This window comes from Acipenser ruthenus, chromosome 34, assembly GCF_902713425.1.
Source record: "Acipenser ruthenus chromosome 34, fAciRut3.2 maternal haplotype, whole genome shotgun sequence".
In the NCBI taxonomy this organism is placed as follows: Eukaryota; Metazoa; Chordata; class Actinopteri; order Acipenseriformes; family Acipenseridae; genus Acipenser; species Acipenser ruthenus.
Genome location: NC_081222.1, coordinates 11,150,182 through 11,294,360, shown reverse-complemented (window position 1 = coordinate 11,294,360; position 144,179 = coordinate 11,150,182). Strand labels below are relative to the sequence as shown.

The window sequence follows — 144,179 nt, the reverse complement described above, 5'->3', positions numbered from 1 at the left end:
AGACGTGTTAGCCATCCAGTGAATTCACAAAAACAAAAAGACAATTACTGACAATGACAAAACAAACAAAACACTCACAAACTCTTTTCAGTTTTTAAAGGGGTTTCTCCCGGTCCTTTCAAAAAAATTAAAATTATGCAATATTAAAATATATTTATTTTTTACAATTGAAATAAAGCATAATATAATGTAGCCTCTCTAGGCCAGTTTTCTTGAATTTTGTTTATATAGCACATTCTACCACAAAAGCTATCAAAGTGCCATTATTATCACTTAGAAAAATAACACTAAAATGACACAGTGTGTCTGGTACCAAAAAATGCTTTTTTTTTTTTTATTCTACAGAGAAGCTGATGGTCAAAAAAGTCCAAGACTTAAAACAAACAAAAAACATTTAACAAAGGCATACTAAGTCCTAGTAATACCTCTGTACAAGCATGTGCACAAGATACTGCAGATATAGAGCATCTGTATCTGACTTCAAATACCTGTCCAGGAAAATCTTTTGCTGATATATTTGCAAGGCGAGACCATTGTTGTGGTGTCTCCTTGTGGTTAGCAGCCATATTATGCAATAATACGTGTCAATGAGTAGTAACAAATATTATGCAGGAAATTACACAGGCGTGTAATTGCGTAATTCCCTGGGGTGTATTGAGAGGGCAGAAAATGGAAGGTAAGTAGTCGGGGCCTGTGCTGTGGGGGGATCAGTAATAGATTGGGTCAGGGTGCTTTAGGCAAGCGAAACCACTGCAAGGGTTTAATACATATTAATGCATGAAGCCCCCCAGTTATAAATAGGCTAAATTACCAGCTAGCTTCCAGTACTAGCCTGGAGACATCATTTTATTACCATTACTGTTTGTCACAGTTTTTTTTACTTTCATTATCCACAAGTGCACTGATGCATTCAATGTAGTCTTAGCATGGAGTCGTCTAACGTGGCAAATCAATATGCGCTCTCAAATGATCGTGCTCATAGATCTATTCATATAGTCAGCAGTTGTGTTCTGGGTAAGTTTGTTATAAAAACATCTGTAGCTCCAGCCTGTTTCGTTCCTCCACCATTATAAAGCCATTATGAAAATAGTATAAAGGCGTATGGGAGTTGCAACCAAAAAACAAACACCCAAACCAGTAAACATACAAAATCAGTATATGCAATGTACATGCAGCTTGCACATCAGAACAGCAATGCTTTGTCTTTACGATGAATATCTATCTAAAGATCAAGATATTTAGTGAACGAGAGGTTTGAATGGGCAGTAGAAAAATAGGCAACCTTGGGATACAGCTACACTTGTGAAATGGCTTTCTAATTAAAAACTTTATTTGAAGAGAAGATGATTATCTGTTCAGTCGTATCAAGATAATTAGTACCAAGCGGTCTAACAGGAGTAAAATGGGCAACAAATGTCCCACAAGCCATCACCACAACCAGTCCAGGTTTTAAATCCATGGTAGGTCATGTTTTGCGCATATCGTCATTGTAAATTCTTTACTTGCATGGGGAAGGGAGGGATAGTTATAGGGTGTAAAGTGTAACCTACACAGTAAAAGTGGTAGTTTTACTGTAGTCTTAATGGAAGTGAGGGGGGAGAAATTGGAAACCCCAGTCAGTTATGCATTCATCTGTACTGGTACTTGTTGAGTAGTGTACTGTATATCTAAGATGCAGAAAATAACTGATAAAACCACACTGTAGAATGTTTTGGCTTTCTGTCTTCCTCTGATAACCAGACAGATAAAGATCAAAGCTAATAGCAGTTGTTTTTTGAAGCCTATGTTGTTGAAAAGATGAGGCGTGATTGATGCGTGCACACACACACACTGGTAACTGAAAATGTAGGTCCTGTGAAAACTCTTGAAAGTAAAGAGTTTTGAAATGGTACAGGGAAAGCTTTGGGGTACAAGTTGAGGATTTCTTGTTAGTCAAACCATTTGAACACCACTTTAAGCAATAATGCAAATTATACTGGTTCGCTGTAACCCCTCCCTACCTATTATTTTCACCCATATCCAAATTCTTTTCAAACTTTTATTACACTCAAAGAAATAACCTGCAAAGACAGTTTCTCCCAGTATAGTTTTCAATAAATAAACCCAAAACAGAAAACAATATCCTCAAATCAGCAAACTATTTTACTTTGCCGAGTAGAAAAAAATAGGAAAACCTACCTACGAACCCAGCTTTAGAAAAGTGAGTCAGGTTACATCAAATCAACAGTTTTTTTTAAGGGCGTTTTTATCACTAAGTAAAAGCATATTAAGTTGGGCTGCTACTGCAAATATATCCCAAATTCCATATATCTGGAAAACTGCTCATTACATTTTGATGAATCTTTGTTACATTATTTAGCATACGTTATGGGGTGTCATATTGTGGGGATGTATCTGGCTGTATATCACACATTTTTTCATGTATCAGTCATTTTAATATAATTGACCATGATACTAACACCTCCTTTGCTTACCAAACAACATCTAGGACTTAAACCCCACTTGCCCAATTTTCATGAAACTATATATTCACATTTCTTATTATGTACTGTTCTGTACATTAGGGCTGTACATAGAGTATTCGGATCAAGCTCTCCACAGGTGAGGGTCATTGGTGTTGATTGGGCTAATTTACCAATCCAGGTGAAACAAACAAGTGAACAAACAGCTGCTTAGGTTTGTGTGGATCGCTGTTCTCCACAGTCTAAGAAAAGCAGCAAGCATCACAAACCCAAGCAGCTGTTTCTTCACGTGTTTCACTTAGAATGGTAAATTAGCCCGATCGACACCAGTGACCCTCACCTCCTTGTCAAGACCTGATTTATGTGGAGAGCTAATTCTGAATAATCGAGTAATCGGCTCATGCAGCACCACTGTACGTATTGTTGCTGAATGTAATGTTTATCATATGGACAGCTCTAATTTTGAATGTACGTGGTGGGGGATGTTACTGACATGCTTTTTAAAGCTGTACACAGATGGGCTGTCCTGAATCCAAGTGTTCTGTGTGCTCTTGTCTTGCAGAGGAAGTCCTTGCGAGACCAGTGGTTGATGGAGGGATCCGCAGCTCCATTGGACTCTTCCGTCCCCAAGTCTCCTCTGTGGGGCTCCCAGGCACAGCAACTTGAGGAGCGGATCAACAAGTAAGCACAGCCCCTTCCCATGAACAGCTTCTATTATCAGAGACCCGCATAAGTCCAATTCATTTCATTATAGTACTGTTCAAATGTGTAGCTTATTCCTGGATTTTACACTGGACCATCTCACAAAACGTACACCAGCTATCTGTAGTGATATCATTACACAAATGCATTTCTATGTGTGATAAGCATATGGTCTTGGATGCAGGATTATTTTTGAAAGCAGTTGATGTGAAAGATCGCAAATCTATTAGAAACCCACCTACAAGGCTTCAATAGGGTCTTTAATCAATTCCACTAACACAACTTACCAGGCTGCTGTAAATGAATGCACGTGTGTAAACAGCTTGGCCCCCATGCCTTGAGTTTGCACTCATCTTCCACCACAGGGGGGCCTATACTCAGAAACAAACACACGGGCTTATATAGGAAACCAAAGAGTTAACTGTATCGACCAGTGCACCTGTTAGCGCGATTCTACCGTGATGTCAGAGTTGCACATACTCTTTTTATTTATATATACAGTGGTTTGCAGAAGTATTCACCCCCTACCAGTAATGTCACATTTTGTTAAATTACAAATAATTTATGCACAGTTTTTCAAACAAACTTTTTTTATTCAAAGCTGTAGTGGTTAAACTGAATACTGTTATATGAGGAGGAGGTTAAATGTCAGCAAATCTTGCAAAGAAAATGTATTCATCCCCTTAAGTCAGTACTTGGTAGAAGCACCTTTTGCAGCAATTACTGCTTCGAGTCTTTTTGGATAGGTCTCTACTAACTCTGTACAGTAGGATGTTGACATTTTTGCCCGTTCTTCACGAAAAATTGCTCCAGTTCTGATAAGTTTTTTGGGGATCGTCTATGGACTGCAAGTCTCGCCATAAATTTGATTGGATTCAAGTCAGGACTTTGACTGGGCCACTCAAGAACATTAATTCTCTTCTTGTTTGACCACTCCAGTGTGGCTTTGGCTTTGTGCTTCGGGTCCTGCTGAAATGTGAATTTCCTCCCCAGTTTTAGAGACTCAAACAGGTTTTCCTCAAGGATTCACCTGTACTTTGCACCATCCATTCTCCCCTCTATCCTGTCAAGCTTCCCAGTCCCTGCTGAAAAGAAGCATCCCCATAACATGATGCTGCCACCACCTTGCTTGACAGTTGGGATGGTGTTGACTGGGTGATGTGCAGTGTTAGGCTTGCGCCAGACATAATGCTTGTAATTTAGATTGAAAAGCTCAATTTTTGTCTCGTCTGACCACAAAACCTTTTTCTACATGTCTGCAGTATCATCTACATGCTTTTTTGCAAACCCAATATGTGCTTTAAGATGAGGCTTTTTGAGTAATGGCTTCTTTCTTGCCACCCGTCCATACAGGCCAACTTTGTGTAGGGACAGGCTTATTGTTGGTGTGTGAACACTGACTCCCATCTCAGACACAGAACTTTGCAGATCTCTCAAGGTCATTGTTGGCTTAAGAGTGACATCCTGAACCAGTTTCCTGCTTGCCCGGCTGCTCAGTGTGGGAGGGTGACCTGATCTGGGTAGTGTCTGGATGGTATGATGCATCTTCCACTTCTTAATGATGGATTTCACTGTGCTGAGAGGGATAATCAGCGCCTTTGAAATGTTCTTGTACCCTTCTCCTGCTCTATGCCTCTCTACCACTTTATCCCAGACTTGTTTCGAAAGCTCCTTGGTCTTCATGGTTGCTTTGTTGGTTACTATGTGAGTTGTAGCTTGAAATTCTGTAAATACCTGAGGGAAATTATCTACAAGTTAAACCACTTTGAGTACACACAGGCTGAAACCATTTCACTAATTTTGTGACCTTTCAAACAAATCATTTGCACCTGAGCTGATTTAGGGCTGCAGTAGCAAAGGGGTTGAATACTTATGCAACTGAGATTAATCTGTTTTTTCTCTGTAAATCTTATTTATTTATATTCTATATGCATTTATTTAACTTTATCAAAGTGGAGTAGTTTGTACAAAATGTAAAAACTTTGCAGGGGGGTGAATACTTCTGCAAACCAATATATATATATATATATATATAAATAATATATTATATGCTAAGAGCACACTCTTAAGAACATAAGAAAATTTACAAACGAGAGGAGGCCATTCGGCCCGTCTGCTTGTTTGGTCGTTAGTAGCTTGCTTATTGATCACAGAATCTCATCAAGCAGCTTCTTGAAGGATCCCAGGGTGTCAGCTTCAACAACATTACTGGGGAGTTGGTTCCAGACCCTCACAATTCTCTGTGCAAAAAAGTGCCTCCTATTTTCTGTTCTGAATGCTCCTCGATCTAATCTCCACTTGTGACCCCTGGTCCTTGTTTCTTTTTTCAGTTCGAAAAAGCCCCTTGGCTTGACATTGTCAATAACTTTTAGAATTTTGAATGTTTGAATCAGATAGCCGCGTAGTCTTATTTTGTTCAAGACTGCATAGATTCAATTCTTTTAGCCTGTCTGCATATGACATGCCTTTTAAACCTGGGATAATTCTGGTCGCTCTTCTTTGCACTGAACACAGTATTCTAGTGCTAATGCGTTGTAAAGTTTTAACATTACTTCTCTTGATTTAAATTCGACACTTTTCACTATATATCCGAGCATCTTGTTGGCCTTTTTTTATAGCATCCCCACATTGTCTAGATGACGACATTTCTGAGTCAACATAAACTCCTAGGTCTTTTTCATAGATTCCTTCTTCAATATCATTATCTCCCATATGGTATTTATAATGCACATTTTTATTGCCTGCATGCAGTACTTTAAACTTTTCTCTATTAAATGTAATTTGCCATGTGTCTGCCCAGTTCTGAATGCTGTCTAGATCATTTTGGATGACCTTTACTGCTGCATCAGTGTTTGCCACTCCTCCTATTTTTGTGTCGTCTGCAAATTTAACAAGTTTGCTTACTATACCAGAATCTAAATCATGTAGATTAGGAATAGCAGAGGACCAAATACTGATCCCTGTGGTACTCCACTGGTTTCCTCGCTCCATTTTGAGGTTTGTCCTCTAATCAGTACTTTCTGTTTTCTACATGTTAACCACTCCCTAATTGCAAATATATTAAATGATTACTTTTCACAAGTTTTTCCACCTGTTCCAATCCAGTTTTAAATAACTTTAGCATAACAGGCAGCTCTTAAAATAAACACATCCCCTGGGCCAGATGAGATCCTCCCAATAGTTTTTCCCTGTCCCTGCCTACCTGAACCCAGCTATTTAGACCCTCTTCTATCTCCCTGGTGGCTTTCTGTCTGTTAGGGGTGCAGACTTCCAGGAATTGTGGGTGTGCCAGCTCCTCAAGCTCCTGTTGCTCTCTCATTTCGTGCAGCTCCATTTCTAGCATACTTACTAGTTTAAGCAAGCCCTGGAACATGCAGCACTTTACACACACTTGGTTTAGCTCTGCTGGTTATTTATTTATTTTTTTTGTTTAATTTAGTTTGGTTTCTGCAGCTGTCAACCTGCTTTCAAACTGCTTCTAACTGCTGTGCCTTTTTCAACGATGTCCTTCTCACACTATGTCGCTCCCACAGTCGCTGTAAGAACTGCCTGACTTTTGTTTGTATTCTGTTGTGCTGTAGCTCCGACTTTGTCTCAGAACGGCGCCAAATGTGAATCAGCTGCTCTAAGTTCAGCTTGTTATCAGAAAAAAAAAAAACACTCAGCGGAGTTTTTTAAGGAGGACAGAGATGTTTTAAACTCCTGTAAGTGGTTTTGTTCATGCACTGAGCGTGCTATATGTCCAGACAACTTTTTAATAATCAAGAAAATCACACAGACTCATTTAATTTGAAGTTTTAACGAATCAGAGAAGTAGTAGTGCTCTTTCGGTTTATTAAGTACTTTAAAAATTGGATTGATTGGTTGCGCAGACCACCGTAAATCCCAGATCCAGTGCCTTTACAGGTTTAACAGCATTAGTACTTCAATACAGTAGTACAAATATGGTTATTATATGCATAGCCTTCAGGCTGTAAATGCAAAAAGCTAGAGTTACCCACAGCTACATACTAAAACATTAAATATACCACTCTCTTAAGACTAAAACATAATTTCTATACCTTCTAGCAATGCATCCAATATAAACAAGATATAAATTCAAATATACGCTTACCTTCCAGTATATGGAAGTGTAGTGTTGGGTATATTGAAAAATAAGAACTGTCTTCAAAAGGCAGAAATTTGAATACAACCAAACAGCAATCCGTTTTTCAGAGACCCTCAGAGCATGGACCACGTCCGCTTGCAAGATCAAGTTCAATGGTATCGAATGGGGTCTTGCTCTGGGCTTATATAGGATTTTCCCTCCATTGAATACATCAGGAGTCCCAATTAAATCTGATCATCAATCTGCCTTGACAGTTCTTATCTTTGAGTTAATGATATATTCTAGAAGGCTCCAGTCAACTATTTTTAAAACTAATTGAAGTTATATAAAAACATTCAATATTAATTGGATATAACTCCAAAATATTGGAACATGATCTCATGGGTCTCATTTTCAACCCCTCCTTTCTCTAAAAAGTCAAGTGAACTAAAGTTCACAGGATTCTTTCTACAATACAAGTTTATATGTAAAAGAGATGCTGTTTTATATATTACATCAACTTTTTGTGTGATTATATTAACCTGGGTCTACAATATATTCCCTCTGAGCAGCATATTATATTACCTTTTCAGTATGTTGTCAATGGGCCAGTTTAACTTCATATACAAATGTGTTAACAGGATATTTAATAGGAGTTGGGGGGGGGTTGCCATGTGCTTTTGTCATGAAGTCATTTAAGCTTTCAATGGAAGGTCCAGTTATTTTCATCTAAATTCAGGCTACTGTTAACATATTAGAATGCGCTATTCATATAGTGACTGAACTCAGAGTCTGACCTCTTTCTTTGTTCACACAAAATCCAGTTGACTTACTTGCCAAGGCTAGTGTTTTAATTAATATGAAAGTCATTTTTTGGCTCACAAACATCATCCCAATTAAAGTTGCTACCTTTCTGATAAGAACTAATACTGTAGATTTTTCTGATTTAAATGAAATGCTCGCTTCGGCTACCATGTTTTCATTAATTTCTATAATATAATGAAGAGAATGGCCATTACTCCATATACCCCCTTATTCTGGTACCAAAAGGTATTTCATTCGTTAATATTAAGGAGATTGCTCATTATAGAAAGGACCTCGGCTTTTAAATCGCTGACCACCAAAAAATTCCTGCTTCATTGGCCAAAACCAATTAGTCATCTCCAACACTGCTTTCACTTCAGGCAGGTAAGGACGAGGTCACAAATGTACTTGTTTTCCTTCAGTTGGTTCACTGTGTATTTGAAGTTACAGTTTATACTATTTTATCTTCCTACAACAGTTCCTCCTGTTTTTTATTGCAGTAAAACCTTTATATAAACTAAACATTTATATTATTTAGTTTAATTGACATTGTAATGTCTAAAAGACTTATTGTTTCGTTGAAGTCAGAAACGGAACTCATTTTTAAATTCATTAAATTAAATGAAATGCTCTCTCCTGCTTTTACAGTCTATTTGTATTACAATAGAGCCTTAAACAAGCAAAAACACTCGTCACTGTAGTTTTAAATATTATGTTTCTTATTAGATCAAAATACTTAAAACATTATTTCTCTTCAGAGAGTTTTGTCACTATTAGATCAGAATACTCTTTTTTTTATATTTAAAACCTCTATGCTTGGTAACAACACAATCAAATATAATCAAATAGGTATTTTTAGTTTCAAATATCATTCTGTCTAAAAAGGGTTACTTTTTTGTTTTTGTTAATTTGCAATACCTAGCCTCTGCGTTTTAGTTCTTTAAAAATTATGGCTCAATTTTCAAGCTAATTAAATGAGGTGCTTGCTTCTGCTAAGGTTACAGGCTTCTGCACAAACATCTCTTAAATAAGGGAGAGCCTAGCTCATTTCAAAGGTGTTTTTTGGTCAAGCCAGTGCACTCTCTTTACACAGATTTACACAGACTCTAAATACTTATATAATACACAATCCTACAATATTCCCTTAAACCAATACAAAGTATATTTAACATCATCTCAGCTGTGTCTTAAAGTTGTTTACAACATTGTAAATGTCAAGCAGAACAACTCTTCTGTTATAATACACTTTTAATATGTTCGTTCAGCAGTTCAACTTTAAATGATTTTATAACATGTATTTCAGATACTTCAGTAAAGCAATCTATTTTATAAATTGTCATTTTATTTTACTCCATTGATATACAGAGAAGGCAAGAGGTTCATTTTTAATTAGGCACCTACTTGGCAGCAAATGCAACCTTGAATATTAAAACTTAGGACTGCTCATAAATTTACTTAATGTTATTATGTTAGGTTTCTTATTTATTTAAATACTTTTGTTTTTTCTTACTATAATCAAACCTAGTTTGATTGTTTCTGGGATATTAACTGTTCCATAGAGTTTGTCATTCTGCTTTCGCTGGATCAGAATGTTTTAAGGCTCTGAGTCTAATTAAATAAATAATATGCTTTTGTCTGAGAAGGTCAGCCTGACCTTTTGATACCAGGAGCCAGGGTTTCCCCAGGGTTCTAGATTTTTGTAGTCACTAGTGACTAATCCTTTCTAAAAACATATTCAGTAGTCACTACTGGCACACAGCTCAAGTCTTAAAGGGTGTTAAGAATCCTGTTTTTATTTTATACCTTAAATCACTGTATTGACCAAAACAATTATTTAATTTAAACCATTTTAATAATGCTCTACAGTTTAAATAAATTGGTAATGTACAGCTGTAAAGTTTTAGAACATTAAAATTCAAGAACCAGATTTATTTCCCCTGAAAAGCTACATACAGACACAGAATGCATTATGAATTATTTATACCATGTATGTCTTTTTACAATAATAATAAAAAAAAAAAACAGTTTTAGAATATTATATACAACCCATGGAAACAGAGTTTTCCAATAAGGCTGAAACTTTGCTGATTGTTTTCTTTTTTGTTATCTGACACGTGTGAGCTTAGTTTGTTCTTTTTTGTCTGGTGTTCCGAATCCAAGTCTTCATCTTCTACAACTTGTTGTTCTGTTTGTTCTGTTTCACTCTTGCTGAAAAAACGAGTGGATTTTCTTCTGCGACATTTTACAGTATTGGCTAACAGTTTTGTTTTTTTAATTCGCGCGCACAAGTTTACCGCAATCATGTATTTATATTGATGATAAAGTTATAGAAAAGAAGGCAAAGTTCACTATCCACGGATCTCTACAGCTGGCCTCAATACGAAAACATATTACTGGTATTTTTTACTGATGACTAAAACGTACAGTACTGATGCTAATTAAAAAAGAATAATAAAACGCTTACCTAGTATCGGTGTCATAGATGTCCCTGCTTGTTACCACACAAATCACTGATAATGGCAGGGAAATTGGAGAGAGCTTCAGTCGCAAGACATTTCTGGCGTTTTTAATCTTTGATGGCATTTCGCCTTGATCGCCATTTGCTAGTAATGTACTAGTATTGAGCAAACAATCCACATTTTTTCACTGGAGTGAAAGCTAAAACTACTCTCACACCAGATTTAACGGCTTGTCAAACTAGACCGCATGACAATACTTTGGTTTCGATTGGCCATACATTCTGTATTTTGAAATGTAGTACTTAAGTTACAATAAACTGTAATCGGGTCATTGAAAAGAATAAAATATCGACTTGCAGGCATGAACGCACACAGGAAATAAAATGTCTTTTTTTTGTAATTCAGATAGACTGCAGTAACCGCCCAACTGTTTATATTACATTTAAACAACAGGGCTTATTTAAAATGTACATATTTAATATGTAAATTAGCCGTGTGTGCGCTGAACGTCAGTTTGGTGTTAGCGGTTAAACGTTGTTTACATGACAAAAGTTTGCAATAGATTGGCAAGTGGTACTAAATAAAATGCGTTGTCTGCTATTTCAGAATTTTTCTCGAGTACCCCAGTTTGAAAACTGCTAGAAGAAACCACATTACCAACAGATACAGTTTAATAGTAGTAGTATTTAAATGCCGTTGTCCTCACTGGTAAATTCTTCCAGCTTCCCCTTTTATTTTGACAATTTCCATATAAAAAATGACATTTTTCATTCTTAGCCACCAAGTAAATATTTTGGACAGTTTTCAAAACAATTGTTGCTTTATTTTTACACGTTGGTGTTGTTGATAATATGATAAACGAGTATATCTGCTTCAGGTTAAACGATGGCCCGTGTTACACAGAACACTACAAATAAAATGTCAAATATACACTACGTATTTTGTTGGTTTTGTGGATTTGCTATGTTTTTAACTTATTTTAATACTGCACATAATGATATGGTTTCGAAAATGCTACTTCCCAAAACCATGCTGCACGTGAACTGTATTACATAATAATTTCGTTTATTCCGATTCCAGTGGTGTTTTCTCAGATATATTGTAGGCATATATACAGTGCCGTATAAAACCACATACACTGTATATATATATATATATATATATATATATATATATATATATATATATATATATATATATATATATATATAATTTTATCATGCTCGTTATAGGCCTACTGGCGAAATGGTCAAGAGTCAGTTGGTGCTTAACACATACGGAATAATTTTGGCCCTGAATTTTAGCGTTTTTGGTCATAGAAAAGACACATTTCACATATTTTATAACGTTACCATAGGCTGTTTTTTTTTTCTTAGTTAATGATGCGTTTTCGTTTCACAAATCTTCTGCACACAGTATTTTTAAGCACAACTATAATAACCTATATTTCAACAGTCACTGCCGAAGCGGATTACTTATTCTTCCAGAAGTAATGGTCGGGTGTAACAGGGATACAAGGTTAAATTTGCGCAACATGAAACTGAGGCGCTGATTGGCTGACTGCGTTTACGTCGCCTACCACGGGATGAGAACGTTGCAGAGTCAATGAATCGATGAGGCCGAGGCGGATCTGATCAGCTGCAGTGACGCTATGGTTTAGCGATCCCTTCTTTTGAAGAAAGAGACGTTGTGTGTGACTTTAACAAAAGGGATTTTTTAATAGTACAAACAGAAACGATCGTCACTAGTGACGATTCCACATTTTCAAAAAACATTCGCAAATTACGAGAGTGACGAGCGACAGCGAAACCCCTGCCAGGAGCTCTCTTTTTCAGACCTTATATACATAGACTTATTCAAAAGGATGACAAATAAAGGATCCTACAACATTACTATTAGCAATGTAATTCATTCTATAGCATCCAATCCATATCTAATAAGTCAGCTTGTTCACAGCAAGATTCGAATTCTCCTCCTGGCTCAGCTCGAAGTGGTTCTGTGAACACCACAGCAGGCCTGTGCATCCAGCGTTTTACATCACAGATGTGGGCAACCAGGGCCTTTACTTGATACCTGCAAAAACTTGAATCTTGTTAGCTGGGCTCCCATCTCTACATTCTCATTCCCATCATCAGTGGGCAAACACATTTTAACTGAATCTGGGTCCATCAAAGAACCGCACACCCTTGCAACTGAGGCCTTCCATGCAAAAGGATCTAATGACTTATAGCACAAAAGGGACGTGCCAGAACCATCTGTAAAACAAAAATATATCAGTAACTTCTGAAAAGAAGAAACTGTTGAAGCTTATTTGTGTCTGATCTTTGTAAACATATTTAAACCCCTCTGCTCACAGGCTTCAGACAGAACAGAGTCGTCTGGCAGAAGAGGAATCCCACATTGGCAAACAGGAAGGTGCTGAAACACTGAACCATGCTGGGAAAGACGCAGAGAAGATCCAGGTATGACATGTTGGATTGGTTTGGTTTGCCAGTTTTGATAGAAATCCTTGAATAACTTTCCATATATGTTGTGTAAGTGTAAATGCTTGCCATCCTTAAACACTCAAATCATCTACTCTCCAAAGGCTTAGCATTATCATTTTATAAAAACGGGTGAGCAATTTTTTCAATAGGCTCATCCAGTTGATATTACGGGAAACATGTGCTCATTAACACCAGCGACAGAGCACGCCCCCAGCGTGAGCTGTCAAACTGAAAGGAATTCCACAACAAGCAACACAGAACCTTAGAACTCTGGCAGGGAAAAAATACTGCATGGGGTAGTGTCACAAAGATGGCTCGGGTGGTGTGTGTGGGTGACATCAGACCAGGGAAATGAAACAATAACACAGGTAGTACGGGGCAACACGGCACAACGACAAGGGCACATTGGACAAAGCAAAATAAACACAAACAATAATAATCTTTCTACAAAACGAGTACTTTTTGGATCTCTCACTGCTAGCATTCGCTCTCAACTCCTCTAAACTCTCTCCTCCTCAATGAGCAGGAGTGGGTCTTTTATATTCTGTACCTTATTAACAGCCACAATCCCACAAGCTTTATCGGGATGGGAATTTAACCCCATACACGTCAACTACATATTACAAGACCGGCTTTTCGTCAGTCTCAACTAATAAATAATGTCAGACGGCTTTCGTCTGTCCGCATACAAATACAATATAATATAATAATAATACAAATGAAAACAGTCATACATAAAATAAATATACACAAGGAGTGGGCACCCCATCACAGGTAGTAATAAGTTCTCTGTATAATACATACTGACACCTGATTCTCATTCAAGTTAACTACTGTAGCTGGTATAATGTCCTCATAGTGTTTGTGATTCAGTTGGCTACTGTTAAACTGTGAAGTCATTCATGGTACTGTTCTAGAATACAGGTCTACATGGAAGGGTTTTACAATTCAAGATGACTTCCCCCATCAAGTTCTCATTCTCCTGTCATGGGATTTCTATGCTGTTCTCTCAGTTATTGAACAAATCAGAATAGCCATTCTCCCTCCAATTTTATATTTCATAAATAATAATACATTAATGGTGTTGTCTAACAAAACAAAGTAAAACATATGGTTTGAGAATATTATAAAAAGTGTAATGTGCAGACATGTGGTTTGTGATGCTTCTAAAAGTTGACCTTTTACCTTGACCTTGTTGTTGTTCTCTTGTATTGGACTCCATGGCGTTTTATTACAGTTCATAATCAATTATTTCCTTGGGGTGAAAAAAACATGTTATGGCTCTGTGGTGGCCTCTTGTGTTCAACAGAGGAAGTACAAGCCAAGCCATTCCCAATGCATGTTCTGTATTTCCAGGACTTTCCAGTATTTTAAGGGAATTTTCCAAATACTTGGCCTCAATTTTGAATTCTAAAGGGATTTTCCTTCAGCTGTCAAGATTGGCTTCCTACAATATAAAAATATGCAGCTCCAGCATTAACCATTGTGTGAGGAAGGAACTTTTTTTTTTCTCCTTTTTTAGCATTGCTTTACAGAAAGTGTCACACTTTTTTAACACAAGTAAGAATTTTTACAGTAAAATCTTTCTGGACTATGTATTAAACTGTCAGCCAGAAAACAGAAAAGGTAGTGGTATATGTGTTGTATGTGATCTTTGTTACTGTACAGTGAATGTAAATGTTTGAAAAATATATAAATTCCTGCAAAAGGACAATTACAAAGAGCTCCCTTTCCAATCTGAATTGCACATAACCATATTAGTGAAATCTCAAGCAAGCACTGTATATATTTCCTTTATCACTGTCTATTTTCAATTTTGTATTAAATAATAGACATTGTGTTATCAATTGTATTGTGTGATCTGTAATTCAAGTAACCTCTTTTTTTATATACAGCTTGTCCTCTTAGACGCAAATGAAGGTAAGCATCTACTGTTTCACTGTCAGGTATGGGGGGGGGGCATTTTCACTGTCTCTTTACGTGTTCTTATGGGCTGTCTTTATTATTACAGAAGCTCAGAAGCACAGTAACGAGAAAAAAGAAAATGGTGCTAAAACTGGACACAGCACCACAGCAAGTGTGTTGATCAATGTCTTTCCTGTTTGAATATAAAGTGTTCTGTTTACATTTATACTTTTAGGATAATTAGTGTTTTTTAAACCACCACCTCCCCCTTTCATTTCCACAATTCAGGTGTCTGGTTTTTGGATTCAGTTACCAACAAATTGGTCTATAAAAAAAAAAAAGAAGTTTTACAATTGAACCATTTTGACATTTTACACAAGAACATGCAATGTGCTTTTAAAACCCCCCTGAGTCTGTAGAGAGGGTGCATTCAGTACTGGATCCCTCCTGTTTAAAATGCCTCCCCTGAGTCTGTAGAGAGAGTACATTCAGAACTGGATCCCTCCTGTTTAAAATGCCTCCCCTGAGTCTGTAGAGAGTGTGCATTCAGTACTGGATCCCTCCTGTTTAAAATGCCTCCCCTGAGTCTGTAGAGAGGGTGCATTCAGTACTGGATCCCTCCTGTTTAAAATGCCTCCCCTGAGTCTGTAGAGAGAGTGCATTCAGTACTGGATCCCTCCTGTTTAAAATGCCTCCCCTGAGTCTGTAGAGAGGGTGCATTCAGTACTGGATCCCTCCTGTTTAAAATGCCTCCCCCGAGTCTGTAGAGAGAGTGCATTCAGTACTGGATCGCTCCTGTTTAAAATGCCTCCCCTGGGAGGTGCCTGATAGCAGTCTGATTTATGTTACAGGCAGGCCCTACAGGAGAACCCTGTGGATGTTTTTTAGTTTCTACAATCTCCCTCATTCCTTCCCCAGCATAATTCACAAGCCAGAGGGCTCACACATGTCATACAATTGCTTGGCAGCTTCCCTCTAGCTTAATCATGCAAGATTCAAAACTGCTGTATTCAGGATTGTTGATAAACGGTCAGAGCAACTACTGTGCAGGGACCAAAAGGCTCCAGATCAGGAATCTGACTTTAATATTAATGATCTGAAAAAGCAGGTTATACCACTCCTGTGGTAATTTTGACATGCACTGCAAGTACTTTGTACTGCTAAGCACACTGCGATCGTTTAAAAAAAAAAAAAAAAAAAGACATTTACAAAACATTGATATTCCCTAAATACCTAGTATTTTAAGATGGAACTAAACTTTGATGTACATTTTGGCTAAGATGAGGATGTTTTAATTTCAGGAAGGAATTTAGAAAAAAAATGTTTATAAAATGCACCTCTACATCCAGCTGACCTATCAGAAGGGGATGCTTTGTAAAAAGTAACAGATTACCAGGCAGTACCTTCATAGCTACAGTATTCTTACTGGTATCTTATTTATAGAAAGTAAACCTTTGTGGCATAAACAAGATATAAGATATGTCATGAAAACCCATGCCATGCGGCATTAATGTCACTGCTGCTGACACGTCCGCCCATGACACAAATACTACGTCATGGTTTTTCATGACATATCCTCTGTATAGCTAAGGCCCAATGGGGGCCTGTTTTGCACTGTAGAATTGTAGCTACATTTGCAGCAGGTATTGAGTGTTTTAATGTCTCTTTCCTCCCTTTCTCTGTAATTGAGAATTTACAGCATCGCAGATCACTGCTCCTGTACTCGCTGCACCCCCCAAACCAGCTGTGAGGTTACGAAGAGCGCCCCCTACTGATGAGGCAGCCATGGCGATCGGAGAGGGGGACAGGACAGGTAGGAGGATTCTCTTGATGCAGCTCAGTACCACGATTTGAAGCACAGTCCAGGAGGGGACGGATCAGTAAGATCCTCTAGACATGCTGTTATTAGTGCACTTATTTTCAGAGCTCTCATTTACCACGGTGATGAAACTTGCTCTAAAGCGGGATACACCATCAGCACTGCATCAGAGTAACATCTAAACCTAGCAAGGGCACTCTGTACTAGAGGTAGCGCCGAGTAGTATACTAATCTAGTGGAATAGAAAAGTGCAGCTGTAATCAGTTAACATATAAAGAACATTTACAACATCATTAGATTTCACATCCCCATCGGAACGTAGTAGCAGCAGCTACACTTGTGTAGAACTCGCACTCGGAATGTCCGTGACAAGGCATTCTAAATATTTAAATATAACAGGTTCTACATGAACAGATCAAGTGTGACCAGGTTTTTGTCTTTTTTATTTAGATTTAATGACAATATGTTTAAGTGTTCAGTGACTACCTCTAATCAAGTTGAGAGTGGACTCTCTTACACTCTTTGTATGACAGACTGACTTCGCTCACAGGCATGACAAAGCAAAGAGTGTGTGAGAAATACACTCTCGACTTGATTGGAGACAACCACCGGCAACACTTATAAACATGCAGTGAATGGTTCACAAATAGAGCGCCAGACATTATCAGACACATGATTTATGACTTATTGTTAGTGTCCACTAGTCAAGCTATTTAAATATTTTTTACCTCAACTATTCAGCTCAGATTAGTAGTCGTTCTACCCCTGCTGTGTACAAACTTTTATTAACTTGACAGTCTTTCCCATTGCATTATTCCAGCCATGTTCGCTATGCAGATCAGCGTGGAGAAAAACTTGAAGACTGGAGACGCCACTGTTCTGTCCACAGTCCTTCAGGATGTCCATGAGTTTGAGGCCAAAGGACATAAAGTATTTGACGATGGCACCAAGAGCATCTTCGCTGTGGGAGCTGGCGCTGAGAAAGAGCTTGGCCCGGAGGAGGTGGACAGACTCCTAAACCAGACAGCATGGAAGAAGTCTGAACACGAAGGAGAGCCTCCACATAACGACACAAAAGACCTGAACATGGCGAGCCACAATGGTGGCAAGGAAATAACAATGAACCACAATCTGGAAGAAAACTCTGAGCTGGCTTCTGAAAAAGGGGTGAACGAGGAAGGCAAAGTAGATCTAGAGGCAGGAGCGGAGGACGCCCATGCCGTCATCCTTAACCACAATCCTCCAGAATCGCTTCAAGAAGACCAACCCAAGACCAATGGTTTGGTCAACGGTTTTGAAAAGCTGGGAGATGAAATAGTGAAACATGAAGAAAAAGAAGAAGAAGAAGAAGAACCAGTGATCTGGGAAAATGGACAGACCCAGAAATCAGAAGGAGACATAGAAGAAACCAAAGCCTCTAAACCTGCGGATCTAGACAGCCTGATGGAAAACCCGGTCAGCCTCACCTTCCTCGGGTTTTCCGATGCAAAGTCTGAGGAGGAATCGAAGGAGGTTATAGGAGAAGTGATGCGTGCGGAACGTGTCATTATCACAGAGGAAGGAGAGGAAATACCCATAGAGACTAAAGAAGAACCGACTGAACCTCCAGAGCCCTCTGGTGCAGATCTAGACGTGGAAAAAACCGCTGAAACAATCCCAAATCTCTGTCTTCGGGAACAGGCCATTGAGACAGAGGTTGCGCCGAACACTGTCAGCCTAATAGGAGTCCTTGATGAACCTGCAGCAGAAGATTCCAAAGAAGTTTATAAAGAAGTGGATCTTGCAGACATCACCTTCGAGCCAGCTACGGATCTCCTGACTCCAGAAACGGAATCTTCTTTAATCCCGACTGCGCAGGAACAGGCAGCGGAAACCCCAGAGAAACCCGAAATTCAGCCCTTGCTGAAAGAAGCAGCAGCAGGGTCCAAGACCCCTCCCAAGCCTTCTGAACAGGAGCCCTTGCTGGCTCCGACAGTCCAGCCTCCTCCCGTGGCAGCAGCCAGAAGAGAGCCCCCGTCTTCAGCCATCAAGGGTGCCGAGTCTGCCCCTACCCCCAGCAGGGACATGGAGAGCAGAGCAGAAGCACTCGAGCCCTCCCGGCCCAAACAGCAAGCCTGCCAGTGCTGCTCCCTCATGTGACTGCCCCCCATCCCAACACCCTTATCCAGGGCTTGAAACTCACACCAGCCCACTTTCAAAACTCAATTAAGCACATTATTTAAATGAGTTTGATAGCTGCATCAACAGCTCCTATTAAGTAAGTATTAAATCAAACTGGTTGCGAGTGTCATGCCCTGGGTAGCTCAGCATCTTTACAACCACCTCACCAGGAAAAGCACCCAGGTGGGGTTAGGATTCTACTTGTTGAGTAGGATCATTAGGCTCATTTCACAAAGCTGCCATTTCCAGACAGTAACCTGATTCGAAATATGCTGAGATTTGACTTGTTTTAATCTTTTTTTAATGTTCCTTTGACAGTCATTGTATTTTTCCACGTCCGATACAAAAGCTGTCTGTTAGGAGAGGGCTGTGTTGAGGAAACTGATCATTACTTCAAAGTATTTAAGAATATTTTGGTTAGCTCTGAATTACATATTTGAAGTACAGCACAATCAAATGTGTGTTAAAGACCCATATGGAAGGTCTGTAGGAATTAATCTAATGAATCCCTGTTCATCCCCTACACTGTGTAAAGTACTGATAGTGTATATATAAATCCCATGTTAAATCTAGATATCTATCTTTAAAGTTTGATTGTAATACATGTGGGGCATTTTAACACACATTCTCCCTTGTATTATTTACTGTTGAGAGTTAAGTCCTGATCACATCTGGCTTTTAATTCAGATTTGTTATAGTGAGGGTAGTAGGAATATATGCATTAAAAAACTTGTTCAATGTCCTCTCCTTTATATTGAATCAGACCTTGAGTTTCAATTTTTATATTTGCCTTTTAAGTGTTATCTTCTCCTGCAATCTTGTCTTGTGTATTATTATTATTATTTTATTTTTTCTGGCCAAAAACGAGCTGAAACCATTTTTCAGAGACGTCCAATCAAAAAAACAAATTTATAATCTGGTCACCAGTGAATATCTTCCCTGTGTTGGTTTGCAGATGAATTTTGAGAAACCTAAGTAAATACTTTATTTCTTGTTTTTAGAAATGCTAAAATAAACTTAATAAATTCAACGACAAACGTTCCGACTAGAAAGTTTTTCTCAATGAATGACTTCTGGTCGAAAGCTTTGTCACTGAATGAATTCAGTTTCTTGTATTTCTAAATGTAGCTCTATGCAGTGTTGAATGGGGAGAAACTATTGCAATCTTTGCTTCCTTGGGTGGTCTGTTTTCTCATTGTATTTCTTTAAATAAACTTTTTTGGATATCTGTATGTCGGGGTTCTGTACCAACAGACAGCAAGAGTTTGTCAATACATTTGATCAGCAAAAAGTAATTGGATTTTATGCATACAATTAAAAAAAAAAAAAAAGTGAATATGCTAGAAAATGTACAGTTCTGAGAAGCCTACATTAAATTCACTTTTACAAAAATGCAACTTGGAAATAAAAAGGTTTTAGCAAATATGATTTTTGTTTTTTAAACATTTTGATTTATATGTTCATTTAAGGAAGCAAAAATGCAAAAAAAAAACAAAAACAGTTGCATGACATACTATACATAACAAGCACATTTTTTGTTTGAGTTTAAATGTGTATGTATTTGAATGTGTGTAAAATGAACTGGGAAGGATGGGGTTGGGGGTGTAACCTTGTATAGAATGTAGTAGCAATTTTCAGAACACAACTGTATGCAAATGAAAAAAATACTTTGATTTTTATTATTAAAGTTGGAGATGTTAATTATTAATACATCAGTGTACAGTATTTTCTTTGTTCTAATTCAGACCTTTGTTGGCAACAATTTGTATTTAACTGTCCTCTCGTTCCCTAAGCAAGTATCAGCCTGGGCCTCACTTAGAGGGGCGACCCAGTCTAGTATTTGGGGCCAGTGTTTGGAAAAAGAAAGTGTTTTTGTACACCAATAATTTCACATAATTGTGTTGCCCTTTTAAAGGTTTAACATCTATTTAAAACTTCAACGGTACAATAATTAAGAAAGCAGTAAAACTGGCTGCTGAGTCTATTAACACTTAAAACATTTTCATTCATGAAATTCACAAAACTTGATATGAAATCCTCTAGGACAAACCTATCATCTTAAATGAGAATACACTCGCAGCATTTAGCTATATACTATGTATGTGTGTGTGTGTAGAGAGAGAGAGAGAGAGAGAAACAAAGCCTTATGGCTGAAAGTTATTTTTCACCCTACACACACACCAGAGTCAGACAGAATTTTTGCAGTTTATAGCACTTTTTATTATTTACACAAACGAAAACAAAATATTAAAATCAAACCTAACTCCACTTTGGATTACTAACTGAACTTTCCCCGTCCCTCACTACAGCTGGACGCTAAGCCGTTTGCTAGCAAAACAAAACAAACCCTTTCACACACAATCACAGTACCTTCCTGCTTTAATCGGTCTCTTCAGAAGCTGGCTTGTCGTCTGTCTGTCTGTCAGCCAGTCTGTCTGTGGCTGCTACTCCATCAGCCCTGACTGCAGGGCTCCTCATGCTCTTGTGCAGGGCTTAAATGGCCACAGGTGCTTTCCATTTCCTCTGCAGTCCTGTGGCTTTCTGGGAATTGTAGTCCTGTAACCTCTCTCGGACTACAGTTTTTCTCCTTCAGCACCTACTCTGCCACTATATATATATATATATATATATATATAGTTGCAGACAAATATTGGCACACTACACTTAATATAAGATCATTCAAAAAAACATGTTAAATACAGGCATTTAGTGAACATTAGCCTCTAAACTGCTGGTAGTATAAACAAAACAAAACAAAACAAAAAAAGCACAAGTCATTTCAAGCATTTGTTCATGGTAATAGTATTGGTACCTTTACATTCAAAATCTGTAAAATTTAATAGACCTCATTTTGAAATATGGTCATTGATTGAAAACAATTACACAGTAACTGAGCTGCATTGTAAAGTCAATTGCCAGAAGAAAGTTTTGGAAACACAGCAGATGATGGTAGAACCATCTGTCCATGCTGAAAGATGGGCCCAGATTTCAGCAACAAGATGAAACGTGCTGGTTAAGAATTATCAAAAACATCTGAACACCGTAATAAAAGCAGAAAACACAAAAATAATTCAGCAGGGGTGCCAGTACTTCTGTCATGAACAAATACTTTAAACGAAATAAGTTAGTTTTTTGATAGATTATTTGTTAAACTATCAAAAACTGTTTTGCATTTTGTTTATTAAAAAGTGGTGAGGGGATGGAATGGGTTACCTAGTCATGTTGCTGAAGGAGACTCTTCTTCACACAGAGGGTGGTGAGGGGATGGAATGGGTTACCTAGTCATGTTGCTGAAGGAGACTCTTCTTCACACAGAGGGTGGTGAGGGGATGGAATGGGTTACCTAGTCATGTTGCTGAAGGAGTCTCTTCTTCACAGAGAGAGTGGGGAGGGGATGGGATGGGTTACCTAGTCATGTTGTTGATGCTGAATCACTTGGAGCCTTTAAGACCCGACTTGACAGAGTTTACAATGGGTAGTTTTCAGTTCGATGCTGTGAAAGACATTCAGAGAAATAATGAAATTTCATAGTAAAATAGTATTTCTATAGATAGATCAGAATACACAATTATAGTAATGTGCAATTGCTAGAGCCATTACTTTCATTTGGTGAAATCATTTTTAAACTCAGGAATTCATGACCTCTGTATTTGTTATCCAATGCTGCCACCCTGTGGCGATGATGCAGAACTGCAGAGTCAAGGTAAAACCAAAACAAATGTTTTTGTTGAGTGCTTACTCTATGATATGATTTTGGTATTTGTTTAGTCGCTGCATGTAATGTTAACTTTGCTCGCAATGTGCTGCTGTCTCCTGTATCTCTATTTGCTGCTTCTTGCTGTACCCATGGCTTGTTTTGTACCTTTTCTGTTGTATTTCGGGGTGGGGTGTTACATGACCCATCGGAACTAAACAAATGGTACATGGTCTTCAAAAACCAAGCCTTTCCAAAGAAGTGAGATGGTGCAGTGGGATAATTCTCTAGCATTCTGTGCTGTTCTCCTTGGAAGACTGGGTTCAAATCTAGCTGTTTTATTTTGAAAGAATTGGATCATTTCCTTTATAGAACTACAACTTTATTAGTACAGTGTTTATAAGCTGCAGTGTTTTAATGTAGAATTTTGCGTGGTTTATACATTACATAAATTGTAACAGATTGGGTAATTTCATGCTTTGTCATTACAATTAATTTGATTGTTTTCAGGGTTCCTTAACAAGATCATGTGACACTCCCAGTTTCAAGACAGTCATGCCTTGGAGTTTGGCTCTGCTTTTTCCCTGCAAACCAAGATTCTGAATGGATTTGGTTCTGGAAGAGGTCTTGGATATTGATGGGAGATTGCCTGGTGGAAAAGGGAAGCGTGAGTGAACTGGGGGTTTCATTTATGAACTTGAATTATTATTAGTTTATTTAGCAGACGCCTTTATCCAAGGCGACTTACAGAAACTAGGGTGTGTGAACTATGCATCAGCTGCAGAGTCACTTACAACTACATCTACTGATCTACAGGCATTAATGCTTCAAGAATATGCAGAACTTGATACAGATATGAAGGAAACACCTGTGTTTGTGGAATTTAAGTGTGAAATCGCTCAGTTTGGAAAAGGTTCTCATTTCATTGACTTGTCTGATATATTTGAACAAATTGTTGCATTAGAAACAAATGAACAAACGAATCGTAGTAAGCCGGTGGAGATGATAAATGCTTCAATTAGTGAATTGAAAGTGTTTAAATCCCAATTGAAAGAATGGGGGGGGGGGGGGGGACTAATGCACAAGGATTTTTGGAGTTGGAAAGAGAAATTGCAAAATGTTTTCTATAGTATGAAAGTAAATGGGATGGAAAGTTTATAAGGATTAAACAGTTAAGTGAAGCAAGGTGCTAATCAAGGGGTAGAGCAGGGTGTGAATGGGTTCATTTTAAAGATATGCTTTTCGAAGCTTTTTAGTCTGTGAATTACAAAGAGGAATTGTCAGATAGATTGAGAGACCGTGTTCAACAGACACGTGAAAGTTTTAGAGACTTTGCCTATCAAGTGCAAGAGTTATGTCTTAAAGTTGATCTTAAAATATCAGAGAAAGAGATTGTTTCTTGTATTTTGAAAAGTGCTTCACAGTTATGTTATAAAGTGTAACACTATTGATTTGGAGAGGCTGGGGGATTGGTCAGCGCAGGCTGGCTGTACACAGAGACTCGCGTTGAGGGAGAAGTCTAGTGAACATTCAGATTTTCAAGGTTTGCATACAAAAAAAGAAATGTACAAAATGCTTAAAATATCGCCTTCCAGGGAAATGTGCTGCTGTTATGAAGTTAACAAGCTCCCACAGAATGAGGTAACTGATCATTATCTGAGTTCTGTTTATAACTAGGTGCCAAATTTGTGTCCAATGATAAATGTTTAAGCTAGATGTGTGTAACTTTATAAATGGAAATCTTACTAACATAGCCATTGGTATTGTGTGCACTCATTTGCAGACAGCACATTAGTTTCCCCACAAGACAAGTGGGAAGAGAAACACAGGCACCAATAAGGTATCACACTCATGTAAAGTTCTTTATGCTGAAGCAGAGGCATTTTAATCAATGTTTACAAACGACATCGGAGCCAACTCAGTACTGAAAGCAAGAGAAAAGAGGCAGATCTTAACCAGGCAGCAGTGGCAGCGTTCACTAGAGTTGCATAGTGAAAGAGCAGCGTGGCTGAACGGGCAGAGTCCGAGCGTCTAGTTACTACGCAGTCCCTCGTAGATCAAGATTTTTTGTGAAAAGCGATCAGTTCAGTGGAGGTGGCTGCTGGTGATGGGAAGCACGTGGACAGCAGCCACAACTGACAGCTCTGTTTTTCAGCTTCAAACAGCACGGGAAGCCATGATTAAGTCGATACATCACAGGATCTATGCAAGCATTCAGGATAGAAAGGAAATTCACTAATTCATTGCAGCTATTGGTTACTTGTGTAAGAATACACACGTTTTTGCAAGTTCTAAACATCTGATAAATGCTAGAAGTCAGTGTATTCATCACCTGTGCAGGGAACCAGCAGATTAGATAAACAGCAATCACAGATGATATGAGTTTCATTGTTTTCTCTTTGTTCCCTGGTGCTCGCTTTCTCTTATAGAACTGCTGTAGAGTTTTACATATCTGGATATAAGACACAACAATGATAATCAGAGGAACAAGTACATTAAATAAAATAAAAACTAAACTGGAGAAGATAAATAAAGATAAGCCGGACTCTAAGTTATACAACATACCACAGTAATAGTCTTTTCCTCTGTGCGTTTTGTACTGGACATTTGATAAGACAGCGAGAGGTGTGACTGATGCTATGATCCAGAGAAACACAGAGAAGATACATGCATTCTTTACCGTGCAAAGATGGCAAAACCTAATTGGAAACACAATTGCAAAAAAGCGTTCTAAACTTATTGCACAAATAAATGTTGTGTTTGCTGTGGTTCCAAGCACCATGCTGAATAATGTAATCTGACACATCAGCTTGCCCATGGTCCAGCTGTAGTTCAAATTCAAATACACCGCGTATGGTACAAAAGAAAATAAGGTTATCATGTCTGCTAGGACTAAATTGATTATCACAACACCAGAAGATTTCCAGGATGTTATGTTTTTCAGAAAAACGGTTACTTCAAAGATATTGGCTAGCAGGCCAAAACAGCAAAGGATGAAGTAAATTATGGGCATAGCTTGTGGAAATAAATAGAAGAGCAAGGGGCAGTCTTTTTCAGTAGTGGTTGGCAGCTGCACAATGTTCTCCACTGTGCAGTTTTCACTTGCATTGTTCACTCCGACCGATCTGCTGAGCAGCTGCATTCTACTGCCAGAGGAAATCTTCAGTGTAAAGAAATGACTGAAATAAAAAAAATGAAACGTGCTTTAAAGAAAATCACTTGTTAGTGTCATTTAAAAAAAAAAAAAAAAAAATTCTGAAATGCGACCCAACTCTATGCATCTCTCTCTCTGTTTTCTCTCACAAGCACACACACTGTTCAGTTACAGTATTAAGAGATAGTTGTTTGTAATTTAAGTCAGTCTGTAGATATGTTTTAAAGTGTATTGGTAGAAAATATTTTTTACTCCAAACACCCATAAAAATTAATTCTAGTGCTTCTCTACAAAGAAGGCAGCTGTGATAAAGGAATAGCTCTGTGATATGCTTGACCTGTCTTTAAAAAAACATGAGCTTAATCGGAGAGTCGAGACGTCATTTTACTTTCATAGAGCTGTAAGTCAGGCTGTACTGGGATGCAGCTGGATTGCATGAGCTAAAGAGTCTGAAGTCCTTTGCTCAATAGACTACAAGGAGGCAGAGTCTGAGCTGTAGCTGTGGCCAAACATTTGACATCACCTAGAACTTTAGGATTGATGCAATTTAATAATAATAATAATAATAATAATAATAATAATAATAATAATAATAATATGAACATGTTTTAGATCTTTTATTTAACATCGTGTAATCAAATAAACTACCAAATAATATCGCAAAAAGTCTACCGGAAGCCGTAACAGTAGTCCAGTATTTCATGTTAGATTTTAGACAAAGAGAAGGAGATGTGATCCCTTTTATTGGACTAACTAAACAATAATTAAATCCCAAGCTTTCAAAACCTCAAAGGTCTCTTCAGGTGAAAGTAGGAAAGAGAGATTGAAGTTTTTTCAAGCTTGTGATTTGATTATTGTTCAGTTAGTCCAATAAAAGGGATCGCATCTCCTTCTCTTTGTTCATGTCTGGACTGATACAGCTCCCATTTCATCTATCAACGACTATGTTAGATTTTGAAATGTCATTTATTTCATTTGACTTTATTAAGCAAAATTAGTCAATTCTATAGAGGGATGCATGTCCATAGCTGTGGGTGGCCATAACCACTGTCCCTTGCCTCACATTAGCACTAAATACACAAGGACCAGAAACACAATTAGAAAAACACATGGAATGGAATGCCTACCTGTTAAGGGTTCCTGTTTGCTTGTTACATTTAGGTATAAGCTGGTTAGAAGCTGAAATCGGTTAATCCACAGCCCTCTTCTGATCTGTACAGGATCCGAGAGTAAAGCAGGGCTTCTCAAACTTTGATAGCAGGTCTCCCTTGGGTGTAAAACAAATGTGATAATTAAAAGATGCTGCACAAGAAACACACTGACCATTATAGAAGTGTCCCATAGAAAAAGCCTAGCAAAGTGTAATAAAGCACAGTGAAAGCATAGGTAAGCACTGTAAAGAATAGCAAGACATGGTAAGGCATATTAATAAACATGGCAATCCAGGGTACGCTATAGTAAAAGCATGATAAAACTGCAAAAATACTGTAATAAACTCTTATAAGGAGTTCCAGCCTCGCTCGCTACAAACCTGTAAGGTTATCTCCGCACCAGCCTGCAACACGATCCGAGTTCAAAGTAACTGGGGTCTTGTTCTGAACATCTGTCGCTGTTTTGAGTTGCAGAAACCGATACTGACCAAAAAACAGGCTGAAAGCAAACGGGTCGATTTTTCTTTCTTTCTTTTTTTTTTTTTTTTTTTTTAATTCTCTGCCCTGCTTGTCTTGAGAGAAATGGCACAGACTGCAGTCTTCTGCAATACAGCCCCCATTGGAAGGCAGTGCTCGACAAGAGGCAGACTTGCATATTGCCTATAATTTATAGGTACAACTAAAGGGTATGGTTTGCAGCTTGCCCTCTGCAGCCATCTCTCTTGGGTTCTTGTTAAGCATTTGCCCTTTCCATCACTTGTGTAATTGGGCAATTATAGCTGCATTTTCCAGTCTTGTTTGTTCAGAAAGGTCACTAAAAAGGACCAAAAGGCTAAGAGCAGTCATCGTTCAAGCATGAACTAATACCTTATAATTAGAAAAAATTATATCTCTATATACCTAATTAACAGTGTTTTTTTAAGAAACTTTTTTTTCTTTTCTGATAAGTTAAAGGATGAACAAAAAAAAAAGTTCAGCGATATAATTGAATGTTTTGAGTGATGACATTCGGCTCTGTGGATAAAATCATTCTTGACCGTGGGCCTTATCTTCAATCATATCCGTTATACTGTACTGTATTGCACTACACTCTGAAAACGTGCAGAAACGTTTGCTCTGATCAACATTTGGGCCGACGGTTCAATCCAGAGAAGCTTGGATGGGAGCGTCTGTAACGAGCTGCTTCCAGGGCATTGATACGCGCATTGTGTACTTGCGCCTGTCACCCAGGTCAACCCTGCTTTATGAAAGGCAGTGTGAAATCACGTACCCGACCCGCATGAGACTGGGTCCTGACCTGGGCAGGTTCTGACCCGGGTAGAGGGTGCCAGTGTGAAAATTTTTTATGAAAAAAAAATTGTCTGCAACTTTTTCACTAAAGTAAAATCAGGCTTGTGTGTTTTTGGAATGCCCCTTTTTGATATATTTGCTACTGCTTAATCTAAGTTAAATAATAAAATATTTTGGTGGAACTTGAACTTGTTCACGGCTCTACTGCAACGTTAACCTAACTTTTAATTCTAAAACCCAACATTATTAATTTGTATTGAATGGTCTGATATTCTCTCTTTTTATCTTTTAATAATGATCTTATACTCTCTCTTCAGATATTTCATATATATATATATATATATATATATATATATATATATATATATATATAATTTTTGTATTACCTGCCTGTAATGTTTTTTCTTGCTGTTAGCCACGGTGCAGACCTTGGGTCAAACCAATATGTTTGTGTAGGGAGAGTGTATTATGATTGTTTATAAATGTGGTCCATCCTCTGAACACCTTTCCATTTTTATATTTTATTTTAAACCTTTTTAAAAGACAAACCGATGCCAAACACAATAAGGTATAACACATACATAACAAACAAACAAACAAAAAAAGGTGGAGCGGTAAAATATACAGTTAACACAGCCACTCCTAATCGGCCATTTATCATGGACAGCCCTTGCCAGACCCTGCTTGGTATATGACACCACAGCCATGATAGGGTTAGGGTTAGGGTGAAGGTTCTGTACTTTAGGATTAGTGTTACGGTTTAGGATATATATATATATATATATATATATATATATATATATATATATATATATATATATATATATATATATATATATACAGACGTCCTCAAATTTGTTGGTACCCTTACAGCTCATTGAAATAATGCTTCATTCCTCCTGAAAAGTGATGAAATTAAAAGCTATTTTATCATGTATACTTGCATGCCTTTGGTATGTCATAGAATAAAGCAAAGAAGCTGTGAAAAGAGATGAATTATTGCTTATTCTACAAAGATATTCTAAAATGGCCTGGACACATTTGTTGGTACCCCTTAGAAAAGATAATAAATAATTGGATTATAGTGATATTTCAAACTAATTAGTTTCTTTAATTAGTATCACACATGTCTCCAATCTTGTAATCAGTCATTCAGCCTATTTAAATGGAGAAAAGTAGTCACTGTGCTGTTTGGTATCATTGTGTGCACCACACTGAACATGGACCAGAGAAAGCAAAGGAGAGAGTTGTCTGAGGAGATCAGAAAGAAAATAATAGACAAGCATTGTAAAGGTGAAGGCTACAAGACCATCTCAAAGCAGCTTGATGTTCCAGTGACAACAGTTGCAAATATTATTAAGAAGTTTAAGGTCCATGGAACTGTAGCCAACCTCCCTGGGCGCGGCCGCAAGAGGAAAATCGACCCCAGATTGAACAGAAGGATAGTGCGAATGGTAGAAAAAGAACCAAGGATAACTGCCAAAGAGATACAAGCTGAACTCCAAGGTGAAGGTACGTCAGTTTCTGATCGCACCATCCGTCGCTTTTTGAGCGAAAGTGGGCTCCATGGAAGAAGACCCAGGAGGACTCCACTTTTGAAAGAAAAACATAAAAAAGCCAGACTGGAATTTGCTAAAATGCATATTGACAAGCCACAATCCTTCTGAGAGAATGTCCTTTGGACAGATGAGTCAAAACTGGAGCTTTTTGGCAAGTCACATCAGCTCTATGTTCACAGACGAAAAAATGAATCTTTCAAAGAAAAGAACACCATACCTACAGTGAGACATGGAGGAGGCTCGGTTATGTTTTGGGGGTGCTTTGCTGCGCCTGGCACAGGGTGCCTTGAATCTGTGCAGGGCACAATGAAATCTCAAGACTATCAAGGCATTCTGGAGCGAAACGTACTGCCCAGTGTCAGAAAGCTCTGTCTCAGTCGCAGGTCATGGGTCCTCCAACAGGATAATGACCCAAAACACACAGCTAAAAGCACCCAAGAATGGATAAGAACAAAACATTGGACTATTCTGAAGTGGCTTTCTGTGAGTCCTGATCTGAATCCTATCGAACATCTATGGAAAGAGCTGAAACTTGCATTCTGGAGAACGCACCCATCAAACCTGAGACAGCTGGAGCAGTTTGCTCAGGAAGAGTGGGCCAAACTACCTGTTAACAGGTGCAGAAGTCTCATTGAGAGCTACAGAAAACGTTTGATTGCAGTGATTGCCTCTAAAGGTTGTGCAACAAAATATTAGGTTAGCGGTCCCATCATTTTTGTCCATGCCATTTTCATTTGTTTTCTTATTTACAATATTATGTTGAATAAAAAATCAAAAGCAAAGTCTGATTTCTATTAAATATGGAATAAACAATGGTGGATGCCAATTACTTTTGTCAGTTTCAAGTTATTTCAGAGAAAATTGTGCATTCTTCGTTTTTTGTGGAGGGGTACCAACAAATTTGAGCACGTCTGTATATATATATATATATATATATATACTGTTGAACCATTTTATCTAAGCTAAATACCACAAAGTTTTTTTTTGTAATACATGATAAGAAAAAAACACAAGAGTATTTACCAGCAACATAATGACAAATAATGCGGGTGACCGCATGGAATCTGCAGTCCAGCTGTGTGTCCTGACTGCTTTACTTCAGTGAAGCTGGTGTTTTTCTGGAGATTTAATTGCTATTCGCATCTACTTTAAAAGTCAATTAACATCTCCATGGACCAATTACCAGGAATGAAGATCCAGTAAACAGCAATTACGGTGCATTAGAATAAGCTAAAGCTTTTCTAAAAGTTTACATTATTGTAATAATTGGGAGAAGCACTGGGAGGAAGTTCTTACCTTTTTACATTGTATTTGCTAAGCTCAAGTGGAGTCGTGTGTGCAATTATTAGTGAAGCTCTTAAGAACTGCACAGGCTGCATGCATGGTAGCAGAAACCTCTAGCATTAAATCAAATGACATTTATACAGTGCCTTTCATACAAAAGTATCTCAAAGCACTGTACAATACAAAGCAAAGAAAATCTCATTAAAATACATTGAATAAGGATCCCAAGGCGTGTCGCAAACACAACAGCCAACAATTAGACCATGAAAACAACAATTCAAGAGAGGTTTTAATTGTAAAAAAAAAAAAAAAAAAAAAGGTGGTATCAATAGAGTTTCAAACAAATTTAATAAAAGGACAAGAAGATAAAAATACATTTTTAATATTTTCTTATGATAAATCGTCAGGGTACCACATAACCCTGTACCGGTTTATTCGCTATGAAATTATCTTGCTTTAATAAATTAAGCAAAGCAGTGGTTCAGGCAGGAAACTCACTTTAACCTCACATAAACATCAATCATATTTTAGGTGCTTTCAACACCAGATCAAATGGTCAATCGAATAGCCAGGTTTCCAGCTAGACAGAGAAGATCAAGATTGGTATGGGTTATAAGTTCGCTGAGAAGCAGAGATTTGTTAGTCAGAGAGTGACAATTGAAGGAGGAGATTTTCAAGTCTGTAGCAGACAGCGTAGGGGAGGGGTATGTGGAGCAGGTACTTACCAGTGTTCATCCTGGAAGTGGAGAACGAATGAGCCCGCTGTGTCCAGGGGATCCAGAGTGGGAATGAGACCTCTGGTAGCCATTTGGGAGAGATTAGGAAAAGGTTCAAACTCCTCCTGTCCGCACTCGGACTGCCACAGCTCAGACTGCCCTGAGTCGATGAAATAATCATATAAATATTAATATAATGCTGATATAGAAAATCTTTTCATGTATAAAATGATATGATTATTTCCACAACCCGGTCATGTAAGCTATTTTTTTAAAATCCCACTGACATGTTTATATTCCAGGGTGGGCTCAACGCAGTCCGGTCTTCGGGGTTTTGCTAAATGACACCAGGCTATGTGGTAAAATAAATTTGTGTCTGTATAATCTAAAATTCACTCATACACTTCTTATAATATTTAAAGTGTGCTTATTTATTTTTTAATGTTTATCAGGCTTATATTCGAATATTTGGCCCAGAACTATATATATATTAAAATGTGTATATATATACAGACATGCTCAAATTTGTTGGGACCCTTACAGCTCATTGAAATAATGCTTCATTCCTCCTGAAAAGTGGTGAAATTAAAAGCTATTTTATCATGTATACTTGCATGCCTTTGGTATGTCATAGAATAAAGCAAAGAAGCTGTGAAAAGAGATTAATTATTGCTTATTCTACAAAGATATTCTAAAATGGCCTGGACACATTTGTTGGTACCCCTTAGAAAAGATAATAAATAATTGGATTATAGTGATAGTTCAAACTAATTAGTTTCTTTAGTATCACACATGTCTCCAATCTTGTAATCAGTCATTCAGCCTATTTAAATGGAGAAAAGTAGTCACTGTGCTGTTTGGTATCATTGTGTGCACCACACTGAACATGGACCAGAGAGAGCAAAGCAGAGAGTTGTCTGAGGAGATCAGAAGGAAAATCGACCCCAGATTGAACAGAAGGATAGTGCAAATGGTAGAAAAAGAACCAAGGATAACTGCCAAAGAGATACAAGCTGAACGTCAGTTTCTGATCGCACCATCCGTCGCTTTTTGAGCGAAAGTGGGCTCCATGGAAGAAGACCCAGGAGGACTCAATTTTTGAAAGAAAAACATAAAAAAGCCAGACTGGAATTTGCTAAAATGCATATTGACAAGCCACAATCCTTCTGGGAGAATGTCCTTTGGACAGATGAGTCAAAACTGGAGCTTTTTGGCAAGTCACATCAGCTCTATGTTCACAGACGAAAAAATGAATCTTTCAAAGAAAAGAACACCATACCTACAGTGAAACATGGAGGATGCTCGGTTATGTTTTGGGGCTGCTTTGCTGCGCCTGGCACAGGGTGCCTTGAATCTGTGCAGGGCACAATGAAATCTCAAGACTATCAAGGCATTCTGGAGCGAAACGTACTGCCCATTGTAGGAAAGCTCTGTCTCAGTCGCAGGTCATGGGTCCTCCAACAGGATAATGACCCAAAACACACAGCTAAAAGCACCCAAGAATGGATAAGAACAAAACATTGGACTATTCTGAAGTGGCCTTATATGAGTCCTGATCTGAATCCTATAGAACATCTATGGAAAGAGCTGAAACTTGCAGTCTGGAGAAGGCACCCATCAAACCTGAGACAGCTGGAGCAGTTTGCTCAGGAAGAGTGGGCCAGAATACCTGTTAACAGGTGCAGAAGTCTCATTGATAGCTACAGAAAACGTTTGATTGCAGTGATTGCCTCGAAAGGTTGTGCAACAAAATATTAGGTTAGCGGTCCCATCTTTTTTGTCCATGCCATTTTCATTTGTTTTATTATTTACAATATTATGTTGAATAAAAAATCAAAAGCAAAGTCTGATTTCTATTAAATATGGAATAAACAATGGTGGATGCCAATTACTTTTGTCAGTTTCAAGTTATTTCAGCTAAAATTGTGCATTCTTCGTTTTTTGTGGAGGGGTACCAACAAATTTGAGCATGTCTGTATATATATATAATTTAAAGTGTTCTTATTTATTGTAATGTTTATCAAGCTTTTATCCTTATCTTCAGTGTTCATCATTACATATCAAAGACATTGGGATAAGATTCTGACGCACAGCTCTCCCCGCACTACAAGCTCTTCCATTATCAACATAAAGATCTTCCCGAGCATCTTCAGGCTCATCATAAAGATCTTCCACATCATCATCTTCAAGCTCCTCATGAAGATCTTCCACATCATCTTCAGGCTCATCATAAAGATCTTCCCCATCATCTTCAGGCTCATCATAAAGATCTTCCACATCATCTTCAGGCTCATCATAAAGATCTTCCCCATCATCTTCAGGCTCATCATAAAGATCTTCCACGTCATCTTCAGGCTCATCATAAAGATCTTCCACATCATCATCTTCAAGCTCCTCATAAAGATCTTCCCCATCATCTTCAGGCTCATCATAAATATCTTCCATATCATCATCTTCAGGCTCATCATAAAGATCTTCCACGTCATCTTCAGGCTCATCATAAAGATCTTCCACATCATCATCTTCAAGCTCCTCATAAAGATCTTCCCCATCATCTTCAGGCTCATCATAAAGATCTTCCACGTCATCTTCAGGCTCATCATAAAGATCTTCCACGTCATCTTCAGGCTCATCATAAAGATCTTCCACATCATCATCTTCAAGCTCCTCATAAAGATCTTCCCCATCATCTTCAGGCTCATCATAAAGATCTTCCACGTCATCTTCAGGCTCATCATAAAGATCTTCCACATCATCATCTTCAAGCTCCTCATAAAGATCTTCCCCATCATCTTCAAGCTCATCATAAAGATCTTCCCCATCATCTTCAGGCTCATCATAAAGATCTTCCCCATCATCTTCAGGCTCATCATAAAGATCTTCCACAACATCTTCAGCCTCATCATAAAGATCTTCTACATCATCATCTTCAGGTTCATCATAAAGATCTTACACATCATCTTCAGGCTCATCATAAAGATCTTCCCCATCATCTTCAGGCTCATCATAAAGATCTTCCACATCATCTTCATGCTCATCTGTCACATCTTCACACAGCAGTGCTTTGGCTCTCACTGCAATACTGTGATGTTTAAGCCTTTGTACTTTGTTCTCATTTTGTTTCCTGAACCCCGGATGTGGATTAAATGTTTACGCTCACTCCTCACCTGATTGGTCAGTGTTGTGACGTGATTCTACCCATCCCATTTTGGGAAAGGTTCGGAAAAAAATAAATCAGGGGCAGCTCAGATTGGTAGCCAGTGCGGGTTGGCTAAATTCACATGGAAACCCAGTATCGGGGCGGCAGGGTGTGGCAGGACAAAGGGACACAGCGGCATGCAACTGGAAGCACAACCTACTGCTCCCTCCTCTCTCCCAAACCCAACTCTCCTGCTGCTCCCTCCTCTCTCCCGAACCTAACTTTCCTGCTGCTCCCTCCTCTCTCCCAAACCCAACTCTCCTGCTGCTCCCTCCTCTCTCTCGAACCCAACTCTCCAGCTGCTCCCTCCTCTCTCCCGAACCTAACTTTCCTGCTGCTCCCTCCTCTCTCTCGAACCCAACTCTCCTGCTGCTCCCTCCTCTCTCGAACCCAACTCTCCTGCTGCTCCCTCCTCTCTCCTGCTGCTCCCTCCTCTCTCCCGAACCCAACTCTCCTGCTGCTCCCTCCTCTCCCGAACCCAACTCTCCTGCTGCTCCCTCCTCTCCCGAACCCAACTCTCCTGCTGCTCCCTCCTCTCTCCCGAACCCAACTCTCCTGCTGCACCCTCCTCTCTCCCGAACCCAACTCTCCTGCTGCACCCTCCTCTCTTGAACCCAACTCTCCTGCTGTTCCCTCCTCTCCTGAACCCAACTCTCCTGCTGCTCCCTCCTCTCTCCCGAACCCAACTCTCCTGCTGCTCCCTCCTCTCTCCTGAACCCAACTCTCCTGCTGCACCCTCCTCTCTCTTGAACCCAACTCTCCTGCTACTCCCTCCTCTCTCCTGAACCCAACTCTCCTGCTACTCCATCCTCTCTCCCGAACCCAACTCTCCTGCTGCCCCCTCGTCTCTCCCAAACCCAACTCTCCTGCTACTCCATCCTCTCTCCCGAACCCAACTCTCCTGCTGCCCCCTCGTCTCTCCCAAACCCAACTCTCCTGCTGCTCCCTCCTCTCTCCCGAACCCAACTCTCCTGCTGCCCCTTCCTCTCTCCCGAACCCAACTCTCCTGCTGCCCCCTCCTCTCCCGAACCCAACTCTCCTGCTGCTCCCTCCTCTCTCCTGATGTTCCCTCCTCTTTCCTGGGCTGAGTGGTACATGGAAACGAGGTATTACTAGCAAGGGGTGTGTGTGTCAAATGAATTGTGAGCATGTTTATTGGAAGGACCAAGAGGATACCACAGCTGTAATGGAGAAGAGTTATTTAAGAATGCATTTCACCACAGGTTAGGTATAAAAGGCTTGTTTAGAGCAATTTTGTCATCACTGTGTTGTCTCTGAAAAAAGGTAATCATGCACATCAAGTGCCTTTTTCATACTGCATGCTGTTTTTGATGTTTTATATTAAACAAATCACTCTGGGTAAATCCACAAAAAATACACCAGTGAGCCACTTAATGTCCAATGAAAAAACTAATTAAATAAACTAAAAACAACCCCAATGAGATGAAACATCTCCCGACAATGTTTCCCTCCCTAACCCAGGGAAGAGTACAAAGCTCACAGTCATTTTATTAAACTGCGAAACTGACACTGTTTATTTCAAAAAGCAAACCAGAGAAATGAAGAACTATTAACTAGGGAGAAAGCAGCGAACAATGCAAGTTAAAACATGATTTAAGACAGTAAGAGTTATTGTGACCATTTTTAGCCGATAACGGTGGGTAATTGACTTGCTCATCCTCCCCATTCTCTTTGTGTCGGGGGTAGTTGGTGGTTGTGATTTTCAGCAGGTGTTAGAGCCGCTTGCTGTTGCTGTTGCTGTGCCCGTCACCTTGCTTCTCGACTTCTTTTTTTCTGGGTCCTCTTTTACCTTGGAGACAAACAGTATTGAAAGAAAACGCATTTAGTTGTGAAAAGCGGCTGTTTGTTTTAGGATTGTTTTAGGATTCGCAGTGCAGGTTGAACAGGCTTCGCTGTCCTAATATTTCAATTCTTACCTGTTTAATTATCCCATTCATGTGGGTTACCCACCCTCTTACACCTCCTATCCCAATAAGCTGCCCTTTCCAACGTAACAAAGGTGTAAAATCACAGTGGGATAAGTGCATACCTGAATGGTTGATAACCATGTAGTGTTGTTAGACAGGTAACTGTTTAACACAATGTTTGTAGCTTCGATGTAGTCTCCTGGTTGGATTGGTATGCAGGTTTTATCTTTCCAGAGGGTAAGTTTGATTTGGGCTGTCGAATCTCTGATCGTGATGTTTTTTATAGGCACTTTGTTTCCTTTCTCAGTTACCCGTTCCACTTTTCCTACCTTGCAATGCAAGAGAATTTGTTTTGCATTTTTCAAATTCTTCTATTGGGGCAGTTGCTTGTTATCAGTAAAGTTATAACCCCTTAGATGTGTACTTAAATTATATAATTATTATGAACAAATCTTTAGAACAAATACCATTATAATTTGTAGGGCTGTATTTCTTTCAAGATAAAAAAAATTAAATAAAAAGTCTGGCTGTGCGAGATGCTGGTGCTCGCTGGGGTTCAAAAGGAGGCGTCGCATTAGCTCTGGCGAGAAGCTGGTGCTCGCTGGGGTTCAAAAGGAGGCGCCGCATTGGCTCTGGCGAGAAGCCGGTGCTCGCTGGGGTTCAAAAGGAGGCGCTGCATTGGCTCTGGCGAGAAGCCGGTGCTCGCTGGGGTTCAAAAGGAGGCGCCGCATTGGCTCTGGCGAGAAGCTGGTGCTTGCTGGGGCTCAAAAGGAGGCGCCGCATTGGCTCTAGCGAGAAGCCAGTGCTCGCTGGGGTTCAAAAGGAGGCGCCGCATTGGCTCTGGCGTCTCCGGGTTAGGGAGGGTGGAGTCCGGCTGACACTGTTTCTCCTTATCGCTCTTCAGCGACCCCTACAGGCCAGGCGCAGAGCGAGATTGGGGGCGGAGATTTGCTGGGCTGGTCTCTTGTCCTCCAGGGACCGGTACCCTGCTTACATTCACTCTCAAGTTCCTTGGTGTGAAAAGGAAAGCGGCTAAGAACCGCGAGATTCGGAGGACTCTCGTGGATTCCTGCGGGTCCTCTGAGCCGTGTGGGGAATAGCCACAGTGAAGAGAAAAATAATTGGGTATTTCAAATTGAGGAGAAAACGGGGTAAAACAATTGCCGATTCTAAATTAAAATAAATAATTAAAAAAAAGAGTTATTTCATGGCATTTTATGGTCCATAAACAGGTATTTTAAGATATTTCACAATTAAACATTCATTAAGCAGTCAGAATTGATCATTTTCTGTAGATATTAGACTGTACAACACATTTTCCAGAGTTATTGAAATGCTTACCTGAACACACATCATGCTAAATTGTAGAAGACATTATATTTTCACCATCAGTGAACAAAATAAAAACATAAATGTAAAAATAACGAGACACGTGAAACGTCCCCTTGTACTGGACAGAGCGATGTTGAGCAGAAATTTTTCAGATAGGGCAGCAGTGTGGAGTAGTGGTTAGGGCTCTGGACTCTTGACTGGAGGGTCGTGGGTTCAATCCCAGGTGGGGGACACTGCTGCTGTACCCTTGAGCAAGGTACTTTACCTAGATTGCTCCAGTAAAAACCCAACTGTATAAATGGGTAATTGTATATAAAATAATGTGATATCTTGTAACAATTGTAAGTCGCCCTGGATAAGGGCGTCTGCTAAGAAATAAATAATAATAATAATAATAATAATATTACTCGCAGAGAGTCCAAATTACAACATGCTGACACTAGACTTATTTAAAATCTTGAATTTACAGGAAAAATCCCTGCAGTTTTCTTTGTTCCGGGTCTCTTTTGAAGCCCAGATTTTTTTCAGGCAACAACCGGTCCGAGAGAAGAAATCTGGTAATCATGGATCAAACTGTGACGTGCAAAACCTGTTGATCATGCATGGAAATGCAGTCGGGGGCACCTCGAGTCTCTGGAAGCTGTCTTTACACATGAATGTGTAACACACTTTTTTACACAGCGCTTGAAGAAATTTGAGCCTTAATCATTTGCAATCACGCATTGATTGCGTGATCTACTGTGTTGATAATTAGAAAATACCCAAAGATGATCTAGAAACATTTCCTATTTGTGGGCATATTAGAATTAAAATGTTTTCTTACGCTTGTTATTTTGCCTTCTATGGTTATGGGTTTCTTGGCTCTCCTGGTGTTTGCTTTAATTAGTGGAACTGGCTGCATCCTTTCCAGTACTTCGCTGCTGACATCAAAACTTGCTGTTGTTGAAAACTGTAGAAAATGCAATGAAGTGTTTTATGCTGGCATTTTATAGAAAGTTTCTACTCCCACTTTTAAGAATGGAGACAGGTGCACATATTGTGCAGGCGCTGTGCTGTGGCTCACACCTTACCTTTGTTCTTTTGGTGAGGACCAGTGTGGTTATTTGATGTTTAGTGTCTTTAGCAATGATGTAGCCTCTGAGAAGTATACATTTTTCTTCCTCGAGTTCCTTTATTTTGGCCATATCATCAAGTCTTCCTTGGATTATATCAGTTGGATCAGCAAATGTTATAACCACAACCTGTTTAGTTTCATTTTTCTGCAAATGAAAAAGAAAGAGTTGAGATTTGTTCTTTTGTAGTCATGTACACAGAGGCGCGATATAACAGCTGGTAGAATTAAGACAAATACAAAGGAGGTGTTTCTTAGTGGTGAAACTTAAGTAGGAAATATTTTCTGGTCCAATTAAGTTTTTCTCCCCAATTAAGAAGGTCCAATTACTTTCCCTTGCTGCAGCAACTCCCCATCACAGCTCAGGAGCGCGTTAGGTTATTTCATAACCATGGTTCCCTGAAATAGAAATGTTAACCATTACCTAATGGGTTTGTTCCTTACGAACCCGAATTACTGAACTTGGTATGTCAAAGTCACTCTGTAGAGCCCCCTCTGCCTGGTTACCATTTGTATTTTAGGGAACCAGGGTTATGAAATAACCTAACATTCCCTTTCAATTGGGAAAGGTTAAACGTTACCTAATAGACCCCATCAGACAGCCCCAGCTGCGTTCAGGGGCCAAAATCAAGGCTGCAGGCTTGCAGGGTCCTGATGCTGCAGGAACCCCTGCGCCTGGATGAGCAGATTGCGATGGGCAGGCAGCTGCCACGGTTCGCTATCCCGTAAAAGGACCAGGTCTGAGAAGCATGGTCTCTTGGGCAAGTTGGGAGCCACCAGGAGCCAGCAGGAGCAGACGAGCGCCCTCCTGTCTGACCTTCGTGTCTGACCTTCGCCAGCATCGTTGGCAGGAGTGTCAAGGGTGGGAAAGCATACAGGATGGACAGTGAGTCGATTCTTGAGTCCACCTCTGCCTGTCCGAACACGCCCCATTATCTGAGTGATAATTTACCCGACCGCCAAACACAAGCACATATGGGCCAGCATACCTTTCCATATATAGATCAAATTATATCTTAATTTCACAAAGACTGATTTCCAAATGCAAGGTGGATTGGTCAGGAAATTTCACTAAATTAAATGTGATTCAACAAAACTACACATACTGTATATTCATATATAGACAATTATCAGCTGCTGCAGCCTGATCCATTACTAATCTCTCATGTCTCTTATACATACCGTTAAAATGAAATAAATGAAAAGATCAGTTAATTTGCAGTTTGTATTTTTTACATACTAAATCACTTTTCTTTTCTACTTGATAATAAAACCACCTAAAGTTTATTAGTTCGATCAGTAGTTCATTTTGTTAAGTAGCCCAATGCACAGAAGTTCATAGATACAAGAAGGACTCTTAAATACTAATAAATGAAACAGAATATTGCATTTTCACTTTACATGTTAATCAGACTGAATGAAACAGTTTAATGTTTAACTGTTTTCCTTCAGTGTAGTCAGTGCATTTTACTTTTCCTAGTCCAACCTTTATGTTTTAATAAACCTTGGATTTACAAGCCTGACTGATCAACTCTGCACATCAGTGTTTTTCATTTAAACAAAAATGTATACACAACAGGCTTACTTAGGGTGATTTAAAATATATAGTTGTATTTAGGCATGGGGATGAATAATCACTTCACGTGCATTTAAAGTATGTAATAGTATGCGAGCACGGGGTTGCACAAATTAGTTTACGTCCTGGGATTCAAGTGAATAATTAATTAGTAATTGAATCCCAGCACAACAGTATATATAGATGCACGTTTGACTCACTCGGGGTTGTGTGTTCGGTGAGTGGAGAACGGGAGAGAGAAGGAGAGTAAAATAAAGTGAAAGAATAATTAATAACAATTGCTATTTGTTTGTTTAAGTGTTAGTCTGTTTTGTTTATCTGTTTATTTTGGCCTCAAGTGCAGTGTGCTGTTTTTTTTTTAATTTAAAACCTGCCAGTACTGTCTGTGTGTGTTTCTTTCTGGCCTGACATCACCCCTACAGCCAGCCTGTTCAGGCTCATAGAGAGAGGTGTCATGTTTTAGAGGCGCTTCCTTTGTAACAGCCTTTTAATAATTAACAAAAAACAAAAGTAGCTAACTCGCTCGCGCTCACACAAACGTCAGTTTTTGTTTTTTTTTCAGTCAGTAGCTTTTCCTCATTTCCTAGTCTTAATCTCATATGTACTTTATAGTACAAAATCCGCCTTCGTGGTGAATTCGGTTTAGTGAACAGCAGCTATTATTACTAAGCTGGGTTGGTACACTTTTTTGGCTGACATCTCAAGGAAACGACAAGATTTCCGAAAAGACTTTGTTCAAAAATAGTAAATGACTATAAAAAAGTATTTTGTTGTGTGTTTTGAATATAAAATATACTGGATAATTAAACACCACACGATTCAAAAATCATATTGTTAAAGTGTACTACAGCCCATTCCAACAATTTTTACCACCTAAATCAAAACGATGACTTATTAATTTATAGTATGCATGCAGGGAGGTTCGCGGTATCTTTACCATACTTTACTTTTCCTCTCCTGATCTACAACGTTCTCGCGCCTTCCGCTTCTCAAACCGTTATTTATTTACAGTCACTGTATTTCAAATGAAAGGAAAGTCGGGCTCTTCTATTGGCTGGCTGATTACAGGGGCGTGGCCAAGGCAGGTCAGCCAGAGCCCAGGAGAGTTCACAGACACAGAAGTCTTATATGAGTTGCGTAACTGTAGAGGGGAAAAAAAAAGAAAGGTTGAATGCTTGTCCCGGATTCATTCCTTCAAATTTCCACTCCCACCGCCGCGTCGTTCCGACCCATTCCCACCACAGCAGAATATATCTATCTATATTTAAAAAATAAATTAATTAACATTTAAGCTAACATTTTAACTGATGTCCGGACCTCGGTGACCTCATAGCTAGCTACGGCCATGGTACCAGAATTTGAACTCAACTCAGCTCTGACACAATGTTACAAGATTCATTTACAATGTAACCTTCCAAACTTTGTTAAAGCCAGAAAGACCCTACAGAAAAATGTACATCGCTTAACATAGCTACGCATATTTGAACCCTGACATGTTTGGTGTCTGTACAGTAGCAAATGCACTTATTGTAACTATATTTACAATTTTGTATTGTGATATTTAACAACACGTACAATGGTGCTAGGAAAATAAATAAACAACAATTTTATTTGGAATACAACATTACATTATTTTATTAAAGTAGGCTGCTTCTAAGGAGACTTATCTATGTCTGCAGTCTAGAAAGATAAGACGCTTAACTTTTTTTTCTGTTTTGTTTTTGAAATACTCTAATTTAGGGTTGACCCGCATTTGCTGTTTAAACAGCCTGTATGCGCTTTTCTTGTATCAAAAACTCGCCTGTTATATCAATCTCGGCAGCAATTTGCACAATTGCCTTGCTCCGTACATTTCTATCATGGTAGGTTTTGATTTTCGTATTATATAGGCACAGGTAATTCTCATAGAGGTCAATTCGCTTTTCAATACGCTCCCATTGCCAAGTCATTTTCACAGTCTGTACGAACAAGGATTTAAAAAAAAAAAAAATGCCAAAAGTAGCTGTTTTGTCTGCATGTGCAGCTACTGTTTGATTCTAAATGTTGGAGGAAGTCTGTAGTGAAGACTCTCACAGGGCTATTGCATTATCATACACCCAATGTGTTTACATTACTTTCTCGCAAAAAATGTATTACAGTAAGTACAGTACAGTAAGGAATATTTTATAGCCTTATGTTTATTTTATTTGAACACCTTTATATAGGCTAATGGTTAATCTATTTCTACAAAATCTGCCAGTCAAATCAAGGCTGAAGGTACTTCTGTGTAAGATCGGGGATATTATTATTGTGTTGATGTTGTTTTAACTTCAACTCAAAACCTTCAGCTTTATCACGTAACAAAACCAGATTCTTCCTATTGGCCAGTTCCTGGCAATCTGTCACCAGGATTAGAGGGCAGCTCTATTTGATGAGAGGGCAGCTCTATTTGATTAGAGGGCAGCTCTCTTTGATGCGTGGGCAGCTCTCTTTGATGAGAGGGCAGCTCTCTTTGTTGAGAGGGCAGCTCTCTTTGATTAGAGGGTAGCTCTCTTTGATTAGAGGGTAGCTCTCTTTGATGAGCGGGCAGCTCTCTTTGATTAGAGGGTAGCTCTCTTTGATGAGAGGGTAGCTCTATTTGATTAGAGGGCAGCTCTCTTTGATGAGAGGGCAGCTCTATTTGATGAGAGGGCAGCTCTCTTTGATTAGAGGGTAGCTCTCTTTGATGAGAGGGCAGCTCTCTTTGATTAGAGGGTAGCTCTCTTTGATGAGAGGGTAGCTCTCTTTGATGAGAGGGTAGCTCTATTTGATTAGAGGGCAGCTCTCTTTGATGAGAGGGCAGCTCTATTTGATTAGAGGGCAGCTCTATTTGATTAGAGGGCAGCTCTCTTTGATGAGAGGGTAGCACTCTTTGATGAGAGGGCAACTCTATTTGATTAGAGGGCAGCTCTCTTTGATGCACGGGCAGCTCTCTTTGATGAGAGGGCAACTCTATTTGATGAGAGGGCAGCTCTATTTGATTAGAGGGCAGCTCTATTTGATTAGAGGGCAGCTCTCTTTGATGAGAGGGTAGCACTCTTTGATGAGAGGGCAACTCTATTTGATGAGAGGGCAACTCTGATGAGAGGGCAGCTCTCATTGATTAGAGGGCAGCTCTCTTTGATTAGAGAGTAGCTCTATTTGATGAGAGGGCAGCTCTATTTGATTAGAGGGTAGCTCTCATTGATGAGAGGGCAGCTCTCTTTGATGAGAGGGCAACTCTGATGAGAGGGCAGCTCTCTTTGATTAGAGGGCAGCTCTCTTTGATTAGAGGGTAGCTCTCTTTGATGAGAGGGTAGCTCTATTTGATTAGAGAGTAGCTCTATTTGATGAGAGGGCAGCTCTCTTTGATTAGAGGGCAGCTCTCTTTGATGAGAGGGCAGCTCTCTTTGATGAGAGGGCAGCTCTCTTTGATTAGAGGGTAGCTCTCTTTGATTAGAGGGCAGCTCTCTTTGATTAGAGGGTAGCTCTCTTTGATGAGAGGGCAGCTCTCTTTGATGAGAGGGTAGCTCTCTTTGATGAGAGGGCAGCTCTCTTTTATGAGGGCAGCTCTATTTGATTAGCGGGCAGCTCTATTTGATTAGAGGGCAGCTCTCTTTGATTAGAGGGCAGCTCTCTTTGATGAGAGGGTAGCACTCTTTGATGAGAGGGCAACTCTATTTGATGAGAGGGCAACTCTGATGAGAGGGCAGCTCTCTTTGATTAGAGAGTAGCTCTATTTGATGAGAGGGCAGCTCTATTTGATTAGAGGGTAGCTCTCATTGATGAGAGGGCAGCTCTCTTTGATGAGAGGGCAACTCTGATGAGAGGGCAGCTCTCTTTGATTAGAGGGCAGCTCTCTTTGATTAGAGGGTAGCTCTCTTTGATGAGAGGGTAGCTCTATTTGATTAGAGAGTAGCTCTATTTGATGAGAGGGCAGCTCTCTTTGATGAGAGGGCAGCTCTCTTTGATGAGAGGGCAGCTCTATTTGATTAGAGGGTAGCTCTATTTGATGAGAGGGCAGCTCTCTTTGATGAGAGGGTAGCTCTCTTTGATGAGAGGGCAGCTCTCTTTGATGAGAGGGTAGCTCTCTTTGATGAGAGGGCAGCTCTCTTTTATGAGGGCAGCTCTATTTGATTAGCGGGCAGCTCTATTTGATTAGAGGGCAGCTCTCTTTGATTAGAGAGTAGCTCTATTTGATGAGAGGGCAGCTCTATTTGATTAGAGGGTAGCTCTCATTGATGAGAGGGCAGCTCTATGTGATTAGAGGGCAGCTCTCTTTGATTATAGGGCAGCTCTCTTTGATGAGAGGGCAGCTCTCTTTGATGAGAGGGCAGCTCTATTTGATTAGTGGGCAGCTCTATTTGATTAGAGGGCAGCTCTCTTTGATGAGAGGGTAGCACTCTTTGATGAGAGGGCAACTCTATTTGATGAGAGGGCAACTCTGATGAGAGGGCAGCTCTCTTTGATTAGAGAGTAGCTCTATTTGATGAGAGGGCAGCTCTATTTGATTAGAGGGTAGCTCTCATTGATGAGAGGGCAGCTCTATTTGATTAGAGGGCAGCTCTCTTTGATGAGAGGGTAGCACTCTTTGATGAGAGGGCAACTCTATTTGATGAGAGGGCAACTCTGATGAGATGGTAGCTCTCTTTGATTAGAGGGCAGCTCTCTTTGATTAGAGGGTAGCTCTCTTTGATGAGAGGGTAGCTCTATTTGATTAGAGAGTAGCTCTATTTGATGAGAGGGCAGCTCTCTTTGATTAGAGGGTAGCTCTCTTTGATGAGAGGGTAGCTCTATTTGATGAGAGGGTAGCTCTCTTTGATGAGAGGGCAGCTCTCTTTGATTAGAGGGTAGCTCTATTTGATGAGAGGGTAGCTCTCTTTGATGAGAGGGCAGCTCTCTTTGATTAGAGGGCAGCTCTCTTTGATTAGAGGGCAGCTCTCTTTGATGAGAGGGCAGCTCTATTTGTAGACAACTTCTTGCTTGTCGTCGGCAGCTGACGATTTTTCACCATACACTGAGCGATTTTGTCGGTGCTATAAATTGCCGGCGACAAAATCATCCAGTGTATGATGGGCTTAACACGTCATGGCCGTACAGGACCTTAAATATCTGCCATTTCAAATTGGTATTTTTATGAAATAAGAAAATGAAAAGCCGTTCATTGTATGTCTTATTTTATGGCAGGGCCTTAATGATGTTCAGTATTAACTCAATACATTTGTTGCAAAAAAAAATTCTACACCTTTCGTTTTGCTTTTGCAAAATCCTTGTTTTCCTCACGGAAATGGGAACAGTAAATAGGACGGGGACTGAACTGCGCTCGGTAATCATGCTTTGGGTACGGTAAACGCTTCGGGAATGAGGCCCTAGGTGTCTGGGGCTCTGTGTGTCTGCGGTCATCCTTGCTGTCTCTCTGACACACTCCAGTCCCCTCCCCTTCCCTGCCTGGGGCGTGCACCATGAGAATGGGTCCCCTGGGCTCCTGGACACAGGTAAAGGGTTCCTAATTCCTGACTCTTATATTCCAGAATTTTTTTTAAACAAGCAAGTATTTTAGGGTCATTTTGCTGCAGTGTAATAGATTACCACGAATAAGCATGTCTGCATCCCTTTCCCATTCTGTGCGTTCCAGGAACACAAGACAAAATATTTTTCCATCCAAAGGTCTAGGACGCAAAAATTTGCATTAACGCGACCTCTGTATCTGGCAACTTTTCAAGTTATTGCAAAGGGACAAAGTTTCAGAATGTGGTGACATTGTCTTCAGAATGTTTCGTTTGACTAGTTACTTGTTACCTGATTTGTGAAGGTGATTGGTGGCTCTATTTTCATAACCTTTAGTTCTATTGGTATTCGGGATGGTCCAGCAGGTTCTTCAAGAAGCTCCTTCAAAGTCATCTGGAATATTATGTACAGTCCCATAGTTAGCATTTATAGCACTTTTTTATTTTTTTAAATGCATCACTTTCAAAAAGAGATAGTTACGAAGCATGTCATTATTGTATTGCCCCCTTTCACCACCCCACTCCGACCCCTTGCCTTCTTTAACCCATTAAGTGCCTTTGTCTTTTTGAGGATAAGCTACTTTGTAATTATGGGTGTGTATTTTTAACTGGAATCTACCGGTTATTTAAATTTTCTGTTTCACTATATTATCATACCTTACTCTAATTTTGTTAATTCAAGTCTAAATGTAACTGTTGCCTCAATATAAAATAAGAGACTGAAGTCTAAAAATGATCAATTTGTTGGTGTTTTCCTACCCACAGTGATGATCATTTAAATCGAGGGAAGTAATGTTAACACTATACAATGCATTAGTAAGACCTCAACTAGAATAATACTGTGTTCAGTTTTGGTCGCCCCGTTACAAAGGGGACATCGCTGCTCTAGAAAGAGTGCAAAGAAGAGCGACCAGAATTATTCCTGGTCTGAAAAGCATGTCATACGAAAACAGGCTAAAGGAACTAAATCTGTTTGGTCTTGAACAAAGGAGACTACGCAGGGATCTGATTCAGGTATTCACAATTTTAAAAGGTGTAGACAATGCTGACCTTTTTTGACCTGAAAAATGAAACAAGAACCAGGGGTCACAAATAGAAATTAGGTACAGGGCTATTTAAAACAGAAAATAGAGAATTGTGGGAGTCTGGAACCAACTACCTGGTAACGCTGTTGAAGCTGACACCCTTATGTTCTTATAAAGCTCAATTTTCTATGTGTTGCGCTTCTTAACCAGAAATTTCACTGGTCTGATTATGGGAGCACGTCTAACTGAGCATGATTGTCCTCAAAATAGGATGCTGGAAATATCTGTTGTCACTTTACACTTCTAAAAGATTCAAAACTTTTAGAATCGTAGCATTTTGCTGAGTAGGATGATTGTGTTCTGAAAAAAATACCTTGGTATAACTGAAAAAAGACAGACACCTTCAAATGCATGCAAAATATTATGCATATAATAATAATAATAATAATAATAATAATAATAATAATAATAATAATAATAATAATAATAATAATAATAATAATGCCATTTAGCAGACACTTATCCAAATCAACTTACAGCGACTAGGGGGTGAGCTATGCATCAACAACTGCTGCTGCAGAGTCACTTACAATAGGACCTCAGTTTTACATCTGATCTGAAATGCCCAACACCCAGTCGTTCTGAATGTATTTATCTGGCACAGTTATTTGAACACAGATTAAGCACAGCAACTGAAACACTGCCATGCCTTTATGATGAAAACGGTTACAAAAAGACTGTCCTTTAGGAAGAATATTTCTGGTATTTCAGCATGCTTCCCTAAGAAGATACTTTACCTTACGAGAGGCTGGAGGTGGCGCTGTGGATACATTGAATGAAAATAAAGCAACAAAGGTTAAAAATGCAAACCTCCTACTGCGATTTAATATAAATTCATGCAAAATAATAATAATAATAATAATAATAATAATAATAATAATAATAATAATAGAAATTGGGAACGTTAAAAAAAATTAACTATTTATATCCACCTCAGTTTTTTTTTTCACTGCTGTGGTATTTCAGTTGATGAAAGGCTGTTATGAAAGAGATTTATGAATTTTTTTTTTTTTTTTGTACTCTATATGTGCATATAGGGCAACCAGACCCAGTTTTCAGCCTTCATATTTTGTCCCGGTCGTAAACAGTAAAATTGTTAAATCCTCCAGTTTTTCTATTGCATTCACATTTATTTTTTTAAAGTACTAAACTATAGCAGGGTGCTCAGCAAGTTAACAGTAACGTAGCCCTTGTGAGGGAGTTGTTAACCCCTACCCTCACTAAAACCATGAAAGCTAACATTGCCGTTTCATCACAGTCTACAGGGCACTGCACTGTTTGAAAAGGACCGGATGGGGTTAAAAGGATTAAACGGGACACTACTGTTTAACTGCTCGGACTTGTGTTATTTAATTGCACATTAAACTGTATGCAATGTACTGTAACCAGAAGTATTTAAAACTGCGTACTTACAGGTAGGAGGGGGAGTAGGAGTTCTTGTTGGGAGATCTGTGAAGAAAAAGGAGTTGGAGTAATCTTGATAAGCACAGTAAAATGCTAAGACTGCACGCTATTATTGGAAGAGTATCGCAGGAGGGGTTAAAATACAAACTCACTTAGATGTTCTTAGAGGGAGGGGCTGGAAATAGATAGCCAGCTACAAATAAGCACAGCCAGGATGCAGGGGTTTATTTTACGTTTTGATGTTTGGCAAGGCTAGAGGCATGGGCAGCAGTGTGGAGTAGTGGTCAGGGATCTGGACTCTTGACCGGAGGGTCGTGGGTTCAATCCCAGGTAGAGGACACTGCTGCTGTACCCTTGAGCAAGGTACTTTACCTAGATTGCTCCAGTAAAAACCCAACTGTATAAATAGGTAATTGTATGTAAAAATAATGTGATATCTTGTAATAATTGTAAGTCACCCTGGATAAGGGTGTCTGCTAAGAAATAAATAATAATAATATACTTAACACTGATAAAGTGACATTTTGAAAATCTAACACAAAATACTGTACTACTGTTATTAATGTTATTAATGGGTAATTGTATGTAAAAATAATGTGTAAAAAATAATGTAATTGCATGTAAAAATAATGTGATATCTTGTAATAATTGTAAGTCACCCTGGATAAGGGTGTCTGCTAAGAAATAAATAATAATCAAGTTTTTCCAGGACAGCCCTGAAATGCTCCATTTCGACCTGGGGGAGGGGGAGGGGGAGGGCGGTTTTTAAAAAAAATCAAAATGCTGAATTTCAGAATTTTTAGTTTGAAAGGAAATGGTGTTGGAGCTGCACCCCCCCAAGAGGACTAATAAACTACCAATAGTGTTTAGTTTAGAAATACTGAACTAAATTTGAGCTCACCCACATTATAAAATGACTTGATTGTGTCTGTCAGAAATATGCAAATCAAATGCATTTACATGTTCCCAAGAGTTTTGTAGTCTCTCTCTCTCTCTCTCTCTCTCTCTCTCTCTCTCTCTCTCTCTCTCTCTCTCTCTCTCTCTCTCTCAAAATTCTTGTTTCCAAATAATGTAGTTTTTGGCTGCCTTATACTACTACTACTATTAATAATAATAATAATAATAATAATAATAATAATAATCTTACCTGCACTAGTCTTTCCTTGCAACTCTTCGGCCAGGTCGACCTCATTAATGGCATTTAAAATGGATATTGTGACCTCAGCGGGGTGCGTTTTGGTGAAGGTACTGATTAACAAACCAGCTACTTCAACGATTCCTGCTTTCTTAAGCTTCCGGCTGGGGATTTTGCGCCCCTGGATCGTTGTTTCGCCCAGCTCGTCCTTGAACCTTTTCAGCCCATCTTCGTCTAGGGCGTCTAAGGTGTCTATTATGTGGTCCTTCACAGTCTTCTCCATCCCGATTTCAGACGGGTCTTACTGTGCAAAGAGCGGGGCAGAACGCAGAGAAAGAGAGAGACAAAGAGAGAACGCACAACATGGGGAGATGGAGAGGGAGAAGGGGAGGGTTAAAATTAGGGGGGAGGGAGTGAGAGGTAAGGGGGAGATGGAGTGGTAAGGGGGAGAGGGAGAGGGAGTGGTAAGGGGGCAGAGGGAGGTGGAGAGGGGGAAGGAGGTAGGGTGAGAAAGGGTGGAGAGATGGAGAAGAGAACTTTTCAAATTTGTTTATAGACACCTCATTTTCAAAGGGGTTCTGTAAAGACATGGCAGCAAAACATAAGATTATAAAAATCAACGGCAAAAAGAGACTAATCATTCAAACTGGACAAAACTAGTTAAAACAATCAGTAAAAACATTAAGTACAAAATAAGAGTATAAAAAAAAATCAAATTCCCATGATCTTGGTCATAGTCAGTATTTACAGGATTTGCAATCTTGGTCAGATTAAAAATAGTTTTTATGTTTCAAGGCAATGAATTCCAGGGATGAGATGCCTGATATACAAAGGCACGCTGGCCTCTATCATCAAAGTGTCGGTATTAAGAATTTTTTTAGAAATGTTTTCCGAAAATTTAGGCTTCACATTTTTTCTTAAATGGGGAGTGATTCATCAAAGTTTTATTTTGAAAAACCAGACCGTCCGGGCAGTCTTGGTCCGGTTTTCACCAAGGCTTTCACTCACATCCTACTGCACCAGCAGCATGCTAAACCAAGGCTTTCACTCACATCCTACTGCACCAGCAGCATGATGAACCAAGGCTTTCACTCACATCCTACTGCACCAGCAGCATGCTGAACCAAGGCTTTCACTCACATCCTACTGCACCAGCAGCATGATGAACCAAGGCTTTCACTCACATCCTACTGCACCAGCAGCATGCTGAACCAAGGCTTTCACTCACATCCTACTGCACCAGCAGCATGCTGAACCAAGGCTTTCACTCACATCCTACTGCACCAGCAGCATGCTGAACCAAGGCTTTCACTCACACCCTACTGCACCAGCAGCATGCTGAACCAAGGCTTTCACTCACATCCTACTGCACCAGCAGCATGCTGAACCAAGGCTTTCACTCACATCCTACTGCACCAGCAGCATGCTGAACCAAGGCTTTCACTCACATCCTACTGCACCAGCAGCATGCTGAACCAAGGCTTTCACTCACATCCTACTGCACCAGCAGCATGCTGAACCAAGGCTTTCACTCACATCCTACTGCACCAGCAGCATGCTGAACCAAGGCTTTCACTCACATCCTACTGCACCAGCAGCATGCTGAACCAAGGCTTTCACTCACATCCTACTGCACCAGCAGCATGCTGAACCAAGGCTTTCACTCACATCCTACTGCACCAGCAGCATGCTGAACCAAGGCTTTCACTCACATCCTACTGCACCAGCAGCATGCTGAACCAAGGCTTTCACTCACATCCTACTGCACCAGCAGCATGCTGAACCAAGGCTTTCACTCACATCCTAGTGCACCAGCGGCATGCTGAACCAAGGCTTTCACTCACATCCTACTGCACCAGCAGCATGCTGAACCAAGGCTTTCACTCACATCCTACTGCACCAGCAGCATGCTGAACCAAGGCTTTCACTCACATCCTACTGCACCAGCAGCATGCTGAACCAAGGCTTTCACTCACACCCTACTGCACCAGCAGCATGCTGAACCAAGGCTTTCACTCACATCCTACTGCACCAGCAGCATGATGAACCAAGGCTTTCACTCACATCCTACTGCACCAGCAGCATGCTGAACCAAGGCTTTCACTCACATCCTACTGCACCAGCAGCATGCTGAACCAAGGCTTTCACTCACATCCTACTGCACCAGCAGCATGCTGAACCAAGGCTTTCACTCACATCCTAGTTGCTTGCTTGCTTTTTCATGAAAAGGGCAGCCTACATGCAATGTCATATTTTAAAGACAGTGCTTATTTTCTTTAGCTATCAGGCTACCATTTTTATTTTTGTTAGCTTTTTTTGTACACATGAGAGATATGGTTGCCCCTGTTTATCATACCTGGAATATGTAGAGGTTTTGGTATTGCTGGATGCTGAAAGTGGGACAGCTGAACAGGACCGACTCAAGCAATTTTGGGGCCCCCTGTAAAAAAAAGAGGGGAGGGGGGCATATATTTTATTACCAGAAAAAAAAGCTGTTTGTCTATAGGTATGTGCCAGCGTAGTGGTTCCTGAGAGAAGGGGTGCATTTTCTTTAAAAGGGGTAGTGGGTCACCATAGAAAACTTCAAACACCAGGTTTTCAATATCTAGAACTATACATACATATAAAAGCCATGTTGCCCAGTTTATCATAAGGAAACAGATTATGTTCTATCTGTGTATAGCCTCACATGCACCACTGTAGTGAGTATGTTGTTATGTACATAACATTTTTGATAATTGTCTGTTAGTCAAGTTATTATTTAGAATAGAAATCAAGAATCAAATGCTAAAACTGCTCTATACCACTGTGTACATTACTGCAAACTCAATCTGTTGGTGAAATGATTTTCAGAATATGTAAGGAAGCAGTAATGTTTATATCTTTAAGAAGCATTGGATTTCCAATTTCCAATGCTGGATGTTAACCCTTTGTTTTCTAGGAGGACACATACTAGGAAACTGCTTTCAAAAGATGAAATAGATCAAATGTCTTTGTTTGATGCAAAATACTTGCAGTCATGCAGTCTATAAAATAAGCCAGTTCATTAGACAAACTCAGGAGGCAGGGAAAAAATAAAAATACTGTATCTCTGTTAATGCTAGTGCCACGTTTTGTATCTACACACACACACACACATAAAAAAAAAAACATTCACTGTATCTGTGATGTTGGTAGCTGGAACTAATAAATGATAAACATTGTTAAGCTTTGAAACATGACTGGTCTTAACCTTATTGTGTAACAATGTAATTGCATGTTTACCTTAAATGTTTAATACCTTACAATTGGCCACTCTGGTGGCACACTCTAAAATGGGATTAAATACAGGGGTTCTGGACTAAATTCTTAAATTGACTTCAATACCAACAGTACACCATACAGGGTGTAGTGTGGGACTGGGATTGCCCTGCAAATAGCAGCGGTAAAGGAGCGGTCACAGCCCGAGTATGGGTGCTCAGCTCTTAGGACTATACTCTGAGGTTGCACTGAGCAGCCTGCTAGTAATCAAGCATCCTGGAGGATCTTCTGCAAACAGAGTCCTGAGACATACAGTACATCACATGTTTTATGTTTTAAGAAGCCATTCATAAAACAGATCAATATTGTCATGCAGGGTTTGCAGAATTAGCCATAAAGGCTGATAAGGCAGCAATAATTCAGGCATTCACAAAGCAGGCTATTGATAGGGAAGTGCAGGGAATGAAAGAAAATGCAAAGAAGGGCAAAGTAGATCTGAAAGGTTTGATTGCATGTTTTGACAGTTTGAACAGAGGAAACGGTTGGAGCAGATTATGACCTGAAACCGATGTATTACCTGAAAGCTGAGTATGCCTATCAAACACAGCAAATGTGTAAAATCAAAGGGGAACGTGACACCTTGCATGATCTCTGAAATCAGGCATACAAAGGGACAGAATAGCTACTGCTGATCATCCAATACTACCTCTGTGTAACTTATACAAGAGGAATTTGAGGAACACATTTAAAGTATGTTGCAGAATGAGGCAAAACTAAAAAATGGAGCCGGGAGTATTTTACTGAATATTTTCGTGACTGGATATGTGTATGCCTGTAGTTGAACTTTATGTGTGATTATGACCTGCGTGTGTGTGTGTGTATCGGTGTGTGCGTGCGTGCGTGCGTGTGTGTGAATGTCTATTTTCATAGAAGGGCTTCCTTGAGGAGTCACCCATAAGTTGTGGCACAGGTGATTTCGCGCTGGATGTGATAAGACAGACTGACCCGTTGTCAATTTGCAGAAGATTCGGATAAAAACAGAAAAAGAGAGATGATACAGGGGCTGTATACAATCATCTGCAGCACATGCAATTAAAACTGGACTGTGTGTAGCAAATAAAAAAAAAAAAATCTATAAAACTAAACTGAAGAGAAAAGCGCATAATACCATCAAAGATGAAAAAGAGAAATTTACAAGCGCTGAATGAGCTCGAGTATAATATAGAATTATATATCAGTGTTATTCTGTCAAAAACAGAATCCTAAATGTGTTACTGAAGTTCACTATATATTCTGTAACGACTTCTGAAAGCAGACGAAATTTATTGCAGATAGAATTAAATTTAAAATTACAAATTGGTCATATACTGTTCAGTGAGCCATGGAATTAACATGCATTTAAGTAATAGAACTCGCACGTTTACAGTATTGCACTATTTCTAAGTTTATTTTTAGTTAAACGTCGTTATGAAACCAGTTGAAAGATCTGCAGTAAATGAATCAATCACAGTCCTGTACAAACTCGGAGCAATGTCCTTCCTCTTTAGTAAGCATGTCATGAAGATTGGGATGCACAGGTGGGTCTCAATTCACATGAACTGTATTCCATGGTTTATTAGTTAACCTTAATGACGTTTATTCTCCTCCACTCTGCTGCTGCTATTCTCGCTGTGTCTGTCCACACTGTCTGTCTGAAGCCTAGGACACACATGAGCGGCGTGGCACCGCGTGCGGGGAGCGAAGCAGGGCGCCGCGCGGCAATACCGCTTGCTTGGACACACATCAACATTGTGAAGCGGTGATAGAAAAAGAAAGATCGCCCAGCACTGTACAACAACCCAAAAAATGCATATAATTCTTGAACTTTTACTGCTTGAACCCAGAGTGAACGACCATGTCCATCTCCAGAAATGTTTATCAGGATCTAACGTTATAAGTTCCCATACCACAAAAATTTGCCTTTTATTTAACTAAGGATATGTATGTAAAATGTGGTATTTTGGGATACAATGTGAAGGCCTTTTTCTACAAAGAAACAGCTGTTCTATATCCAGCACCACACTTAACAAGACTGGACTGTGGTTCTGTATCTGTAGTTATACATCGTATAGGAAAAAAAAGGATCACATTCTTCGCAATTGTATGAACAATAATCAGTCGGCTGGCAACTGGTTAATTGCTTGACGTTTGTATCTGAGAAATGATACAGGATGTCAAGTAACTGAGTTCATGCAGGGTGTAATCGGATAGTATTTGTTTTAGATCATTCAATAGACCCCTAACCAACGTCCTTGAAATTCTTATTTATATAATCAAATAGCTTGCGATGTTGAGAAACTTCAGCTATCTGTAGCTCCTCCATGATGATGTATATTCGAGTTCATCAAGACATGACGTATACCACACCATGGACCTGATTGGCTACACCCAGATCTACCGCGGCGTTACTTTTCCGCAACGTCATTTTTTCGTCAGTGTGTGTTCACTCTAATTGAAATAAAAGGTGAGCGATGTGTGCGGCATTTCGCTGCTCATGTGTGTCCCAGGCTTTATCCTTCCGGTTCTTCACCTTACTTCCTTTGTGCGACTAAGGTCACGTTATATTTAAAGGGGCAGCAGTATATTTCTGGACACTACACTCGGTACAACTCGCATCGTTCGATTGAAATAAGAATTCATAAAATAACAGTGTTATTTTTACGAAAACAGTCCAACCACAAACTGTTGACTATACTTTTAGGTATTAGCTTGTACTGTCTAATTTGACGGCTTAAATAGCAAAAGTTAACAAATATACATTATATAGAATTAACTCTGTGAACAAAAACAATGATAAACAACTTACAGTTTCACACAGAAATCAAACATTGTCGATTGTTTCACATGTAAAAACACCCGATTTGAAAGTTATGCTGTCAAGATTGTTACCCGAATAACGTCAGTTTTTATCCCTTTGATATCGATAATAAGTGTCGAGTTATGAGTAAAGCGTTGCATCAAAAAATTAAGAGGCAGGATGCATATATTTTATATGGAGAAAATTCAGGACCAAGACTGTCTGTTGAAATAAGCAAAGGTGTCGAGTTAACCGAGGTTGACTGCATATTGATAAACGGCATTATAAACGTTAAAAACAACAGCACTGTCGGTTGTTTGTCTGTAAAATTTGATAAAGTATATTCAAATTAGGTCCGGGTTTTTCAATACAATATTACAAATAATAACTGAGCTATGCGTAAATATGTGAAGCATATACACACACAGACACGCATTACTACATCGTAATTAAACCATATTTTATGTATTTATTTATTTATTGTAAAGCCAAAGGTTCTACATTTAATCACACCTGGCTGGCCGACTTCCCTTTAACCCTGGGAAAGAACTGTCAGGCCAGTCAGTCCAGGGATCTCTGTTCTCCCTGCTTAGCACCCTCACAGAATTACTGCTTACAGTCTCCTGTCTTAAACTTGCATGAATCTCCCTATAACCTACATTCTTCTACAAGCAAAGCTATACAACTCACTCCTACGCACACACACAGGCTAAATGCGGTTGCGAGTTCTCCTTTTGCTCTTAATAAGGCTTGTATACACACACAGTTCAGTTACAAAGGGCAGCGACAACTGCACTAGTTAATCCTTTTCAGAGCAAGTATCGAGTGCGGTTATTAATTCAGTTTGGTCAGTTAATGCGCACTAACTGTGTGTGTGTATTACAACCGCACTAACACAACCGCAGTTGGTGCTCAGTGGATTTCTGTACAACTAATGATTCATAACAATGGTACATAGTGCATACATATAATATACTTTTTATTTATTTAATCAAAGTTCAGTTGTATAATATTTTGTTGTAAGAAAAAAAAATTGCATTTTTGGTTTTGCAACTTAAATAAAACAATATGGGACCATTCGTATCCCCAAACGCCACAGTGCGACCCCAACTCGTTTTCCATCGATATTGAACGTCTCGTGTGTGTTTTGGCACTCCAGGAAATGTCTGAGTAAATTACAAAGACGCATGCACGACTCCTTACTGCGTACATTTTTAATCCAGTCAATTGGAAACCACTCAAGTCATTCCCACTAAGCCTTTACTTCCGCCACACTCTACGCAATGGATCCCGGTATGCAGAGTTCACGCGAGGTCTGACGTATACTGGTCCTTTGCGCACAGCGTAACACGTCACTCATTGAAAAGTGTGTTAGACCTAAAAATCTGTACGACCGTTAGAGCAAGACAAGCCACCATGAACAAAAAGGGAGAAAAACTTGGACCCCCCAGTAAAAAACAAAAGCTGACAGTCTAAATTGAATTTCTTTGGTACATCTCTATCGTCAGCAGCAATTAATGCGAGCTCCTTACTATGCTAGAACCAAAGTCATTGTATTTTATCTTGCTCTTAATCGTATTATTACTTGTACTGTGATTCTACACAGGTTCCGGCGCTGTTGTCGGAAGATCGCTGAAATGTTTCGATCTACCGTCATGGTACTGCAGATCGTGGCCACTGTCAGTGCAGAAATAGCAAAACGCTGCGCTGGTTTTGCAGAAAAGAGCATAGCTGTGCATGACGACCTCTCGATCGATTACATACAGAACTCTTCCAAAAGCATAAACAAAAACACAGCCTCCACGCTGTCACACGCAACCTCACACTCGACATGTCATGATGGACCGAGTTCAGTGGCTTGTTTAAACAGGGAGTCACTCACTTCAGTAATGAAAGGTGTGTGTGTGTGTGTGTGTGTGTGTGTGTGCGACGAACAACCACAGCGAGTGCCGTTTGTAAATACTGTTGTCAAGACAACCGCAGTGTGTGTGTACATAGCCTTACTGTGTGTGAGAGGTCAGCCATCAATATACGCACCCAGTCTACTTTCAAAAACATTGCGATACTGCTAACTAACCATAATTCTGATCAAGGTCTTGTTTTTGTACTGTGCATCAAAATAACTTGTGCATCAGCAGTTTATTTCGGTTCTGCTCGTATGTTTCCACTTCAGTTGATTTGTTTATTCTACACGCACACCACCTCTGTAAACTCACTATGCATAGAGAAATTAGATCAAACCACCTTTTAAATAAGTTTAGCCACCTCACAAAGACATTTACATCGTGCCCTGTGGGTTTACAATAATGGAAAAATACTTTCCTTAGTTTTAGCTACCTCACAAACAGTTTTAGCCACCTTGCAAACATATTTGCATCATGCCCTGTGTGTGTTTACAATGATGGCCAAGCCTTCAGTTTCAGCCACCTAAGAAATACGCGTATCAAGTAATTCACAACACAAGCTATATAGACCTCAAAAAAATTTAATTTAAAAATAAATTACATTATGGAATTGCACACATAGTTTAAACTGAGGGTGAATTTATTAATTTTATAACCCAAAAGGCCAGGACTAAGAATACAAGTTTTTTTTCAGGATAAAATAGACTTTGAAATCAACGGTTTCAATTTATATTGTATTTATACTAAACTAAAGTGTTAAGAAATGATGCTGTGCCCGTATTACCTGGATATTAATACAGCCGTTGGCTACGATATTGTCAGCTGTCTAATTTGGTATCCCCTGTGTTTCTCACTGTCAACGCCAACCTTGTGTGTGTGTACTGTATATAAAATAAATATATTAACACATATCTGTAAACAATAACGTTATATGTAATACATGATGCATTTGTAATATAATTTACACGACTCGTGTTTATTCCTGAAATAACAGCACAAACCACAGAGCAACGCCTTGGATAAAGGCGTCTGCTAAATAAACAAATAATAATAACAGCTTTATCATCAAATGCACAACTCTTATGCTGTCTGCTGGACTGAAAGGGCGGCACCCAAAGTATTAACCTCATTAATATTCTGTCAATGTTATGTAAGGTTCTAAAATAAACAGGGTTTATTTTCAAAATTGTGCGTGTCTTCTCTTTACTGTCTTGTACTTTCGTATATATATATATATATATATATATATATATATATATATATATATATATATATACTGTATGTTTTCATAAGATTGAAGGAAAATGGTATGGTAATATATAATACAACAGATATGGTTAAAATATGGGTCACGTTGTTTATGTTGGATGCTTTGACAGAACAGACTATTTAGCCACGTGTAAGTATGTAAAATGTTTTTATAAGACCATTATGAGGTGATGTTTAAGTGAAATTTAAACTACTAATGGAAATTTGCTTGATCATAAATCTGTTTCCCCATACACTATTTTATTTATCCCGCGCCAAAAATAAACCAGCCATCTCTGCTCTTAACTAATAGCCTGTATTAGTAAATATATTTGTATTTTAAGCGATATAACGGATCATTCTCTAATTGTGTTTACCACCAGCTGAAGAAAGTACTTTATTTATTTTACACAATACCATTTTTCTAACAAACTGCTGCACCACGTTGTTTTGAGCAAATTATAGATCTTAATAATTCGTACCGTGGTATACATTGTGCAACTTTAGTGTTCTTTTAAAGTTTTTAAAAGTCTTTTTAAAAAAAATACATAAAATTGCTATGCCTTTTTTTTAAGCATAGCAATAGAAATTGGAAAGTTCAAATCATTGTGTGAAGTGTTTGACAGCGCCTGGATACACAATCAATACACCACAGAAGCACATCGGCTCGGTGTGCAGGACGGGAGTGTTTCTTTTTAATGTGGTGCTGGGAACGCAAAGGGTCTTGTGCAGGACTAGTTGTTTTAAAATATTTTATATACACATATATATAAAATCCCCCCTTCACCAGGGCCCCCCTTTGAGGCGTTGGGCCCCCTTTGAGGCGTTGGGCCCCGGGGGAATGTCCCCCTCCTCCCCGCCCTCTCGGTGGTCCTGCCATTCATAGTAATATTTGTCTCAGAGTAACTTAAATATGTCGTTCTTTCTCAAACATTTTAATGTTAAACTAAATATATAACACAATGTATTATGAGACAAGAATATACAGAATATATTCTTGTCGGTATTTCAGTGTTTCAATGCCGGCTCAAAAAACCACATACATATGTAGCCCAGTTGGAACACATACATATGTAGCCCAGTTGGAACACATACATATGTAGCCCAGTTGGAACACATACATATGTAGCCCAGTTGGAACACATACATATGTAGCCCAGTTGGGGCCCGTGGCCAAAATTAACTGGTGCCCATGTGGGCAGCCCAGTTGGGGTCCAAGCGGTAGCCCACATGGTGCCCACTCGGACTTGCTGGCTGGGAAGCAGGCACAGAACGCATTGAGTTAACTACATCGCGTTATAAAAATAATAATAATAATAAAAACACAAAAAAAATGGTGCAACAACTACAGGGTGTTTGATTTAAATATGTTTACCTAATAATAAATTAGAATAATGAAATGATTATATTAAATTACACCTTTTTTAAGATGTGTATGAACGCAGGGGAATCTAACAGTACATGCGGGGGCTGTAATAATGTCAATCGCATCAGTTGGGTGTGATCTGTAAAGTTTCTAACTTCATTTTTCTAATTTATTATTAGGTAAACCTTTAAGAAACACCCTGTAGTTTTGCAAACAGAGTATTTAAATAATAATAATAATAATAATAATAATAATAATAATAATAATAATAATAATAATAATAATAATAATCACGTACACGCTCACTTTCTGCAGACTCGCTTCAATCTGTCATGAAAAGGAAGACCACTTGTTTTATAGAAGACAAGTGACGTCATCACCGCGATTCTTTGGACTTTGCACAGAAACTATGTTAGCCGGATAAATTAACTTTATGAACCAAAATATTTAAAATAACGCGCTTTTTTTTTTTTTTTTTTTAAATCAATGGAATCATTTTTTGCTCTTAGACGCTGCCGATGGCTTCTCAGTCATCACGCTCTAGGGAGTTTAGTTTATCATCGAGTAATGCATCTTATTAAGAGGATACGACAGGATAAATACAGCCAACATACTTCGCATATAATATAGCTGTAGGGTAGGCCCTTCGTGTTTATTCATTTTGAGCGAAAGCCAGACGTGCATCTTTCGTTTCTTTTTCTGTCTCACGTTATACTATCGCTTTAGTTTTCACAGCACTTGTACAGTGAAACAGAAACTAAACAACAAAAACAAACACGATGCAGTGTCATTGCGGCTAAATGAAGATAAGGGATAGGGTTTATTTAAAAATGAAACTCAGTAGTCGAATTCTCTCAGCTGGCCCGCCTTTCTGCACCTTGCCATAATTACTGTGCCAGGGCAGAAATCCGATTCAGACAGTTCTCCACGCGTTTCAGCATCCTTAATTTATATATTGTCCTCAAAATTGCTAACTAATGGTGAATTTAGGTAATCATATTGGTATTAAAATACATAAGACTAAAGCAATATAGGTATCTTACTTTAATAATCATAATACTTTATGGGGTAGTAGGTTAACAGAAGAGGTAACTGAAGATATGAACCTTTGTATATTGTGAGGGTCTGGAACCAACTCCCCAGTAATGTTGCTGAAGCTGACACCCTGGGATCCTTCAAGAAGCTGCTTGATGAGATTCTGGGATCAATAAGCTACTAACAACCAAACGAGCAAGATGGGCTGAATGGGGCCTCCTCTCGTTTGTAAACTTTCTTATGTTCTTATCTTCTTATATTAAATAATAAAAAGGGACTAACCATTTCTACAGTCTCTGCAATCTAATGCCCTTCAGCTGTGAGGATTTCATAGTTTTTAATTCTTATCGCGAGATTTAATGTTCACACCCTCACATGATCAGTGATGAGATGAAAATCACAGATATGCTGTATAGTAACGTTAGTACATATCAAGGATAATAATAATTTTATTAGCCTCGGTACATATGCGGAACTATTTCTGTCCAGTTACCCCAAAGAAGTTTGTACAGTCATTTTCACTCCTCACACAAATCATACAAAAAAAAAGGAAGGTAAACCAAAGAATAGAATAAAACTAAACATTAGAAAGCTAAGAACCAGGGCTTTTAAATGATGTATAGTTTGTTTATATTTAAAAAGTAAAACGTTTTATTGCAAAAAATAACTTAAAAATACAAATAAAAATAAAAAACGGGAAATGAGTCAGTTGAATTTAACTTTTGCATCAGCAGAATTGATTTAAATGTGAATGGAACATATTGGATGATAATGACATGGGTGGTGGAAAGAAGTAGAAAAATACAGTACTGGCAAGAATACTGTTAAAAAATAACAGGGAAAACAAATATTAGAGATTTTGGATCAACTTAAGAATACTGGAGGTAAAGGGAGGAAGAAGAGAGTTATATCATGCCTCAAAAAATGGAGAGGTATATGAAGATACAAAGAAAGCACATTTATTAGGAAAAAATATTTGAAAAGATACAAATTCTGTTTTAGAATTTTTGGCACAAACAGGAGTTCCATAAAATCCATTCTAGTGAAACAGCGAACCAAGATGAAGAAAATACTCATTATAATATAATATTTTCATATAAAGAATTAACAGAGGTTATTAAAACAAGGGAAAAAATACAAGTCCAGGAGCTTGTTTCTACACAGCAAATCCGCCAGTGATAAATCAACTCGCAGAGAGTTAAAAATAACACTGAGGCAGTGAAGATATGGTCCCAGTCTGCACAGCGGTATTTTACACCATGGTAGTGTTGTTCAAACACGAATTGGTGTTAGAAATTAATACTGGCCAACACTCATCAGTGTTGTTAAAATTGTACACTGGTCAATAGTGTCGGGCAGCAGTGTGGCGTAGTGGTTAGGGCTCTGGACTTTTGACCGGAGGGTCGTGGGTTCAATCCCAGGAGGGGGACACTGCTGCTGTACCCTTGAGCAAGGTACTTTACCTAGATTGCTCCAGTAAAAAACCCAACTGTATAAATGGGTAATTGTATGTAAAAAATAATGTGATATCTTGTAACAATTGTAAGTTGCCCTGGATAAGGGCGTCTGCTAAGAAATAAATAATAATAATAGTGTTAAAAAATAACATGAACTGTTACTAATCAACTCCTCTAGTGTTACTCTAAAGCAGCAGTGGTGGGCAACCATGGTCCTGGAGGGCCGCTGTTCCTCCTGGCTTCTGTTCCAACTGTACCCTAAATTACTTAATTGGATCAATTAAGTGCTTATTAGAAGCTTAATTGGTCACCCTAACCACCCTTATCCAGTGCTTAATTTGTAAATCGGGAGGTCCTGGAACACATAGTGAGGGCGAGAGGGGGGGTGTTCCGGGGGGCTCTGAGGTACCGGAACACAATGTAGCCAGACAATGTAACTATAACCTGTGTTAAGGTGTCATCTTTAGCCTTGGCTACAATGCTTGCTGCCGCTAAATAGGCCTTGGTTCGGGCATGTTCAAAAACCTTTTTTTTCTGAGGGCTCTTTCTTGTTGTTTTACGTCAGAGGCAGAGGACATTCCACCCACTCTTTTGCTAGTTTCATCCCTCCAGTCTTTTCCGGACCCAAGCTCCCTACCTTTTTGCATGTTGTACAGCCTAGCTTTGAATTTTGCATGACAAGCCAGGGGTTATACGTTTGCTTTTTCTTGAACTGAGCCTCCGTCCAAACTGCACCTGCTCCGGGCACTTAGTCAGTGGATGCACTGTCCTCCCAAGTGATGTGCAGTTTGCGAATGAATCGTTCTTTTTGAATGACTCACTCAGGTGAACGATGGGAATCGGATCAGAGTCCCCATTGAATCTGTTCTTTTGATTCACCCTATGAACAAGCTGCGTGGCGCACAGGAGTCGAGTTACCAGCCTATCAAAAGTCATGAAGTGATTCCTTACCTCTCGAGTCTGGCTGATTTGTTCAAGGAAACCGGGTTGTCTCTCAGCTGGTTGAGTGTTATGAAACTGAAGACCGTCTGTGCCATGTTGGATCCAAATTCCTGCTTACTTAGTGCAAGATAAGAACTCTGTGTGAGCCAAAATGGCGTCAGTTACATCCTCCAGACCACAGCTATGTATCAATGATCCAGACGGTGTGTACTTTCTAGAGAGCTGCTTCACGCTGTCAGAAACTCAGATTACAAGTTTTTGCACCAGAATTATTATTTTTCTTAGTTCTTCTTAGTTTACTATGTACGTAACCTTGTGTAAGTCTGCCACATAGGCTACTAGTTGTAGCCTATGTGTGTTTGTTATTTTTTATACAAATACAAAATTAATCATATCTATAGTTAACTATTTTGCACAAATTATGATTAATACTTCTAATCCATCTTGAGTAACGTCAGCCAAATTACTAAATAATAATAATAATAATAATAATAATAATAATAATAATAATAATAATAATAATTTAATAATAATTGAGATATACACCTCATTTCCAAAATAAATAAATACACACATCTACTGGTATTGTAACGTTATTGTACCCAAGGCTTAATTATATAATTTGTGATTACATATTTGACCTTGAGGAATGAATGTATTTTATACATGACGATTTACAACTACGGTTAAATATTTTATAATTTAATAATGACGGCGATTCACCTTAGTCCACAAGGTGACACGTAGTATCAGCTACGATACAACGACCTTTTAGGAGGATATTGCACATTCTAATGGATGACGTTCTTAAACGTCTATTATTTTACACCCAAATTTGAATATACATTTTCTAAATGTTATTTTACTGTGTTAAACACTAAAAAATACTAAATATATACACGTTTAAACTTTGTTTATATAAAATGTACATGTTGCGGTTATGGGTGTGCTTCAGCGTGTGATTGATCACATGACTAATCCCTAAAGGTTTACTGGATAGAAGAGGAATTGGGCAAACAGCCCATAAATAAATACCACTCGTTCGAGCCTCTCTTTTTTGTTGTTGTAAAAAACAATGGGTGACTCCAAATGTATAGAAAAAAAAACACATAAGAAATGCAATTGACTATTTTTTTAAAAGATTAAATTAAATTAGGGTAGATTGATACTGATGGCTAAACAATGCTAATGGTTCAAACTGTTATGTTATTATTATTATTAGTTATTTCTTAGCTGACGCCCTTATCCAGGGCGACTTACAATTGTTACAAGATATCACAATATTTTTACATACAATTACCCATTTATACAGTTGGGTTTTTATTGGAGCAATCTAGGTAAAGTACCTTGCTCAAGGGTACAGCAGCAGTGTCCCCCACCTGGGATTGAACCCACGACCCTCCGGTCAAGAGTCCAGAGCCCTAACCACTACTCCACACTGCTGTTATCTCCAGTATTCTAAATATATATTATTATTTTTTTTTGTCAAACTAGATTTAATTTAATGTTTATGAACCCAGTCAACCAAATATAGATTCTCCCTAGCTTTTGTGATGTGCAGTTCGTGAACGACTCGTTCTTTCCGGTTCAAATAAACCTACGTAAACAATCTTAATGCGGTCTACATTGATTGGTTTTGTGTCATTGAATCAGTGAATCAAATGAACGAAATGGATCTATTCACCAAACTGAACTGAATCAAATGAATCGAGTCACTAAAACAAATAAGAGAGCAGGTCTGGAATCGGTGTGGCAGGATAGGATGCGCTTTTACGGGGGGCAGGAGAAATAACGAGGAGGCAGAAGCAACTTTAACTCTGATCGCTTTTATTATATTTTTTACAATGCAAACAGTGGGAAAAATAATAAATCATGTCGCGAGAGGTACCGGATCCGGGCAAATTAGGTGCCGGAACGAAAAAAAATCAAATTTGAGAGGTGCCGGATCCTGTTCCGGCAGGATCCGGCTCAAATTAAGCAACACATTTATCTCAGGAAACAGCACTGTAAACAATTTATGATGTTCTGTAATCAGACGCTTCCAAGAAACTGTAATACCTTCTGTTAAGATCGGAGAGAACACAATATTTACAATCTGTGTCAACAGCTGTAGACAGTAAACACCAAGACTGAATAGCATCTATGCCTAAATCATTACAGCTGTCATCTAATTTAGCTCCTGATGGACGGTTTTTTCTTTCCAAGTACCCAGAATTGTAACTCTGAATTCTGTCATGCAGTTTTTGAGGAGAAACAATGTTTTCCAGTAGATACTTGAATACCAGTTTTAGCTCGTATTGTGCGACCCCTTCAGGAATATTACACATTATATCTGTTGCAAAATTTTCGCTTGTATGGAAATACTGCAAGAGTTTAACAAGCAAGTTTGTTTAACACCAAATGCAGATGTCAATGTTGGATTTTCCAACACCTGTTTACAGTGGTCTAGCATTTGTTAAGTCATTAATGACTGTCTCCAATATAGAATTAAGCCTGTATGTTTTAACATCCTGTGTGTGAAAAAGCACAACCAAATGAATACTCATTAGAACTGAATTCAATGAGGCAAATTTCTCAAAATAAAATATATGCAGCCCAATCTGTGTATCTCTCGTTTAGATCCTAGTGGGTTTGCATTTTCAAAAGAATCATAATAAAGTTGAATTTGTAATGCATATTTTTCCCAGGAAAAAAAAAAGAGCATGCCTCCTCCAGTAAGATCCATAATTCAAATCATAATAAACACCTTCTCTATGTTTGTAACTTGACTGAAACACTTTAGAAATATCTGCATTTTTTTTTAAAACAGATTGTATTGTTTTGAGAATTGGAAGGTAGACATATTTGTCTGTAACTAGAATCTGGTCATAGTTTCCAGTGGTTTTGTTGCGTCGTACGTCAAACCTTACTGCAAGTATTTTTTCCCACTTTTGAGTGAAACAATTAGTCCATTTAGTTTCCGAATTTAAAAAAGTGAAAGGGTTTTCAATTTGGTCAAAGCAAGCTTGAATTTTAGTTTGTATTTCATCAATACCTGTGGTCTGTAGCTGCACCTGATGTTTGCATCACCAGAAGCACACATATCCACAGTCTTGCGATTAGAAACAGAACATTCAATTGTCAAGATTGTAGTGGGCTCTTTTTCAAAGTCACGTACTGAACAATGAACGTCATTAAAGTTTTTATTCAAACTATTTACAAACATTTCTTCATGTGTGCTTTTCAAATGTTTACAGTTGAATAGTCTAGCTCTTAGTTCTCTCACTCAAGGGTTTCCTTTAAAGTTGCCTACATCAATGTTGTAGACTGCAGTCTGAATGAATGTGTGCAGGCTTGACAGAGAAGTGTACAATCAAATGATCCCAGGGAGCTTTCAGCCTCACACGTTGCCCGTTTGCTCACAATAATGAAATAATGGTGGATACAGTTTTTCTTTGCACCAACAGACAGCAGGTAAGGTCGGGAACTTCTGTCAATGTTTTGAAAGTGCTCTTCCAAACTAGTTCCTGCCTACAAAATAAATAAAAACATTTTTATCATACACATAATTAACTTACAGTCCACATATTATCACTGAGGCTGCAAGCTCAGTGTTTTCATCTTATGTGTTGCACATTCTGTTCATCTGCCAGGATAAATGTAAAATAACAGTCTGGTATTGGCTCCATCAAATAAGATTTTACTAATCAAAAGCAGGCAGCCTTATTTATAGTACAGCACTACTAAACAATGCATAAAATGAGCAAAAATGATCAGCCTTGCCAAAGCTCTGTAGTGTTATAAGACTTTGTACCTTTTTAAAATTCACAGGATGTTCAGCAGCTTGGACAGGACAAATTCCTGCAGCCTTTTTTCTTCCTTTGGCTGTTGAAGGAAGGAGATGCAACAAAAGCAGAACAGATGACATGTCACTGTCCCATCCTAAAGGTACACATTCATGACTTATCACCCCACGCCCCCGCAACCTCCTTATAAGGCACATTTAAGTGCAATTCATACATTCTCCGGCATACATAAAGAATATGCATATACACAAGCTATCCTGATGCCATGCTGCCCACGCTCTGAGAGTGCTGTGCTGGGTTTCTGTTTAGTGTGCTGATGTTAGAATGAGTAAACACTGACAAATGCAGATTTTTGGATTATTATAAAATTCCTGGAAGGACCACCCAGTAAGAACCTAAACACACGTAGCCATGACAGAATAAAACGAGTCAGAAGTTGATATCACAAGCACATTGCACAACCACCTTTAACAGGACAGGTGCTCTGCAGATTTACATGCACATTAATGGTTCTCACCTGGAATTTGAGAAACTCCATCTGTATTCTCAACACTGGTCTCCAAACATCATCACAAAGTCCAGTTCAATCTGCATTTTAAATAAGATGTTTTTTTTTCTCTTCTGTATACTATTAGCAAGATGTGGAATTCAAAGTCAAAGCCAAATGTCAGAACACCCTTGGCAGAGTGTTATATTTGCCACAATTAGTCATCTGATTCACACAATAGAGGAGACTGTATTGTTTTCTTACCATGAATGAAATATTCATATATGCTCATTTAATTTGATGATATTTTACTCTAGTCCCTTCAGTCATATTTTATGCAAATCCAATTAGCCATATCTAAAACCAGGTGTTGAAACGTGAATGCAATTATTATTTTTTTTCTGATCCATAAACGTGTTTATTGCTGATGTTAAGGTTTAATAAAGTCCCTCCACCATTTTGCACCAGTCTAGATTTCTAGTAGTTAATCTAAATACTATTAGTAGCTCTCTGCATCATTCCTACCCACTGGTGGTCAAACATATTCACACATGTATTGTTTAACCCACTAACTATACCTGTTATCGAAGTCTGCTGGGCTCACCTTTACTCATTATTTTCTAAACAGCCTAATTAAAGGCTGATTGGATTATATACAAAATGTAATTAAGCTATGTGCATACATACCAGGCCTTGTGTGTCAAGAAGCCGTGAGAAAACGGTGAGGAAATCGGCAGGCATTTCAGGATTGTTAATTATTTTCTGGCGATAATTAAAAATGGCTCTTTCATTTTTTGCCTTATGGTTTCTGCATCAGATGAATGTTTCATCAAAGAAACGGCCTCTACATTGATCTCCACTTAGTTATTCTTTAGCATGACAAATAGAATCAGGGGAGCTCAATGCACGTCGTTTGTGAACTCAATCAAGATATGAGGAGGGAAAAAAAAGAATCAACTTCCTTTGGTGATTAGTGTTTGATTAAGAAAGTGAATCGGCTCAAAATATGTTTAAAGGTGCATCACGTGATCAAAAATAAAACCCGAACTCTAGAAGCCCTAGATATTATATATGTTTTTATATTATTATCCTAGATGTGTCTCTTTTTTTGACTGGGCGCTGCAGATAGTGACCTAAAAAGGCCTAATTTCAGGAATTCAAGTCTCCCGTTTTGACCAGGAGACTCCCGTTTACTGTTAACAATAATGACCCTGTATCCCTATCAAGGATGTAAATTACACATTACAATTATCAGTGAATAGGTCACCACGACCACTTTCAGAGCGTGCAGAATATATCAAAATAAATGCCCATGCAAAGATAAACTTATTGCAACAAATGTCCATGTAACGTTTAATCAAATCTGGGCCAATGGTTCTATAGCCTTCATTAGCCCAGCTAATCAGAGGCCAACACTCATACAATGACAAAGATGACAAAAGATCTGGTTACCTCCCTAATGAATGCCCGTACCAAATTTCATCACAGACTGAAAAACAAAACGAAAAAAACTCCTCCTCCTAGTCCCCAGCACTGTCACGTGACTGCCGGAGGTCTTGTGAGGAGGAGTGTTGCGTTTAATGTGCAGCTGATTACCAGACCTAGCAAACAAAGGGTCTGCATTTTTAAATTAAAGGCAGACTCATTTACGCTGCGTCATGATGAAAATAGCTAGGAATATTTTACTGTAAAATTTAATTAACAAACCAAGAATCACAATAACAATAAGAAATCAATTCAAGAATAAACCCGAGGTTTCATTACTCCATTCCTGGCTCTTCCCTGGCAGGTATTGTTTGAAAAAGTGCTTAAGTAAAATCTCTGAAGGTGTCCCGAGTTTTTATTTACATCCTATCAAACAGTGAAGCCGTACCGTATCCTGCTCTTCCCCAGGCAACGACAACTACATCAAATTATCAAAAAACAGAGTTGCTCGAAATCACTTGCTGCAGCGCCACCTGCTGTTCAGAAGGAAAATCTGGAAAAAAATGTTCAATTCAACATTCGAAAACATCTTCTCTTGTTTTTAATAAATTCAATGTCTATTAAAAATGATTGTGTTCTTAATATATATATATATTTTTAATGAATATATATATATATATATATATATATATATATATATATATATATATATATATATATATATATATATATATATATTTTTTAAGTTCTAAGGGACTAGTTTTTCTTAGCCCAGTCATAGGCAGAAGGATATTTCATAAAAATTACTTTTTTGTTATTTGAAAAATGTTTACAACGCACCTCGAGGCGTAGTGATATTACAGTATATCACACATCCTGTCCTGCCTTATTGCTTACTTGTCACATCCCTTACACGGCAATATTTGTATGTAGCAAAGCTAAATATTTAACAGAACTGACAACGATACATATTTGCTTAATTCTATTTTATTTGCCAAAATCAATACAGAATGTATTAGAAGGAAAAATAAAGAAATAATGAAAACTGAATGGAGATAAAAAAAAACAATCTTGGGGTGCATGCAGTTCAGAGAACCAGTTTGAAGATTCTAGTTCTATTTCCCAGAGTTCAAGAAGCAGGTAAAAATGGGATATTTTCAAGAAATAATATTGATTATATGAGATTGCTGGCATGCTGTTTATTAACATTCAACACTTTTTAATTTTGCTGCACGCCATGCTGGAACAAGTGTCTGAACCCAGGAGTTATTTGAAATATGTTTTTTCAGAGTCTGTTTTAATTGACTAAATACATGTTGGATTTATGAGATGGTTGTAGACATAACAACATACTCCTGTAAAGCCAACAAAAACCAAGAACAAAACAGACATCAATAATGGAGGATTCTTTATCTTCTGCCTTTTTCTTCAGCATGTCAAGATGTCAAAATATTTTTGATCAGTCTGATTATCTAAAAGCGATGAGGTTTTCTGCTTCTGCTTTAGACACCACAACCAACGACCCATGAATCCATGTTTCTGCCTTTGCAATGGTTTCTCCAGGCAACCCTGTAAATATACAAGAACAAAAACGGTTACAAGAACCGGCAATCTCTTCATCAGTGTGCTTGCTCGCTGGCTTAGTGAATCGTATTTTATGTCCTAGAAACTGATGTTCATTAAAGTGATTGCAGCTAAATGAATAAACGTCCATAAATCGTACCCTTTTGAAAAGACGCACCATGTTCTTCACATTTAATAATGCTGTTTGGTACATGCCTTATCCTCAGGAAATCGGTTACACTTGCCCTTGCTGTCTTTGGGATCAACAGGGGAAGCAGGCGGTTGGTTTATCATGGGAAAGAAGTTGTTGAGGGGTGGGGACAATGTCACCCTACAGGTGAAGTGACCAAAGAAGTGGACACTATCTAGTGTGCACACAGCTGTCATTAACTTGTGGTTTTAAATAAAATAATATGTGTTTCTTTCAAAACTGCACATTTTAGACATATATATATATATATATAGCTTTGTTGTTTCAAGCTTTTGTAGTACAGAAATATTAGAGACTCACCAAGCACCAATTCCATTTGGATCTCGTACAACCCTCTTAGCACATTCAATGTCATCAGAAATGTCACTTGTCAGAAGTTCTTAAAAAAAAAAAAATAGGAGGAACAAAGCACAGCATAAGCACCATTTCACAACTGAAGAAAGTTTTCTGCTAAGGTGACAGCCTTTAAAATGTCTCAGCCTCACAACACAAGTAGGTTTCTCATTTAGATGTTGGCTACAAGTTTGTGTGACTTACTCTCTGAAAGTGTGAGCATGTTTTCAACTCATTACTGCAGTAGAAGACTAAAGGAATTTAGATAGCCCTCTGAATTTGACCATAAGACCATAGTGCCGAGTTTACACCGGCCTTAAAATTCCCCTTGTATGTATCATGACACTTTTTGCTGGTTAAGGCTGTGTTAGCACCGGCAAAATGCGCTCTGACGCTCATTAGACATGCATTTTAAAGCGTGTCAAGCCTTAATTATATGCATATGCAAATTGCAGGTGGGGCTCATTTGTAAACAAAGTCTGTGATATTAAAATGAGATTCATGAAGCAGGAAAAACAGCCGTGTCGGCCCTAAAAGGGTCCAGAAATTAAGGGCGATCTCAAATAAAAAGGCAGCTGATATAGGAAAGAGCATTATGCCACCAGTCATAGCATAGCATAGGAGAATGTATGCTCCTAACCTTCCTGAGCAACCCAGGAACAGAGGGAGGGTACAGAGGATAAGGGAGAGAATTTTTAGGGTGAGAGTTGCCCTTTTTGATCTCCCTGGATGAGATTATACAGTCAGCAGTTTTGCTGCTGTACTGCTTCCTGAATGCTGGGTGAGATCAAGCCAATTTACTCATTTTTCTTGCGCTGGATTAATTTTTTTTCAACTTTATGTATGTATGTATAATATGTCTCCCTTTTTGTGGGTCGGTATTACGTTTGCAATTTTCCAGTCTGTCGGTACAACCCCTGTGTCAAGAGACTGTTGCATGATCTTGGTTTGCGGTTTGTAAATAACTTCTTTCATTTCTTTGAGTACTATTGGGAGGATCTCATCGGGTCCAGGGGATTTGTTTATTTTAAGAGCTCTTAGTCCCTTTAACACTTCTGCCTCTGTTATGCTAAAGTTATTTAAAACTGGATAGGAACAGGTCGACATGTGGAGGACACCTGTGAAAAGTAATCGTTTAATATATTTGCTATTTTTTTTTCTTCATCTATGATTTTGCCATTTGTGTCTCTTAGACATTTAACCTCCTCTTTGAATGTTCTCTTGCTGTTATAATATTTGAAAAACATTTTGGAATTGGTTTTAGCCCCCTTAGCAATATTGACTTCTATCGCTCTCTTGGCCTTTCTAACTTCCTTTTTGACTTGTGTTTGCAGTTCCAAGTACTCTTTCTGTGTAGTTTATTTTTTCCTGCTGCCTGGATCAAGGGGAGATTTCATTACATGTGGCACCCCTGTTGTCAAGTCTTCTAATCTGCTCTGCTGTTTTTGAGTTTGCTGCACCCAATCCAAACACGACCAGTACTCGTGTCACTTACTGCTGCATGAGATGTGGCAGGCGTTGGAGGAAGAAGTTACACCATTGGAGCACCACCAGCGACTGTTGATCTGGAAAATGCCATAATCGGTGCTGCCGTCAGTGTTGCGATTCACAGCGGCTGTGTTGTAGCCACTTTCATAGTATGCCAAACACACCCCTGAAAAGCAAAATACAGTGTAGCAATAGAATGGTTTCAACATACAAGATTTTTAAAGAGAGTATATATTTAGTTTGAAATTAGCCAACTAAAGGGGAACAAAATATTTATCAATGTAAAAAGATAACGAACAGTACAACTGCCAGTTGTACTTAACCATACTACATCATGGGTGTATGCATTGATGTAATGCAAGAACAGTTAACTAAATTTTATACAGATGTGTTTAACCTTCAGGTACTGTGTGATTATTACATGAATATTACATAGCGGAGTTCAGGGTAACGAACAAATCATTGTACAAATAAAATCCATAAAAAGAATATTACTGAATGCTTGTTGATGTTTCAATTGGTTACTGCATTTATATAGTAAAATACTATAGATGTTTCATTTTGTTATTGCTTAGAAAAAAAAAAAAAGCTGTAAGAAGTGAGTGAGCTAAAAACATCTGGAACTTACAACCCAACTGTGAATAAACATCAGAAACAAGGAGGAGTTATTCCAAGAAATACAGCCGTTCTGCACACGCACACCACACAACAGCTTCATTTGCATCCTATACTGTTTCTGTTTGTAAAAGTGAAGAAAATCCATCCACCAGGAGGTAGGCTACTGCTAAGACCATCTGAACCCATCTCAACCTGGTGTCTAAAGAGAATTAAACCCGGGTCGTGGCCACTGCATCATCGAATCCCACACTGCAGTTATTATTTACAGAGGTGAATTGAAGGTATTGGCTTAAGAAGATTCTTGAAACCCATACTCACAGTTTCCAAGACTGTGTCCGCGATATCCATCCAGCCCAGCGTTTTTTAGCATTTTGACCAGCTCACAGCGAGTAAATACTCGAGCTGAGGCTGTTGCAAGGCAAACTGCAAACAGGAGTAGGATCTTCATTGTCGTAGAGTTGTGAACAGGATCTGCACAGAGAAGGCTGCCCACTACTGACTTATAAAGGCAGGCTGACACAAGCCATGCCCCATGACAGCCTTTAACGTTGAGTTTAAAGTATTTGGTAAATATTTATTTTTCTTTTTGTGATAAGGTAAGAAATAACTTATCAGACCAGTCTTGGAAACTTAAGAACATGTGTAAATTTATGAACAAGAGAGCCATTCATACCATCTACGTCCGGTTTTATGATAGCCAATTGATCACAAAAGTTTGTTGTTGGGTCTTAAAGGATCCAAGTGATTCAGTCTCAACAACACACAGTAACTAAGTAACATATTCCATACCCTCATCACTCTCTGTGTGAAGAAATGTCTCCTTCCCTCTGTCTATATCCCCTTTATTTTCAACCATGTAGTCTTGACCTGGTTTTTATACTGTTACAACTATATAATGCATTAGTAAGACCTCGCCTAGAATTCTGTGTTCAGTTTTGGTCGCCCTGCTACAAAAAAGACATTGCTGCTCTAGAAAGAGTGCAAAGAAGAGTGACCAGAATTATTCCTGGTCTGAAAAGCATGTCGTACAAAGACAGGCTAACAAAACTAAATCTGTTTGGTCTTTAACAAAGGAGACTACGCAGGGATCTGATTCAGGTATTCAAAATTCTGGGGCTCCCAAGTGGTGCATCCGGTAAAGGCACTGCCTGGAGTGTAGGCTGTGCCCTATAGCCTTGAAATCGCCAGTTCAAATCCAGGCCATGCCACTGCCGACCGTGGATGAGTTCCCGGGGGGCGCACAATTGGTCAAGAGCTCCCCGGGTGGGCTTTGGTCTCCTTCAGCAACATGACTAGGTAACCCATTCCATCCCCTCACCACTCTCTGTGTGAAGAAGAGTCTCCTTCAGCAACATGACTAGGTAACCCATTCCATCCCCTCCCCACTCTCTGTGTGAAGAAGAGTCTCCTTCAGCAACGTGACTAGGTAACCCATTCCATCCCCTCCCCACTCTCTGTGTGAAGAAGAGTCTCCTTCAGCAACATGACTAGGTAACCCATTCCATCCCCTCACCACTCTCTGTGTGAAGAAGAGTCTCCTTCAGCAACATGACTAGGTAACCCATCCCATCCCCTCACCACTCTCTGTGTGAAGAAGAGTCTCCTTCAGCAACATGACTAGGTAACCCATTCCATCCCCTTCCACTCTCTGTGTGAAGTCTCCTAGTCATGCTATTATTATTGTTATTATTATTATTATTATTATTATTATTTTATTATTATTGGTTTATTTAGCAGACGCCTTTATCCAAGGCGACTTACAGAGACTAGGGTGTGTGAACTATGCATCAGCTGCAGAGTCGCTTACAACTACGTCTCACCCGAAAGACGGAGCACAAGGAGGTTAAGTGACTTGCTCAGAGTCACACAATGAGTCGGTGGCTGAGCCAGGTATTCAACTGGGGACCTGGTTACAAGCCCAGTGGACCACCCAGCCTATATGTGTGTGTATATATATATATATATATATATATATATATATATATATATATATATATATGCAACAAGCAGTGAAGTCTCTACTGAAAAACAAAAGTTCAGAATTTTTTCAGCCAGACTACCAGTTTAAACGGCTTCCCAAAAAGTTTTCGTAGAGACATTCATGGTCGCACTCTCGTCATTTTTCTTCAAAAGGATTAATTATTAAACTCCTGCTCATTTATTTTCTTAATAAAATGTATCTTTATTCATTTAAAACCATGATTGTAATAAACAACGCGCTTCAACACCAGCGTGTCTTCATCGGGTTCAATGTGAATGTCTCTAAGAAAACTTTTCGGGAAGCCGTTTAAACTGGTAGTCTGGCTGAAAGAATTCTGAACTTCTGTAATTCAGTATAGACTTCACTTTTTGTTGCATGTAACTACCTTATACTGGTCAGCACCTCGTCAATATTAAGCATTGTAGTGCACAAATGCCTTTTTTCTATATATATATATATATATATATTAGCTCAAAGAGCCAGCTGCCCAACGTTTCGATATGTTGTACATATCTTTCTCAAGGGAGCCTGTGTTTGAATCAAAACATTGGAGGTATTTATAGGTTTTTGACGGCATGACAACTACTTGTTATTGTTTACATTCAAATCCATGATTTATTCTTACATGATGTAATGGTGTTATATGTATTGTGACATCATCTCTACTTCTATCTTTGAATCTGTATTAATTCTAATTAACATTACTTTATATAAACTTATATTTTTATTATATCATGCAATGCTGGCTCTGAGGATCAGTCTAGATTTGCCCCCCCCCCCCGTGCATCAGCATGCACAACTTTTGAATGAATTTTGTTTATTTATTTAAATGTTATATATTTATTGAAGTTTATTAGTTCATTCTTTTCTGTTGAGTCCCGCTGGCATAATCGTGTTCAGTCTATTTGTCCATTTACTTTCTTTTATTCTTCTATATGTCGCATTGTCTAATTTTAGCTGTTCTAATACTACAAACTTTACATCATTTATGTCATGTCCTTGACTGGTGAAGTGCTGTAATATTGGTTCATTCATTTTTTTTTTATTTCTAATTAATGAAAGGTGGTTTTGAATTCTTTTATATAAAGTAGTTCCAGTCTTTCCAACATATTTGATTTCATCACATTTTTCACAGGCTATTCCATAAACAACATTGCTATTTTTACAGTAGGTATTAGTTTTTAGTGGATATGTGGTGTTCTTATGTTTAATTATATTTTTACTTTTGTCCATGTATTTACACACTTTACATCTACTGGTGCACATGTTCGTAGAACATATTTTGTCAATTATTCTTTTATGTTTACTGTGAACTAAAATATCACCTTGTGACAAAGAGCGAATGAATCTGAATCAACAATCTCCCTCTCGACCTGTGAGAGCACAGTACAGCAGGAATTGCGTGCCCCGTACTGAATGTTTCTGCAGTTCATTCCGGGGGCAGTCGGAAGCCGGCCATTCAGGAAAGGGATGGCGTCACGGTACCAGGAGTTCCCGCCCTAGTACGACTGATTAGACGGATCTGGGAGCTGCAGCCTGAGGCCAGCGATTCACCCGGACTTCACCGCACCTGCACTTAACCGGCATCACTGTATCCAGCACCGCACCTGCACCCGAGCACGCACTGTCCGGAGACGTGTCTGTGTTTGTGTTGTGTTTTTGGAATTATTATTTCGGGACTGCAACCCCTTGTTTTTGCGCTGGCAATACCCATTGCTGGGTAGAGCCAGTTTTATCATTTAAATACTGGTCAAGGAGAATAAAATAACTTGTACCGTGAACTTTGTGTTTGTCTTTGTCTGGAGCACCTGCATCACCCTTTCACTACGAACTGCAACCCACATGTTCACACGTGGTGTCAGTACGGGAGATGGACGTTGCCACGCTTACTGCGCTGTTGCAAGCGCTGGAACAGAGACGGGAGACGGAGGAGAGACAAAGAGAGGAGAGATACACGGCGCTGATAGAGAGGATCGGGCTTGGGAACGCACGCCAGGCACCAGCGGTACCCGTGATGGCGCCCCCTAATGCATGGGTGCAGAAGATGACAGCAGAGGATGACCCCGAGGCGTACTTGGTTGCCTTTGAGCGGTTGGCCACCACTGCACTTCTGACTCTGGGTATACGCACATATTAGTAGTGGTGGATTATGCAACGCGATACCCGGAGGCAGTTCCTTTGAGGTCCACGAGTGCCGCTGCAATTGCCAAGGAACTAGTGCAGATTATGTCAAGAGTAGGGATCCCCAAAGAGATACTGACTGATCATGGAACTAACTTTCTGTCTCAAACGCTACAGCAGGTGTATAAAATATAAAAAATACGTCCCATCCGGACATCTGTTTATCATCGGACGGTTTGGTTGAACGTTTTAACCAAACATTAAAGCAGATGCTGAGACGGTTTGTGAATCAAGAGCAAAAACATTGGGCATCGCTTCTCCCCTACCTCCTTTTTGCAGTGAGAGAGGTGCCGCAGAGTTCGACAGGGTTCTCCCCCTTCGAGCTCTTGTACGGCCGACAGCCTCGCGGCATCCTCGATCTGTTGAGAGAGGGGTGGGAAGAGCATAAAGGCTCGTCCAAAAACGTAGTGCAGCATGTGCTCCTACTCCGTGATCGTCTGGATTTGGCTGGTCGTTTGGTCCAGGACAATCTAAAATCGGCTCAGCACCGGCAACAGCAGCATTACAACAAAAATGCACGGATTCGGACCTTTCGGCCAGGAGACAAGGTAATGCTGCTTCTTCCCACGTCGGAATCCAAGCTATATGCTAAATGGCAGGGGCCACATGAGGTGATTCGGGCTATAGGGAAAGTGAATTATGAAATTCGGCAGCCTGATCGCCGCAACGAACAGGAAATTTACCATGTAAATTTATTAAAGCCCTGGCAGGCAAGGGAAGCCTTATTTATAGCCCCAGGCGAGGTAGAGGATGATTTTGGACCCTGTATAGAGGCTCCTAGCATACAGAACATTCTGATGGGGGAACAGTTACTCCCAGATCAGCAGAGAGATCTGCGCAGGTTAACTGAGGAGTTCAGGGATGTTTTTTCTGATGTGCCCGGCAGAACTAATCTCGTTGAATATGACATTGTCTCTCCCCCAGGTGTCACAGTGCGAGAGAGACCCTACCGGATCCCAGAAAATCGACGAGGTGGCGTTCGCAAAGAGGTGCGGGCGATGCTCAAACTTGGGGTGATTGATCCTTCCAGGAGCGAGTGGTGCAGTCCGATTGTGATAGTGGCCAAAAAGGACGGCACCAACCGCTTCTGCGTTGATTTCCGCAAGGTCAACGCTATTGCCAAGTTCGATGCATATCCCATGCCTCGGGTCGACGAGCTTCTCGACAGACTGGGAACGGCAAGGTTCATTTCGACTTTGGACCTGACGAAGGGATACTGGCAGATCCCGTTAACCCGCAGATCACGTGAGAAAACTGCATTTTCTACACCTGATGCTCTGTTTCATTTCACAACCATGCCGTTTGGGCTACATGGTGCGCCCGCTGCCTTTCAGAGACTAATGGACCAGGTTTTACGCCCACATCATGAATATGCAGCAGCGTATATTGATGATGTGGTGATTTACAGCTCCACGTGGCGGGAGCATTTGGCTAAGGTCGCAGCCGTCTTGCAGTCTCTGAGGGTAACCCGGCTGACAGCCAACTTGGGTAAATGTGCATTTGCCAAAGAAAAAACCTAATATTTAGGATTTATTATGGGTCTTATTCCTAGACCCTTTGGGATTGCCCTTTTAGTGTGTATCGGATGTGCAGAGGACATGTGTAAATACTGGTGCATGTCAGTAGGTTTACAGAAGAGGTCAGTCTCAATTGAACCTTCTTCAAGTTTTACTATGGTATCTAAAAATTCTATTTCTTTCCTTGTCCATCGAAGGTCCACCTTAATATTACTGTGTATTTAATTTGCCATTTTATGAAACTGGAAAAGAGATTCTTCTCCATGTGTCCAAACCCCAAAAATATCATCTACAAACCGAATGTATTCTAAAGGTTCTCTTTCCGATTTTCTAAGTAATTGTTCTTCCCATTTCCCCATGCATGTACTGGCAAAATGCATTCCTAATTTAGATCCTATTGCTGTACCATCGTTTTGTTTGTAATTCTTATTAACAAATGTAAAATAACTGTTTTCTAAAACTACGTTGATCATGTTCAGCACCTCTGCTGTTGGTATTGATTTATCTAGTCTATTATCTAGTGCTTTTTGACGAGCTTCTAAAGTTTCTTTACGAGGGACACTTGGGTACAAGGATTTTACATCCATGCAAAATAAAATTGTATTCTCTGGAAGGTTGTATATATGAGACTGTGCTCAGCGCAAATGGTGACCAGATATCAGGGGCAGATCCTAATAAAGTGTCCAGGCTGTGTAGATTCTTATACACAACAAGCATATCTGTCCTATAAATGCACACATCTGAATGTGTCCTATAGGCATCTCTAATGCAATGACGGTAGTGCCAGTGGCTAGAAAATTACTTCCAGAAGTTCACAAACTGCTCCTCTTGTATTGCACAATACCAGAGACCACAGCACAGCAGAAAGGTGCTTTTCATCTCTTCAGCACATAAAAAAATATTTACGATCAAAAATGACACAGAACAGATTTAACGGCTTGATGTGTGGGTACAGCCATAAGGAACCCCTCGCCTGACAGATATGACCTCAATTGCATCGGAATTTGCACAGAGAAATACAAACAAACAGGATTTCTTTGGAAAGTGTTTTCACTTTCATTCTGTTTTGTTCCAAATGTTATGTAATATAGTGAGTAACCTCTCTACGATATTATACAAATTTCCCATTTAAAATACTCGTTTTTATGTTAACTTTCCACTAGGTAAGTTATTTAAGATCTAATTTACCATATTTTTGGTTAAATACAAATGTAACAAATTCAACATAAAACAACACAACATACTATTTCAAAGCAGGAATTGTTAAAATAAACTTAAACCAGAAATGACATTCTAATAATGTAATCCAGCCGTACTACCTTAAATATGGTGATAGTCGGCTACTATATGGAGAAAATCTGTGTCCCCCCCCCCCCCCTTCAAGCGCCGCTCCGCAGCCTTTGCTTGCACCCATCCTGAGCATTTCTCTTCCTCCAGACCCACACACAGACTGCGACTCCAGTCAGCACTATGAACACCAGCACCCTCAGGATGAGCTCAGTGTGGAGCTTGCTTTCTGAGTATAAAAAAGAAATGTGTGTATTAGATATCAGACAGTCCCCCTGAGTTTCAATCTCCATAGTTTTATATATTATACAGCAACACCAAACACGATTCAGACAGTCCCCCTGAGTTTCAATCTCCATAGTTTTATATATTATACAGCAACACCAAACACGATTCAAACAGCCTCCCTGAGTTTCAATCTCCATAGTTTTATATATTATACAGCAACACCAAACACGATTCAGACAGTCCCCCTGAGTTTCAATCTCCATAGTTTTATATATTATACAGCAACACCAAACACGATTCAGACAGTCCCCCTGAGTTTCAATCTCCATAGTTTTATATATTATACAGCAACACCAAACACGATTCAGACAGTCCCCCTGAGTTTCAATCTCCATAGTTTTATATATTATACAGCAACACCAAACACGATTCAGACAGTCCCCCTGAGTTTCAATCTCTATAGTTTTATATATTATACAGCAACACCAAACACGATTCAGACAGTCCCCCTGAGTTTCAATCTCCATAGTTTTATATATTATACAGCAACACCAAACACGATTCAGACAGTCCCCTTGAGTTTCAATCTCCATAGTTTTATATATTATACAGCAACACCAAACACGATTCAGACAGTCCCCCTGAGTTTCAATCTCCATAGTTTTATATTTTAATTTTCTTTTAATAATAATGAAAGGTCTAAATGTGGGGTGAATACTGCAATTATGTAGGTCAATCGCAGAGCTCTGTTCCATTTGTGGCTGATGATGATAAAAAAACCCACATGTGATGAAAAAGCTAGAGACAGCCCGTGTGGTTATGAAAAAAAAAACCACGAACATTCATCGCCATGTATAATTCATCCGTATATACTAAATAATCACACCCACACGAATGTCTCTGACTTTACCCCACATCCTCAACTAAATGGATTTGCTAACCAACCTTTTTTTTAATAAAGTGCACAGTATCTGATATTCTCAATAACTTCAGCTAAGTAATGTTAATACCAAGTTTCATGACATTGGGCTGAGCGGTGATCCAGATATATGGATCAATGTAACCTAACAAACAGGGGAACGGGTGGACAGACCACTCGCCAATTACTTTGCTTTCAACCCACATCCTCAACTAAAAGGTATTTGCTAAGCAAACTTTTCAAAATAATAATAAAGTGCGCACGCGTTATATTTAGGCTACCGTGTTCGGCACAGATTTGAATTTAAAATCAGCATGATGAGAAATTTGACGACCCTGATTTGAATCAACATTGTACAGAATAGTACCGAATGTGAAGTAGCAATGTTTAATCACAACACTAAGCGATTCTCCAGCTATATGCAAGACACACCCCTATATCCCTCCAACCTGGCATTCTCAGTAATTGACCTAAATAATGCTAATACCAGGTTTGAAGACAATCAGATTAGTGGTGGTCCGGATATACGGAGAAATGAGTGAAGTCTGACAAAATTCTATTCTAGGGTTATACTTAATAAACCTCGTACGATTTCTTTAGGAATCATTTTTTGTTTGTTTTTTGCAATACCTGGGCAGTATTCAAATGGAGTGACAGAGACTGTCTGATTGCTGACGCTGTTGCTGGCCACACAGGTATAGTTAACGTCATCGCCTTGTGTTTCTTGCAGAAGCTCCAGTGGTTTTTCTTGAGGTGAGCTCAGCTGGTTCAGGACAAGCCCGTCTCTAAGCCAATACAAACTGACGTCTTTGTCATTTTCCACAGAGCACTGTAAAACACAGGCCCTTATAAACAGCTTTCCTGATTCGTTGAATCTTTTTACTTCAGGCGCTGACACAGTTTCTGCGGAGAGAGAAATGAAAAGAACGTGTGTTATTCAGCACCTTTCAGTCCCTCAAAGAATATAAATACAATGCAGTATATTGGGGGGGAAAATATATATATTTATAGTGTCTTCAGTGCATTCAAAGTACATGACAAATGACTAGAAGTATTTTTCAATAACTAATTAATGCCCATTGGCAATGTGGCAATGTGCCCCGCCCCTGTATGCATGTGTGTTATATGTTGCATGTAGTGTGTTAATGTTGGTGTATAGATAAGGCTGCACGGGATATAAATGGGTGTGTGCAGCACGAGTTATTTAAAATGTATAACTGTATTTAGGCACAGGGATTGCACTTCACTTCACGTGCATTTAAAGTATTTAATATGTGAGCACGGGGTTGCACAGAATTAGTTCACGTGCTGGGATTCAAGTGAATAATTAATTAGTAATTGAATCCCGGCACAACAGTATATATAGATGCATGTTTTACGCACTCGGGGTTGTGTGTTCGGTGAGTAGTGAACGGGAGAGAGAGGAGGAGAACTAAAGAGATAACAATTGCTATTGCATGCTGGTAGGACCAGCGCGATACTTGTTTTTTATAGACTCACCGTGTTTGTTTGTGTGTCTGTCCGTCCACCGTTTGTTTAGTGTTAGTCTGTTTTGTTTGTCTGTTTATTTTGGCGTAAAGTGTCGTGTCCTGTCTTCTGTTTTGTTCAACCTTTTTATTTTCTGTGTGTTAATAAAACACTGAGCGCCGCAGCGTCTCAGATTCACTGCAACTACTCTCTGTCTGTGTACTCCTTTCTGGTCCGACATAACCACTAAAGCCAGCTTGTCACACTGATCAATTTCAAAATACTAAAATAAACTTTTAATGAATTCAACGGCAGCAGCTTTCTAGAAGTTTGGATTTACGTTTAAGACACAGAGAGACTTCTAGTGGAAATGTTTGTCATTGAATGTATACTGAAGACATTTACATTAAATACACTTATTAAGTTTCTTTCAGTACTTCTGCATTCTGTATGTTTCAGTTAATGAAAGTGTTGTGAGTTGGGTAATTGTGTTTTATATATGTGTGTATGTGTGTGTGTGTATATATATATAATATATTATATATACACAGTGGCTCTCAAAAGTATTCACCCCCCCCTTGGACTTTTCCACATTTTATTGTGTTACAACATGGAATCAAAATGTATTTAATTAGGAGTTTTTGCCACTGATCAACACAAAAAAGTCCATAATGTCAAAGTGAAAAATAAAATCTACAAATTGTTCTAAATTAATTACAAATACAAAACAGAAAATAATTGATTGCATAAGTATTCACCCCTTGAGTCAATATTTGGTAGAGGCACCTTTGGCAGCAATTACAGCCATGAGTCTATTTGGATAAGTCTCTACACCAGAGCTTATTTAGGTGTGTCATAGCAAAGGAAGTGAATACTTAAGCAATCAATTATTTTCTGTTTTATATTTGTAATTGTTCTAAATTAATTTGTAGATTTCATTTGCTATGACACACCTAAATAAGCTCTGGTGCAGAGACTTATCCAAATAGACTCATGGCTGTAATTGCTGCCAAAGGTGCCTCTACCAAATATTGACTCAAGGGGTGAATACTTATGCAATCAATTATTTTCTGTTTTGTATTTGTAATTAATTTAGAACAATTTGTAGATTTTATTTTTCACTTTGACATTATTTGTGTTGATCAGTGGCAAAAACTCCTAATTAAATACATTTTGATTCCATGTTGTAACACAATAAAATGTGGAAAAGTCCAAGGGGGGTGAATACTTTTGAGAGCCACTGTGTGTGTGTGTGTGTGTGTGTATATATATATATATATTAGCTCAAAGAGCCAGCTGCCCAACGTTTCGATATGCTGTACAAATCTTTCTCAAGGGAGCCTGTGTTTGAATCAAAACATTGGAGGTATTTATAGGTGTTTGATGGCATGACAACTACTTGTTATTGTTTATATTCAAAATGTATATATTTACATCTATAAATGAGATGGCTCTATTGAATTTCTTAATAAACTGCTGCAGTGATGTGAAACTGATGCAAATTTTGTATCTGCATGTTTGTCCACTGCCTAAATCTCCCATTTATGTCAAAAACAACAAAGAAATGAACAGTATTTCTGTTTAAATGAGAACTCAAAAGAACATGCAATTTAATAATTTCTTAAGTAATTGCACACTGTGGCCTATATTCACAAGCGTTTTCCACAAATTCGGTGTTAGCATTCTTTATTTCTGAAGTTTATAAACGCCCACGCAAGCTGTGTAGAGTAGTGGTTAAGGCTCTGGACTCTTGACCGGAGGGTCGTGGGTTCAATCCCAGGTGGGGGACACTGCTGCTGTACCCTTGAGCAAGGTACTTTCCCTAGATTGCTCCAGTAAAAACCCAATTGTATAAATGGGGTATTGTGTGTAAAAATAATGTGATATCTTGTAACAATTGTAAGTCGCCCTGGATAAGGGCGTCTGCTTAGAAATAAATAATAATAAAGAGTTACTGACTCATACACAGCATCTATAAAATAAACCATAAGCACTTATTGCATTTTAACTTTCATTTGTATTGCGCTCCTTTTAGATAAAGTGTTGGTAATGGCGAATCTGTGTTAAACCGTTTGTGAATATAGGCCGAAGTGACCTCTTTTAAGACATCACCCTGGTGTCTTGTAGTCATAAGAACTTCGGGCAATTTCTCTCTTTTGGGTTCATGAGGTCTGATTTTAGAAGCACTTTAAATGCAGCTGATTAAATGACCCAGTCAGTCGTACTCACTGTAAACGGACAAGTAAAACATCCTTTTAAAAGAAACCCCCGGCGCCACGTCCACTTGGTAAAAGCCGGCATCTTCCGACTCTAAGTTATTAATCTGTAGAGAGCCGCTACTGTCCACCTGCAGACGGCTTTTAAATCTGTCCTCGTACACAGCCTCAATCTTCCCCCCGTGAATTCTTGCAATCGACCACTCTGGGTTCTCAGAGCCATGTTTCCAGATGACATCCGACTCCGGGCGGAGGTTTGGGATGTCGATAGGGAACGTGAACCGCCCGCCCTTAACACCTTTCAGCTGCTGTACTCCGGACTGCGCAGCTGAAGTTTCAGGACCTAGAGGAGGGAGGGAGGGAGGGAGGGAGGGTCACACACAGTCACACACATCCCTATACTCCAAAAATCTGATACTCTCAATTCCAATGTATTTATTTAACCAGGATAGAACCCTTGGGATGTACATCTCATTACAAGAGGGTGCTGGCAGGAGAGGGCAGCAGGAAAACAACATTATAAACACCAACGGCAAAAAGAGACCAATCAATCAAACAGGACACAAACAGTTAAAACAACCATAACAACATTCATACAAATAAAAACAAAGTAAAAACAATTCCAATTTACACGATTTACAGGATTTTGCAACCCTGCTCTGATTTATAATAAATATTTCTGAGTGATTTTAAAAAGTTATTGTGAAGAGGTTGTTTTTAAGTTTAAAAGCAATGAATTTCAGAGATGAGATGCCTGATATAGAAAGGCACGCCGGCCCAGATTAGATCTCAGTTTAGGAAGTTTAAAAGTTGCCACATCATCTTAGTGCACAGGTAAAGTTACATGTCTGTAACAAAGCAGACTGAGCCACACTAAAGTTTCATAGAGAGTACAGTGGTGCTCAGTAACCACTGTACTCTCTTCTGCTAAGTAACGTTCGTGCCAAGTTTCATGACAATGGGATCAGCGGTTCTCCAGATATATGGAGCAATGTAAACTTAAACACAGGAACGGGTGGACGGACCACTCTCCAGTGTCTCTGCTTTCAACCCACGCCCTCAGCTAAAGGTATTTGCTAACCAACCTTTTTCTTTTTAAATAAAGTGCATGTGCATTATATCTAGGCTGCCATGTTCGACACAAATTGAAGACGGATTTTAAAAAGTTGATGACCATGAAATGGGCTCATAACTCCTGTGCTGGCCTCACTGCACTGGCTTCCAGTGCGTTTTAGAATTGATTTTAAAATCTTAATACTGACATATAAATAGGGCTTCTGATTTTCGGTTTTAATTGATAAAACCCAATAAAACACCCCTGATACAAAAACATAAAGTGCTTCCCAATTGGTAAAATTGAAAAGCAGAAGAGAAAGTGTGTTTAGTTATAATGCCCCCAGACTGTGGAACTCTTTGCCCATCTCTATTACAGATGCTGCTTCGGTCAATATTTTAAAATCAAGATTAAAGACTTATTTTAACCATTTCCACAGTTTTTCCAGTGTTTTCCGGTGTTTATTGGCTATCCTCCTGTCTTTTGGTGGTGGGCTGCCTTCACCGCAATTACATCCTACTTGCTGGCACTTTTACAATTGCATATTATTTGTTTGTATTTTTATGAGTAAGTATCATTGATTTGTTGATTATTACTTGGTATAATTGTTTTGTTTTTATCTGTGTTCTATGAAATTTGGGACTTTTCCCATTTTATAATAAATCTTCATTTTAAACTGTACCGACCTCTGTACTTTCATTTATTTGAAGGGTTCTTTTGGGAGCCCCCCTCTCCTATATATTAAAAGGGGGTGGCGTGGTCGGGTATAGCCAATAGGTGGCGCTACATAGAGATAGATAGATAGATATCAGTGTGTACAAAATAGTATAGAATACAAATTAGTAATGACATGTTTAATCACCGATTAATAAGCGATTCACCAGCTATATGCACGACATATCGACAAACGGACAGACCCCCCCCCCCCCCCCCCCCCTCGTACCGACACAATCTGAGATTCTCAATACCTTTTGCTAAACAATACCATGACAATGGGATAAGCGGTGCTCGAGATGCATGCAAATATAACAGGCTGTCTTCTGTGAAACACTGCCCCAAGAAATAACAATTATAAATCTTTTGAGCTTACCATAGAGGAAGGTGCACAGGAGAAACACTCCTGACCAGCGAGACTGCATCTTATCAAATGTGATTGTGATGAATCCATCAAAGGGTTCAGGTAAACTGCGCGCTGCGTGGTTTGCGGGTTCCGGGCAGTTGACCTAGTTAATGATGGACTTTGCAAACAGTATCCTCCTCATTAAAGTAGTGTCCTCCAGTGTTGATAGCAAAAATTGTATTTCTGACAGCAAAAACGAAGGCACTATTTTTGGATATCAAGATTTTTTTTATTTTTATGAACAGTTCTGTTTTGGATAGGAACCATTGCTTGATATCAAAGACAGAACAGTTGAAATCCAAAATAGAAGTTGATTCCTTTTGATACCAGAAACTGATGACAAATGTCAAAAGGGCTTTCCATCTCATACAATAAGGTGTGTGGCAAGCGCGTCACTCTCACGCAGCAGCAGCCACGTGACGTCAGGAATCCTCCAGTCTCGGCCAGGCGGTGCAGTTTTCTACACGTGTGTAGAGACAATTTAATTTATACAGCCCCACTCCCTCCTCCCCCCAAAAAAGCTCACTCAACGTGCGAATCCTTCTGCCAGCAGACTTCAGCTTGTTTGGCTTTCTTTCCAGCAGTACTAGTTACTTCAGAAACAAATTAGGTGTGGTGCGCATGCGTCAGACTCGCCCATTCAGTTTCGTACCGATCCACCTGTCCACACTTACCTTACTGTTCCGAGTCAAATCGAAACTGTACAGGTGTAGTTATTTTCAGGTATGCGGATAAACGTGTTACGCAGTGCTCTGTGCTTGCTAGCGCAGGGTTAAACGACTTTTAATACACGGAAGTTCCCATCAAATTTGGTACGTACTTTGTTTTTGGTCTTTTAATCTTTTTTTAATTTAATGTATCTTATTTTTCCACCATTAAGAAATTAGTACGCGAATATTTATCATATGCAATACACTGGGTCTTGTACATTTTTTTAATTCGGAAACTTTGCGGTGGACTTCTGATTTTGTCTCGTTCGTGTGTGTTTTTTTTTATTTGAGAAATTGATAGTCTTGTTTTCAGAAAAACAATAAATATGCATAATTAACTTAGCGTTTGTTTTGTGTTTTTACTAGAAACCTTATGGCTCTAGCTTCGTGTGGAGGAGGACGCTAAATCAGACGATTTAAACGTAATCTCTGAATAGAAATGAAACGTAGCTGCTGTACTGTGTGCAAAGAAAATGTAACGATATTTAAAATCCCGGAGAGAATTACATTTACTTTAGTGAGTCATGGAGGAAAAAATTAAATGAACTAAAGTTATCAGGCACATTTTTCTTATTGCTGATAAAAATGGAATGAATAACTATTTTATTTATAAATATTTATTTTGAGAAAGTAATCGAGAGTATTGTCCATTATCGCTTATAAAGACCATGAGCATAAACATGTATTATGTCATTGCAATCACTCAGGTGAATCAATGTCTTGTAATTTGCCCAAACATCAATATTTTTCAACAAAACTTTAAGCAAGTATTGTAACGTCCGTCGGGTCATAGAGATCCATGGATAAAAACGTGTTATTCTAACCAGAATACATGATAAAAAATACTTTATATTTTAGAAAAACGCTAAATATTGTGTTGGGTGGGGAGCAATAAATTTGTATGGTTTCTGAAGTACTTCATAATGTTCCCCAACATTTCCAAGATGCTACTGTAAAAAAAAAAAAAATTCTAAAATATTTTTGGTGAATTTTTACAGGAAGAGAGTCAAATAAAAATCATTGGTTCTAAAAGGGTTAAATAAGCATGAACCACTTATGCACATCTCCAACACACTCAAGAAATTGAACAATGCACCTCACATTAAACACCTATCAGATTGCACATGTACCAAAATCTGACAAAGTACCACTTTCTGACATTACATGTGTCATATTGTGGTACGCGTACCACTTTTGGACATTGTACCACTTTCTGACACTACACCTCTACAAGTTTTGTATCGCTAGATCAGTGGTAAGACACATATAACCACTCCAGTGTGAACAGACGTTGCAATATGTATGAAAGTGTGAACAGGTAGAGAACTCTGAGGCCCAGATTTATAAAAAGATTGCACATGTTTTACGACCGTAAAACTGGCGCTGCGGGTTCTGAATTCTTGGATTGGATTTATACAACACACGCAATGGCATAAACACGCAATTAAGACGTGATTTGCGGGGGCAATGTCTCTGTGCGCTTTAAGAAGACCGTTCTTATGAAGCTGTATGGAGTTATTGTTGTTGAACACATTGCTGTACAATGGAAGGATTATCCACCCGTTTGACTGCCATGGGATGTAAATAAATAAAACATATTGTTTCTGAAGTCTGAAAAGTCTATACGCCTGGAATTATTCTGTACGAAATAAGAAGTTGAACTAATATGAGAAGCACAGTAACTGGATGATGCGTTGTGATGTATAAGCAACCTAGACTCCAAACTCTGAAGTGGTTCATTTGTTTATTAAGAAGCCACCACACATTCCATATTTTATTCATTTGTCTTGGTGATGTATTTCGAGCTTGTAACACATCTTCATGTCTAACAAGCACCGCTTGTACCAAAATCTCCACGTCCATATTGGTAAATTTCAGTTTTCTCTTCCGAGCATCCTCATCACCATGGCTGGTACCAGGCTGAGGTCTTTGTGTGCCATTCATTTTCTTTTGGAATGTGTGGCCTACACACGCAGGCTTGACCCAGACCCGCTATTTATTGTGAGAGGTGTGTAATTCTCCACCGCTAATTGCGGTGAGGGGTATTTAAATTGTTTGATTGCGGAATCTCCTGCTTTACCTAATTAGTCTTATAAAATAGGTAACAGGACATTGTGGCCACCATGTACAGTTACACTTTCAGACATGGCATGATCATTCTTCTGTGTTATCTGTGTTTTTGTTGTAAACATGGTCACCATGACGTTAAAAATTATTTCTGCGTTTATTTGTATATAGGGAATGAATAACATTGATCAACAACCATAGAAAATCATGCTTGGGTGTTTTATTACAGAAATGGCATCACTGAGGAAGCTTCTGGGACTCGTGTGTTTGTCGTGCTTTCTACAGATCTGTACAGGTAGGTGACACTAGCCAGGTTGTATTCTACAGTTACCGTCATGGCGAACAGAAAGCAAGACATAAAGTTTGAGATGGAAGGTGCAATATTGGAACATATATCAACAGCAACAAAACAAAAAAGAAATGTCCGCCCATTAACAGGGTGATAGGCTTTTAACAGAGGCTTAGCTGCCTCCAGCCTCTCCAGGAAAAACAAACCATCTCATACTACTTCCTAGGCAAGCTTATTATATATAGCTGACTATCCTTAGCCCCACCCTCCAAGCTCATCCAAGTGGAGTCTTTATTTTAAAATATTTTCTAAAACAATTTATTTATATACTTTACATAAAGCCATGTGCTCCTAATCACACACTCGCCCCCGCTGCACGCTACTCGCTGCGGCCCAAACAAGGAAATTATGAGCGAATTTAAAAGGTAAATTATTATTTTTTTTCTTTTTGTAATTTCTGCATTTTAAAACACAACCCTTCCTGCGATATTCTTCCAATAGAAGTGTTCACCCTTTCACTAAAAGAATATGCGCATTTCCCACGTTAATTTTTTTCCCCTTTCTTAGATCTCCCGGCAAGAACTCCATCTTCCCCTCCTACTGGTAAGCACGCTGTTTTACATGCTTCTTCAATGCATTATTAAAAGTGCTGGCACTTATCACAGTAGTGTGCCCTCCCAGTCCTTACAACACCGTTCAGCCCTCTTTAAGCAGTGCAGTGCCATACAGACTATGCTAAAACGTCAATGTTAGCCAGGGACGGCCTTACGGGTGGGTGACCACCCACGGCATTGCGGTCAAGAGGGTGTTAAATGAGAATTCAAAATAAAAAAATAACAATTTTGATGAAGAGAGTTCAGACACAGTTGCATCTGCAAGCTAGAAATGTTTTGGCTAAAGGTTAAGAATACATGTTCATCTCAGATTTTCAACTAGACACGGTGAGAGTGTCCGAGGAAGAACGGTTTGAGCAAATGAATCAACATGTGAACCTTCGGGGCTTTCTATGTAACATGACTCGGCTCCCTGACATAGAATCTTTTTATGTCATTGTCACAAAGACGGCCAGAGTGGGTGGCGTCAGACCAGAAGCAGGAAGGAATACAGACAGAGACGGTGGTGATGATGAGCTGAGTGCAATGGCTGCACTCAGCGTTTAATAACAAAATAAAAGGTTTAAACAACGGAATACAAAACAGGACACGGCACTATAGCCAAAATAAAGAGACAGACAAAACGGACTAACACTAAACAAACGGTGCACGGAGACAAACAAACACGGTGAGAACAAACACTGATCTTTACTTTTACACTTTTACGCTCTTAACTCTCCTCTCTCTCTCACCCGTTCTCCTCTTCCGAACACCCAACCACGAGTGACTAAACGTGCATCTATTTATACTGTTTGTGCTGGGATTCAATTACTAATTAATTATTCACTTGAATCCCAGCACGTGAATTCATTACGTGCAACCCCGTGCCACACATTATACACATTTTATCTGCACGTGAAGTGATGTGCCATCCTCGTGCCTAAATATAATTATACACTTTAAACACACGTGAAACACAGACCCGTTTATATCCCATGTACCAATCTATACACCAACATTAACACACGCAACATACAACACATAACACACAAAATACACACGGGGCGGGCACTTTGCCACAGTCATTTACTCTCTTTGTATTTCTTTTAGTAAATTTTATTAAAAAAAAAAAAAAAAAAAAAAAAAAAAAATTGAGATTACAGCTTTCTGAAACTTTCACTAATACAACTACACACTTAAACTCAAAGAAAGGGCGCCAAAATACAAGGGCACCATTTTCCCTAAGGCTGGCCCTGATGTTAGCTTTTGTGGTTTTTAGTGAGGGTTGGAATTAACAACTCTCTGGTGGAGTGGTGGGTGGAGGCAAATAATGTGATGTCACACCGTGATTTTCAGATGCAATATTCCCCTCTACACAGCAATGTGTTTTGGGGATCAGTTTTTATTCACAATGTCACACAGTCTTTTGGGACAATATTAGCAAACGTCCCTGGAAAAGCCCCTTCATATTCCAGCGATTGTAATTCAGGTGCAGGGAATGGGGTGGGAAGTGCAGGTGGAGAGGTTGAGGGACCGGTGGTGCTCAGCAGGCGTAGATAGCTTCCCTGGCTCTCTAGCTTCAGGGATCAGGTTCATTCCACGGGTCTGCAAAACAATAATAAACAACACAGCTTGCTCCAAGCTCCCGTCAGCTGTCAGCATGCTGACGTAAGGGGCAGTACTATTTGTTTTTTTATTTGTTTATTTAGCAGACGCCTTTATCCAAGGCGACTTACAGAGACTAGGGTGTGTGAACTATGCATCAGCTGCAGAGTCACTTACAACTACGTCTCACCCGAAAGACGGAGCACAAGGAGGTTAAGTGACTTGCTCAGGGTCACACAATGAGTCAGTGGCTGAGGTGGGATTTGAACCGGGGACCACGCCTGGTTTGAACCTGGTTACAAGCCCTTTTCTTTAACCACTGGACCACACGTGGTACTAATGTAACCACGTCCCCTAAATAGTGCTAAACTCCTCCCCGCAGTCAGCACGGCGAATGGCCTCAATGGCCTGCAGTACCGCAGTTCCACCCTTCACTAAGATGTCCGACTTCCGCTTCTGCCCTTACCATCGAGTCAGCCAGTCTCAGAAAAGACGCACGGTACTCCCTCCTTCCACCTCTCTGGTCGGGAAGGAGATTCGCAGCTCGGATCCCTTATTTTCCTCATCACAAACTCCCTCACAATTTTTAAAAATAACTTCAAAGGTATTCAATGGCAAGTTTCATGCAAAGCACGTATGGTGTGTGGTACACCTCAGAGCACTGTACATATTGAGTGCAATTTAATTTTTTTTTTTTTTTCGTTTCTTGTTCTAGGATCAAACCAAGATCCCCAGCAGGTGGATGGGTTAGTGGGGGGCAATGTCACTTTACCTCTGGAATACAACTACGTAGGTGAAGAGCTATTCTGGAGCTATAATGACAACGACACTGGCCGGATTGTCTATATTGCCTTAATACGTACAAATGGGAAGCCTACAGAATACTATCCATTAAAGTATAAGCTTGACAGTACTGGCTCCCTAAAGATTATTTGTCTACAAAAAGAAGATAGCAGAGTCTATCAAGCAGATGTACCAAAAGGAAAAAAATTCAAAAAGAACTACTCCTTATCTGTCTGTGAGTATTTGTTTCATAAAGACTACCGTTTATCAACAGGTTTTGAGTGTCCTTGTGTAATGAAACGCCATGTACCCGACAATAATTCCTACTTGGAGGGTTACGATAAACCATGTGAGCTGAAATAAAATACCATCACCTAACTATCAGGATCCCCTCTTGTTTTAATAAACGCATTCTGGAGTTCAATTTAAGGATTCAAAGATGTGAAAGTCCCCCGTGCATGGATGCCTGGCACTGTTGCTCATGCTGGAATACAGAAGAGGGTGATGCACCTCCACTGAACCACGAAGCACATTTAATACAGCCCCCCTAACAGCATTGACTGGGCATCTATATGGATCATTTATATTACTGGTGAAATACAATTTAGTTTGTATAGAAGACTGGAATTAAAAATATATATTTGTTTTCTTAGACAAAGTTTTGGACGAAATATTAGTTGGCTAGCATAAATGCACATCTATCTCAGTATATCCCTGTGTTACTAAAAGAAACACCACTGTGATATACTTCTTAAAATAAAACAACAATTAGAAGTTAAAAGGGGGAGTTGTTTGTTTCTGTTCTTTCTTTGTATTGTTATTTTTTCACCCAATAAAAAGAATTGATCACAAAAAACAACGCAGCGGTACGGACAGCAGGGGGCACAGCGAAGGGAACGTGATGCGTTTCCTGTGAACTTCGCATGGAGTTCTGGAACACTTTGAGAGACCATTCCCACTTTATCAATGGGGGGAGGAGTCACGATATACCCCAGAGTCTTTTTTACTGTTTGTTTTTTCCCCACAGATACTGAGCCAAAGCCCCGTGTTGAAATCTGCCCTGATACCTGTGTTCTGCTGTGCTCTGTGGAGAACGACAGCAACGTGACTCTCTCCTGGCTAAAAGGAGACGGGACTATTCTGAATAAAACAAGCTCAGTCAATGAAACAACACTGGCGCTATCACACGACATGCTACCGGATAATGTTACTTACACCTGTGTGGCCAGCAACCCAGCCAGCAATCGGACCACTAATGTCACCTGTCACTCTAACAGGTGGACAGGTAGGGTATTTATCCAGAATTATTATTATTATTATTCTGTTTTTGAGCAGAGCAGTCATTACATAGTGACAGGCAAGAAATGGGGGAGTAGACCAAGGAATTGCCACACTATGTAAAAGCGCGGCTTGCACAAACAGTGTTCCTGGTACAGCCAAGTTCATCCCATTATTCTGTAGTGCTGGGACAGATATCAGAGTATTGGAACACACATTTCTTGACATATATTCAAAGTCAAAAATCACGTTCATGTCCGCCCGAAATTGCATAATTGAAAAAACATGTATAGCAAAGTGTATTGCCTTGCACCTGTTTACCACCTCGCCAGAATCTGCGTGACACTCTCTAAAATGTGTCAACAGAATTAAAAAGGCCAACAGAATGCGTGGATAAACAGTGAAAAGTGTTGAATTTAAATCGAGGGAAGTAATGTTAAAACTATACAATGCGTTCATAAGACCTAACCTAGAATACTGTGTTCACCCCATTACAAAGGGGACATTGCTGCTCTAGAAAGAGTGCAAAGAAGAGCAACCAGAATTATTCCTGGTCTGAAAGGCATGTCATACGAAGACAGGCTAAATGAACCAAATCTGTTTAGTCTTGAACAAAGGAGACAGGGATCTGATTCAGGCATTCACAATTCTAAAAGGTGTAGACAATGTAGACCCTCTTTTTGACCTGAAAAATGAAACAAGGACCAGGGGTCACAAATGGAAATTGGGTACAGGGCTATTTAAAACAGAAAATAGGAGGCCATTTTTTTTATACAGAGAATTGTGGGTGTCTGGAACCAACTCCCCAGTAATGTTGTTGAAGCTGACACCCTGGGATCCTTCAAGAAGCTGCTTGATGAGATTCTGGGATCAATAAGCTACTAACAACCAAACGAGCAAGATGGGCCTAATGGCCTCCTCTCGTTTTGTAACCTTTTCTTATGTTATGTAAAATGGCAAGTGAAGAAATAGCTCTGTTTGATGTGTGAGATTTAATATATTTAAAATAAAAAAGGACCAACACAGCTGCTCTTGACCATATATGTAAAAGTTTTAGACATCAAAAGTAAACAGACCAGACTAGAATGCGCAGTGATCTTAAGCCACAGGTGCTGCTTCAGAATCAAGGGATACAGGTGCAGGTACGTCACTCAGAAAAGCCTCACACTTTTAAACAGTGGCCCAACTTGCTGGAAATGTTATGTGTAGTGATTTGTGATTTTCTATATTGTGGAATGTAATAAACGAGAACCAAAATGATTAGGTTTTATTTTCATTGCACAACGCCCTTTCCACGTTTTTGTTTTATTTAATCTAAAATTAAAAGTTTGCGTTTGTTTGTTGAGCTGCAAAAAGGCATAACCAAACCTCAGTAATGATATTGCTTTATAAAAATGTGCCTATGGCCATTGTTTATCGCAAAGAAACTGCAATGGCAAGGAATACAACAAGTTTTAAACAACAACAAATAGATCTTTTAAAATGCGGTGTCAAGTTTATGTTATTTTCAAGAATAAACAAAAGAATGTTTAACTGAAACGGCTGTGCGGCGTCCTTTGTTTTGTAGTTAATTCAGTAGGGTAAAGTAAGGCCTACACAACATTCTTACTCCTGGAACATTTTTGATTCTGTAAATAACGTCCAACATATAAATGCTTTTATAGCCGTTTGCAAACGAATATCTAAATCTTAAACTAATTACCTGTTTGCCCCAGCTGTATCATTCTGTTAGCTAATTACTTTAATCACTCCCTTATTCTTTGGTTTTTGCCCCGCTGACCACACACTTCCAGATGAGATGTGCTTGAGGTCATGGAGCAGCACCTGTGTTCTGATGGGCTCTGGGCAGAGGATCATCTGGATAAGAAATGGGAGCTCACTCAATAGAACACAACTGGGGCTGTCGAGGGATGATGTTCTCTGTGTGGACAGCAATCAGACAAGCCATGGCTCGTTATGGGATTGCCAGAAAAATGAATGGGAAGTGAGCTACACAATTCTTATAGGTAACCTTCTATTGATTTCCACTACAGTCTCAAATGAGTGTGAGCATTTATTTTGTTCAATTATACACACACAGACGTTGTTCATTTGTGACGGTTAAATTTATTTATTTTTTTATTTAAAAAAAAAAAAAAAATCTCAACAAAACTGTCTCCCAGCTCTGGCTGTATTCAATTTTACAACCGTCAAACCGGAGAGCACTTCTGCATCATACAGACACTCTCTGAATTATTATTATTATTATTATTATTATTATTATTATTACCGTATTCCTTTGAATTTCAGGCACCCTCGAATTTAAGACGCATACCAAATTTTCCACACTCAATTTGAGGAAAAAATAAAGCATCAAAGATGCATTTACAAAGATACAACCTCAATTACACCTGTAAGAGCCATTTCAAATGCAATAATTAAAACAGCTTGTGTCCTAGTTGTATTACTGAATTATAATTGAGCTGCTGGAGCTTTAAGAGAGTGATGTTATGTGCCGCAGTGCTAGCAGGGCCAGAGGAGGCATTATGGGGGAAGTCCTGGTTGTAATTCAATTTAAGATGCCAGAAAAAATTATTATTATAGTATTTAAAATGAATGTTTTATAATGCTAAATTAGAGTGTAAGAGGAGTACTGCGTTATAATTTCTGAAATTATTTTTTTTGTAGTTTTTGCAGTTGTGATCCTCGCAGGGTTGACTGGTTGTGTGTGTTGGTGTAAAAAAAAAAAAAAAAAAGGTAGGCAAATATTTTAAAACTATCTTAAATATATTGCAACTATATATTAAAACTATAGGAACAATCGCAGAGAATTCAATAAAACTGGCTTCTGTCTGACAAGGAGATATGCTAGAGAGACTAATCTGTCCTTGCATCACTCTTAAGGGGCTGTGCCGTACATCGTACCTGCTGTGCTCTTCTATGCAACTACAAACTGTTATTTATAATAGTTACTTTTTTTTTTTGTTTGAAATCTGAATGAATTATGCAAACAGATTACATCACTGTTTATTTAGAGCGCTCTGCAGTGTTGAGGGGAGTTCTCTTTCCTATACTACTAGAGCGCTCTGCAGTGTTGAGAGTGGAGTTCTCTTTCCTATACTACTAGAGCACTCTGCAGTGTTGAGGGGAGTTCTCTTTCCTATACTACTAGAGAACTCTGCAGTGTTGAGGGGAGTTCTCGTTCCTATACTACTAGAGCGCTCTGCAGTGTTGAGTGGAGTTCTCTTTCCTATACTACTAGAGTGCTCTGCAGTGTTGAGAGTGGAGTTCTCTTTCCTATACTACTAGAGCACTCTGCAGTTTTGAGTGGAGTTCTCGTTCCTATACTACTAGAGCACTCTGCAGTGTTGAGGGGAGTTCTCTTTCCTAGACCAGTATACAGGTCTCCAGTGCTAACAGAATTATTAAAGTTATTTAATAAAAGTAAAAACACACCCCAGTGTTCTGTGTTTGTTTGAAATGCCCTTTTTTATTTTTAGAGCCTGAACCATCGATCCAACGGAGCTCATACCATAATGATGCTAGTGAAAAAGACAATGATACGAGTGATTATGACGATGACGATGATAATGATATTGGTGATATGGCAGTGAAAGAAAAAAGTTCACTAATACAGAATGGACAGGTCGGTACTACTGCTGTTTGAAACACAGAGATATCGGGCGCAATATCACTGACATGCTTGTTTGTGTATTGAATAATTTAAAAGACAAGAATCTATAATCTTACTTTTGTGTTGTTTTTTTTTCTTCTCCCTAACAGAATACAGACTCCTAGAAGCAGACTGGCAGTTGTAACAAACTCAATTTCCCGAAAGCAGAATTCAGTTGTTCAACATCAACATAATTGTGACACAATAAGGGTGTTACATGCTGGTGCTTTTAATAATGACCAGGCAAAAATATTTTTTGCCGGGTTTTTTTGATGTAATTTCTTTTGCTTACACTTTGTGGTTTGTTTTTAAATTGTTTCCTTATTTTAATAGGAATAAAGGAAATCAAATAATTATCAATACGGCCAAATGTTTTACATCACCTAGAATTTTAGGATGAAGATAGGATTTAAAAAATTCTAAACTATATGAATGTAGATCTTTTATTTAGCATCATGTAATCAAAGAAACTACAAAATGTTTATTATTATTATTTGTTTATTTAGCAGATGCCTTTATCCAAGGTGACTTACAGAGACTCGGGTGTGTGAACTATGCATCAGCTGCAGAGTCACTTACAACTACATCTCACCCAAAAGACGGAGCACAAGGAGGTTAAGTGACTTGCTCAGGGTCACACAATGAGTTAGTGGCTGAGCCGGGATTTGAACCGGGGACCTCCTAGTTACAAGCCCCTTTTGTTTAACCACTGGACCACACAGCCTCCTATAATAGTCGTAGTTAGTAAATGTTGGATTTTGACATGTCATTTTTCAATTTGTCAGTTTTTCATTAAGTATGTGGAAAACTATAAAGCGGTGTGTAATTTCAGTATCTTAACACAACAGTATTCAGCAGGTTTCATTCGACTTTATGAAGCAAAGTTAGATACAATTCTATAGGGTGATGCAAAACCTTCGGCCATAGCTGTAATCCCCAATAATGAGGATAGACTCGGGGTCTGTTTGTCTGTGTTTCACACTTTATCCAACTGAAGAGGAAACCCAGATCTGTAAGTCTTTCTCTATAACTGACCTGTGGGTCAGTCTCCAATGCTTAGTACCAAACGTGGGAACACAAGGGCAAAATGTACTTTATTGCATTTATTTCTTTAGTCATCAAATGTGCAACACATGAGTTTATATGACAAGTAAGTCTACAGATGGAAAAACATTTTCAGCTGTTTTATTCAATGCCCTTCCTACTGTCCATGTGTGTTCTAATTTTACTCGAGGCGTTGTGCTCGAGCCAAATGAAAAATGGCTCAGTTTATTTTAATCGGCAAGACCCTCTTTTCACCCAACGTCACGTAAATGGAGGGGAAAGGAGGAGGTCGATATGCAAATTAGCCATGTGAAGCGTTCTTGTGCTGTTTTCGCAGACAGCTCGGGAAAATGTGGTTTCCGTGCACAGAGAACAGGTACAGGAGAGAATCTCACCAGGAAATCCAAGGTTGTCAGGTGACGTCTTGTTTGAGTGAAATGTTTAAAGGCATAGTGTAAGCTGATTTTTTTTTCTCTTCTTCTTCTGCTATGTACTGTTCAGTGCTTTGCGATACTTTTGTATAAAAAAGCACTATATAAATGTAATAAATAAATACGATAAATAAATAATAAAGCTGTGATTTGTAAATGCCTGGTATCATTTAACAAAAAAAAAAGTTGCCCGCATTATCATGAAGATGAAATACACCATTGCTAACCATAAAACCGCCCCTCAGCTACTTGCTTTCTGCCATCCTGGAACCCACTTTCAATATTTATTATAGTGCGGTCACTTAAGGACATAGAACATGCTCATTAACATTTTCATGTGAAATCTGGGTTTCCGTGTGGAAATGGGTGTGAATGTCCCGTGTGTTTTACGTCATTCACTTGTGTAAGTCAGATTTACCCTATCCCTCTCTGTGGCAGTTTTTTTTTCAGCCACAAACCTGATCCTCATCGCCACTTCACGTGTAAATAACCACACATGGAAACTCCTCCACTGACACCAAGAAGTGGGCGCCTTTTTGTATTTAGCCTGACACTTAGAATTCTAAAACACGTCACAAGTTCTGTGCTTCTGAAGATGTATGGATTGCTTACTTACAAAATATAATGTCAATTATGTTTAACATCCTCAAACATGTAGTACTTGGAACTGTCTCAATATTGACCTAATTTGACATTGTGTTATTATACAGAAATGCATCTGGAGTTTACTCATTTTTGGTTCTAAGACATCACAACAGTGCTGGAGAATGGCCCCTATCGTACAATTGTGGACACTAAAGAAACTTTGCTTTACTTTATATGTACACACTGCTGTGCAAATGTCTTGGACATTTGTGTGTGTGTGTGTGTGTGTGGTGGGGGGTGGGATTATACTACCGTGGAATCAACCTGCACCACCTACAGAACGTCATGTCACGTATACATTTTAAAGAAAAAAAAGAAAAAAAAAGTATTTCTATTTCCGGGTTTAGTGCTGGCCTTTGGCGACAGCTCCAGACCGTGTTCAGCCGTCTAATAATAACAAAACAGTGATATTCCTTAGGCACGACAAAACAAACACTCATGATAACAGGTTTCATGTTCTCCTTCCGGTTCACCATTAACCAAAAAAAGGAACAGATCACATCACTACGTCTCCTTAAATACCGTCAACCATGACCCATTGGTTAACGAGTGCAACCGCTCCTCCAATCCGTGGCTGCCACATCGTTTCCCTTCCGGGTCAATGATTTAGTGTACTGTAGCTCTGCCCCCTTTCTAGATGGCTGACTTCCACCTAACCCTGGGAATGAATTGTCAGGCCATCCAGTCCAGGGTACTCTGTTCCCTTTACACAACGCCCTCTCAGGTCGGGAGGGAGATCTAACACTAAGAAGCATTGATCTCTGTCACACTAGGGTTTCTGTGACATCATAAATTATGAGACTGAAGTCAAATAATTTATAAACTGTCACAGAAACCTGCGATGGAATTGTTTTCCTGTAACTTACTGAAGAGGCCTATCTTATTTTTTTTTATAATACATGGTTACCCTTGTGATGCTAATATTAAAGAAGACGAGGTTTAGCAGTACAGTTGGGTTTTTTAAAATGTTGTGTTTCAGTGCTGTACAGATGTTCTGTGTCGTTATCTGTTAGTGCTTCAGCTTTGTTTGGATGATTTTACGTTGTTTTAATTTCCTTTTCCTCTCCAGTTTCTCTGAGATACGAATGTACCAGCTTTACATAATTTTTTTAAAGGTATTCTCATTTTGTTGATCATTAATGAACATTTCTGTACTGTTGGTGTTGTCGAGTGATTGAAAACGAGACATTTTGTGTTTGAATTGAAAGTGATGGTCTTGAGGAGTCAAAGTTAAAGTATATTTTCCTCTAGAGGAATTATCACTTTTTGACGTTGTGGTATTATGCCTTTTTTTTTCGATTGGCTCAGGAAGCAAATATAGCCTTCATCCATATATATATATGGATGCATATATATACAGTGCCTATATATATATATACAGTGCCTATAGAAAGTCTACACCCCCTTGAACTTTTTTCACATTTTGTTGTGTCAGTGCCTCAGAGTTTCATGCATTTATATGAGGATTTTTTCCCACTTATCTACACACCATACTCCACACTGTTAAAGGGAAAAAAGTTATTTATTAAAAATAACCAGTTTCAGATTTCTTGCAGAGAGCAGCAGGTTTTCCTCAAGGACTTCTCTGTACTTTGCTCCATTCATTTTCCCTTCTATCCTGACAAGTGCCCCATCCCTGCCGATGAGAAACATCCCCATAACATGATGCTGCCACCACCATGCTTCACAGTAGGGATGGTGTTCTTTGGGTGATGCGCTGTGTTGGGTTTGCGCCAAACATAACGCTTTGCATTTAGGCCAAAAAGTTCAATTTTAGTTTCGTCAGATCACAAAACATTTTGCCACATGGCTACAGAATCTCCTGAGTGTTTTTTTGCATACTTCAAACTGGATTCAAGGTGGGGTTTCTTGAGTAATGGCTTCCTTCTTGCCACCCTACTACAGGCCAGATTTGTGGAGTGCTTGGGATATTGTTGTCACAGGCACACTTTGACCAGTCTTGGCCATAAAAGCCTGTAGCTCTTGCAAAGTTGCCATTGGCCTCTTGGTAGCCTCTCTGATCAGTCTCCTTCTTTCTCGTTCATCCAGTTTGGAGGGACAGCCTGATCTAGGCAGGGTCTTGGTGGTGTCATACACCTTCCACTTCTTAATAATTGTCTTGACCGTGCTCCCAGGGATATTCAAGGCCTTTGATATTTTTTTTATACCCATCCCCTGATCTGTGCCTTTCAACAACTTTGTCCCGGAGTTCTTTTGAAAGCTCCTTGGTGCTCATGGTTGAGTCTTTGCTTTGAAATGCACTACCCAGCAGAGGGAACCTACAGGAACTGCTCAGTTTATCATGAAACCATGTGAATCACTACAATTTAACACAGGTGGAGGCCACTTAACTTGATGTGTGATTTTGAAGGCGATTGGTTACACCTGAGCTAATTTAGGATTGCTATTACAAGGGGGGTGGACACTTATCCAACCAAGCTATTTCAGTTTTTATTTTTAATTAATTTTCTACAGATTTCTAGAATATTTTTTTCACTTGGAAGTTGTGGGGTAGGATGTGTAGATAAATGAAAATATATATATATTTTAATGCATTTTAATTGCAGGCTATAAGGCAACAAAAGGTGAACATTTTGAAAGGGGTGTAGACTTTCTCTAGGCACATATATATATATTGTGAAGAAGGAGCAGTGGCGCCTTTAAGAAACGGCGTCACTGGGGAAAAAACTACACAACCCATAATCCCCAGTATTGATTAGAAAGGCGGGGTCAGATAGTTTAAAAGGAAGCTGGGCAGAACAATAGGGGCTTGAGTGATTGTGAGGAACTCCGCCCGGTTGTCCTGCCTGTGCAAGCCTTGGAGAAGTATTCCTGTGTTGGGAAAGATATAGTAAGTGCGTTTCGTTTCAATCATAGCTATTTTGTGAAAGTCTAGCATAGAGCGTTTTTACCTCTTGGTGAGGCAGACTTTTGTTTTGTCGTAGCAAATTTATAAAAGTCTAGTATAGAGCGTTTTCCTCTTGGTGAGGCAGATTTTTGTTTTGAACTGTTTGGTTTTGTTTTGTAGTTTTGGATTTAAATATAATACGGTATCCCGTTGTCTACGCCACATCTACCAGGAAACCAGTTATTCAGGTGGCGCAGACACGGTGTCAACACTGTTTGGTTTCCAACTGCAGGAGCAGCAATACTTTGACTGAGTGTGTTGTTTATATGAGTGGGACTGGTCAAAAATACTGCGTGGTTTACAGCTGCAGGAGCAGCGATTACACACCAAGAAATAATTTACAGGACCAGGACTGGCTTATCCAGGTTGGATTACAGGCTGCTGGAGTAGTGATACATTTCTAAGAAGGAGGGGTATGCGTTTTGAAGGAAACTGCCAAGCACAAGATCGTGGTGTTGTAATAATTTTTATTATTGCTGTTTCCTTCTGGCCTTCCATACAGTCACGACGGGAAAACAGAGCGACACCTTGTGGCTGTTAAATAGGAACTCAGCTTCACTTGTAGGTGTTCGGAAACCTGGCTGGAGAGTAACACTATTGCATATTGTGGACTTCCCCTTGCTATCTTCCAGGCAGCCTCTTGCAGAGGATGTGCTGTTCTTTTCTATGTTCCAGGACATAATCTTTGGAGGGAGCCCAACCTGTACTTACCTGTGTTCTTGACTTACTCCACCAGAGGGAGCCCAACCACTATTCACCTGCATTCCTGGCTCACTCCAACAGAGGGAGCCCAACCTGTACTTACCTGTGTTCCTGGCTCACTCCACCAGAGGGAGCCCAACCTGTACTTACCTGTGTTCCTTGCTCACTCCACCAGAGGTAGCCCAACTTGTACTTACCTGTGTTCCTGGCTCACTCCACCAGAGGGAGCCCAACCTGTACTTACCTGTGTTCCTGGCTCACTCCACCAGAGGGAGCCCAGCGGTTACTTACCTGAGTTCCCGGTGTGCTCCTCCGGAGGGAGCCCAAACCCAACTTACCTGTCTTGTGGACTTGGGACGTTTACAGGCTAAGCCTGTCACCACTTGGTCGCCTCACCATAGCATAGAGAGGGGAGAAGAAGTGAGATAGTTAGTGGCCCGTACAGGGCAAATAAATGCAATTTAATAAGTGTGTCTTGTTGTAAATATTGTAAATTAAAGTATTCACCAGAATCAGTGACGTGTTCACTCCGGTTTGTGAAGTAAAATACCGGTGTCCAGCAGCACCACACTACCACTCTTTTACTATATATAATATAGTAGTGCTAAAAAAAAGCATAATTAATTGCATGTCAACGTTTTTTTCAAAGGAAATTGTTACCACCTTGGGGCCATACAGACATCAAGCATTGCTGAAGTCCACGCTTGCACGTCCTGCACAGCGTCCCCTGCTAGCATGGCTGAGTCGTACGCGGCGTTGAGAGCCCCTGGCCAGGCAGCAGGCTCAAGCCCTTGCTGTGGCCCCAGTTCAGCTGATAACGCCGGCCCCGGAGCAGAACTGGATGTCAGCATTGCTGAGGAGGACCATGATTTCAGAAGCAGCCCCTACCTCCCCTGTCCATTCCTTGTACCAGCTGTTGAGGAATTGCTGCAGCGTTCTCACCGAGAACGCAAGGCGCCTCGGCAGGTAGCCTCAATGCTCCCCTCCTGTACTCTGGTGCGGGAGAGAACGAGACGCTTGCGCCGTCGTACTCTCCAGGCTGTCTTGCCGGGCGAATGGTTTATCACACTGGACCGAAAGGACGCGTATTCCACGTCCCTATTCGTCCAGCGCACAGGAAGTATCTCCACTTCGCCTTTCAGGGGAGCGTCTTTGAGTTTTCCGTGCTGTGATTCGGCCTCTACTTAGCCCCTGTCACAAAGACGGCCGGAGTGGGTGGCGTCAGACCAGAAGCAGGAAATAAACAGACAGAGATTTGGGGTTTGGTGAAGCTGAGCGAATGCTTTCGCTCAGCATTTAATAACAGAACAGAAAATAAAAGGTTTGAACAGACAAAAACACTGGACACGGCACTTGCGGCCAAAATAAACAGGTAAACAAAAACGAACAGACACTTAACAAACGGTGAATGGACAGACAAACGGTGAGTGAGCAAAACAAACGTTTCTTTCTTTCTTTCTTTCTTTCTTTCTTTCTTTCTTTCTTTCTTTCTTTCTTTCTCCTCTCTCTCTCTCCCGTTCTCCACTCACGAACACCCAACCCCGACTGAATGCTAAGTGTCTCTATATATACACTGTTGTGCTGGGATTCAATTACTAATTAATTATTCACTTGAATCCCAGCACGTGAATTAATTCTGTGCAACCCCGTGCTCACATATTACATTTAACCAGCACGTGAAGTGATTTGTGCTCTCCTCGTGCCTAAATACAAATCTACACTTTTTAAATACACGTGAAACACAGACCCGTTTATATCCCGTGTACCAATGACTATACACCAACATTAACACACGCACGCAACATACAACACATAATAAGCACACAGGGGCGGGGCACATTGCCACATATACCCCCCCCTGTGCAAAGCACACATGGCCTCAACGGCCACCTCCCCCCTTAAAAATCCAGCAGTCCAGGCCAAAGTCTCGGGCTGGGAAGGGAGGCTTCCAGGGGCCCACAGGTGGCAATGTTGCCAGTAGCCAGGCTGCTACTGGCCATGCTGTGAGCAGACGTGCTGACAGCTCCCAGACTGACTCCTTCAGCTGGGGCAGTCCTGGCAGCGGAAAGGCTGCTTGGGGGATGGTCTCCTGACCTCCCCTCTTCTTCGTAGCCGGCAGCTCCCTCTTCCGGGGCTCCGGCCACAGTCTCTTCTGCAGCACAAGTGCTGCAGTGGGAGCAGGTCTCCGGACCTCCCCCACGATCTCCGGCAGCGAAACTGCTGCAGTGGGAGCAGGTCTCCGGACCTCTCCCACGATCTCCGGCAGCGAAACTGCTGCAGTGGGAGCAGGTCTCCGGACCTCCCCCACGATCTCCGGCAGCGAAACTGCTGCTGGGGTTGGTGGTCTCCAGACCTCCTCCCCCTTCTTCGTGGCCGACAGCTCCCCTTTCTGGGGCTCCGGCCACCGTACTCCCTGTGGTGGAGGTACGTGAAGCAGAGACAGCTCCTGCTGTTCTGCTTCTGGCAGTGGCGGAGGCAGAGGCAGCTCCTGCTCCTCTGCTCATAGTGGCAGAGGCAGCTCCTGCTGCTCTGCTCCTTGCGGTGGTGGAGGCAGAGACAGCTCCTGCTCCTAGTGGAGGAAGCGGTGGAGGTGGCGGAGGCAGAGGCAGCTCCTGCTGCTCTGCTCCTTGCGGTGGTGGTGGCGGAGGCAGAGGCAGCTCCTGCTCCTCTGCTCCTGGCGGTGGTGGAGGCAGAGGCAGCTCCTGCTCCTCTGCTCCTAGTGGAGGAAGCGGTGGAGGTGGCGGAGGCAGAGGCAGCTCCTGCTGCTCTGCTCCTTGCGGTGGAGGCAGAGGCCATGGGGCTGATGCTGGCCACTCAGAGGGAGGCTGTGGCGGTGCTGGCTCCCTCTGCTGTGGCGGCTGGGCTGGTGTGCGCCGTGCTCCCTTCAGCAGCATAAATAGAGGCTGCTGGGGGACACCAGCATCCTGCCCTTCTCCCCCCCAGAAAAATTCAGGGGGTTGCGCCTGTAACTCCTCCCCTTCTGGCTCTTGGGACGGCAGCGATGGCTCCTCCCCCTTTAGCTCTCGGGATGGCAGCAGCAGGTGAACCAACCGGTATTCTCCCTCTGCTGGCAGCTTGGGTCCTAGGGCTGTGGAAGCCCCGACTTCCCTCTCTTCGGGCTGTGGACGCACCGACTCCTCCCTTTTGGGCTGTGGACGCACCGACTCCCCCCTCTTGGGCTGTGGACGCACCGACTCCCCCCTCTTGGGCTGTGGACGTTCGGGCTCCCCCCACTCAGGCGTAGGACGTTCGGGCTCCTCCCACTCAGGCGTAGGACGTTCGGGCTCCTCCCACTCAGGCGTAGGACGCTCGGGCTCCTCCCGCTTGGGCTGTGGACGCTCAGGCTCCTCCCGCTTGGGCTGTGGACGCTCAGGCTCCTCCCGCTTGGGCTGTGGACGATCAGGCTCTTCCCGCTCGGGCTGTGGACGCTCTGGCTCCTCCCGCTCGGGCTGTGGACGCAAAACCAGCAGGCATTCTTCCTCTGCTGGTGGAGACTGGGACAGCAGGCATTCTTCCTCTGCTGGTGGACCTGCTACCTGGGCTGCTGTTCCACTTATAATTGCCTCCAGGTAGCTGAGGACCAACCCCACACCTTCCTCCCAGGTGCTTAGGGTCTGTTCCCTCGCATATGCCTCCCATCGCTCTCTGTCCATAAACCGCAGGAACCGGACGGCTACTGGGATAGACTGGGCCTCCAGCCCAGCATTCTCCAGAATCCAGTCCCGCAGTTTGATGGCGTCTTCTGCCATTTTTTTTTTTTTTGTTTGTTTTGTGTGTTTTTTTTTTTTTGGTTTTTTTTAATCCAAATATGCGGTTCCTGCTCTGGCCTGAGTCCTGGAGGCGCTGTAGATCCCACGCAGGACACCACGTGTCACAAAGACGGCCGGAGTGGGTGGCGTCAGACCAGAAGCAGGAAATAAACAGACAGAGAGGTGGGGTTTGGTGAAGCTGAGCGAATGCTTTCGCTCAGCATTTAATAACAGAACAGAAAATAAAAGGTTTGAACAGACAAAAACACTGGACACGGCACTTGCGGCCAAAATAAACAGGTAAACAAAAACGAACAGACACTTAACAAACGGTGAATGGACAGACAAACGGTGAGTGAGCAAAACAAATGTTTCTTTCTTTCTTTCTTTCTTTCTTTCTTTCTTTCTTTCTCCTCTCTCTCTCTCCCGTTCTCCACTCACGAACACCCAACCCCGACTGAATGCTAAGTGTCTCTATATATACACTGTTGTGCTGGGATTCAATTACTAATTAATTATTCACTTGAATCCCAGCACGTGAATTAATTCTGTGCAACCCCGTGCTCACATATTACATTTAACCAGCACGTGAAGTGATTTGTGCTCTCCTCGTGCCTAAATACAAATCTACACTTTTTAAATACACGTGAAACACAGACCCGTTTATATCCCGTGTACCAATGACTATACACCAACATTAACACACGCACGCAACATACAACACATAATAAGCACACAGGGGCGGGGCACATTGCCACAGCCCCCCACACGTTTTCAAAATGCATGAGTGCCATCCTAGCTCCCTTGAGGCTGCAAGGGATCAGGGTGATGAACTACCTGGATGACTGGTCAATCTGTTCCCAGTCGCAGGAAGGAGCAGTGACCCACACAGCGATCTGTATGAAGCATCTGGCTGGGTCTCACCCTCAACGATGCCAGAGCCAATTAATACCGGTGTAAAGTACGGTCTACTTGAGTCTCCGGCTGGATTCCCTTACAACGCAAGCCTACCTGTCAGACGACAGAGTAGCTGCCATTAGCAACTGTCTGGCCCTGTTCAACAAGGGTTCACAGCATAATTGATGTTGTGTTAAACTATTGGGTCTGATGGCCGTGGCCTCATCAGCCATCCAACTTGGGTTACTCTACATGCACCAGATCCAAGTGTGGCTCAGTGCCTTTCTGCTGCACCCCAGGAGCGACAGACACTGTCGGCTGACTGTGTCTCGCCTATACTGGGAATCCCTACACTGGTGGAGGCAAGCTTCTCACCTGAGCGAAGGCGTAACTATGGGAGTGATATGCAACCGTCAATTGGTGACGACAGACTCATCCAACTCTGGTTGGGGGGCGATCTGGGCAGGGAAAGGAGTCTGTGGACCCTGGTCGGGTTGCTGGACATGCCTTGCACATAAATGTGCAGGAGCTGAGAGCGGTCCACCTCACACTTCAACATTTCCTTCCTCTGCTCCCTGCCTTCCTCAGGAGAGACAAGGTGACAGTTCTCTTAATGGTCCCTAGATGGCCCAGGAGATTCTGCTGCAGGGCCAGCCCTGGGAGATCCCGCTGCGCATGGATCTGCTCAGCCAGGCGCAAGGCACCCTCTGGCACCCAGAACCGGGGACTCCAACTGTGGGTCTGGCCCCTGAACGGGACCGTCTATCCACCTTAGGTCTCTCAGACACAGTTGTCAGTACACTGCAGAACGCTAGGGCCTCCTCCACAGGGGCGTTGCAAGCCTATAAGTGGAAGTATTGTCAAAATTTGTGTGTGACCAGAGGTCATGACCCCAATTATTGCCCATAGCAATTATTTTGCAGTTTCTGCAAGATCTGTTAGAGGCGGTTTGATCCACCTCTACGCTGAAAGTGTACCTAGCAGCCATATCTGCATGCCATGTCCCCATTGACTCAGTTTCCTGGGCGCTCATATACTAGTGACTCACGGGTTTGATGCAAAAAGAGGAATAGCTTCCGTGGGTTGACTGTTTTGATCCCCCAGTAGGCGGGACCGAGGACGTCACCCCAGGAAAGGGGCCTATCGGCAGCTCTGATATAAAGAGCTCAGTAACACCTACCAATAGGCAGGCATATCCCATAAGTATGTTGCTGATCGTCTTCTCTTTCAGGGAACCAGGGTTACGGTAAACAACCCAACGGTTTCTTATGAAAAAGTGCAAAACAGCGGTAAGTGTGTTATATTTCAAGTAACTGGCTCAACTGCTGTATGAGTTTACTAGTTATGACATTACAGCTCTGAAGTCCAATGAGGAGAAAGGGGCGTGTCCCCTCTCTATAGCACGTCACTCGAACATGGAGCTTGTTTCTATATACACATACGAAAGGGTGTCTGGCTATACGATGTTGAAAGGTGAAATACGATTTCATATATCCACACTCACACTGCTCGTTCATAAAACCACACTTTTCATCGTATAAACACGAAAGGTGAATCTCACCTAGTTCTCTCACTTAGGGCCTGATTTTCAAAAGGGGCAAAATAAAAACTAGTTTGCAAAATGATTAATACCTGATTTTATGTAACTAAATCGAGTCATTATATTTTTAAGGGTTCATGACACAGCCCTTTCAACCCTTTGAAAGCCGTATGTTTAGTGACCCAAATCAAGTTTTAGAAATCACTTTGCCACCTAGTTCTTATTTTGCCCCTTTTGAAAATCATGCTCGAAGACACAGAGAGCGAGAAATACTACGACACAGGGCATCGGCTCAGTAGGCCGCTCCATTGAGAATGTAACTGCTACTCTTAAAACTACGCTGAATATATTACATGGCCCATGATATGGGAACTGCGGTCAATAAGGAAGGTTTTCATGCCATCTGTGGTTTTCCAATGTGATTGGAGCTGTGGATGGTACACATGTTCAAATAAAAACACAGAGTGTTGACGAATATCATTATGTTTGTCGAAAAGGGTACCACTCAATGAATGTGCAGAGACAATCATCTCATGTCTCAGATCCTTGATTAAGCATTCCAATTAAAATCAATTAAGGTTGTTGTTGGCTCCGGGGATAAGCCGGCAGGTAAGCAGTTTATTTTATAAAAACACAGGGAATAAAAAAAAAAAAATAGTTTGTTGTTGTTTTCTTAAATTCAAACTGATTCTTTTTTTCTTTCTTCAAAACCCATTTATTTTGGGGAAAACAAACAAAAGAATGCATGGTAGTATACTGTAGTGTGAAAAGCATAGTGAGGCGGAGGGCTGCAAAATTACTGTGCAAAAAATCTATTTATAATGGCTCTAGCTTATGCAATGCATAACTGTCTAATACTAGTAAAGGGTCGTTTTGGAGCCTATCATTCATCATACAGTGGCTCTCAAAAGTATTCACCCCCCTTGGACTTTTCCACATTTTATTGTGTTACAACATGGAATCAAAATGGATTTAATTAGGAGTTTTTGCCACTGATCAACACAAAAAAGTCCATAATGTCAAAGTGAAAAATAATTACAAATACAAAACAGAAAATAATTGATTGCATAAGTATTCACCCCCTTGAGTCAATATTTGGTAGAGGCACCTTGGGCAGCAATTACAGCCATGAGTCTATTTGGATAAGTCTCTACCAGCTTTGCACATCTGGATCATGCAATTTTTGCCCATTCTTTTTTGCAAAATTGCTCAAGCTCTGTCAAGTTGGATGGGGACCTTTGGTGAACAGCAATTTTCAACTCTTTCCACATATTCTCAATTGGATTGAGGTCTGGGTTTTGACTGGGCCACTCCAGGATATTGACCTTTTTGTTTTTAAGCCACTCCAGTGTGGCTTTGGCTGTATGTTTGGGGTCATTGTCCTGCTGGAAGATGAATCTTCTCCCAAGTCCCAGGTCTCTTGCAGACTTCAGCAGGTTTTCCTCCAGGATTTCTCTGTACTTTGCTGCATCCATTTTGTCCTCTATCTTCACTGGCTTTCCAGGCCCTGATGCAGAGAAGCATCCCAATAGCATGATGCTGCCACCACCATGTTCACGGTAGGGATGGTGTTCTCAGGATGATATGCGGTGTTAGGCTTGCACCAAACATAGCGCTTAGCGTTGAGGCCAAAAAGCTCTATTTTGCTCTCATCAGACCATAGAATCTTCTTCCACTTGGCCTCAGAGTCTCCGACATGCCTTCTGGCAAACTCTAGCCAAGATTTGATGTGAGTTTTTTCAACAATGGCTTTCTTTATGCCACTCTCCCATAAAGGCCAGTTTTTTGAAGCACCCGGGCTATTGTTGCCGTATGCACAGTGTCTCCCAGCTCAGCCGTGGAACACTGTAACTCCTTTAGAGTTGCCATAGGCCTCTTGGTGGCCTCCCTGACTAGTGCACTTCTCGCCCAGATACTCAGTTTTTGAGGACGGCCTGTTCTAGACAGATTCACAGTTGTGCCATATTCTCTCCATTTCTTAATAATGGACTTTACTGTGCTCCCGGGGATATTCAATGCCTTGGAAATGCTCTTATATCCTACCCCTGATTGGTGCTTTTGAAGAACCTTATTCCAGATTTGCTTTGAATGTTCCTTCGTCTTCATGATGTAGTTTTTGTTAGGAAATGTACTAACCAACTGTGGGACCTCCCAGAGACAGGTGTATTTAACCTGAAATCACGTGAAACACCTTAATTGCACACAGGTGGACTCCACTCAACTAATTATGTGACTTCTAAAGACAATTGGTTGCACCAGAGCTTATATAGGTGTGTCATAGCAAAGGGGGTGAATACTTATGCAATCAATTATTTTCTGTTTTATATTTGTAATTAATTTAGAACAATTTGTAGATTTTATTTTTCACTTTGACATTATGGACTTTTTTTGTGTTGATCAGTGGCAAAAACTCCTAATTAAATCCATTTTGATTCCATGTTGTAATAAAATGTGGAAAAGTCCTAGGGGGGGGTGAATACTTTTGAGAGCCACTGTAAATATCTTAATATTTAAAAGGAACAGGCTCATTATGTTTCTGGAAGTCTTGCTAGCAGTAGCACTAGCGTGACTGAAACTCTCTGTGAGGCCGTGTTGTGGTTGGTTTTCACCTTCAACTTAAAGCATACAATGAAGCAGCTAGCAATAGCAGCAAAAAGAGACTGGAGATGACTACAAAAGTGCCGTGCAAACAAATTTACCAAGGTATTGTGGGCGCTGTAAGTGACTGAGACTGTAAGCGTGTGACTCAGCAGCTAACCACATCCAAAAATATAAATAATCAGATACAGGACAAACACCTACAAGACTTCATGACAAATACATGAACCTCTCGTAATGCAGTATGGAGGTGGTGAACTGTGAGAAAAAAAGAACAAAAACAAATAATCATAAAAAAAAATAATAAAACGTTAATCAAATCTAACAAACTCACCTGTGACAAATTGGTGCAACCTATACATACATATCTAATGTCAGTGAAATTAAAATAAACTAAAATAAATATTTAGCAAAAAAACATGCAAACAAATGTAGTTACAAGCAAAAACAACTACACCCCCTGAATACATCCTAGGGCAGACGGAGAAGACAAGGATACTCTTTCTAGCTCATAAAGGATATTCATTCTAGCGCGTACAGAATACACCATTTGCCGGCCACAAATTAGTTTTGCGACACACGCTACAAGTGTTCCTATTTTTATTAGATTTTCTTTTGTTAGTTGTTTTCAGGTCGTGTGTTACCTGCAGCTGCATGGGGGTTTATTACTGTGTCTGTATTGAATGTTTTAAAGACAGCTGCAATTCTCCTATATTGTGTAAACCTGTGACAGTTTGCTACTCCACTACTCCGCTCGCTCCACTGGCTCCCGATCACCGCTCACATCCAGTTCAAGAATCTTGTACTAGCCTACAGATGCCTTGACCAGACTGCACCCAGCTACCTCCAGACCCTCATCTCTCCCTACACCCACTCGACCTCTCCGCTCTGCCTGCACTAGAAGACTAGCTCTACCTCCGCTACGCTCCCCTGCCTCCAGAGCCCGCTCGTTCTCCACCCTTGCTCCGCAGTGGTGGAATGACCTTCCTACAGATGTCAGGACTGCCCAGTCCCTGACCACATTCCGGTACCTCCTTAAGACTCACCTCTTCAAACAGCACCTGTAGAACTCCTCTGTTTGTATCCTGGGACAATATCACCCTTCATTTAAATGTGCTTTATTTTGCTCTTATCTGCCCCCTATTTTACTGCATTTAATCCTGTACTTCAGAATACTGTAATCTGCCAAGTGTTTAACCTGTAGTACTTTGTATTTAATCATATCCTGATGTAACTATCACTATTTAATCATATCCTGATGTAACTATCACTATTATCTGCTGTATTATTGAATTGTGGTTTGTCACACTTGTACTTTGCTTGAACAAAAGTTATTGTATTTCTTGCTCTTATTGTATTACTTGTATTGTAACACTTGAAATGTATTTGCTTACGATTGTAAGTCGCCCTGGATAAGGGCGTCTGCTAAGAAATGAATAATAATAATAATAATAATAATAATAATAATAATAATAATAATAATAATAATAATAATAATAATAATCCTGTTTTATTATTTTTGTCTGCTGTATTCTGCTTTCCCAGCTTTGTGGTTCATATACTTGGGGGCTCTGCTATTCTGCTATTGCAAGATGTTCTGTAGTTAGCTGCTTTTTACTTTTCTTTTTCCTGCCTGGTGCAATTTGTAAACTGTATTGCTGTTTGTTAACTGTATGATACAATGTAGTGAAGACCTGGGGAGTGGGATATTTTCTGCTGAAACTTTTAGACCTCCTTAATAACTAACTATAATATGATATCTTGGCACATGCATGGTTTGAATACACTATTGAGAGATTTAAATGCCTTGGCTTTCTCCATTGTAAGCATGTTGTTATTGCACTCATTCAGTGGAGGTGAAGGCAGATTACGTTGAGTGACGATCACACTGGACTTCAGTAAAGCATGCAATAAGCAGATTTCCCAATCAGAGGCTTGTATACTGCAGCTGGAAACAGAGCTAAAAGGTAACTGCATTGAAAGCTGAATTTAGAAATTTGACCAGGACAGAAGTAGAATTTTTTGCCATGTAAGACCAGACAGCTATATTATGAACATGCTGGTCTAGTAGGATTTCGGCTTTAAGATTGAAGATACTATTGAACGCTTTTGGGATTATGTAATTACTGTTTTGTCCAAATTAATTGGATTCTCAAATTGCCTTTAATCCTCACACAAGACGACACTTTCTGGCAGGGCTGACGGCAGCAAAGAAGGCCATTCTAACGGGTTGGGTGGAGTCTGGAATTTCTTTGAATGGCTTTTCCTAGACATCGTTCATTTGGAAAGTTGGCCAGCGAGGTTACACCAGGCCAGCACAGGCACAGTGACCGCTTGGAAAGATTTCTCACTTGGGACAGATGTTGGAGGAGGGCAGAGATATACCTGTGCCATTTTTGCCAATGATGGTAAGCGATACCTGTTTGCCTTCCACCACTGAACTGGATCCTCTGTTCGAGAAATGAGAGGATCAGCACAAAAGGTGTTCATCTCTGTCTCTGCAGCATTTGTAGCAAAATAATTCATCCCAAGTGTTCCACATCCCAGTACAGTGTATTTTGTTGGAAGTTGTCAGGTTATCTTCTGCCTGTTGCACAACTGTGTGGAAGGGCTGTGTGGAAAGGGCTGCCATTTATGCACAGATTGAGTGTGTGTGCTAAGCAAACTAGAGATATAACTTAGCAGAATGCAAAGCTTAACCAACAGAATAGCTATGCTGTAAAGTGCTAAGTTAGACACAATGAGCAATGCATTTAAAAACCAGTCTACAGTTCATGTACAGGACAGTCAAGACAGTAAGGACCCTCGACACAGGACAGCTAGGACCCTCGGCACAGGACAGCTAGGACCCTCGGCACAGGACAGCTAGGACCCTCGGCACAGGATAGTCAAGACCCTCGGCACAGGACAGCTAGGACACTCGACACAGGACAGCTAGGACACTCGACACAGGACAGCTAGGACACTCGGTACAGGACAGCTAGGACCCTCTGTACAGGACAGTCATGACAGTTAGGACACTTGGCACAGGACAGTCAGGACAGGTAGGACATTGGGCACTGGTCTCTCAGGAAATCTCAGGTCACTTCCGGGACACTAGCGCTTCAGTGGCACGGCACTCGGGGCTCAAAATGTTCTAATACAAAATAATTCGCACTAGCAGGAAATTCGTGTTAAGTGAGTTTGTATTATAAGAATTAATTTACAATAAGCGACTGCTAAATTTGGCCGAAAATTCTAAAGTATTTGGAAATTCGTCTAATCCAAAAAAAGAAAAAGAAGTTTGCTGTTTTGCTTGGGCTGTTTCTCTCTCCTGTGGTCAGCTAGCTTGTGTTCTTGCAGCATCACAAACCACATACAATAGCGTGAGACTCAGAAGAGCATGTGTGGTTTTGCTATCTGAACTTTGAAGCAATGTGACATCCTTTTATAAAAGTTTCCCACAGTACAAGCAAGTTTAATAAAGCAAAGTGAAAGCATGGGGAAGCATTACTTATTTATTGTAGTTATGTATTTATTTTCATTTATATATCATACAAAACCATACAAATGTATAGAAAAGGGCTTGTAACCAGGAGGTCCCGGGTTCAAACCCCACCTCAGCCACTGACTCATTGTGTGACCCTGAGCAAGTCACTTAACCTCCTTGTGCTCCGTCTTTCGGGTGAGACGTAGTTGTAAGTGACTCTGCATCTGATGCATAGTTCACACACTCTAGTCTCTGTAAGTCGCCTTGGATAAAGGCGTCTGCTAAATAAACAAATAAACAAATAATAATGTGCAGTACATAGCAGAAAAATCACAACACATTTGTATGCAGGTCCCCAGGCATGTCGCACACACAGCTGCCCACAATTTAGAAAACAGATTTAAATAACAGTATATTCAAAAAAAAATCAGCCATTTAAAAGTTGCATTGTAACCCACTAAGATGAGAAAACTATTTTATAAAAGTACGTTTTCAGTCTTGACTTGAAAACTGTAACAGTCCCAGCTTCCCTGACAAACGAAGGCAGAACATTCTGTAATTTAGGAGCTCTACAAGAAAAGGCCTTACCTCCCGTGTTACTTTAGTTCCCCCTCGGAATAGCCCGCATCCTGTGATCTAAGAGTGTGGTTTGGAGTATACAGGGTCAGTATCTCCTGTAAATAACTAGGTGCTAATCCATTCAAGGCCTTATACGTTAACAGCAAAATCTTAAAAGCAATTCTATACTGCCCAGGTAGCCAGTGTAAAGAGGCGAAAACATGGGTAATATGTTCACTTTTCCTGGTTTATGGTTTATGTAATTCTAGCGGCGGGTATTCTGAACAAGCTGTAGGTGAGACACCACCCTTTTTTGGATACCAGAGAAAAGCACATTACAGTAATCAGTTCTAGATGAAACAAAGGCATGCATTAGTCTCTCGGCATCAGATACGGAAATAATTGGTCTAAGTTTTGGCTACATTTCTCAAATGGTAAAAAGATACTTCCCTAATATGGCTCTCAAATGATAGATCAGGGTAAAAGATGACCCCCACATTTTTTGTTTCTAGTTTAAGTTTTGATGAGGGTCTAACTCAAGTAATCCCACATGTTCTAGTTGGTTCTGGGTGTGTGGGGGTGTTTTAGTTTGTCTTTTTTCCCCATAACCATAATCAATAAATTATGCACATTTTCCATATAACTCCAAGGATGCCAAGGATGCACATTTGTTTTGGCTAATGCTTTATAATTGTAGTTGGACAGGTAGATCATTATAATTTCGATAACTGTGTCGTGATGACTTAGAAAAAGTGTCCTGTGCTTGTGCCACAGCATCCTGGCCTGTGCCCTAGCCAGCCCCCATTCTTAAACATAATTATTAATTTCTTAGCAGATGCCCTTATCCAGGGCAACTTACAATTGTTACAAGATATCACATTATTTTTACATACAATTACCCATTTATACAGTTGGGTTTTTTTACTGGAGCAATCGAGGTAAAGTACCTTGCTCAAGGGTACAGCAGCTGTGTCCCCCACCTGGGATTAAACCCACAACCCTCTGGTCAAGAGTCCAGAGCCCTAACCACTACTCCACACTGCTGCCCTATACAGGGGGAGCACTGTATTATAGCTAATAAGTTCTCCTCCAATGATAAGGTGGCATTATTTGAATGACAGGTTACTTCTATTGAGGTGAGCAGATTCCTGCAGTCATTTGAAAACCACTCAGTGATGTTTTCTATAAAGTCTCACTTTGATGGCTTGAATTTGGCTGGAAACATCTCACTGTTTCTTTCTAAAACAGCAATGCTTTGCCCTATTTTACATTGAACAGTATTATAAGAATGCCATACCTAATATGTGCATTTCAGATCCAGCTACCTATTAGAAACTGTATATACAAATAGTGCGGCCCCAAAGCTCTTCTGCCAGATTTTGAAATGGCCCACAGTACCTTCGAAGTTGAGTAGCTCTGATCCAGCCAATGCCAGGGCCTTCCTATATTTAGCCAGGTGGCCCTTCCTTGCAGTGTAATGAACATGCAGTTTAGATTCCCACCACCTCCGTTCCAATTTACAACCCTCATATTTCAATTTGCGAGTTGTATCATCAAACCATGGTGAGCTTCTTTTTAAAGACACTCTCTGAGTTTGAATTGTAAAGCACAGAGAGGTGTCAGGTTTGCACATGCTCTTTTTATTTATATATATATATATATATACTCTAAACACACTCTTAAACTCAGGGGCGACGTTCAGGAGGACATTAAGATGTTTTGGACTCCTGTAAGTGGATCGTTCGTGCACTGGGCTTGCAACATATCCAGATGACTTTTAATAATCAAGAAATTCACACAGACTCATTCGATTTGAAGTTTTAACGAATCAGAGTAGTATTGGTACCCCTTCGGTTTATTAAATGCTAAAAAATGGATTGAGTAGTTACAGACTACGTTGAATCCCAGCTGACAGGCAACCTGGGAGGTCCAGTGCCTTAACAGGTATAATAGCATTAATACTTCAATACATTTTATGGTTACAACATGTTTTGCCCTAAGGCTATGCATGCATAAAACTAAAGACCCCCACCGCTAACTCCTAAAACATCCAATATATCAACCTCATAGACTAAAACATAAGTCATATACCTTATAGCAATGCATCAATATAAGAGAGATATAGATTCCAAATAGTTCTTACCTCCCAAAAATATATATAGAAGTGTAGAATATAAGGTAAGGACAGGAACTGTATTCAAAGGCAAAGACTTCTGAACACGACACCAACAGCAATCAGCTCGATCAGAGATCTTCAGAGCATGGATCACACAACTTGTAGTTAGCAAGTTGGTGACACTTGACTAAGATTTTGCCTCGCGTCTTAAGTCAGAAGTCTCAATTAAGTCTTAAACATTAATCAGCCTTAACAGCTCCTGTCCTTCAAGTTAATAACATTTTTATAACACTCAGTAACTCCCTTCATAAAATTAATTAACCATCATCCCCTAATCCACCTCTCCTACATCTCCAAAATACGTAAGGTGAACTTTTGAACTGATGTTATTCTCTTTTGGTACCAGGGAGTTCCTGAACACAGCATGCATGTGAATACAGTGCAAGTATACAGTGCAGGAGGCTGTGTGGTCCAGTGGTTAAAGAAAAAGGTCTTGTAACCAGGAGGTCCCCGGTTCATTACCACCTCAGCCACTGACTCGTTGTGTGACCCTGAGCAAGTCACTTAATCTCCTTGTGCTCCGTCTTTCGGGTGAGACGTAGTTGTAAGTGACTCTGCAGCTGATGCATAGTTCACACACCCTAATCTCTGTAAGTTGCCTTGGATAAAGGCGTCTGCTTAATAAACAAATAATAATAATAATAATAAAGTATATAAAAAATACATAGAAAGATGTGCTTATTTAATATATAACACCTATCTCGGTGTAATTATCCCAATCCTAAGTCAAAAAATATATGGATATCCTCTTTAACATCAAAATACATCCTCCTTATTTGGTTGGCTTCATTACATGCATAGATATGATTTAACAATTAACTAAAATATATTGGATAGGGGCTGGTAGAAGGCTCATAGCGAACTTCAAGCAGGCAACTATATATCCAAGCATTCTCACTTCAATTCAGTCTGTCAGGAAAATATAACAGTCTCATTCAGTGTTTTAAACTAAACGTGACCTCTCTGTTTTTTTCTTACAAAAATCCTGTTCAGGCAAGTTTCGAACCACCTGCTTCTCTATCGAGGTCATCCATCATTAGTAGAAATATCAGGCCTTCATTAGTTCCTATGATTTAATGAGTCCATATAGTTCACCACTGACTCCCCCTTTCCTATACCAAGAGGTATTTCTTATATGTAATAGATCACTTATCATATAAACCTTGGATTCCAAACCCCCAAACATCACCCTCCGTCTGGTACTGCAAGCAAGCAAAGGTTACCAAGATTAATCACCTTCTCTTTAGCAAGACTGCTATGTGCCTGACACAGACTGGTACTATTATGCTTTGAATGAAGTTTTTACTTTAAGTTAGTTTCTGCACTATATTCTCTTAGTTTTCATACGTAACAGTTCTTCTGTTAAAATAAAACATTTAGACTTCTATTCTGTTTGAATTATTCTAGAATACCTGTGTTTACATTAAACACTACTTTCAGATCAAGCTTACTTCTCTCAAGGTTATAATAGAATAAACAGGAATGCAGAATGCTCTAGCATAACTATAGGTTAATACAGAGCAGATTGTAACTTTTTGTATGAACAGCGTGTTTTGACAATGTGTTTAGTATTTCTGCTGGCTTTATGGTCTTTAAAACACAGTACCAGTTATTACAACATTTTAACACACATGCAGGTTCACAAATGTTCAATTTGCATTCCAAAGATCAGCCTACTTCCAGTAGCTGTCACAGTCCTGGGTCAGTTTCTGCTCTCTGTCAAAGCCACCACAGGTGTGTCTTTAAAAGCCTGATAGCAGAGCTTCCATCTCTACATACCCATTCCCATCATCAGTGGGAAGACTTCAAACAAATTAAACTGTTTCTATCAAAGAGACATCTATCTCTGCTACATATACCTTTCTCTCAAAAAAGGATAGCACCTTTGCAAGGGAAGACAGGTTTTAGATTAATTTGTGACAGAGGTATGGTAAAGCATGTTAAAAAAACAAACCATGGTAAACTAACCCTTATAAAAGTTTCCCACAGTAAAAGCACAGCACAGTGCACTGAAGCCAGAGAGGGGAGTGTGGTCACAGCTGCGCTTGGGACTCTATTCATGAAGGGTCAATGTCTATTTCTTTAACAAGTTGCCTGCATCTTTTTCTTCGAGTCTTTCAGTTATAGAATACGGTAAATTGCATGACTGATATCCGTTTCTTTCTATTTGAATCCTTCCAGCTGCCGTTTTACTCCCTTCAGTGACAGATGACCCTTCTCACAGTGCAACATGGAATTTCTTTAAAGGGTTAATTTTCCAAGGGTTAGACAGAATTTCAATACCGCATGTCACGGCTCAGCCCTTTATAACATATATTATTTGCAATATATAAGTTATGTACACATATTTATATTTTACACCTTTGAACTACAGAAGCATGGCGATTCTGCTCCTGTGCTTCAGCTGCTTTCCAAGCTGATGGCGGTCAATCCTGTTGGGGAGGAAAGAGAAACAAGACATTATTAGCTTTGTCTTTTATCCAGCGATTATCCAGCCAGGACCCTGCGCTCCCCTGACTGTATGACTTCCCATGCACACCACGCGACTGTGCCTTTACCAGGGGAGACCCTCGGGGACCCCTGCGCTCCCCTGACAGTGTGACTCCCCCTGCACACCACGCGGCCGTGCCTTTACCAGGAGAGACCCTCGAGACACAAGGGCAATCTTAGTTGTGAAAAGAAAAAATATATTTATATAAAAACCTGCCGTGCCGCTCAGCAGCAGCCTTCCTTCTACTGAGATGCATCAAAGTGACAGCCAGGACAAGCACAGCGCGATGATCACAATATAGTGATTGCACTGTGTTACAGCACCATGCCCTGAGGACCAAAGCAAATAGACAGTTAAAGTAAAAAAAGACGCTTACACTTGTCTCCTTGTCCTTGATGCAGTAGACCTGTATGCAATACAGTAGTTACAGTTAAATAAAATAAAGTGATAACATATCTTGAACAATCACTTCAAATAAAATGAATGTGGAAAAGGGGGCCTTAAACAAAGAAAACAATATTTTTTACTCAGCAGCTCTTTTGTTACATTTCACTTACCGTATCCCTGGTTCCCTGAAAGAGAAGATGACCACCAACAACATTACGTATAGGATATGCCTGCCTATTGGTAGGTATTTTATGAGCTCTCTATACCAGAGCTGCCGATAGGCCCCTTCCTGGGATGATGCACTCGGTCCTGCCTGCCAAGGGATTAAAACCGGCATACTGCGGAAGCCATTTCTCTTAAGTATTTAAGTCAACAACAATTGTATTAAGTCAACAACAGTAACTATATACAGACGTGCTCAAATTTGTTGGTACCCTTACAGCTCATTGAAATAATGCTTCATTCCTCATGAAAAGTGATGAAATTAAAAGCTATTTTATCATGTATACTTGCATGCCTTTGGTATGTCATAGAATAAAGCAAAGAAGCTGTGAAAAGAGATGAATTATTGCTTATTCTACAAAGATATTCTAAAATGGCCTGGACACATTTGTTGGTACCCCTTAGAAAAGATAATAAAGAATTGGATTATAGTGATATTTCAAACTAATTAGTTTCCTTAATTAGGGCAGCAGTGTGGAGTAGTGGTTAGGGCTCTGGACTCTTGACCGGAGGGTTGTGGGTTCAATCCCCAGTGGGGGACACTGCTGTTGTACCCTTGAGCAAGGTACTTTACCTAGATTGCTCCAGTAATAACCCAACTGTATAAATGGGTAATTGTATGTAAAAATAATGTGATATGTGAAATAATGTATAATGTGATATGTTGTAACAATTGTAAGTCGCCCTGGATAAGGGCGTCTGCTAAGAAATAAATAATAATAATAATAATAATAATAATAATAATAATTAGTATCACACATGTCTCCAATCTTGTAATCAGTCATTCAGCCTATTTAAATGGAGAAAAGTAGTCACTGTGCTGTTTGGTATCATTGTGTGCACCACACTGAACATGGACCAGAGAAAGCAAAGGAGAGAGTTGTCTGAGGAGCTCAGAAAGAAAATAATAAACAAGCATGGTAAAGGTAAAGGCTACAAGACCATCTCCAAGCAGCTTGATGTTCCTGTGACAACAGTTGCAAATATTATTAAGAAGTTTAAGGTCCATGGAACTGTAGCCAACCTCCCTGGGCGCGGCCGCAAGAGGAAAATCGACCCCAGAGTGAACAGAAGGATAGTGCGAATGGTAGAAAAAGAACCAAGGATAACTGCCAAAGAGATACAAGCTGAACTCCAAGGTGAAGGTACGTCAGTTTCTGATCGCACCATCCGTCGCTTTTTGAGCGAAAGTGGGCTCCATGGAAGAAGACCCAGGAGGACTCCACTTTTGACAGAAAAACATAAAAAAGACAGACTGGAATTTGCTAAAATGCATATTGACAAGCCACAATCCTTCTGGGAGAATGTCCTTTGGACAGATGAGTTTTTGGCAAGTCACATCAGCTCTATGTTCACAGACGAAAAAATGAAGCTTTCAAAAAAAAGAACACCATACCTACAGTGAAACATGGAGGAGGCTTGGTTATGTTTTGGGGCTGCTTTGCTGCGCCTGGCACAGGGTGCCTTGAATCTGTGCAGGGCACAATGAAATCTCAAGACTATCAAGGCATTCTGGAGCGAAACGTACTGCCCAGTGTCAGAAAGCTCTGTCTCAGTCGCAGGTCATGGGTCCTCCAGCAGGATAATGACCCAAAACACACAGCTAAAAGCACCCAAGAATGGATAAGAACAAAACATTGGACTATTCTGAAGTGGCCTTCTATGAGTCCTGATCTGAATCCTATCGAACATCTGTGGAAAGAGCTGAAACTTGCAGTCTGGAGAAGACACCCATCAAACCTGAGACAGCTGGAGCAGTTTGCTCAGGAAGAGTGGGCCAAACTACCTGTTAACAGGTGCAGAAGTCTCATTGAGAGCTACAGAAAATGTTTGATTGCAGTGATTGCCTCTAAAGGTTGTGCAACAAAATATTAGGTTAGCGGTCCCATCATTTTTGTCCATGCCATTTTCATTTGTTTTATTATTTACAATATTATGTTGAATAAAAAATCAAAAGCAAAGTCTGATTTCTATTAAATATGGAATAAACAATGGTGGATGCCAATTACTTTTGTCAGTTTCAAGTTATTTCAGAGAAAATTGTGCATTCTTCGTTTTTTGTGGAGGGGTACCAACAAATTTGAGCACGTCTGTATGTATATATATATATATATATATATATATATATATATATATATATATATATATATATAGTAATATATTGCCCCCACTTAGGTTCGTTGCCCCTTTAAAAATAGACCCAACACACAGAAATTGGGGGTTCAGCGCTTCCGCGCACTTTTAATAATACAAACAGAAATCAAAACAAAAACAAACACCTAGCTCCTTCGGAGCGCTAACTAAACATAAACACTGGAACCTAAACTAAAAACAGGACAGCTAAGCTGTTTACCTGTAAAACAAACCAAACAAAATAAACACAGTTTTCACAAACCTTCACTCTCGTGATACGCCTGCACACACTCGCAAGCGGGCTTTACACACAGCAGCCCTGAACAGACTGGCTGCTTTTCTTTTATACCCTGCACCTGGCTCTAATTTAACAATACTTCCCAGGTGCAGGGGATAATTAATAATAAAACAATTAACACAATGTGCATTTGCACATGTTTTCTTCTATGCAGGGAGGATTAACCCCCTCCCTGCTGTGTTACACTTCCCCCCCCTTAAGTGCACAGCACTGATCGGCCATTCCAAGGCCACATACACCCCCCCCCCTTTGAAGTCCGGTGCCCAGAGGAAGGGACCGCGATCCGGCGAGTAGGGACCCAGACAGTGTGACTGGGGCGACAGCTGTGCAGGCTGGTGAGCTGTCAGGCACAACAGCAGGTAGAGGCTTGAGGCTTGGCCACCGTGTAGCGATGTCTGAGCCGCCAGGGGGAGTACAGCAACAGGCAGGGGGAGCTCAAGTAACGTCTGCCAACTGCGCCACGACGTCTGGGGCTTCAGGGTGAGTGAAGCAGTGGACCAGGTGAAAGACTGTACCTGGTGGTGCTCCGGACTGCTCTTCAGTACAAACGGCTGGAGGTCCAGGTACTCTGACCAAGTGTCCATGAGCACGGGGCAAGGGACCGTGCCCGGCAGCACCGGACTGGTTTCCAGGGGTGGTGGTCGGGGCTGTGGTGGAGGTGACTCCCTCACCTCTTCTGGCTCTGGAGACGGCAGCTCCAGCCCCTCTGGCTCTTGGGTTGGCAGCTCCACCCCTTCTGGCTCTCGGGACAGCTGCTCCACCCTCTCTGGCTCTCAGGACGGCTGCTCTACCTCCCATTTCTGGAGCAGCAGGTCCAGCTCTGTAGGCTCCGGCTCCGGTAGCCCTAGCTCCAGTCTCCATGTCTTATTCTGCTCCACTTGAGCAGCGGTGTTTCTCTTGATCTTCTCGATCAATTCTTTAAAATCCATTTTTTCTTTTTACTGGGTCGTAGGGGCGCCCACAGCTTCTGACACCACGTTGTAATATATTGCCCCCACTTAGGTTCGTTGCCCCTTTAAAAATAGACCCAACACACAGAAATTGGGGGTTCAGCGCTTCCGCGCACTTTTAATAATACAAACAGAAATCAAAACAAAAACAAACACCTAGCTCCTTCGGAGCGCTAACTAAACATAAACACTGGAACCTAAACTAAAAACAGGACAGCTAAGCTGTTTACCTGTAAAACAAACCAAACAAAATAAACACAGTTTTCACAAACCTTCACTCTCGTGATACGCCTGCACACACTCGCAAGCGGGCTTTACACACAGCAGCCCTGAACAGACTGGCTGCTTTTCTTTTATACCCTGCACCTGGCTCTAATTTAACAATACTTCCCAGGTGCAGGGGATAATTAATAATAAAACAATTAACACAATGTGCATTTGCACATGTTTTCTTCTATGCAGGGAGGATTAACCCCCTCCCTGCTGTGTTACAATATGTATATATATATATATTTAAAGTGCCACTCGGCAGCCAGCTGAGTCGCTCGACAGCGGGGGTATGGCAGAGCCTAGCCCCGGTGGAGGACGTGCTCCCACACGAGTGAAGGCTGTAAAAGACAACAACACTCACTCCTTTAAATCAATACAGCACAGGCAGTCGACTCGCATACCACAGATAGGAAAGCAGCAGCCTGCAACGCGAGCAGGTTGAGAAGAAGAAAGAAGAAAAAGGCTGAATCAGGAGTCACTGATTCTGTGAAAACAGCAAGCCAGCTTTCAGCCTGAAAGGCAAGGGAACTGCAGTGACTCAAAGCTCTTTTTCACAATAAGCTCAGATACCAACACAGAGGGTCTTACCTTACCGTCTTGAGAGGCAAAATGAGAAATGGCTTCCTCAGTATGACGGTTTTAATCCCTCGGTGGGCGGGACCGAGTGCGTCATCCCAGGAAGGAGCCTATCGGCAGCTCTGGTATAGAGATCTCAGAAAATATCTACCAATAGGCTACAATTCTATACACTGTATAACCCCATTTTAGAGATTGTTGCACTGCTCATTTTACATTTACTACCTTTGTCCAGGCAGTAATCTGAAGGTGTGACAGTGACGGTCTGATTGCTGGCTGGGTTGCTGGCTACACAGGTGTAGGTAACATTACACCCTTGTGTTAGCTTTAGTTGAGTTGTATTGAGTGACTTCCCATCTCTCATCCAGGACACGGTCACTCCACTGGGGCCTCCCACAGAGCACAGCAGGGTGCAGGTTCTGTTTCCCAGCTCCACATTTCCATCCATCTTTTTAACATGAGGCTTTGGAACAGGCTCTGTGGACGGGAAAATAAATACTTACATCCATTCGCAATTGCAAATAAAATATCTGAAATGCAATATTGGTATTGATAGCATGTTGTGCCACTGAGGTCTTGCATTGTGAAGAAAGAAAGAAAGAAAGAAAGAAAGAAAGAAAGAAAGAAAGAAAGAAAGAAAGAAAGAATACTTCACACCAATCATTGCATCAACAATACAGGTCTTGGAACACTTTAATACATACTGTAAACAGTCAGCTGAAATTTCTTTAGAAATCTATTGGTACCGAAATCCTCCACTTGGTAAAACCCGCTGTCTGCTTCGTGTAAGTTATTAATCCTGAGAGAGTCGGTATTATTGACCAGCTGCAGTCTTGTTTTGAATCTCTCCTCATAAACAGTCTCGATCTTCCTGTTATTAATTCTCACAGTGAGATTGGCATTGATTGATGCTGATATAGGACTGAATCTCCAGTTTATTTCGGGATTCGTTAGTAGGTTTGGGATTTCAAAAGTGATTGATTCTCCCACAATCCCCGTGACCTGCTGCAGATCTTGGGACCAAACTGCTGAGAGGCAAAACACTAAAAAAAGAGAAAAAAAATTAAACATCATTTTGCACCAATGCAATAAGGTAACCTTGCTTTACCTCGTTAATAATGTACTAATAGGCTATTATTATTATTATTATTATTATTATTATTATTATTAGCGAACGTCACACGTTTTTTACACTTTTTGTTATCAAATTGTGAGTAAGCATTTCATTGGTATTTGTTATTCTACAATTTATAATACTGTAGCGTGCACGGGGGTAGGCAGCAGCAGGGCTGGTAGGTGACGAGATCACACACAAAGACATAAGCCTGATATACGCTCCTTGCATACAGCGGTATCAGCGCTATGCTTTAGTGTGAGAGATCCCGGGTTCACGCCCGCCCTCCGTCTGTGTGTGGATTGCCTCGCCCTGTGTGATGCGCCTGCCTGCGGAACTGAGGTTCGCTACAATATGATTAATTTTGTATTCATATTTCCCTTTTAACCAATTTCATAACACAGTTTAAAATAATGTGAAAATCTAAATCAACAAAACTGATAGGAAAAAACTATTGCTTATGGATGCGTTTGATGATATCTCCAGGGCTTGAATTTCAGCGTGGGATTGCGGGAATCGCGCATTTTCCAAGTTGCTCCCCCATATCTGCAACTTTCAGTGCGGGGAAATCCAGCAGAGATATTTTAAGACACCAAGCTACTGTATTTTCCACCAAATCTAGAATGCCTGAAACGCTACAACAGTCTCTAAGGAAGTGGTGTCAGTGACGAAAGCACTATGAGATGCATTCTGAGTAGTTCTGGTTAAAATAAATAAATAAATAAATAAATAAAAGTAGTGCTGGATATTTTAAGTGCTGCGAGACTTTATTCTCTCGTACGTGATTCTCGGCCGCTATCTTTAAGGATTATAGAAACTCAGTACACTGCAGTAAGTAAACAGTTTTGAAGTCTATCTAGGTGTTGTTTTGTAAGCGGTGACTTTCGCTTTAACTCTTAAAACTCAGCCCCATTCATTTTGGGGCGCCAGCGCACCAAAGGTTACGCACATATTACTCAGGCACCATAAAAGCCACCTACCGGGTTCATGGCTTGTTTAAAAGTACAGACTCGGGGCTTTCCAAAGACGTATTCAGTGTGTGTATTCAGTACATCGGGGTCTATCGCTTAATCATCATTGTCTTTGCACCTTCGGAACCGACTGTTAAAATGCTGTTTTCTATGATGTTCGATTTATGTACAGTAGATCAACACACCGTGAGCTGAATTGCAGTGAAACTGTTTTTCTTCAAGTAAAGTTGTATAATTGACCAAACCGTTACAATAAAACCACAAACACGCCAAACCTAATTTATTTTTTCTGAATCGGCAGTGAAAAACTGAGGACAGCAGATTCCACATTACACAGTGACTACAAAGCAGATTCACTACAATGAAGAATCTATTCAATATTATACAGGTATAGGCTACATAGACTATGGGTGACCCGTTACTTGGTTAAAAATTAACAGGAGAAAAAACAAACAAGCAAATAAACAAACACAACTTACCCCCCAGACAGACTTTCAAAATATCAAGCATTTTCTAATAACGCGTTCCAGTCCAGAACAGGTCAGGACAGGTGAGGTAATAGCTTCCACGTTGCAGTCCAGTACCTCTGGAACGACACAGTGAACAGCAATGACTCACAAGTAAGAAAAATCAAAACGGCCCTGAACTGGTATTTGAATTATTAACATTGCAATAAAAAAGGCCTCGGAACAGTCGGCTCTGAAGTTGCAAAGGGGGTGATAATGAACACATAATACTAGGTGCGGGATGGAGGAGCCATTTGTTAAAACAATCAGCTATTACCTGTGGTGTATGGCAAGCCAAATGATCATTTAGAGATATCTCTAACTGCATTTTAAGATATCTTGAAATATTTAGAGATATCTGTAAAACATTTCAAGATATCTCAAATTGAATTCCAGATATCTTTAATTGTGCAGTTTTTAAGATATCTATAATTAATTTAAAGATATCTGTAAATCAATTTGAGATATCTAAAAATGAAATAAAGATATCTCAAATTGATTTACAGATATCTTTAAATACTATGGAAACCATATGGATTGTGCTAGCATGGCACGCCAAACTGTCATTTAGAGATATCTTAAAATGAGGGTTTTAAAGTTATCTGTAAATCATTTCAAGATATCTCGAAATAACTTCCTGTTCATTTAAAGATATCTGTAAATCATTTCAAGATATCTTCAAATAACTACCTGTTCATTTAGAGATATCTCTAAAACATTTAGAGATATCTCTAAATAACTTCCTGTTCATTTGAAGATATCTTTAAATGGACAGGAAGTCAATTGAAAACATAGCGCATTTTCACAGGAAGTCATTTTGAGATATCTTGAAATGGCTTCCTGTTCATTTGAAGATATCTTCAAATGATTTAGAGATATCTCCAAATGAACAGGAAGCTATTTGAAGATATCTTCAAATGATTTACAGATATCTTTAAATGACTAAGAGATATCTTTAAATGAATAGGACATTATTTAGAGATATCTGAAAAGTATTTAAAGATATCTCAAAAACATTTAGAGATATCTCAAAAACATTTAGAGATATCTTAAAATGATTTAAAGATATCTAAAAATGCATTTTAGATATCTCATTTAAAGCTCCATTTAAAGATATCTGTAAATAATTTTGAGATATCACTAAATGTATTTTAGATATCTTAAAATGATTTAGATATCTTCAAATATTTATTATTTAGCAGACGCCCTTATCCAGGACAACTTACAATTGTTACAAGATATCACATTATACATTATTTCACAGATATCACATTATTTTTACATACAATTACCCATTATTACAGTTGGGTTTTTTACTGGAGCAATCTAGGTAAAGTACCTTGCTCAAGTGTACAGCAGCAGTGTCACCCACTGGGGATTGAACCCACAACCCTCCGGTCAAGAGTCCAGAGCCCTAACCACTACTCCACACTGCTGCCCAGAGATATCTTCCAATATTTAGAGATATCTGGAAACGATTTAGAGATATCTTCAAATATTTAGAGAGATCTATAAATGAATTAGAGATATCTCTAAATGATAATTTGGCTTGCCATAGTGGTGAGCTTTATATTTGGATAAGAATTGCAAATCTCCTGTGAATGACAATTTGAATATCCTTCTTTATTGTGCACTGCACGACCGTTATATATGTATATATTGTAGATCTGGTCACTACGGGACTTATGTGTCCCCCCCCCAGTACACTGCTTGAGTCCCCCCACCCCCGGACCGTTTGACACCTGCTGTGCACGGTACTGTAATTAGTTTTGGTTTCGTTTGCAGCGTTGTGTTAACTCACAAGCAGCCACAAAAAGTGAATATATGGAAAAACCATGTACCATATACCAGGGCTAACTGCGTGTAGCCACACGCCTGGTCAGCGTGTACCATATACCAGGGCTAACCGCATGCAGCCACATGCCTGGTCAGCGTGTACCATATACCAGGGCTAACCGCATGTAGCCACACGCCTGGTCAGCGTGTAGCATATACCAGGGCTAACCGCATGTAGCCACACGCCTGGTCAGCGTGTAGCATATACCAGGGCTAACCGCATGTAGCCACACGCCTGGTCAGCGTGTAGCATATACCAGGGCTAACCGCATGTAGCCACACGCCTGGTCAGCGTGTAGCATATACCAGGGCTAACCGCATGTAGCCACACGCCTGGTCAGCGTGTAGCATATACCAGGGCTAACCGCATGTAGCCACACGCCTGGTCAGCGTGTAGCATATACCAGGGGGAACACAAGCTGAAGCCACAGCGGGCGAATCTGTGCTGTTTTTTTTTTTTTTTAAAGTTTTATCTGTAGCACAACACAGGCAAGCGGGAATACCGCGTGTGCACTGCAGGTGTGCCAGCAAGGTATTTCGTCAACAACAAATACATATTTTATATATATTCAGTGTTTGCTCCAGGACTTACAGACTGAGGGTCAATGTGGCCCCCTCTCAAAATTTTAGGGGGACAAAGTTTCTCCAGAAACTTCAATTCTAGTTGTTATAATTCTCGTTTTGGACATTTTGTTTTTGACAACATATCTCCTGCTACAGCTTTGCACTGATCAGCTCGACGCTTTGCACAGTTATTGCCCTGTACCTGTAGATTCATGCTATTGTTTTTATTGCCAATTGGACTTATGGATCTTATTAAATTGCCAGAAGACCCCACAAAGTCAAACTTTGACAGCTTATAACTCTTTACAGAGTGCAGATAAATCCATAGTTAGTACTGAACACTTACAGGAACTACTGGATGCTCTATAAAAATAAGTCCTGGACTTTGACCTTTGACCTTTCCAGAGCTGGATACCGATTTTTTTTTTTTTTTTTTTTTTACTGCTTATAACTCCTACAGAGTGCTTATTGGGCCATAATCAATATTGAACACACATCGAAAACCAATAAAACTGTATCCAAAAAGCAGCGTGTGTTTGACCTTTGACCTCAGAGAATGTTTATATCTCCTTACAGACTGCAAATTGAGTCACATTTAGTATAGAACTCGTATACGAATAATACCTTTCCAAAAATGTCTCTCCTGAAAGATCAGACTATTTGTTTACAGCTTAAAACTTCCTTCATAGTGCAGAACAGTTTAATTCTGCACTATGTAAGAGTCTTTGCACCGTCACAACTATGTCTACCACACTGTTTACATAGAAAAGTTAAACATTTGACCAACGTATACACAAGCACTATACAACGCAGACAGTGTTTCTCTAGAAAATTCCATTCGAGTTACTACTGGAATACTGGAATTTATCTTAAAAAAATAAGTGCGTTGGATATTCAAGTTGTATGATAAAGAATTGTATTTTGACTATATGCCTGATTCATTTGGGGATGTTTTACTGTGCAGTTTTGGAAATAGTGAACTTTAAAATCACCGAAGCGCATCATTTGTCACAATGGGAAAATGCAATATGGAGCGTTTTGAAACACTTTTATCTCAAGTTTATTAAAAGGTGCGTTGGATATTCAAGTTGTATGATAAAGAATTGTATTTTGACTATATGCTTGATTCATTTGGAGATGTTTTACTGTGCAGTTTTGGAAATAATTAACTTTAAAAGCACCACGTCACACCACTTGTCAGAATGGGAAAATGCAATATGGAGATTCTTGGAATTAAACATCTTTAAAAGTCTTTTATCTCAAGTTTGTTTAAAAATGCGTTGAATATTCAAGTAGTATGATAAATAATCGTATTTTTTACTATACGTATAGTATATATATATATATATATATATATATATATATATATATATATATATATATATATATATATATACACTTTTAAAAGAACTACCCCACCCAATGTCTCCCCACGAAACAGTCTTTAATTGTATGACACCAAAAGAAATATTGAAGGGAATCCTCGGGGTTCGTTGCAGCAGCTGTAGCGTGTGATACCTGAGAGAAAGCAACATGCCGATGTACCAAGTGCGTGAAATAGCAGCTTACACAACAGTTAACAAATATTCACTAGAAACAACACAAAACAAAACAAATCAGTGCCGAAAACAATAAAAAATAAACAAAAGCAATCAATGCAGAAAACGTATAATACTTGTTAATAATCTTATTGTAAAATTGTATCGTAATTTATCTCGTGTGTGATCATGCCGCAATCCAAATACATGAAAAGTATTTCAACCCAAAATTAGAAAAGCGTGCCCACTTTACCGCAGTAAAAAAACTCACAGGCAGGTCCAGATACAGCGAGAATAGCTCCTTGTAGAAATGTGATGAATTAACTGAAATGATGAAATCCTCTTGAAGCCGATGAAGAATCTCAGCGTTATTATTTTCCAGGGTTAAGCAGACGACAGTGGTCTCAAAGCAGGGTTTTAACTGTAATGACAGTGTCCCGTTTGGAGCCCACATTAAACAGGTCTACTAATTACAGAAGCAGTCTGTTAATTACAGAAAATAAATTCAGCCAGACGGCTAATCGTTATATTATCCAGAAAACAATCATTTGAAATAATATCCACAAAGGAATTTATAGAAGCGTAAATTTAAGCTGTTGTAAATCATATACGGGCTCTGTTAAGAGTCTCCGAATATTAAAACTGACAGAACAAATTAGGAACGAGTTTTTCACTAGTTCTATTAGCCGCTGTCTGCTTTCTGTTATTCTGTTCGTTTTGTTCTTCAAACAGGTATCCAAAAACGATTGCTATCCAGAAGTACACTGGACGCTAATTGGTCCACGTAACTGCAAACCATAAACTATTGCTATTAGTTGATAAATAATAAAAGGAGGCAACTCTGACAGCGCTTAACAGAGAGAATAAGGAGGGGGCGTGGGGGAGCGCTTACAGTCCGATCACACATTCTGACCGTGATAAACAAAAGATAGATTTGCTAAATCATGTCTTACTTATTCTTCAACCACTTGTATATGGTTATAAATATGAGTGTCTGTTAGAATGCGTTTGTTGGAGAGTAAAAGAGTGTTGTATGAAAAGAGAGATTTGTGTGGAGAGAAAGACCGCTGTTCGACTCACTACCAGGAGCAGCAAATCTTGTAGCTAAAAGTGATTCCTGCTGCTGTGAACACAATACAGGCAATACCGCCCTCTTGTGATACAGGGTGGCAATGCAGAGTTTAGACAGCAAGCAGAGCAACTAATTTTTCTCATTTGTGCAATCTCGCTAATTTTAGGTTCTTCAAGCAACACCATCTTGTTTTTAAGCATCTTTTAATATTTATCTCAGAACAGTGGCGTAGGAAGAGAAAGATGGGCCCTGGTGCAGGACCCCCCCCCGTCCCCAAACTTTAATGCAACACTTGATTATAAACATCAAACACGCCAGGTCACGTGTTGAGTATTTAACTCTGTCTAATTCTCAGAATGTTAGCATATATGAAACAGTGTTCGACTGCCTGTAATAAAGGGCTCCGCTCATCTAGTTGAACTGCATTATGTGTGCATCTTTCCATCCATCACTGCACTTATGAACATAAGAATATAAGAACATAAGAAATTTCACATCGAGGAAGGGCCGTTCGGCCCACCTTTGCGCGTTCGCTTTGATGCTACTGTGATCCGTGAGCACTCAGGAGAGGAAAAACAAACCCCCTAACAGATTGCTAGGAGAAATAAAACCTCTGGGAATCCATGGCTAAGAGGATCTCCCGTCCTCCGGGCCGGCTAGCTAAAGCTGTTAGAGTGGACACAGAAAGGGTTAGTCCAATATATTAATGTTCATGGCAGCATCCAGTCTCTTCTTGAAAGATCAGAGAGTCTCCGCTTCGACAGCTTTGTCCGGTAACCCGTTCCATTTGTTCACGACCCTTTCTGTGAAAAAGCTCCTTCTCCCATCAGTTTTGAATTTGCCCTTCTTCAGCTTCCACCTGTGGCCCCTGGTTCGGTTCTCTGTTACCTGAAAAACATAATTCTCAGCAGTAACTTTGGTTATACCTTTAACAATCTTGAATACCTCTATTAGGTCTAAATACATAATGCCCTTTAATCCCCGGAGTTAATCGCAGGATTAAAGGGCATATTTTGAATCACAAACTAACAAGTTTAATCATCCGTCCCTCCAGGATCCCGCAGAAATTTTCTCCAGAAAAAACATTTTTCCAATCAGAAATTCACTTATGTTAATTATCTTGGTGCCCAGCAGCACCCGCCTGAACTACAATTAATCGATAATGTTACTGTGAAGAACTGAGCTGAACCGCAAAACCACAGTCTTCCCTGAAGAGAAGGATATAAAACACACGGTTACTGGCACCGCTGCCTAGGCTAGAATTATACAAATATTGAGGTTTTAACAGAGACGTAAAACCACGAACAGCTGAATGCCAGTAGTTTGCATTTTCCTATAATCATGTCTTCATGTTGTCTTTTTATGTTATGAATTCTTAAAAAAAGAATAGTTTTATTTACACATTAAAATGTGCCAGAAGACTGAATTACACAAAGTTGGTAGCCTATTTAAACCAGGTCTACTGTATGTCACTTCCAGGTACAGGGGTCTATATAAACCAGGTCTATTGTATATCACCTCCAGGTACAGGGGTCTATATAAACCAGGTCTATTGTATATCACCTCCAGGTACAGGGGTCTATATAAACCAGGTCTATTGTATATCACCTCCAGGTACAGGGGTCTATATAAACCAGGTCTATTGTATATCACCTCCAGGTACAGGGGTCTATATAAACCAGGTCTATTGTATATCACCTCCAGGTACAGGGGTCTATATAAACCAGGTCTATTGTATATCACCTCCAGGTACAGGGGTCTATATAAACCAGGTCTATTGTGCGTCACCTCCAGGTACAGGGGTCTATATAAACCAGGTCTATTGTGCATCACCTCCAGGTACAGGGGTCTATATAAACCAGGTCTATTGTGCATCACCTCCAGGTACAGGGGTCTATATAAACCAGGTCTATTGTGCATCACCTCCAAGTACAGGGGTCTATATAAACCAGGTCTATTGTGCATCACCTCCAAGTACAGGGGTCTATATAAACCAGGTCTATTGTGCATCACCTCCAAGTACAGGGGTCTATATAAACCAGGTCTATTGTGCGTAACCTCCGGGTACAGGGGTCTATATAATCCAGGTCTATTGTATATCACCTCCAGGTACAGGGGTCTATATAAACCAGGTCTATTGTATGTCACCTCCAGGTACAGGGGTCTATATAATCCAGGTCTATTGTGCATCACCTCCAAGTACAGGGGTCTATATAAACCAGGTCTATTGTGCATCACCTCCAAGTACAGGGGCCTATACAATAACATGGCAGAAAGCAGGAGGTGAGCCCTGACGTTTTAATATCTCATCATCCGACTACGTCACGGGGAATTTCACCAAAAAATAAACTGATTACAGAATTTACCAGGTGTCTTTCCACAGCAGCACACAGGTTTTTAAAATAAACTGATTACAGAATTTACCAGGTGTCTTTCCACAGCAGCACACAGGTTTTTTAAAATAAACTGATGACAGAATTTACCAGGTGTCTTTCCACAGCAGCACACAGGTTTTTTAAAATAAACTGATTACAGAATTTACCAGGTGTCTTTCCACAGCAGCACACAGGTTTTTTAAAATATGGTAGGCAAGGTCATGCAACCCAGGAGGCAAAACACACCGGCCCCCAATATCAAATGCCTTTCCGACAGTCGGGGAGGGCTTTTGTGGCGGAGTTTTAACTTTCCGGCTGTTTTTTGTGTTCCCAGCCAAAATCAAAAATGGCCAGGAAGTGTGGTTGGTTTATAAAATAATTACAAAAAAAGTACTAGCAGAGGTCTATTTACTAGTGATGAGCGATTCATCAAAAATACGGTTCATTTCAATTATTAAATGAAACACCGAAACCGACTTCAAATGATTAATAAACTGCACAATTTCTATCAATTATTTGTGAGTGTTTTGTTGTTTTGTCGTTGTTAGTAATTGTCTTTTGTTTTTGTGAATTCACTAGATGGCTAACACGTCTCCGGAGCTGTCGCCTTGGGCCAGCACTACCCGGAGCAACACTACACCAAGTCACTGTTAAATTGTTATTACCCACCATGAAAACTACTGCACGCAGCCAGGACTGGTGACTGTGTTTAGTATTATTGTGGGGTGGATAAAGACGGAGCACAGGAGGTTAAGTGACTTGCTCAGGGTCACACAATGAGTGAGTGGCTGGGGTGGGATTTGAACCGGGGACATCCTGGTTACAAGCCCTTTTCTTTAACCACTGGACCACACAGCCTCCTCTATTTAAGTAACATTATAAAGGTGGTGTTTTAACTTGGTGATCTACTGTTGTGATTAGTACCAGGTGAGTGTGCTTCAATTGAATAGAGGTTGATTTGCAATTTGATTGGTTTCCACACAGCATTTTTAGTTGTGTGATCCTATTGAAGTGCATTGAAACTATTGTATCGAAGTATTGTCTTTAGCACAGTTTAGCAGCTGTTAACCAGTTCCCTTGCAAAGGGAGGGTGCCAGGAGAGGCTGTTGGAGAAAATCCGAACCTAGCAGCGCTCTAGAAGATGCCAACTACTAGACAGGTCTGTAGCCTGTCCCCACTACTACTGTACCTATCTGTCTCACCTGTCCTGCTATGACTGTCTCTCACATCCCTGTTCTGTCCTCTCGTCCTCGTCCTCGTCCTCTGCCCTCTCTCCACCGCTACTCCCCTAACCCCTCTAACCTCATCCCTCTGCCTCTCCCCCCCTCCCGCACACTCTCTGGTGCACTCTGGAACTGTCACTGTTCTGCTAACAAAGCTGATTTCATCTCTGCCTTTGCCTCCCACCTCTCTCTCGATTTCCTTGCTCTCACTGAAACCTGGCTGTCCCCTGATAACACTGTAACTCCTGCTGCCCTGTCCTCTCTCTACGTCCTGTCCCATACCCCGCGTCTCACTGGATGGGGAGGTGGGAGTGAGTCTTCTCCTCTCACCCTCCTTACTTTATTATTATTATTATTTATTTCTTAGCAGACGCCCTTATCCAAGGGCGACTTACAATCGTAAGCAAATACATTTCAAGTGTTACAGTACAAGTAATAATACAATAAGAGCAAGATAAATACAATGACTTTGGTTCAAGCAAGTACAAGTGTGACAAAATACAATTCAATAATACAGCAGATAACAGTGACAGTGATAGTTACATCAAGATATGATTAAAAACAAAATACTACAGATTAAACACTTGGCAGATTACAGTACTCTGAAGTACAGGATTAAATGCAGTAAAATAGTGGAGAGCAAATAAAGTGCATTAAGAAAGGGTGATAGTGTCCCAGGGGAAAAACAGAGGAGTTCTACAGGTACTGTCTGAAGAGGTGAGTCTTAAGGAGGCGCCGGAATGTGGTCAGGGACTGGGCGGTCCTGACATCTGTAGGTAGGTCATTCCACTGCTGCGGAGCGAGGGTGGAGAAGGAGCGGGCTCGGGAGGCAGGGGAGCGTAGCGGAGGTAGAGCCAGTCTTCTAGTGCAGGCGGAGCGGAGAGGTCGAATGGGGGTGTAGGGAGAGATGAGGGTCTGGAGGTAGCTGGGTGCAGTCTGGTCAAGGCATCTGAAGGCTAGTAGAAGAGTCTTGAACTGGATGCGAGCGGTGATCGGTAGCTAGTGGAGTGACCTCTGACCTCTCCTCACTCTCTCTTAACACCTTTGAATTTCACGCTGTCCCCCACCTTCCCCCACTGTCACCTCCCGCCATAACCTCCGCTCTCTCTCCCCCTCTGTTCTTGCCTCGACAGCTCTCTCTCACCTCCCTCCTATCGACTCCTTCTCCCAACTCTCTGTAGACTCTGCTACTTCCACCCTCTTCTCCTCCCTTCCAACCTGCCCGCCCCTCCCCGCCCCTCCCTAACCTCTGTGCTCTGCTTGAGACAAGGACAGCGCTCTGATGAAAAGAAATGGAAGATAACCAAACTCCCTGCTGCCCTAGACCTCGCTCACTCCTCTCCTCCTTCTCCTCTGTTCTCTCCTCTACTAAACGCAGTGTTAGACTGGGGGGTGGACGCAGGTGGACGCTGTCCACACACTTTTTTGGAAGGGTGGACGGAGTCCACTCACTATTTTGGCTGAAATGCCATTTTTTACACGTCATCTACGTTGTTATTTATCTTGAATAGTAGCCTGTTTTATTTCTCCCAAATACTCGATCGTTTAATGTTCCCGACGCAACGTTTGCTTTTACTGCGCCTGCGTGCGCACTCCAGCGAAACAGCGACTCGAGTTCGAGTGAAATTGACAAAATGCACCAGGAACTGAAAGTGAAGTGACAACTGGTAGAGGGAGAGTCCACGTTTTTTAAAGAATGTTATCACATAATAATAACATGGTTTGATTCAGTTCAACATTTCTAAAATAAACTAAGTGAAAATTACTATAACAGCTGATCTTGTTTTAAAATGACAAACACGATCCAAACAGATTCGATGAAAAATAACATCTGCTCCAAACAGGCACTGCGTTCCAAGCAAGATCTCTCGACATGTTGAAAATGATTGTGAAAGAGCCGAATACAAACCAGATGTGCTTAATAGCATCTCTGTGTGTACAAAGACACTGCACAGCTGTTTGCTATAGCATATAATACAAAGCCTTTCGTTCTTTATTTTATTGCATAGACACAGTCGTGTTGTTTTTTATTTGTGATTTGCTATATTTTGTCAGATTTTAATTTTTTTATTTCTTTTTTAAATGGTATGCATACAACCTAATACGATGGCTTTGTGTTTCATCGTGTGTTGTATAGGTATAATTCGCAATATATTTTGGTAGGCTCCAGTTTGGTTTTTTTTTTGGTGTTTTGAATAAGTTATTTTTTTTATTTTTATTTTTTGTGTACTTCTAGGGTGATTTTGTAAAATCTTTATTATGATTTTCTAAAAGCGTTTATTTTCGGAAATTTAAAAAAAAAACACTCAAATACATTAGGCTACAGTAACTTTCGGTTTCTATAAAATAAAAGCATTTAGAATCTCACTTGAGCAACGCATAAACCTTCCCCATGTTACATGTAGGTTTAATGTTAGACTAATACATATCATGTAAGGTAATAGTCTTGTGCACCTTTAAGAGTCAGGTAATGCTGAAGCGCAGTCCGGTCCCATTGGACAGGCTAGACGGAGCTCTTCAGCGCGGCCGCAGATGGTGATTCAGGAGCTGAATCGGTGCTGAAGCAGGATGAGAGGAAGCTGGCTGCCCTTCACCTCACCCCAACATCAGTGATGTGGGTTTATTTCATTTGTGGTCTTTTATTATGTTTAGAAAGGCATTAGGTATTGTATACAGGTATCTAAAAATGAAATAAAGATATCTCAAATTGATTTACAGATATCTTTAAATACTATGGAAACCATATGGATTGTGCTAGCATGGCACGCCAAACTGTCATTTAGAGATATCTTAAAATGAGGGTTTTAAAGATATCTGTAAATCATTTCAAGATATCTCAAAATAACTTCCTGTTCATTTAAAGATATCTCTAAGTCATTTGAAGATATCTTCAAATAACTACCTGTTCATTTAGAGATATCTCTAAAACATTTAGAGATATCTCTAAATAACTTTCTGTTCATTTGAAGATATCTTTAAATGGACAGGAAGTCAATTGAAAACATAGCGCATTTTCACAGGAAGTCATTTTGAGATATCTTGAAATGGCTTCCTGTTCATTTGAAGATATCTTTAAATGGACAGGAAGTCAATTGAAAACATAGCGCATTTTCACAGGAAGTCATTTTGAGATATCTTGAAATGGCTTCCTGTTCATTTGAAGATATCTTCAAATGATTTAGAGATATCTCTAAATGAACAGGAAGCTATTTGAAGATATCTTCAAATGATTTACAGATATCTTTAAATGACTAAGAGATATCTTTAAATGAATAGGACATTATTTAGAGATATCTGAAAAGTATTTAAAGATATCTCAAAAACATTTAGAGATATCTTAAAATGATTTAAAGATATCTAAAAATGCATTTTAGATATCTCATTTAAAGCTCCATTTAAAGATATTTGTAAATCATTTTGAGATATCGCTAAATGTATTTTAGATATCTTAAAATGATTTAATAAATATCTATTATTTATTTCTTAGCAGACGCCCTTATCCAGGACGACTTATAATTGTTACAAGATATCACATTATACATTATTTCACATACAATTACCCATTTATACAGTTGGGTTTTTTACTGGAGCAATCTAGGTAAAGTACCTTGCTCAAGGGTACAACAGCAGTGTCACCCACTGGGGATTGAACCCACAACCCTCCGGTCAAGAGTCCAGAGCCCTAACCACTACTCCACACTGCTGCCCAGCGATATCTTCCAATATTTAGAGATATCTGGAAACGATTTAGAGATATCTTCAAATATTTAGAGAGATCTATAAATGAATTAGAGATATCTCTAAATGATAATTTGGCTTGCCATAGTGGTGAGCTTTATATTTGGATAAGAATTGCAAATCTCCTGTGAATGACAATTTGAATATCCTTCTTTATTGTGCACTGCACGACCGTTATATATGTATATATTGTAGATCTGGTCACTACGGGACTTATGTGTCCCCCCCCCAGTACACTGCTTGAGTCCCCCCACCCCCGGACCGTTTGACACCTGCTGTGCACGGTACTGTAATTAGTTTTGGTTTCGTTTGCAGCGTTGTGTTAACTCACAAGCAGCCACAAAAAGTGAATATATGGAAAAACCATGTACCATATACCAGGGCTAACTGCGTGTAGCCACACGCCTGGTCAGCGTGTACCATATACCAGGGCTAACCGCATGCAGCCACATGCCTGGTCAGCGTGTACCATATACCAGGGCTAACCGCATGTAGCCACACGCCTGGTCAGCGTGTAGCATATACCAGGGCTAACCGCATGTAGCCACACGCCTGGTCAGCGTGTAGCATATACCAGGGCTAACTGCGTGTAGTCACACGCCTGGTCAGCGTGTACCATATACCAGGGCTAACCGCATGCAGCCACATGCCTGGTCAGCGTGTACCATATACCAGGGCTAACCGCATGTAGCCACACGCCTGGTCAGCGTGTAGCATATACCAGGGCTAACTGCGTGTAGCCACACGCCTGGTCAGCGTGTACCATATACCAGGGCTAACCGCATGCAGCCACATGCCTGGTCAGCGTGTACCATATACCAGGGCTAACCGCATGTAGCCACACGCCTGGTCAGCGTGTAGCATATACCAGGGCTAACCGCATGTAGCCACACGCCTGGTCAGCGTGTAGCATATACCAGGGCTAACTGCGTGTAGTCACACGCCTGGTCAGCGTGTACCATATACCAGGGCTAACTGCGTGTAGCCACACGCCTGGTCAGCGTGTAGCATATACCAGGGCTAACCGCATGTAGCCACACGCCTGGTCAGTGTGTAGCATATACCAGGGGGAACACAAGCTGAAGCCACAGCGGGCGAATCTGTGCTGTTTTTTTTTTAAAGTTTTATCTGTAGCACAACACAGGCAAGCGGGAATACCGCGTGTGCACTGCAGGTGTGCCAGCAAGGTATTTCATCAACAACAAATATATATTTTATATATATTCAGTGTTTGCTCCAGGACTTACAGAATGAGGGTTAATGTGGCCCCCTCTCAAAATTTTAGGGGGACAAAGTTTCTCCAGAAACTTCAATTCTAGTTATTATTATTCTCGTTTTGGACATTTTGTTTTTGACAACATATCTCCTGCTACAGCTTTGCACTGATCAGCTCGACGCTTTGCACAGTTATTGCCCTGTACCTGTAGATTCATGCTATTGTTTTTATTGCCAATTGGACTTATGGATCTTATTAAATTGCCAGAAGACCCCACAAAGTCAAACTTTGACAGCTTATAACTCTTTACAGAGTGCAGATAAATCCATAGTTAGTACTGAACACTTACAGGAACTACTGGATGCTCTATAAAAATAAGTCCTGGACTTTGACCTTTGACCTTTCCAGAGCTGGATACCGAATTTTTTTTTTTTTTTTTTTTTACTGCTTATAACTCCTACAGAGTGCTTATTGGGCCATAATCAATATTGAACACACATCGAAAACCAATAAAACTGTATCCAAAAAGCAGCGTGTGTTTGACCTTTGACCTCAGAGAATGTTTATATCTCCTTACAGACTGCAAATTGAGTCACATTTAGTATAGAACTCGTATACGAATAATACCTTTCCAAAAATGTCTCTCCTGAAAGATCAGACTATTTGTTTACAGCTTAAAACTTCCTTCATAGTGCAGAACAGTTTAATTCTGCACTATGTAAGAGTCTTTGCACCGTCACAACTATGTCTACCACACTGTTTACATAGAAAAGTTAAACATTTGACCAACGTATACACAAGCACTATACAACGCAGACAAAGTTTCTCTAGAAAATTCCATTCGAGTTACTACTGGAATACTGGAATTTATCTTAAAAAAAATAAGTGCGTTGGATATTCAAGTTGTATGATAAAGAATTGTATTTTGACTATATGCTTGATTCATTTGGAGATGTTTTACTGTGCAGTTTTGGAAATAGTGAACTTTAAAATCACCGAAGCGCAACATTTGTCACAATGGGGAAAATGCAATATGGAGCGTTTTGAAACACTTTTATCTCAAGTTTATTAAAAGGTGCGTTGGATATTCA

At 40.1% G+C, this 144,179-nt stretch overlaps 6 protein-coding genes and 1 long non-coding RNA gene across 18 annotated transcripts in view; 2 read left to right on the top strand and 5 right to left on the bottom strand.

Moving 5' to 3' along the window:
• LOC117402147 (palmdelphin-like) overlaps positions 1–20,594 on the top strand; it is a 38,117-nt gene extending 17,523 nt beyond the window's left edge. For 2 of the 3 annotated variants that reach the window (XM_059006827.1, XM_034003011.3), the window contains exons 4-9: positions 3,025–3,143; positions 12,871–12,976; positions 14,896–14,920; positions 15,012–15,077; positions 16,596–16,718; positions 17,545–20,594. In XM_059006827.1, the coding sequence (XP_058862810.1) occupies positions 3,025–3,143; positions 12,871–12,976; positions 14,896–14,920; positions 15,012–15,077; positions 16,596–16,718; positions 17,545–18,863 (1,758 nt within the window). In that variant the 3' untranslated portion in view covers positions 18,864–20,594. The remainder of the gene's footprint in view (positions 1–3,024; positions 3,144–12,870; positions 12,977–14,895; positions 14,921–15,011; positions 15,078–16,595; positions 16,719–17,544) is intronic. The other variant, XM_034003012.3, reaches the window with a different exon arrangement.
• Positions 20,595–24,485: 3,891 nt separating this feature from the next.
• On the bottom strand, positions 24,486–27,125 carry LOC131705084 (type-1 angiotensin II receptor B-like). The gene is made up of 2 exons (XM_059007288.1): positions 26,860–27,125; positions 24,486–25,757 (listed from the first exon to the last, which is right to left on the bottom strand). The coding sequence occupies exon 2, from the start codon at positions 25,718–25,720 to the stop codon at positions 24,659–24,661; it is 1,062 nt and encodes a 353-aa protein (XP_058863271.1). The 5' UTR covers positions 25,721–25,757; positions 26,860–27,125; the 3' UTR covers positions 24,486–24,658.
• Positions 27,126–36,596: 9,471 nt separating this feature from the next.
• Positions 36,597–52,448, bottom strand: LOC131705069 (caspase a-like). 3 transcript variants are annotated; one of them, XM_059007216.1, is made up of 9 exons: positions 52,363–52,448; positions 50,019–50,310; positions 48,881–48,916; positions 48,205–48,227; positions 46,675–46,776; positions 39,262–39,450; positions 39,015–39,140; positions 36,982–37,188; positions 36,597–36,741 (listed from the first exon to the last, which is right to left on the bottom strand). In XM_059007216.1, the coding sequence occupies exons 2-9, from the start codon at positions 50,287–50,289 to the stop codon at positions 36,655–36,657; spliced, it is 1,041 nt and encodes a 346-aa protein (XP_058863199.1). In that variant the 5' UTR covers positions 50,290–50,310; positions 52,363–52,448; the 3' UTR covers positions 36,597–36,654. The 3 variants fall into 3 exon arrangements, with proteins under 3 accessions (XP_058863199.1, XP_058863198.1, XP_058863200.1); XM_059007215.1 differs by lacking the exon at positions 52,363–52,448 and having other exon boundaries at positions 50,019–51,790; XM_059007217.1 differs by lacking the exons at positions 36,982–37,188; positions 52,363–52,448 and having other exon boundaries at positions 50,019–51,790.
• A 13,392-nt stretch (positions 52,449–65,840) lies between these two features.
• Positions 65,841–70,225, bottom strand: LOC131705075 (uncharacterized). Of its 2 annotated transcripts, XR_009310164.1 has the most exons (4): positions 68,994–70,225; positions 68,337–68,407; positions 67,828–67,898; positions 65,841–67,544 (listed from the first exon to the last, which is right to left on the bottom strand). It is a non-coding gene; the product is annotated as an uncharacterized LOC131705075 (long non-coding RNA). The 2 variants fall into 2 exon arrangements; XR_009310163.1 differs by having other exon boundaries at positions 68,337–70,221.
• Positions 70,226–70,702: 477 nt separating this feature from the next.
• LOC117966846 (lysozyme C-like) lies at positions 70,703–88,332 on the bottom strand. Of its 3 annotated transcripts, XM_059007059.1 has the most exons (6): positions 87,885–88,332; positions 85,754–86,083; positions 82,688–82,960; positions 73,334–73,492; positions 71,806–71,884; positions 70,703–71,300 (listed from the first exon to the last, which is right to left on the bottom strand). In XM_059007059.1, the coding sequence occupies exons 1-6, from the start codon at positions 87,931–87,933 to the stop codon at positions 71,234–71,236; spliced, it is 957 nt and encodes a 318-aa protein (XP_058863042.1). In that variant the 5' UTR covers positions 87,934–88,332; the 3' UTR covers positions 70,703–71,233. The 3 variants fall into 3 exon arrangements, with proteins under 3 accessions (XP_058863042.1, XP_058863044.1, XP_058863043.1); XM_059007061.1 differs by lacking the exons at positions 82,688–82,960; positions 85,754–86,083; positions 87,885–88,332 and adding an exon at positions 74,263–74,616; XM_059007060.1 differs by lacking the exons at positions 70,703–71,300; positions 71,806–71,884; positions 73,334–73,492 and adding an exon at positions 80,578–81,139.
• Positions 88,333–88,440: 108 nt separating this feature from the next.
• Positions 88,441–100,523, top strand: LOC131696681 (uncharacterized). 4 transcript variants are annotated; one of them, XM_059007054.1, is made up of 9 exons: positions 88,441–88,726; positions 90,863–90,986; positions 91,548–91,583; positions 93,894–94,196; positions 94,989–95,246; positions 97,033–97,245; positions 97,907–97,975; positions 98,719–98,864; positions 99,002–100,523. In XM_059007054.1, the coding sequence occupies exons 2-9, from the start codon at positions 90,899–90,901 to the stop codon at positions 99,014–99,016; spliced, it is 1,128 nt and encodes a 375-aa protein (XP_058863037.1). In that variant the 5' UTR covers positions 88,441–88,726; positions 90,863–90,898; the 3' UTR covers positions 99,017–100,523. The 4 variants fall into 4 exon arrangements, with proteins under 4 accessions (XP_058863037.1, XP_058863038.1, XP_058863039.1 ...); XM_059007055.1 differs by having other exon boundaries at positions 88,442–88,726; positions 90,921–90,986; XM_059007056.1 differs by lacking the exon at positions 93,894–94,196 and having other exon boundaries at positions 88,443–88,726.
• An 18,726-nt stretch (positions 100,524–119,249) lies between these two features.
• On the bottom strand, positions 119,250–134,196 carry LOC117409814 (SLAM family member 5-like). 2 transcript variants are annotated; one of them, XR_009310146.1, is made up of 6 exons: positions 133,736–134,196; positions 129,500–129,606; positions 127,640–127,978; positions 127,161–127,412; positions 122,312–122,428; positions 119,250–122,040 (listed from the first exon to the last, which is right to left on the bottom strand). XR_009310146.1 is itself a non-coding variant. In XM_059007162.1 (5 exons), exons 2-5 carry the CDS (start codon positions 129,528–129,530, stop codon positions 122,355–122,357), a joined length of 696 nt encoding a protein of 231 aa, XP_058863145.1. In that variant the 5' UTR covers positions 129,531–129,606; positions 133,736–134,196; the 3' UTR covers positions 119,250–122,354. The 2 variants fall into 2 exon arrangements, 1 of the variants encoding a protein (XP_058863145.1); XM_059007162.1 differs by having other exon boundaries at positions 119,250–122,428.
• Between the last annotated feature and the right edge of the window lie 9,983 nt (positions 134,197–144,179).

Coding starts and splice junctions, on each gene's coding strand:
- LOC131705084 (XM_059007288.1), bottom strand. CDS start 25,720: ATGCAGCTGCTCAGCAGATCGGTCGGAGTGAACAATGCAAGTGAAAAC.
- LOC131705069 (XM_059007216.1), bottom strand. CDS start 50,289: ATGGAGAAGACTGTGAAGGACCACATAATAGACACCTTAGACGCCCTA. Junction 48,228..48,880: donor TCCTACTCCCCCTCCTACCT/GTAAGTACGCAG, acceptor ATGTATCCACAG/CGCCACCTCCAGCCTCTCGT. Junction 46,777..48,204: donor CACCTCCAGCCTCTCGTAAG/GTAAAGTATCTT, acceptor ATAATATTCCAG/ATGACTTTGAAGGAGCTTCT.
- LOC117966846 (XM_059007059.1), bottom strand. CDS start 87,933: ATGCAGTCTCGCTGGTCAGGAGTGTTTCTCCTGTGCACCTTCCTCTAT. Junction 73,493..82,687: donor TCCATTTGAATACTGCCCAG/GTATTGCAAAAA, acceptor TTTGCTTTTCAG/GGGTGTGTTTGGCATACTAT. Junction 71,885..73,333: donor CTGCCACATCTCATGCAGCA/GTAAGTGACACG, acceptor TTTTTTTTTAAG/AACTTCTGACAAGTGACATT.
- LOC131696681 (XM_059007054.1), top strand. CDS start 90,899: ATGCTTGGGTGTTTTATTACAGAAATGGCATCACTGAGGAAGCTTCTG. Junction 91,584..93,893: donor TCCATCTTCCCCTCCTACTG/GTAAGCACGCTG, acceptor TTCTTGTTCTAG/GATCAAACCAAGATCCCCAG. Junction 97,246..97,906: donor GAGCTACACAATTCTTATAG/GTAACCTTCTAT, acceptor TTTTTTTTGTAG/TTTTTGCAGTTGTGATCCTC.
- LOC117409814 (XM_059007162.1), bottom strand. CDS start 129,530: ATGCTTGATATTTTGAAAGTCTGTCTGGGGG. Junction 127,979..129,499: donor TTTGAAAGTCTGTCTGGGGG/GTAAGTTGTGTT, acceptor CTCTTTTTTTAG/TGTTTTGCCTCTCAGCAGTT. Junction 122,429..127,160: donor AGATTACTGCCTGGACAAAG/GTAGTAAATGTA, acceptor TTTGGTCCTCAG/GGCATGGTGCTGTAACACAG.